The sequence below is a fragment of the Urocitellus parryii genome, chromosome 12 (genome assembly GCF_045843805.1).
Source record: "Urocitellus parryii isolate mUroPar1 chromosome 12, mUroPar1.hap1, whole genome shotgun sequence".
In the NCBI taxonomy this organism is placed as follows: Eukaryota; Metazoa; Chordata; class Mammalia; order Rodentia; family Sciuridae; genus Urocitellus; species Urocitellus parryii.
In genome coordinates, this window is record NC_135542.1 from 45,688,185 (window position 1) to 45,810,794 (window position 122,610).

General features: G+C 39.2%; 3 protein-coding genes across 4 annotated transcripts; all 3 read right to left on the minus strand.

The window, feature by feature from the left end:
• Positions 1-22,378: 22,378 nt before the first annotated feature.
• On the minus strand, positions 22,379-33,518 carry Ttc32 (tetratricopeptide repeat domain 32). 2 transcript variants are annotated; one of them, XM_077791969.1, is made up of 3 exons: positions 33,189-33,518; positions 29,537-29,703; positions 22,379-22,627 (listed from the first exon to the last, which is right to left on the minus strand). In XM_077791969.1, the coding sequence occupies exons 1-3, from the start codon at positions 33,338-33,340 to the stop codon at positions 22,506-22,508; spliced, it is 441 nt and encodes a 146-aa protein (XP_077648095.1). In that variant the 5' UTR covers positions 33,341-33,518; the 3' UTR covers positions 22,379-22,505. The 2 variants fall into 2 exon arrangements, with proteins under 2 accessions (XP_077648095.1, XP_026262220.1); XM_026406435.2 differs by lacking the exon at positions 22,379-22,627 and adding an exon at positions 22,635-28,729 and having other exon boundaries at positions 33,189-33,491.
• A 3,420-nt stretch (positions 33,519-36,938) lies between these two features.
• On the minus strand, positions 36,939-98,291 carry Wdr35 (WD repeat domain 35). Its single transcript, XM_026409173.2, has 27 exons — positions 98,184-98,291; positions 97,377-97,494; positions 95,323-95,394; positions 93,990-94,082; positions 92,312-92,440; positions 90,811-90,944; positions 89,347-89,512; positions 88,664-88,809; positions 83,109-83,234; positions 80,517-80,702; positions 75,296-75,356; positions 68,984-69,128; positions 66,360-66,429; positions 62,991-63,044; positions 61,466-61,575; positions 60,665-60,875; positions 57,262-57,342; positions 52,812-52,948; positions 52,301-52,504; positions 51,436-51,582; positions 50,632-50,764; positions 47,649-47,759; positions 46,360-46,524; positions 45,350-45,490; positions 43,434-43,590; positions 38,856-39,096; positions 36,939-38,585 (listed from the first exon to the last, which is right to left on the minus strand). Exons 1-27 carry the CDS (start codon positions 98,205-98,207, stop codon positions 38,435-38,437), a joined length of 3,513 nt encoding a protein of 1,170 aa, XP_026264958.2. The 5' UTR covers positions 98,208-98,291; the 3' UTR covers positions 36,939-38,434.
• A 3,396-nt stretch (positions 98,292-101,687) lies between these two features.
• Matn3 (matrilin 3) lies at positions 101,688-120,452 on the minus strand. Its single transcript, XM_026414619.2, has 8 exons — positions 120,239-120,452; positions 115,351-115,917; positions 112,637-112,762; positions 111,863-111,988; positions 110,124-110,249; positions 107,740-107,865; positions 102,822-102,932; positions 101,688-101,743 (listed from the first exon to the last, which is right to left on the minus strand). The coding sequence occupies exons 1-8, from the start codon at positions 120,450-120,452 to the stop codon at positions 101,688-101,690; spliced, it is 1,452 nt and encodes a 483-aa protein (XP_026270404.2).
• Positions 120,453-122,610: the final 2,158 nt, after the last annotated feature.

Sequence of the window (122,610 nt, forward strand, 5' to 3'; positions counted from 1 at the left end):
CCTAGACACAGCACAGCCACCCCCATCCCAAGGATGTGCTTTGGAGAGCAGAGGCTCCCATCCCTCACTGTCCTCCCTGTCCTCCTCTGGCTCCACTCCAGATTGTCTAGGTCAATCAATCAGTCTCCATCGTCTTGTGAATCGTGACGTGCAGCTCACAACATGAAAGATGGAGGAGAGGCACGCTGCACATCCGTTCACACACAACTCAGGTTGCTTCACCCAGACACATGACCTCCATGTTGGGGAGCTGGCGCACCGGGCGCCCTCCGCTTCGTAATTCACGTCACCTCCAATACCAGAAACATGCATCACGCAGACCTTTTCCTTTTTTTTTTTTTTAAAGATGTTCCCAAGAAAATCTGTATTTAATTTATGGGCAATTTATAATGGAAATAGACCATAGAAAATGTATACAAATGTGTATGGCTGTACAGAGGGCTTGGAGGGAGAGAGTTTAGCCTAGCAATAATTAACATGAAGGGTCTCTTCCACGCTGCCAGGTAGACATTTGGATGGCCTGGACTTTCATTAAACTTAAACCAGGAAGGGCCCGGGGCCGAGATCCAAACATTCCTCAACACTATGGAGGACATCAGGACATGTAGCCGACGACACGGCGTTTCTCCAGGATTGCCAAGGCCTTGTTTAAGCTTAGAAGATGCCTGTCTTGCATTACTTGGACAGAGGACGCCAGCCTATGTGCCACAGTCAATTTTCCAGAGGAAAGAAACCATTTCCCATGCCCCAAACCCACCACAGGGCTCACCAAGGGGTCACAGGCACAGAAGACACCTATCTGTCCCCACATTGGCTGCTCAGGCCTACAGAGCACGGCTGCCCCCTGCACAGGGCCGCCCAGCTTGAGTGGAAGAAGAGTTACAGAGAACCTCAGAGTTGCCAAGAGCTATTTCCAGGGGACTTTGATCAACCGAAGCTGTAATCTCTGAAGGGAAACATACTTCATTTAGAAGGTATTCTTTGGTGTCATTCCCAAGGAGAAGGCATACTTGTTTTTGGAATAACAAAGCACTCTTGCTCGCTTTCTTTCTCTCTCTCTCTCTCTCTCTCTCTCTCTCTCTCTCTCTCTCTCTCTCCCCCTCTTCCCCCCCAAGTCATGAGCGCTGATTGTAATGGTGCACAACCTTGCCGAACATAGTGAGAAATCACAGAACATACTGTCGGCCAGAAAAGCATGTTTTCATGTGCCCAATTAGGAGCCAAAATCCTAGATGGCGGAGGTACCCTAGCCTAAGGGCCCAACTCCAGCCTTCTGCCGACTGCCTTCGCCAGGCCCCAGCCCTGGCCCCATGCAGGGTGAGACCCCTCTGTGGGGGAGGTGGGCCACCTCCACACATACGGGCCCCTAGGATGCCCTGAATGCATAGTGAGGGTGGTACGTTTAAATAAGTTTTTCCTGGCGTAGTCCAACGTGGTTTAGATCAGTTACCTCATTTTTCAACAATGAAAAGATTAAATAGTTGTTAAGGGTTATAAAATGATTTAATATGCTATTAAGTGGAGATATAAACTATCAAAGTTTAAATTTCCAGAGAGAGACTTAAATATCAATTATACTGGAATCCAATTTATACGCAGCTCCTCCCAGGCCCCCTCCCAGAAGCCCACATCATGGGCAGCTCCCCGCTGCCGTGGGGACACGCCGCAGCTCCAAAGGCAGCTTTGAAAATCCAATTCCCGTGTGTTGGTTTCATGAAAATTTGCCGTGGCCAGGGAAACCAGGCTCAGAGTGTTCACAACACTTTTTTTTCCCTGAAATGGAGAACAAATGAAATTTTGGAGAAATTTCGGGGATATGTATTCTTGCTGAATGATGGGAAAGGATCGTTAAGTGCCTTTTTTGAAACCAGAGTAGGGCTCTAACTTCTGAACTTTCTCTGATTTTCACTCATTCACTGCTGGCAACATTTCAAAGGGTAATTTTTTTTTCAAACTACCTTTTATGGGGAAAAAAAAAAAAAAAACTTTACTTCATCTGTCTCCTCTCCTAGCTTTAACTTTTAAAAATATTGATTCCTCAAGTCACTTATTCAGCCTGTAAACCTGCAGTCCTTGGTGTGGACATCTTCTCAGTTTGCAGAGCACCAGGTTAACACAGAGGACACGTGAGCCTGTCTCAATTCACCTTTCAGCCCCTGGACAGGTTCCGGCAGTGCTGACCCTGTCATAAGGATGACTCAATAACCCATTTTATCAGCTCTAACCGCAAACTCTGCAGGCGGAGCCCACTGCATGGGAAGCTCAGGGTCAGCCTTATAGAACACAGATGTGCCCCCACTGCCCTATGGTCTCCTCCCTACTCATTCCAGCAGGAGCAAATCCCATGAGAACAGCACCAGGAAGGCAGACTGCAACACGGCCATGTGCTTAGACCAGGCTCCATGTCGCCTTCCAGCCAACATGCCCCCATCTCCTGCCCTTGGACCCCAGTAGTCTTTTTAGAGAGGACTGAGAGGGAATGGGATCCAGAGGCCACACTGCCCTGTCCTGCCAGGAGTTGGCGGGTATCAGCTCAAACAATATTTGGAAAATTGTTTTGCAAAATAAAATACTGCTGCCCAGTGTCCATGGATCCAGAAAGCCCCTATCATGGCAAGATAGGATTGCAATTATAAAATGTGCACATTCCATGCTTCTCAACAAATCAGACTCCCCAGATTCACAGTAAACCAAAACAGTCCAAACTTGGCCAGTGCTTCAAAGGCCCCTGGACTCCCCTGCCGCTGACTAGTCCCGTGCTCTGCTTCACAGGCACAGGGGAGGAGCAGCCTTGGGGTGTCAGTGCAGCACTTGACACAGCAGGCCCTCGCTATGTCACATGCTTTTCAGAGTGCCACCCACTGTGACTCAGGAGACAAATGAAGCAAGTTTCACTGCGAGGATGGCCCATTTTTCCTTCTCAAAGAAAACCATTCCTGCTCAGGAGACAGGCACAAGCAGCCTGTGGTCCACCTTGCAGGGACAGTGACCATGCTGGCCATGTGGAGGAGGCTTGTCCTCATGGCCTAGACCATGCCCGGTGTCCAAGTATGAGGCAACCGTGGCGACTCCAAAGTTTCCCATCTCCCGCTCCTTCCCCTCATACCAGTAGACTAAGGATGAAGGGGTTCAGGCTCTCCTCCTTCTGATGTGGACCAGCAGGGACAGCTCACATCTAGCCCACCTGCTGAACTTCTGGCTCTAAAGGATGGGCCTGTGTTGAGGCGCAGGGGCACAAGGTTCTGGAGAGAGGTGAGGAGTATTGTTCGACCCCACCCAGAGCACCTGCCAGAGACCGAGTGGGCTCTTGCCATTGTCAGCTCTCCTCCCTGGGTTTCTCAAGAGTTGAGTCCCTCCCAGCAGCTCGGGAGGTTGAGGCAAGAGGATCTCAAGTTCAAAGCCAACCTCAGCAATTTAGCAAGGCCCTAAGCAACTTAGCAAGACCCTGCTTCAAAATAAAATATAAAAAAGGGCTGGAGGTATGGCTCAGTGGTTAAACACCCCTGGGTTCAGTCCCCCGTACCAAAAAAAGGAGTTGAGTCCCCTGTGCTGTTAGGTGCCTAAAGATACTTTACCCAAGTCAGGGCAGGCACAAGGGGAGCTGCGAGCATCCCCTGAAAGCCGTCTCTGGAGCTGCTAGCTTTGTTTCCCCCAAAAGGTGCCCTGAAGGCTTCTCGGAGACCCGAGCAAAGCTCTCCTGAGAAAGGCAGTCTCAGGGTTCCGCTAAGTGAGCACAAACATGATATCTAAATCAAAATCATGCTTAGGATCTGCACAGGAATCCACCCAAGGGGGAGGTGCTGAGGCCTTGCACCTGGCAGAAGTGAGCAGAGCAAGCTGGCCCTGATCAGAGGCTGAGCAGGGAGAGGTGCCCCTCAGATGGCCAGGCAGGGAGGTGCTACCACACTGTCCACAGTGTTTCCTGAGCCACAATTTCCTTTCTCCACGCTTACAAGGGGCATCCAATGAAGTTGCATGCTCTCAGCAATGAAATGAGCAAAGTGCTTCTTTTTAATCCTGGAGCATCACATAAAACGATGGGATTAAACTGCTGTTCTGCTCGTAAACAGGGCTATAAAAATTACCCGGGAGGGGCTTTTCTCCAACAGCCACTCTATCATCCCGCGCCAGGAACAGAGAGGATGCAGCGCTCACCTTCCCGCCTGGCTGCTCTGCACACCAAGCAGCAGCCAGACAATCTGAGGGAAGGAAACAAGGGAGGCAGGGGATCCCAGTGACCCCAGAATTCAGGTGCCATTTGAAAGACCAAGGAGACTCCAATGACCCTCCTCAGCCCCCAAGATGCATTTCCAGAATCTCCAGGCTGTGCTGGCATGCTATCTCCTCCATACTCCCTACCCATGTGCAATCAGGTGCTCAGAGGACCTTTGAGAAATGGCCAGCATGCCTACTTTGCAGAAGAAGAGACTGAGGTGGAGGCCTCTCTGCTGGAAAGCAATAGGCAGGATCGGAGCCCACTTCTTCCACCTCAGCCCATGTTCTATCTCACAATGACCACACATACACACACGCTGGTACATGCACACACACACACACACACACAGGCTGTCGATGAGTGACAGACCCTGGCACACCCTGGTGGCTGGTTACCCACAGCTGTGGCTCCCAGGAGAAATCCCACCCCCTTTGTTTTTCCTGGGGGGAGCATAAGGGCAGGACTTGGAATATAAATAATAGAAATAACGGATCCCCACACTCAGATCATCTTGTTTCAGTGTAACCACAGTGCTGTGACCCTTGGTTACTCTCAAACCCACTCTTGTCATATAATATATGAACTATGCATAAACAGCTCTGGGTTATGATGTGTTTTCTAAAACTAAGAGAACTTCAGCCATAACACTGACATTTTGTTTCTGGAAATTAAAGCCTGGGAATGGTGAAAATACAGTCCATCAATTTATGAATTGTGTTTCCGTGCATACTTCAATTCCCAGTGCTTGCAGGGAAACAGAAAAAGGATTTGGTTTCTGACGGCGCTGTCCCTGGATCAGCAAGTCTAACTCGCCTCGGTTTTCTACTTCATAGCAGGAAGGCAGACTCTCCAAATAAGGTCTTCATGAGCAACCTGAGTGACCTCACCCTTCAGAAATGACAAGAACAAATCCACACAAGATGGACTGGTTCACCCTGCCCCTGCCCAGTTCCTGGCCGGAAGGGCAAATACCTTGAGACATTGGGACAGATTGCCACAGCCTCAGCAGAGACGCTGCTTCTCAGAGGGCCAGGAGGGAACTAATCTTGGGCCGTGCCTGTCCCTGGACTCCTGCAGGCCAGAGGCGTGGATCCCCATCACCCAGCAAGTTGGAGGCCCAGCCAATGTCTGCAGAGCAATGAGTGAGGATGGGGTCTTAATGGCTACAGTCGCCAAGGGAGGCCAAGAAGGAAGGTCTCCGCGTGGAAGGAAGATTGAGAGGAATGGGAGGTGTAACAGGCAAAGTGGGGTTGGGTCGGAACGCGATGGTAGGATTTCACTAGCATCAAGCAGGTGGAAGGCGCCAGGTGGGCCAGCAAAGCCCGGGGTAGCGGGGCCTGGAGAACACAAGGAAGAGCAGAAAGCTCAGTTCCATGGGAGCTTTGGAGGTGAGAGGGGGACACACAGTTGGGATAAATAGATGGCAGGTATGATATTATGATGTTTCCTTTGGCTGGAAGGTTCTAGAAGGGCCCTGGGATGGAGGGATGCTGGCCACCACACTCCCGACTCTTACTCCTCCCTAGAAGATTCTGTCTGCAGTCATCCTCGCCAGGATTGCCTCCCTGTTCCTTGCTGCACGGCAAACCCATCCCGCCCTGCTCAGACCCTACCTCCACCAGGAAGCTCTCCTGGGATTCCTCCACAGGCATCACTTCTTCCTCTCCTGCCCCAATTTCTCTAGCACATAGTCTCTTTGGTCCCACCATAGCCATCGGCTCAGGCCACCACAAGGCGTGGACGGGCATTTCACAGGTCAGCAGCTTTTCTCGACGTAGACTGCACGGAGGGCCACTAGAAACAGGCCCCACCCTTCCTCTGTGAGCTTCCCCACAGCAAGCTTCACACCAGGCCTGGTGCACCAGGACTTGGAGAATGACCCTCCCATCCCAAAGGAGACCAGCCTGGGAGAGGCTGTCATGCCCAGCATGCCCCAGGCCTGGCCCATCTCTGTCAAGCAGGACTCTGAGCCTCCCCAGCTCTTGGTTTGGGAACCACAGCTTCTAGCCCTTTCTTCAAGGCTCCTGGAGACAGGCACCAGCGACTCTGTTTAGAAAGTGACCTGCCTTCTGCGCCACCTCACAGAGCCCCCCTCACCAGCCCCCACAGCTCAAGGCCACAGGTCATGGCTCATTAAAGCCAGACATGTGCCCTGCCCAGTGCCAACTCTTTCTGGACATCGTCACTTCCAGCCAGTCCCTCTCCCAGGAGGCACACTGAGCCTGGCTGCCGGCACCATCCATCCCCGAGGGCAACCTGCCTGGTCAGGGAGGCTGAAAACAGCCTGACCCCAGCAAGCAGTCTCGCTTTTGCAAGGCCAGCACGTGGGTGTGGGGGAAAGAGGCGGGAGAGCTGGGAGGTCCCCGTCTCCATTCTTCCGGACTGGGAAGCCTGGCCATACCTTCACTGGTTGGGGCACAGGATGGGCCTACACAGAGGCTTCCACCTGGAAAGAAGCCACCTCCAGTCTTGGGCCTCCAGGTCAGCAGCACAGATACAAGCCTTCAGGAATCTGACCCTTGTCTTAAGAAAAACACGCTGACATGATCAACAAATTACTTAGAGGGACAAACACATTACAAAAGTATTGTTCATTGAACAAAGGGTCCTCTTGGAGAGTTAACAAACTCCTCTTTGAACATGGGAGTGTCCCTGGGAGAGCCAAGGGGGATATTCCCTGGAATCATACTACCTAGGTGTTAGTCATTCACCCCTTAGCATGAATCACTTTAATCAAATTGCTTTCCTGTTGTCTGCTGGTAGAATTCAATGGCCCAAAGAAAGGGATTCTGGTGGAGACTGATACAGGGTGGGCCAGGAGCACCACAAGAGACTTAGAAGAAGTGGGGAAAGAAAGTGCTGTTCAGCCAGAGGCCAAATAAGGAGACAAAGAAGAGCTGACTGATCACATCAAAGCCTGGGAGGGGGGCTGTGGCTCAGTGGTAGAGCACTTGCCTGGCATGTGTGAAGCACTGGGTTTGATTCTCAGCACTGCATATAAATAAATGATAAAATAAATAAATATCCATCAACAATGAATACAATTTTTAAAAAGAAGAAGAAGAAAAGTCTGGGAGGGAGAGGGGGAGGGAAGGGCCTCTCAGACTCCAGCAGACTAGCTTGCCAGGACTGTTGTAACGGAGGACCACAAACTGAGTGCCTGGAACAGCAGAAACCTACTGCCCCCGCTGTTCTGTGAACTTGAAGGCCCAAGAACAAGGTGTCGGCAGCACTGCTGCCTTCTGGGGCTGTGGGGATCCGTTACAGGCCTGTCCTCTGGCCTCTGGTGGTCTGGAGCCATCTTTGGTATCACTGGCATGTAGGAAGATCCCCAGCCTCATCCTTGGTCTTCATGTGGCAGTCTCCATGGCTGCCTGTCTGTGTCCACATGTCCTCCTTTCACAAGGACACTCACCATATTGGATAAGGAGACCGCCCTACTTCTGTATGAACTCATCTTAACAAATTACATCTGCAATGCTATTATTTCCAAAGGAGGTCATACTCTGGAGGTTAGAACTTCACCATGGGGATTTGGGGGGGGGGGGGGGGTACACAATTCAGCCTATAACAGAATCTTTTCTAGGAGGTAACTCAGTAGAAAAGAGACCAGCCCCGACTAGCTCAGGGACTCTGAAAATTCACTCACTGCCTGACTTCAGTGACTCAGCTACAGAGGAGTGTGGGTGACAGGTGGATGATGGTCCCTTTCCACCTGCCTCCCGCACGTTGGGAAGACCAGGGGCCACACATGAGTCTGCGATGTATGGCATCCCAGCAGCTGACTTTTCCCAAGGTCTCAGCAACGCCTCCCTTGTCTAGACTAAGAGACTCTTCCAACCCTACTCAAATAAGGACATGAGGCCTAGTTACCAGCAATCCCACTCCCTGAGACTGGGAGCTAGGGCACTGCAGAGTGCAAAGGTATCACCTCAACCAGGAGCCCTAGAAATTTCTCAAGTGGGACAGTTTCAAAGATCAGCTGGTTGAGACCTCCACAGAGAAGCAGCCTATAGAAGTCACTTGCAAATGGCTGTGCGTACAGGAAGCAGCCCCACCACGGCTGGCTGAGGCAGTCACTCGCTTCAGAACAAAGCCTGGACAAGGGAACACATACCTGTCGTAAACCAGCACACAGTAGGTCCCAAAGGAGCCTTAGGCCATGGCCAGGAAGCCCTCTCGTGGAGCTAGGGCGACACCCAGTGGCCACCTGGAAATGGCTCATGCAACCCTGTGGGCTGAGCTGTGAAAGGGAAGCAGTGAAATTGGCCAGCCTCAGTTTCATGCAAATGATTCTGTGCAAGTCATATCCTCTGGACTCCAAGTTAAGACTCCAGTCCCTAGGAGGGACAGCAAGAGCTTCTCCCTTGTACAGGACCATCTAGCCACGTGCACAGCTAATTAAACAACAAAGGTCGCATGAGAGTGGGGTCACTGAGCCCTCGCCTGCAAGCCCTTTAATTGGGCTTTCTGTCCCAGGGAACACGTACCACTGCAGAACTCCAGGCTTCTCCAGCAGGTTCAGCACTGACATCAGGGAGTGGAGAGAACTCGGTGCTCTCTGGAGCCCTGGACCTTGCTCTGTCCCCGGATTGACTCTACAAGCCCCACCCCAACCCAGGTTCTGTTAAACCACTTCTGAGGGCATCTGCAATTCTGGGTCTTTGTGAGCAACTCGTCTTCTGATTCTTGATAACAGAAAAAATAATAGGACAAATTCAGGCTCTGCCACAACAGCTCTGTGACCTCAACCACTGCTCCCCAACTTCTCCCTTTCCCCTTCTTGAGTTACCTGAAGGTTCAATGACACACTGTACGCAAGTACCTCCACACAGTGCTACTCTGTAACAGGTGCTCATGACATTAGAGCTGAAGAAAACAGTTGCCACAGATGTAAGGCAGCTGTGGATAATCAAGGAAGATCCAAATCACCTACCTCCTCTGTCCTTCCCCAGGTCCTCGGCCACAGGCCTCACATAGCCCTGGTCATGCACACACACACACACACACACACCTCAGCTGCCTAGGACCCTCACTGGCCCCCTCAAGGTCAAGGCCACATTGCCCCCCCCTTCCTTGAAGCTCCCACTCACAACCCCCACAGGTGCCTGGAGAAGACTGGAGAGGCCCAAAGGTGGACAGAGCTCCCCTCTGCTCCTTCCCCACCCAGGCTGGCCCAAAGTGAAGCTCTGGAGCTCAGATACAAGGTGGGTCCCAGCACTCAGCCAGAAGGAAGGGTTCCAGAAACTAAAGAGATGTGGTTGTCACCCCATTAGACAGAATCGTCGGGCCAAGAGCAAGGCCTATTTCTTAGGTATCTTGTGGCAAGCAAACACTAGTTCTGAGCCCTGAGAAGCCTCTGCTGAGCTTCCTACTAGTGGAGGACTTCCTTTTGGGTGGGGAAGGATTCCAGCCCCGACACCCACCCCCCACTATGTGACTTGAGACCTCCCTCCCACCAAGTGTCCTCTTCAGACAGGCACAGGCTGCCATGAGCCCAGAGGGCCTTTCTACTCAGTGACTTTAGATAAGGGAAAGCAGAGACACTGAGGGCTTGGGGGAATTCCCTGAAACCACAGAGCCAGTAAGTGGCAGGAGCCAATGAAATTAAGTTCAATATGATTTTATTTGATCCAGTGTATCCAAAATATTATCATTTCAACACATAATCAATATAAAAATGTTAGAAATATTTTACATTCTTCTATTTGTATGAAGTCTTCAAAATCTGGTATCTATTTAACACTTACAGCACATCTCAATTGGGACAATAAATTTTCTTCCAAAAATCCTTGACTTGCAGTTGCAGATTCACATGTTTTAAATGTTAATATGTTGTTCCAAACATGCTTTAACATTTTCCAGTAACTGAATTAAATATTTTTTATTTTAAATTAATTCTAATAAAATTAGAAATACAGTCCCTCAGTGGCAGAAATGACAGTTCCAATGTTTAAGAGCCACATTTGCTGATGTCTGCCAAAGTGGACAGTTGTAGCTCTAGATCTTTTTTTGCATAACTCTTAAGTAAGACCAGATCCAGATATCAAACACTTGGAACCCATGTCTGTTCTTCCTGCCTTGTCCAACAATCCTATTGGGCTGTCTGTCCCAAATCCCTCCAGCTGATTCATAGGTATGGGTAATGGAGCATCAAGAGGAATATCCACCCAAGAGAAATGGAAATAGGATCCGACTTCTGAGCAAATAGCCACTGTCTCCAAAGACCCAAAGGATCCATGGGGCAAAGCCAGTATGTGCATCTCAAAGAGTCAAGAGCATAAAAGGAGCTGTGGCAACAATGTATCAGACTACTAGACAGCCTATAAGGGGAAACTAGTTTGTCTGAGACCAAAATTTAATCAGCAGCAAAGCCAGAACCAGAGCTAAGTGCTCTCACTTAGCCTGAGTTTCACCAACTCCATCTACAACTGTAGGGTACTCAAGGAAAGCCAGGACATGCTTCCAGGTGCCTGGAGCAGAGGACAGCCCAGGGTTTAGAGCTCCACTCTGAACTAACAGATGGCCCCCTGGCAAGCCCTATACCAGACTCCTTTTCTGCTATTAAAAAAAGGGGGGGTATGTTTGTTTCCCAGGGATACTGTAACTTAGTATGGCAAACTTGACAGATTAAAACAATTATTGATTCTCTCCCAGTTCTAAAGGTCAGAAATTAGTTTCAGGTGTCAACTGGGCCACACTCCCACCAAACGATCTAGAGGAAGATCTTTCCTGCCTCTTCAGTGTCTGGTGGCCCACAGCGGCATCACTTCAATTTCTGCCTTCCTCTTCACATGGCTGTCCACTCTCCTCTGTCTCAAATCTCCCCTGCCTTTCTCTCAAAAAGACACTCGCAGTGGATTTAGTCCATCCAGATAATCCAGGTTAATCTCCTTATCTCAAGACCCTTATCTTAATTATATTTGCAAAGACTCTTTTTCCAAATACTGTCATTAGCACAGGTTCTAGAGGTTAGGTCAAGGACATATGGGGGAGGAGGGGCACAGTCATTCAATCCACTACAAGGGGTTTGACCAAATGAAGCCCAGATCTCACTCAGCTTTACAAACCTCTGACAAGGCAAAAGACAATTATTCCTACTACATAAAGAACAACATCCCAAGGGCACAGAGACAGCTCATACATACAATTAGAAGATCCTAGATTTGCTTAGACTAAGAAAACTAAAACCCAATGCTGGCCAGGATGGGGTGAAACTAGGATTTATGCCTGATGAAACTGATGTTTATTCCTGGGAACTGGCTCAGAGTGGGCATTTATTGAGTCAAATTGCTGATGGGTGTGTAAATTGGCAAAACTCCTTGGGAGAGAGGACACGTGTCAACATATTCCAAAAATCTTGAAAATAAAGGTGTCTCCTGGCTGCAGATTCCACTAAGGAAACCAAAGTATGTCTCAGCATCATTCAGAGCAGCTAAGTATTGCAAATGACCTATGCGTTCAAGAGAATGGGAACAATTTAGCACAGACATTCTGTAGCCACAAAAGTGACATTAAAACCAGGAAAGCAGATAAGGTCACATGAATAAATCAGAACCACTGCAGGGAAGGAAGAAGAAGGTTTCTGGGACACTAGAAAAGCTTTGTTGGGAACAATATGACTGCTTCAGAATAATTACCATAAACTGTGCATTTCTTGTACTTTTTTAATAATTAAATCATATTTTAAATAAATACATAGACGATAGATCTTATTTTGCTTTTTAAGCAGCAGATTCAAGCACAAAGTCCTTCCAGCACAGAGACTTGGAGGGCTCCAAACCAATGGTAAGATGAGTTTCAAGGTAGCGATTTTTGCCCTGGTTCTTCCTTGAGGTCCACAGAGGTAGGCCTAACAACTAGTGAGGGCGAACAGCAGAAAATCCTACATCTGGTCCCTAGAGGTGCAAAGGGTTTGCTTTCTGCTCTTCCCCAACCCCTGCCCCTGGCTCCCAGACATGCCTCCTCCCCTGCAAACAGACTGGAGATTCTTGGGCCTCCAGGGCCTGGGAACAGCCTCACAGTCCCAGCAGTTTCCATGGCACCTTCTCAGAGAGAGCCAGCAAGAGCTGTGGGGACACACCTGGCCCTCTGGTCTGACCTCGGCTTCCACACCTGGTGGGCAATGCAACAGATCAACAAGATTAAAGCCCAGGGCAGCTGCTCTGCACCCTGCCCAGTACCAGGACCCAGGTTACTGCAGGCACCAAGATGGGGGTCTGTGGCCCCAGCCCCCTCCCATAGCCCTGCTCCTTCATCCTTCCTGCCCGCACACTTCTCTACCCTGGGTTCTGGTTGCTGCTCCTGCTCGTTTTGCCCTGGCCTCTGCTGCCCACGGTCTCTGCTTGCCCCAGATGAAGGATCCGAAGGAAGTGCCCTCGGAAACCTCTGTTTATCCACATGGGTCCCCCCAGGAGTAGCAGGAAGGTACCTGCCTTTCCTAACAGACCCCCTAACCAATGGGGACTTCCCAGGTTGGGTGGAAACCAGCTACGCCACCAGGAACTTCCAGATGAGACTGTGGCAAGCTTTCGGCAAAACAAAACCTTCTGGATGGAGTTAGTTGTGAGGGGAAGACTCGTGGAATTTTGTGGCCCAGTGTTCCCAGGGCAGTTTCTCCCAACCAACCCAGCAAGACTGCCTGGCCTGGGGAAGAGGAAAGGAGACAGAGAGAATTGAGGGGCACCCCAGCTCAGACTACTTCGGAGCCTCTGTTCCCGGCTCCATCTGCCCTGCAGCAGAAGGCCCTGGGCCTGCTGCCCTGAGCATTAGCATAGGTGCTGTTGGTGACAGGACTCTGAGAGCTGCCATGCTTTCTTAGGCTGAAAAGTGACCTTACTCCACCATTTCAGATCTTCTTTGGGGTCTGCCAATCCCCTGGTAGCCTCGCTGGCCTTCCACTGTGTGAAAATACCTGGGGACCCTATTCAGGGACTCTGTTCTGGACTGTCATGGCTGACCAGGTAAGCAAGCTTCTGAAATGCCCTGGTTGAACTGCCCCAAGAAACAAGAGTCTAAAACCTCAACAGCCAAGACAAATACCATATAACAGCCAGAAAGAACACACACACATACACACCGCCTCCCAGGGCTGAGAACATTCGGGAATCCAGCCTTTCTTCCCAGAGGTGTGCTGCCTCACCTTGGCACAAGCTTTCTTCACAGCCACAGAGACCACCACTCCATCTTTGCCTTCAGGGTTGATGAGCAAAGCCTTAGCAAGCAGAGCAGCTTTGTAGGGTGGACAAAGAAAGATACGTACCACTTGCATGTGGCTGTGACTTACTCAGCTTGGGGGAGACCAGAACTGGAGCAGCTGCTTCATTTCCTACTTGGTCTTTCCCCAGCCCCAGATGGCTGGCAGGAGGCTAAACATTGTAGAGGGTTAAACGGAGCAGCCTACAGAAGCCTTGGGCTCAGGTGAGGCTCAGAGGAGACAGGTTCCAGGGAAGGAGCCTCGGGGAGGATGGCAAGGCTTTCCCATATAATTTGTGGCTGGGCTTATCTCAGAGGGAGGCTCAAAACCACATCAGCCTTCAAATTCCCCTGTGGTCTATCGACAGCCTAGAGACAAGAGCCCTACCCATATCCCCCTGCCCACCTAGAAAGGTCCACCTGTCTTTGCCAGTCTTGCCTCCCACTGAGAGCCTCCCTCTTTGGCCTGAAGTCAAATTCAGAGTTCCCTTCTGCAGGCCTGTTTGGCTGGGCCTCTCCTCTCACCTCTGCTCATGCTGGGCTGGGAGCTATAAGGCAGTGCAGCCAAGCTGGGCTATGGCTTCACCAGCACTGGGGCCTGCATTCCAGCACTCACTCTACTCCAGCAGCAAGGCTAAAGCCACCTGAGTACATTCTTCTACCTGGGTGTAATCCTTGCCAGGTGAGAGGACAGATCAAGAAATGCTCTATAATTGGCCTTTGTGAACTCTGAGCACAAGGCACTGAGAAACCAACCCTGTCTGCAGGAGGATGCAGAGAACAGACATCAAGTGGTTATGTTGTTCAGTGTCAAGGTGAGACTCCACTTGCACACTGTGTGGGCCCTGCTGTATGGTAGGAAAGTTCTGGTCTCAGAAAGCGGAATGAGAGCCAGTGTTTTAGGTATCTGGGCATGGAGGGCAGAAAAAAAGTTCTCAATGAGAACACCAAGCACTTCCCCTCTTGAAATGAGTCATTCACCAGTTCCACAATGGGAAAATGGCCACTAGAGAATCAGCCATCAGGGCTGGCATCCTTTGAGGTAAATCTAATGAGTTCAGGTGCCTCTGCAGAATGACACCTAGGTGAGTGTTGGATCAGCAGACTTTGATGGTGGCCTCCATGAAACATCATCAATAGGCAAGTACCCCAAGCTGAGAAGACAGGACCAGAACCCATCCTAACAGTAACAACCCGAGTCTGCAAGTGCCTCATACCCTGTCTCCAAATTCATATCTGCCATGCAAGATCCCCAAGTGAAGACCCATCTCCCAGGAGATCTTTTGTCATCTGAGCCCATCAAGAGTTTCCCATCCCTCCTGTTCATTTTCTTACTCAGGATCTTCCCCTGAATTCTTCCAGATTCAGTCCTGGTCACAGCCATGGCATTTACCAAAGCCTGTGAGATACCTCCTCATGCTTGAGGAGCCAGCTGCTTCTAGCCATTTCTTTCAGTGACTATCAGGATGGACTGGAGACAGGTATAAATGGACACTCGCTTTCTCCAGAGTTCCTCACATCCTGTTTCCAAATTCTTCTTGGCCACTGCAGAAAAGAAAATAATCTGCTAAAGATAGACTTTGACCTAACTCCAAAGTGAGAGTTTTGTACCCATGGTTGGTCAAGAGGCTGGTGGTGATACCAGTGGCATCCAGATCCCAGAAAAAAGTGAGTTATCAGAAACCAGAAAGAGCCATATGGAAATCTAGACCCCCATTATACATTTTGGGGACACTGAGAAAAGTCCCTGGAGGCCCAGGTCCTGGAGCATTTCCTGGGCTCTCTGGAAGACATCTTCCTGGCACACTCAGCTTGATGACTTAGCACCAATGTCCAGAGTCGAGTCTGACAAATGTTTGCTGGTAACTGGCAACAGACCAAGAAGAAAGAGGCAACCAGGCCTGAGTGGGACTTCTAGCCAATCCTCTGCTTAGCCAGTCACTAGTTGTGTGACCTGGACAGTCTTTTTTTTTTTTTTTTTTTTTGAACCTCACTTTATGAAAAATGGGGCATTAACTTCATTAAAGTCACCAGAGACTTTAGAAATGCTGATAAAGCATCTGCATGTAGACTTCTTCAGAAGGACAGGAACTGCCTATTCCTGACTGACACCCCCAAATGAACTCATTTCCTGCCTCGATGAAGTCTTCCTTCCCGTCCCTTCTCAGACTTTAGCTCCTCTCTCCTCTCCTCCCCTCTCCCCTCCCTTCCCTCTCCTACTTATCCCTTCCCTTCCCTCCTGTCCCCTCCCTCTTCTCTCCTAAGAGGAAGCTTTCCTTCCCACCAAATCCAGTAGTGAGAAGGTGCCCCGAAGGCTTACGTCTTAGGACAAGTGGGGCTGGGAAGGAGGGGTATTGGATCACTCTTGACTTGCTGAGACTCCCACGAGGGAACCTCCACTCCTGCTAGAACAGAGGAACCTCTGACCATGGGAGCTGAGATGCTGGAGAGGGTCCCAAGACACTGGCCCCTCAAGGTCTGTTCTGCCAACATTCAGTCTCTGTCATGCACTCACTTCTGTTCTCAGCTCCATCTACATTGCTTGACCCAAGTCTGCCTAACTTGCATCTCCTGAAGAGAGAGGCGGAGGAAACAGCCCCTCACCACGCTGGACAGCAGTAACACTGAGCAGCCCTGCCCCACCAGCCCTGCCCCAGAACCTCTCTACCCATCTCTCCTCCACAGCTCCAACCTGAGTGCTGACCAAAGGGTACCTTGCCCTTCCTGCAGAGTGTCCTCAGTGACATCTTACCTGGGACCAGGAACTCTTGCTGGAGGAGGCCTTGCCTACAAAGCCCTGTGAATTCAGAAGTCTCCTTGGCCAAAAAAGCCTGGCTCTCACCCTGTCTGCTGTCTGGCTATGCTAATCTTCAGGCATTTTATAAGTTTGACAAGTCTGGTTATCTTTCTAGGAGAAGGAAATCCATGTGAGTCCAGAAATATTGCTCTTCCTGCCTCAGTGACTCCCCTAACCCCTGGGCATCTTGAATTCAGTCCTGGGAAATGTGCTTGTTCATCTGACCTGGTTTTCAGTAGCTATGGGGGTTACACACCCACTACCTAGAAGATTGGGATCTTGGTGGAATTCTGAAGGAAGCATGTTGCTTCCCTCCACACACACTGTTATCCTGAAACCCTGTCATCTTCCTCCCTACAGAGCAGTACCCAAAGGTCCTGTCTGTGGCCTTGGCTGATGATCTGCTTCCTGGTTACAGTGGTGGCTGCTATGATGGTTCTGTCCAAGATGACCTGTAAGTCATCCATGAATGACACCAGATTCCAGGTATAATATGTCAAGGGTCAAAAACTTATTTAGAGTTGCCTCAAGGCAAAAGGGACTATATTTGAAGGACACAATTCTCACAGCAGCAAAGTCAGGCTTTATGAGCAGCTTGGAGAGTGGAGAGTGGAAACAGCCTCTCACCTGCTGATCCTGTCCAGCTCAGCCTTGCTGGGGTTCTGAAGGACCAGTAGCAACACGAGGTTTAACTAATTCCTAATGTGGACAGGCAGATCTAGAGGCAGACCCAAGCACACAGCACCCTGCTGTCCTTCCAGTAGTGCTCCACTTCAGAGATCTTGCCCTTTGCCAAATCAGGGAGAACTCTCAGCATTCCACAGAAGCCCTTGAGACCTTGACTTGGAATTTGTTTAGTAAAGTCAGATGATCAACTTCAGCAAAGTTGTCCAGCTCTTCAGGTACCAACAGACCTATTAGCAAGGAGGAAACAGGAACAAGAATAGTTATCACCCCTAGAGTCATTCAGTAGAAGAAAAACTGCCCTGGAGCCACCTCAGGCCTGAGAACCAGAACTCCACGAGCATTCAGTGCTCCTGCCTGTGACCTGGCTCCTCTTTCTTAGGAGTTGGCCTGACTTCTCAGGAATATGGTTATGTTCTGCGTCATAGGACTGGTTATACCTGCCTGTCCCTCTTCTCCACATGAGTGTTTTCCAGTGATGTCTGTAAGACCATCTTCACTTCCCAGGGTCAATGTTTAGCTCAATTCTGAGTTCACAAATCAGGATCTGAATTAGAGCTCATGGTTTAAATACAGGCCTCTTATTTGGGGCCCTTCCTGGCCAGGTCTCGAAGCAGTCTTGGAGGAGGGTGGTAAGAATGTTTCCCTTGAGCCCAGTTACTGAGCTGGCCTCCTTTCCAGATCATGCCGTAATGGACGGAGGCCTTAGCTCAGCCCACACTCTTTTCTGGCCCATGCAGCTGTCTCAAAAGGGCCATGTTTCTTACTGTAAAAATGGGTGGTCCATCTGTTAACCTAGCTAAGCATCAGGTGTGGGTTAGCTATAAGGGGGTGGGGCCTACTGGCCTTGGGGGGAAGAGCCCTGACTTCCTAAGCCCCTGCTGGACTCTAAAGGCTTCAATGTAGTGAATTCTCCTCATTGAAGACCAGTTCTTTATCAGGATTTTTAAAATACTAACAGCAAAAAACAAAAGCAGAACATTTTAAGCACAAAATGTTGGCTCACATATAAGGGATGCTTCAATCCATCCCAATAGTCACCCCAGGATGCAGTAAGAAGGGGATATATCCACAAGGCTGTAGTGAGTGCCAAGGCTGAGACTGGGATTTGCATGTTGTCATTTGTCATTGTCTAAAAGTTGAACTGCTCTAAAAAGTGAAAGTAGCAAATGCCTGGGAAGGGGGAGCACTCTGTGAAGTCCAAGAGCCGACAGTGGAACACCTGCCATCACCTGTGGTCTAGCTGAGCCCAGGCACTGCCACGTGGGCTGGAATCCAGGGCTCGGACTACAGGGACCTCCTCACCTACTTCCCTCTCCACCCCTACCCCCATGGGCCAGCGACTTCTCCACTAGTGGGGAATCAAGAACCAAGCTGCAGAGCTCAGCCCTTCCCCTTTTGTATTGCTCTGCTGCCAGCTAGGATCATGTCCTAATTCTGAAACTCTATTGCCAAGGAAGCGTCCCCTTCTCTCCTACCCAGTCCTTCTCCCAGAGAAGCCCAGCATGGCCTCCAGATCTGCCTGTCCACATTAGCAATTAGTTAAACCTCATGTTGCTACTGGTCCTTCAGAACCCCAGCAAAGCTGAGCTGGACAGGACCAGCAGGTGAGAGGCTGTTTCCACTCTCCACTCTCCAAGCTGCTCATGAAACCTGATCTTGCTGCTGTGAGAATTGTGTCCTTCAAATATAGTCCCTTTCGCCTTGAGGCAACTCTGAATAAGTTGACCCTTGCAATTATATTTTTCCCCAGGCAGAAGAACTGGTCCCAGGGGCTGAGTCATTTGTCTTCCTGCTTGTCTCCCTCATGTCCCACTTCTTGTAGGTATGACTTAAAGTAGAAAAAGACAGCCACAATCCTACCCATGACCAACCCGCCACAGGAAAGTGCAGTGGGATGGCCTGGCGGGTGGCAGAGCCACAACCAGCCCCAGGGCTGTGGCTCCATCCCACCTCCACCACTGGACTGCAGAGCCAGAAGCCTGCCCTGGTGCCAGGCGCCAGTCAGCTAAGCAGAGCAGGCCTAACTCAGTACCTTGGAGGCCGGGGTGGCTTCTGGCAAGAACTCCTGTCCTCTGTGGGACAAAAAGACAGAGGAGCAAGGCTTGCCCTGGGCTGAGGGAGTTCCTGGGATGCTGAATTTCCAGTTTCAAAACAGAGAAAGTCCTGGGCAAGCCAGGACAAGTTAGTCATCCTGGAAGAAACTCGGGTGTAAAGAATAGAATTGGGGGCTGTCTCCTAATTTTGGCTACAGCCTCACTGAACCACCTGAGGGTCTCTTTTGGTAAAACAGATCTGCCTGTCTTGAAGGGATATTATGCAGCTTCCATGTTGATACATGGAAAATTATGGACACTTGCCTTATTGGAAGGTGCTTTAACAGATCTCTCACCCTCCTTCTTCCCACCCCTACTTCCAATAGGTTGTCTTCCCCTGGACCTGGGGTTTAATCTGAAATCACTATTCTCCTTCCCATATCTGTAACCAGTGAGCAGAAACCTGGTGGGGTTGGAATGTCTCCTTTTCCCAAGGTCCTTCAGGCCAGCTTCCTTTCCTATAGCCCACAGTTTGAGACATGTGCCTCCCCGCAACTCATCTATGGTTTGAGCATCCTGTTTACTTTGGGGACTTGATTTGGGTGCCCATAACATTTTTCTCTGAGTTAGACGCTGAACCTATGCATAATTCCACACAGGATTGGATCAAGGGCTCCAATCCTAGAGGATGGTGCTGGGCAAAGAACTGAATACTGGTGTGGGTCTAAGGTTTGGTGTCAGAAATAATGAATATATGTGTAACTGAGGGGCTCCCCTAACTGGAAGTCACCACTACTCTTCCAAATTGAGAGAAGAACTGGCTTTGGACATAATTCTATTGTTAACCAATCACATAAACTTTAATCCAGAAGTCCCTCTTCTGTTGGTCTACCTGTAAAATGAAGGAGCAGACGACTCCTCTGGTTCCTTCCAGCTCAAAAGTTCTATGACTGATGAAAATTGTATGCCCATGAAGCAAGTCCAAAGGAATTATGTCTGGCGATTTGAAAGTTCGCAGCCAGCCCAAGGAGGAAGAGCACAGGGGGCAAGGACGATCTGCTCTCCAGCCCAGAACTCTTGCAGCGGCGTTAATGGACGATGATGGAACACAGCAGCGATTTATGAGAGTTCATGAGCAGGAAGCCTGAGGAGGCTGTACATTAGTCATGTCTGAGATTCCTTCTCACTGATACTGCAAGCCTAAGGAGCCAGCACGGCCACTGCCCAGATGAAGGACTTATTGATCCAGAAAAAGGAAGTCAGCCAGCATGCTTTATTTTAATAGCAAATAAAAATGACTTTTTCCAGGGAGGAAACCCACATAAAACTATTGGAGACAGAATTCTGGATCAAGTCAGGCTGTGATGAGATAACAAAATTACATGGTATTGCCAGTCTCCAATTTGAAAGAGGAAGCATAACACCTCTCAAAAACTCAGTCCTTCGAGGCTGTTACAAAGGGAGGTCTGCCTCCAGCTGCCCTGTACTGCTCCCAGCCCTCTCTGATTGTTCAGAGACGGTAGGGGGAACAAAAACTGTTCAATGACCCTTGGACATGTATGACCTGGGCTTAGAATAGGGCTAAGTGCCAAAAATTTACACAACCAACATGGCTCCTGCTCCCAAATCCCCATTTTGAAGAACGAGATGAACACTCATGGAATGAAAGAACATAGGCTGAATGTTATGGAGGGGTGGTTCTCAAACCTGAGTGTGCATCAGAATCTCCGGAGGACTCATTAAATCACAGATGGTTGGGCCTCCCTCCATGGAGTCAGACTCAGTTACTTTTCAGCAGGGCTCAAATCTTCATTTAGAGCAAGTTCCTAGTTCCTTCTGGTGCTGCTGGTCAAAAGACCACACTGAGGATGAATGCAACAGGCCAGTGCTTCCCATGCCTTAGTATACATGGGAACCACCTCGGGATGAGTTAGGCTGTAAAGTCTGATTCAGTAGGTCAGGCACAGGCCCAAGAGGCAGCATTTCCTTCTTGCTTCTGGCTTGCTAGGCATTGAACCCAGGGTTTCACACATGATAAGCATACATTCTACCACTAAGCTACACCTTTTCTGCATTTCTCACAAGGCCAGGTGATGCCAAGGCTGCCAGTCTGTGGACCACATTCAGCAGCCAGGGTGCTCTGTCTAGACCATCAGTGTCACAGAGATTGGAGAATGGGGGTGAGTGGGTTGATATTGGTGTAGAAGGTTTAATGGGAGTTGTTGGAACTTAGGCTAGTCCTTGAAAAATGAGACGATTTAAGTAAATGAGAAAAAGAAGGTGCTCCTGGAGAGAATACTTAGAAAGGCAGCAAAGGTAGAAAAGTGGACACCGGCCATTGTCACACGCTGGTGGAAGTGACAGATCGAGGCTTGGGGCTCCACGTGCAGGCGCCTCACTCCATTTGTGTCCACCTCACCCTCCCCATTCAAGAAGCTGGTCCAATTCCAGTAAGTCTACTGGCAGCTGGTCTTCATGATGGAAATAATTACTGTTCTGTGAGCCCCAGACTGACAGCTCCCATTCCTGTCTGCTCAGCCAACTTGGATATTTTTTCACCTGGCTTGCTAGTAATGGTTTGTTGTTTGGCAGCCTGAGTGACTCCCACTTTTCTCTTCCAATCTCAATTCAGAAGAGCCTCAGTTCTCCAAAAGTTGAGTGCCTGGAAGCCACACAGGGTGGTAATGAATTTCTCAGCAGGCAGCCAGAGCAAACCAGCGTGTTTTGTATGGTGCTTAGTCATGGGTTCCTTTCCTGATTCAGTCAGGGTCATGACCAAATAAAGAAACACAGCCCTCTCTCTACCCTCCCTTGCCTTGGAAATCTTTAGTTTATAGGCTAAACCAACAAAAGACCCACCCTTTTCTTAATAGAGCTTCATTTGTGGGTGCGAAAACACAAAAATACACAAAAGGTTTGTCGCCTGAAAATTGGATTATTTATTGGGTACTGTTCTTGTTTCCAAGCCCTGCCCTAACAAAATATCACAAACTGGGTGGTTTATAACAACAGAGATTTGTTCTCTCACAGTTCTGGAAACCAGAAGTCCAAAATGGAGACGTAGGGAGAACCATGCTCCTTCCAATGACAGGGAAAGAATCTCCTCAGCTCTTCCAGTTTCTGGCAGCCCTGGGGGTTCCTTGACTTGTGGCAGCATCACTCCAACTTCTTCTGCCATTTTCATAAGGCCTTCATGATGGAAGGCCCGTGACTGTATTCAAATGTCCTTTTCCTTATAAGAACACCATTCACATAAGGACACTAGGAATGGTGGATGAAAGATCTGGCTTCCATCTACATCATCTTGACTAATCAGATCTGCAGTAATCCCATTCCCAAATAACATCTCATCAGAGGTATCTGTGGCTTTCACATATCTTTATTTTTAAATCAATTCAATTAAAGCCATCACAGGTACCTGTTACAATGCTGTATTTTTTTAAAAGTCCCTGCTGAATTTGACCTCTTAGAGACTTTCTTCCTCTAAGTTAAACCAGAAGTGTAAGCTGTTCTAAGAAAAATGAAAACTTAACTACAAATTGGGTCCTTTCTCAGGGTCTTGTCCACCTCATACCTATTAGCCAGTGATGAATCCGCAAACTCTAGACAGCAAGTGCACAAGCAGATTCCAATTGAGTTGTTCCTTGAACCACTCCACACAGTTGAGGCTCTTCTGCCTGCCACACACAGTCCTAGGGGCTGAGGGTATAGGAGTGTACAAAGCAGACACAGACCCCTGCCCTACCTGCCAGTGGGAAGAAAACAGGCAGACAAAATACACAAAACGTGGTATGGGTAGATGGAAAAAAAGTACAGGGACATGAGTATGATCGGGATTTGCAATTTTAAGCAGAGTGGTCAGAAGAGGGCCAGAATAAGGCCAAGGGGCAAGCAATGCATGGCAGGAACAGCAAGAGCAAAGTTTCTGGGCACTAGCCTGAGATCTACCCCTCATTCTGGTGACTGTGTTGAAATATACTTTTCAGATGAAAGCAAAGCAGGAGACTTGTAAGGCACAGAGTCATATCCTGGGATGAGGAGATGGAAGTTGCTGGAATCTGGGTCTGCTACTGGTACACTGAAATTGAAGTCAGGCCTGAAGATCTGGTGCAGTAGAGATGCCATCAGCTACAGGCCCAAGACTGAAAGCTCAGTTTGGGATAAGGTGAGTTTTTGCCACATCAACTCTACTTTAAAAGAGCTCTATAATTAAGTGGAAATAGGTTCAAAACAATAGACTGCCAAAAGAAGATATTCAGAGGTATTCTTGGTAGTCAAAATTGCCTAGAAAAAACAGTCACTAAGGTAGCGAACAGAACTAAAAGTAATTTTTAAAGAAGTAACTGGCAGGAATCGGAAAAGGAGCTTTTAACCCATGGCTTCCCACTGTGTTGGTTAGAAGTGATTACTTCTGGAGGGGAACGTGGGGCAGGGTCTTAATTCTTCATTTACACCTCCTTGACTGTTTTAATTGTCATTTCCATATCCATAAATATACTTTATGACAAAAAATTGGCAATCATTTTTAAAATGGTTTTTAAAATTATAGGCCTAAGAAAAATGAAGTAGATTTCTATGTCTTCATGGGGAATAATGGCCAAGATAAATTATTTAAGTTACCGAATAATGGTACATACAACATAATCCTTTGCATGTGTGTGCACACGTGTCCATGTATATGTACAAAGAAAAAGGCCTGGAAGGGCAGATATGAACCATGGTGACCCAAGGGAGTCAGAAAGGGAGTAATGGGGAAACTTTCACTTTTTGCATTATATTCCGCAGCTTTTGCTACTTCTTAAAGGAGTACTTTCACATGTGTTTTAATTTAAGATAAAGGTCTTCCCTCTATTTTGCTTTACCCAGAACTCAATTAAATCTCCACACAATCCAAACAGGATTGAATATTTTAAAGAAACAGGCAACACAAAAATAGAAACTTTCAGTCCCCCTTTACTTTTATACCTGATAAAAAATAATAAGGACATAATAATAAGCTCTCCTTACGGTGTTTATTTCTTTCAATAACAGTGCTAAAACTTTGAAAAGTTAGGCACGGCTCCTAAAAGAACACGGAATGAAAATATGATAAATGTTTAACTCATTAATGAAAGAACCACCCAGGTGATAAGACAGCATTTGAAAAGCTAAGTATTTATGGGCAATGAAGAACTGGGAATAAAGTTGCCAGGTTAGATGAAAAACTGGTTAACATTCTTTAGGGCAACAAAACCATAGCTTTTAGGGTTATCTTTTCTACCAGACAGTTCATTTGCATCTCCTCTGAACAAAAATTGACAAGTTACATGTAACCTCAGAGTCTGGCCCCCAGTCAAGAGTAGAATTAAACAGTCCTCGGGTGGGTCTGTTAGACAGCTCAGTATGATGTCGAAAGAACATGCAATTCCTCCTTTTGCCTTTTTTCTAAGTGTTGGATGCTGTTTCTTAACATAAGATACAAATTTACATACTGGCAGCCACAGTTTTAAAGTTTCCAAATGGAGTTTGCTCATAATATTAATCTGCTTTTCACCATCCTTTATGTCTGTTTTCAATCAGAAAGAAAAATGACCAACAAGGAATTCTAGCATTGCAATAATGTTGCATTATAAAAATGAAATATATTTTAACATCATTTGGATACTTACCTTGATAAGTATTAAAACATTTTGTGAGCAATTTAAATTTTTTATCAGGACCCAAAAAGTCTATATATCTGCTTTGAGTTGATGCCTGCCCAGCAACAACAACAAAAATATCAAATTGGTACAAACTGCAGTTTCAGATATTTGTAAGGATTTGGGGCAGACTCTGAGCAAGTTACTGAATTTCTTAGTTGCAGCTTCCTCCCCTGTGAAAAAAGACATTCTTCTCTGCCCTGCTACACGCATGACTGTATGCTGATCCACAGTGCTATACCATGGTTATGTACATATTCACAGCCCATAATTTCTGCTTTTTTACTTCCTTACAGGGTTTTTAAATTGTCTTTTACTACATGGATTATTGTTTTTACCTATGAACTGTTTTTTAACCTGACAGTTTTTCCAAAAACTGTATTTATCATCTTCCTTTCCTTTTCAGAAAGAGTAAAATGTGGTCTTTTGAAGTTTCCTAACATTATATATGAAATGCAACAAGTCTCTCAGTCTCCCTTCAACCCCCGACCAAGTGCCATTTGGCCATTTGTGATTGAAATCCCCTTCCCCTAATTTACTGTCACATTTTTGAGAAATATAGGAAATGTTAAAATCTGAATTTATGTAGAAGCAGTTAAAATTACACACTTAGCTCACATAGCAACAGCACAGTCTGCTTTTTACTAGGCACTTGAAAAGTTAGAACACATGTATGTCAACAATCAGTTTTTTAAAAATAACAGTCTATTAGCCCAAACACCCTAAATAAATTCAACACCACAGCTGCAGGCAGAGACATACCTACTAATTTCCTTAACACAGCTTCTAGCCAAAGACTATCACATGAAGCAAATTAGGATCATGCTGCATATTTGGACAAAACCAGAAATGGCATCTTTGATCTGTTTTGAGCATGTGCTATTATGTTTCTGAAGCACACCCATGCTTGGTCTTTAATTTGCCTAAAGGTGCTTTTCTGTGTTATAACACTATTAAGTATAGTTTGCATACAGAAAGAGCACGAAACCCAAAAAGCTTGAAAAATAAATGGTGCAGAAACTGAACACACTTTAAAACCATCTAACTGTATATTTCAAATAGATGAATTCTATCTCAATAAGGCTTTTTTTAATGCATTTAAAAAAGTAAACATTCATGTTATAACAGTTTATGTGAAAATTGCTCACTTTCCAATGGTTACACTTGTTTTCATTGTTGAAACAATTTGTTTTCCTGTGAAAAGTATTATGGAATAAAATGGAATTCATAATTCTTCCAATTAAAAGTAATACAAATATTTTTTATTTAATGGCTTTTCAGTTAGAAAAAGCATTTTCAGGGACAAATGGAAGTTGTTAAGCAAGAGATAGGTTTAATTATTTGAAACTTCTCGTTAAATTTTTAAGGGGACTAGACTCAGCAGAGATGGGCTGTTGAGGCCAGAATATATACTGAACTGATTTGCCCTGAGTGGTGAGGATAATTATATTATTCCCACTGAGAAAGACTTATGACCTACAAAATGGCAGAGGGCCAAGCCTATGTTTAGGATAGAGAAGCTAGTAAAAGACAGAAACCCAACATAGATTCAGAAAAGAATAATCTGATGATGACTAAAAGCTGACTTGGAAATTTAAGCTTGCTTTCACCAGCTGTACCATAGTTTGCTATCGTAAAATCAGTCCAGGGTTTTGTTCAGTTCCAGACTTCCGAAAAAGACAAATAGCTTCATGCTTCTCAATTAGTGCTAAGAATAACTTTGTAATCTCAAAAGTAACATAAGTCCACTTATTCTATTTTACTGTACTTTGAGAAAGACAATTCTTATAACAAACTATAATTCTCTTCTACTTTGTTTTTGTAGAGGGAAAAAATGGAACAATTCAATTTAGGCACTTTTCTAGTAAGAAAATGAAAAGAACTGAACAAATTCTGAAGTATGGGAACAATAATGAACATAAGAGTATCTTTAAGGTAAATATCAAAGGTATTATTTAGGCAACCAAAAATTAGAACCCAAATGTATAATGCCTCATTTTGAAGACCATAAATGAGGTAAATGTATTATTCCCTTGTTATTTCCAGTAACAAGAAAAAAAATAAGTCCATCCATTCCCAATAAGGTAGTGCTGATTCTGAACTTCACTGATATTTTTCCTTTAAAAGGATGAAGAAACTTTGAACAATAAAATCCAGACAACCAAATGAAATTTTTTAAACAATTTTTCTTTTTCATATTATATCTGATCCGAGGCAAGAGTAAAGTAAAGAGTATATAAGCCAAGTTATATAAGTGGCATTTAAGTATTTGATTCTCTTGAACGGAATAGCTTTAAGCTCTCCCAAGGTCTAGAGACTTTGCTTTTTAAAAAAAAAAAAAGTTTTCTTAAAAGGGATTTTTCTGTCTTCATGCAACTTTATAAGTTCTTTTAAAGACTTTCCAACAAACGAAAAGATAAATCAAATTGGAAAATGTGACTAATTCCAGAATATAGACTTTATTTCTGGCCATCTAACTTAATTTCCTCTTCATAGTCATTCACCTGCAGCCCAAATTCTCCATGTGTCATGCCAGATATTATTTATGAACTACAAACAAGACAATTAGTTTGTCTGCTCCGTGAGATCTCTTTTACTTAAAAATTAAGAAAATTATTAAGGCTGATGATGGTTATTGCATCTCAAAAGGCCACTGAAGCTTGGCTGCGCCTTCCTCTGGAGACAACAGGCAAACACACTTTCCTTTCTCCCCAGGAGGGTAATTTCCATTCCAGAACAGCTTTCCTGCAGCAGCAATCAACTAGTTTGGTAGATCTCAAGATGAGGGTCTGTATCTTTGAAAGCCAAACAACAACAATAAAAATATTCCACTATAGATGGGACGTGCTGGCTTTGGCTTGTTTTCCCTTCAAGCTCATCCCAGTTCTTGAGTCTCATCAGAGCCCAATCTCTTGTTGGCAGCACATGATAAAATGGAACTTTCAAAGCTTTACATTTACCATGTGTTTCTGTCAAATCCTTACCTCTCTATCCACCCCACCCCACCTGCAAAATCATTAATTTGAACAGTGCTATTTATATAGTAAGTATTCAGTAAAAGTTGATGACAATAATTATGGTCATTATCCAGAGACAGAAAAGTATGTGCAATATTTAAAATTCTAATGTCTTATCAATGATTTCTAGAGAAAACTAAGTATAAGTTGAGTTCTTTCAAACTGCTCTCCTGCAGGACATATCTTTATTTTTAAGCCCAAAATGTCTGTGTATCCTGGTCACATAAAACAGCTTTACTCTCAAAGCAAGTGGAATGGGGAAAAAATGAGCAGGGGATGAATGATTCTAGATTAAAAGAAATCAGAGACATAACACAATGCAATGAAACCTGATTGGTTATAGACTCCGAAATAAAAATCTACACATTTTGGGAATAATTTGGTAAATCTAATTTGGACTGGATATGGAGGGCTTTGTGACACTTTAATTCATATTAGGTATTATAATAATATTGTGGTTATAACAAGGATGCTTTTTATTCTTGGAAGGGACAGGCTGAAACACTTAGGGGTGAAGTATTGCGATGTTTATCTTATTATGAAGTGGTTCAGCAAAATGTATTAATTTTAGACATAGAGGAGAAACAAATGTGGCACAATGTTAACAACTAATGAATCCAAGTGAAGAGCTTATAGGTGTTGACTGTATTATACTTACAACTGTTCTACAGATGAAAAATTTTTAATTATAAGTTGGGAATTTAAAAATTAAAATGTTCCACTGAAGAAAATACCATACATTTCTTTAAATATTTTACTATAATTATATGCAATTATACATTAATATTACGTATTTACATTCAACAGTTTCTCAACCTGAAATTAACAACTTTAAATACATGAACTCTCAGTACCAATGCATGAATCTTTTTATCTTAAATATAAATCAAAGTAGCTATTCTAAATTAGAGCCCCTAGACGCAGATGTAAAGATCATGAATTAACATTTCAACTGAGTTAAAAATTTCAATAATTTTTTTCAGTATTTCTTCTTTGTTTTTCTTCTTTGTCTAAAATAGTCTGTTTTAAGCTCAAAATAGCATCTTGAAATCCAGGATTTAAGTCTAGTACTTTCTTGAAATCTTTCAAAGCATCATCAAAATATCCTGTACCAGAACCCAAAAAATAAAAGAGAAAAAAAGCTGAGTATTTGTGAATGTTATTCATAGCAAAATCTGGATATACAACTTTTATGTTTATGAGCTTTTGACCACTTGTAGTATACCAAGTTTTTACTCTTAATATAGGGGTGTGTAAATTAATTTTGTGTGTTCTTATGGCATAATTACACCTAAAATTAACTATGGAGGGCTGGGGGTAGAGTGCAAGGCCCTGGGTTTGATCCCCGTACAGCAGAAAAAAAAAAAAAAAATGAAGTTGGCTGTGGTTTATTTATAAGATTTAATAGGTTATGGTTAAGTAGCATAAGTCCTAAAATTTTAACAAAACTATACAACTGCAGTAAAATTGAGAAATAGGAAATTAGTTTTATTTTTAATTTTAAATGAGAAACAGGATCCACAGTCTCTTTAATAAAGGGATCTGAAACTTCTTCACTTTCTATTGTCTCAAGGGTCTTCAGAGATCTTAACTCAGAAAAGTGTCACAAGTGACCATCTCCATCACCTCATTATGCAGTTGGGAATGCAGAGGCACAAAATAATGGGGTGCCCCCCACTCCTGCACCCAGGTCAATTCCCACCCCAGTGCTCCGCTGTGATCTACAATGGCCATCAAAAGCCTAAAATAAACTCAGGTACTCTTCTTCCTTCCATGCTCCAAATCTAAAGTTTGTGTTACCTTTAAAACTTGATGAGTGCTACATTTGTTTCACAACATTTAATAGCTCTGAAATAACAATACAATCAATGAAGGAAAGCAAAAATAAAGAGATAAATTTAAAAATTTCTTACCCAGCCTATACAGTATCAACCCTCTGTTGTAATATGGAACTTCAAAATTGGGTTGAACTTCTATGGCAGATGTGTAGTCATCCATGGCTTCAAAAAAATCAACCCTCAAGTACTTGATTTGCCCTCTGTTGTTATACGCAGTAGCCAAATCCTCAGGGATGCATTTGCTTTAAACAAAAAGTTCACATTAAAAACACAGTATTACCAAATTCCTCTCATTTCTATTTTCATATTCTTTTAGGCATTGTCAAACTTCATAACCTATAACATGCTTTGTCTATCTACACTGAGAAATCATGCAAGTAAATAAGGAACTGAAATGAATTTTTGTCTAATCCCATTACTTTTGTAGGGCTACAGAACTAAGATGTCAAACTGAAAAGCACATGAATTTTATAGGGTGCTCAACACTCCTATTCACTGCCAACATGTTTTGCTGAATATAATATTAAAATGACTTCATTTTCTAAGCACACACCAGCAGGGCAAAGAAGACAGATCAAATCATGTTGAGCAAGAAGGGAAAGGCAGCCCAAAGTTCAAGTTTGCTACGGATGGATCACAAAGTGAACCACCAAATTTACTGTCAAAATTTGAAGTGACCTTAAAACAATGGGACTTGAAATCATTTTCCACCAAAGAAATAAATACTAGTTAACCCTAGATGAAAATTCAATACATTGATTCCAGAGAGTGATCTCCAGCCTTAGCTGAAGAACACCAGGCTGGCTCCTGAAGGGAGGGTAGATTCCGGTTAACTTGGGAGTTCTGTGTACAGAATCAGTTCTGCCCGTGATAGGCTCCAGAGACTGCCCCAAGAGCTTGAAGTGAACAGACTTTCCTAAGGGGACTGGACAACCTGCAGTTCCAAGAAGCCACCAGTTCAACAGGTCTCAGTCCCCTCCCTATTACTTGAAACTCTCTGTATTGGACAACTATGCGCACAGAGAATATTAGAGATTCTTCTCTGAGTCAGAGATGATTCTGTTTCTTTTTTTCAAAAGTGACTCTCAAATTCAAACCAAACAGGAGCTGCAGATTAAACTTATCTGTCATTTCTTCATTATACCCCATAGTGCAAAGTGTAGTCCTTAGAAAATATCTGTGACATTGGTCAGCTACTTAACATATCAATTCTTTATCTTACATAAGCACTGTAACCACTGGTCAGCTGAGGTACTCAGTCTAAGTTTGCTAAAAATGGAGAGGAACTGCCACAATTTTAGAAAATCTCTGTTTCGTAAGCCCTTACAGATTGATACAAGACTACTTCTAGATGCCACTAACACCACTGTTAAAAGTTGGAGAACCAGAGGGTACAGGCCCTACATCTGTCTGTTAGGACACTAGTCGAACTGCTACCCAGTAGTTTAAAGAAAAAAAAGAAGTGTCAGGACTTCAGTAAGGTTTTAGTTATAAATTTGAAGGTTCAGAGTTTTGCTATAAATTCTTATATTCAAAGGATCACACAGAATGTTCAATTTAGTTAGATCTCATTACAACAAATTCTAAAAGCCTACTTTTTCATGCAGAAGTTTTGCTTCCAATTTTAAAGAAATGGGATAACAGTTGACACTGAAATTTTTTTTACGTTAGGATTTCTGTGAAGATAGTATTTCTTGTCATGAAATTTAACCAAGTTACCTAATCCAAATGTGGATTTTTAGCATTTGCTAGCTTTGGCAAAGACAAAGTACTTGAAAATTAGATTACAGCTATGATTGCACCTTTGAATATTAAAAAGAAAATGTGATAAAGCATTCAGAGTAAAAGGCATTTAAAGATTGCAAATGGGGGCTGTGGTTGTGGCTCAGCGGTAGAGAGCTCACCTACCATGTGCAAGGTCCTGGGTTTGATCTTCAGCATCACATAAAAATAAAATAAATATATTTAAAAAAAAAAGATTGCAAACGGTGTTTCAAAACAACTCAGGGCCCCAATATTTTAAAAACAAGTTTAAACTCTGAAGGATATAGTTAGAGGGGAAAGTTAACAGAATTTAATTTCAATTCATGACTTCCTAGAGGAATTTTAGAGCTGTTAGGAAAGTGGAGGCTTATTTTACAGATGAGAAACTGAGGCTGAGAAAGGTGCAGTCCTGCAGCAAAGCCAAGATGAGAATACACACATGATAAAGTCCCTTCAAATAAGCCACAGCCAATTTTTTTTCCTGTGTTGGTAAAGGACCAAAATTACATTTGCTATGGACACTTGGGTTCTGGGCTGAGACATGCAATGGAGGAAGTCTACATGACATCCACATAAGCTACTACTGAATATATTTTCAAACCTACTAGACAGGTCTATTCTCAGAGATCAAAACAAGGATAGAAAACTAAGTTTCCTATGTTTACCTTTTTTTTTTCCCAAGGGGGGCAGTGTAAGGCAGAGATGGTGGCATCATCTCACTGTCCATTCCGAAACTTTATTAACTATAATTCTAATGTATTCTTGAGAGAACAATTTTATCTTTCTAGTTTAATTCTATATGAGTTTAACACGGTAAAAATCAAGTCTTCGGGTTTTTTTTTTATTAAACTTCAAAAGACTACGGGCATCTGAACAAGAAAAATCAAATCCTCTAGGGCAGAGGAGGAGGATGGTGCAGATCTCTCTCAATTGTCAAGGAAATCCAACCAGCCCCTTTCTGTTCTTTCCTCACCTTGGTCCACTCTACACCATCAACAAGTACGACAGAGGCAAAACTTGAAGCAACAACAAATGCTACACATCCAAGCATAAACCCCAAAGATGTTCTGGACAAGTGGATGTGGGCAGGTGAGGCCGCTAAAATCACAAAAAAAAAAAGAAAACAACCAGACTTTACATACTTCCTAGCAGAACCACACACATCTGCTTATAAAATGTTCTTGCCATAATGTTCAATTAAACCTCAAGATTTTACTACCAATTCACAGATGACCACGTTAAACGACATCAGAGGGATGCATTCAACAGATCCAAAATATGGAAACTCTCAGGACACAAGATTCAGTTTTCTCAACAACTAAACTGCTGGGGGGTGGGGAGGAGGAGGAGGAGAAAAAAAAACACGGAGGAGGGCATTAAAGATTTGGAGTCCAGATATGCAACCTCACCGGAATCAATGGCTAATGACACACCAGGCAGTAACAGTAAAGTACTTTAATGGCCATGGCAATCAGGAAAGTCCAACACTGACGGTTATTTGGTATCAAGGATATCACGGTTACTTTTTAGGAATCCTTAATGTGAGGAAATGCCTTCCTAAACACCCATGAACCGCGGTCTGTGTTAACTGACAACGTTTAAGCGAGGCTGCGGCTGCGGCACGGTGTTCCCACGAGCCACCTCCCCCCGGGGCTCGGATCTCGGCTAACTGCGGACGACAGCCCGCTGCGCTCCCCGCCTCGGGCTCGCGGAGAGACCGGGCGGCCGGACCAGGGGTGGGGGGCGGAGGAGGAGGCAGAGGCTGCGCTCGCGCGCGCTCCCGCGGCGGCTTCTCGAGGCGGGCTCCTGCCTCGGGTTCTCCCGGCCACGTCCTAAGCCTCGCCTCGGTCTTTCCGAAACACAAGCGGCCCCGGAACTCCGGTGAAGTACCGTGGGGACTAGACGATCCCAGCCACGCACCCTGAAGCCGAGACGCTGTCGCCCCACCTCTCGCGATAGTTACCTCCCCGAACGCGGGCCGTTGGGGGCTGCACAAGCGCCCTGGCGAATATAAGCGGAGTACAGCGCCTCGGCCTCCGCGTACTCGCCCTTGTCAAAATGAGCCTGGGCGAGTGCTAGGGTAGCATGGCTTCCTTGCCCTTGGTGTCCTTCCATAGCGGTCGAAGGCCTGGCTCTCGGAGGGGAATAGGGATTTACTTCTGAGGGATTAGAGGCGGCGCCACAGAACTCCTGCTGCACCCCGGAATTTAGTTTACAGAACCTCGGCGTTAAGGGGAGGAAGTTTGAGTCTTGTGAGGACCCTTCTTCTCGCGAGATAATTGGTCCGCTAACGGAACGCGCGGGAATTCAAGGGAAGCTTGAACAGGTTTTAATGAAGTGTTTGCCTTGTTATGGTTGGTTCCACCTGTCTCCCTTCCTGGAAAAATCAATAAGTCGTCCCAAAGGATTTCTAAATCCACGTCTGACGTCGCGAGGCACGTGCGCTCAGTCACAGTGCACTAGAGCCCATTGTGCTGGAAGCGGAAACAGGAAGCCTGCCGTGGTTCTACGAGTGGCTCTTTGTTTTGCAGCTGGCTTCCGGTGCAGCGCCCCGCTTCGCAGAACGCGGAGTTTGGGGTGTTAAGTAGACAGTGGTTACCCCGAGACTGGGGTTGGAATCCTCTAGGCTTCGTGTCCCACGGCTCTGAGCCCGAATTCAAACCATACCCAAGGTTAGCTCCAACAACGGAAATGGCGAAATTTTCCACCTTAACCTCAGGACTTGTGTATCCAGAGTTTGCAGTCTTCGATATTTTGTTGTTTGTTTTAATGGCTTTTAACATATGCAAAAAGATAATATCATTTAAATGTATGCTATTGGGAGAATGAGTTAACCATTTGAGGAAAAATACTTTTAAGCATTTAAGTTACCAGTTCACAATAATCTTATTCCAGGTGAGTTAGAAACTTAAAATATTTTTTAAAGTCTCCAAAAATAAAAAGTAGGATGAAAGATAATTATCTCAAATATAAACAGGTCTTTATACATTAAAAAAAAAAAAGGAATGCTATGGTTTTATTGTGTCCACCAAAGTTTGTGTGTTGGAAGTTGAATCTCCAGTGCAACAGTGTCTGGAGGTAGATCTAATAGCAGTTATCAAGAGGGTTCCACCCTCATGAATAGATTAATGCCAGTTATTTAAAGGGCGTGAAATTGAGGCAATTTCTCTTGTTCTCTTGCCATGCTATGCCTTCTGCAATATTATGAAGAAGCAAGAAGGCCTTAACCAGTTAAAGTCTCATGACATTGGACCAGGCTCCAGAACTGTAAACCAAATAAATTCCTTTTCTTTACAAAATTACTTAGACTGTGGTATTATTACCGCAACACAAAACTGAAGAAGACAAGAAAGAAAAAGTTACAAAGAATCTGGTATAATTAACTATAAAAATCAGGCAGAGAGAAAAGAAATTTTCAACTTACAAAAAATTATCATCTTTAACATATACAGAACTTAATGCTCAAAAATCACTTCTTGGGCATCTACAATGTGGCAGATTAAAAACTGGGAATAGTGAACAAGATGAAGTCCCCTGCCCCCACTGAGCTTACAGCCTAGCAAAAAGACACAATTTTAAAATCAGTGATTTAGTGACTTGGAAAAAAAACAGTATAGGGGATAGGGAAGAGGTGATTTCTGTTTTATAAAAGTTGGGTGAAGACTTCATAGAAAAGGTTACTGAGTACAGACCTAAAGCAAGTGAAGGAGCAAGCCAAACTGAAATGGGTGAGGAAACCAAATATAAAAGTCATGTAGTAGAAGATTTGCTCAAGGAGTAACAAGAATATTCATGTATCTCAACATCCAGTGATCTGAGAGGAAGAATAGCAAGATGTGTACAAGATAGAACAGAAATAAACTAGTAGGAAACCAAATATTGGTTCTTTGAAAAGATCAACAAAAAATAATAAGCCTTTAGCTAGTATAAGTAAAAAAATTACATCAGAAGTAAAAGTGAGGACATTACTTTTAATTCTACAGAAATAAAAAGGATTATAAGAGCACTATGAAGAACTATATGCCAAAAAAATTGATAACTAGATGGAATTGGCAGACTCCTACAAACAGAATACCAACCAAGATTGAATCCTGAAGAAATAGACATAACTAGTAAAATTGGATAATTAAAAAAAAAAAAAACTCATGCTTATACTGATGAATTTACCAGTTGAGACAATTCTTAAATTCTTTCTAAAAATAAAACAGGAGGGAATACTTGTTAACTTTATAAAGCTATCTGTTCTCATATTAAAGCCAGACTAATATCACTTATAACACTGATGGGGGAAAAAAAACAACAACAAAAGACTAGCAAATCAAATTCAACAGCACGATAAAAAGAATTACATACCATGACCAAGTAGGAATTATTCCTGGAATGCAAGGCTGATTCAATACATGAAAATCAATCACCATAATATACCACAATAACAGAATAAGGAGAAAAATTACATGATCGTCTCAGTTCATACAGAAGAGGCATTAGACAAAATTAAAAACTCATGATAAAAACAAGGTGGAAATAGAAGGAATCTACCTCAACATAGTAAAAGCCTATACGAAAAACCTGCAGTAAACATTAGATCATCAGGTTCAACAGTGACTGAAAGATTTTTCTCTAAAACCAGGAACAAGGCAACGATGGTGGTCACTTCCATCACTTCTACTCAATGTAGCAATGAAGATCTAGCCAAAGCAATTTAAAAAGTAAAGTGAAAAGAAAGAAGAGTATCTCTGTTCACACACACTCATGCATATACATACATGCATAAGTATACATACATGTTTGTGTCCCTAAAGATACCACCAAAAGAAAACACTGTTAAAAACTAGAAAATGAATTCAAGGAGGTGAAAGACTTGTCCAATGAAAACTGCAAAACACTGTTAAAGATAGTTTCTTAAGTTCTGCCTGTTTATTCTCTTAAATCACACTAAAATATAAATTAATGCTTTTATTTTTAAAAAAGTTTTTTACTTTCTCATCTATATTCTTGTATATTTCTGAAATTTTCAACCATGAACATGTTACTTTTATATTTAAAGCAAATAAATATTAGTTTCTAAAAGAAAAAATAATGAATTGAGAAAGTAATCATAAGAATAAACAGTAGGGGGCAACATAATATTACTATTTTCACTTTGGAAACCCAGAAGCAAGAGCTTAGAGCTGTGTCAGCAAATTTAGTACTCTTGATTTTTTTTCCTCAAAAGTTTGGTAATGTGATTTTTCCCCTTATTTCTAAATGAGAATATGTGATTTTTAAGGAGTAATTCTCTGCAATGTCAATCATCTGACATTTGCCCTGTACCTGTATAAGGGTTGGGTTTTTTTCCCCTTTGACAGCAAAAATGGTGCAGTACATCTACTGTACCTGCCCTCTCCTTGCCTTCTCCATTGTGCAGCACAACTCCCTACTCAACAACCCCCACCAAAATAGATAAATGAAGACACAAGGGGCTGGGGATGTGGCTCAAGCGGTAGCGCGCTCGTCTGGCATGCGTGTGGCCCGGGTTCAATCCTCAGCACCACATACAAAGATGTTGTGTCCGCCGAGAACTAAAAAATAAATATTAAGATTCTCTCTCTCTCTCTGTGTCCTCTCTCTCTTTAAAAAAAAATAAATAAATAAAACAAATAAATAAATGAAGACACATAAAGAAAACCTGGGATAAACACAAGTCCTTTTTTCTTCAGTATTTATTATTTTCACATAATAATAAAAACCAAAGGTTTCAGCAATTTCAAAATATAAGCAAAGCAACTTAAAATGAAGTTAGCATTTTTTGAGTGTGGTAAGTCAACAATACTACAGTGCTTATTAGGCACATTGCTTATGTGTACAGCTGCATCAGTTGGTTCTGTCATTTGAATACTTATGCCTACACCATACCATTTTAAAACGTAACGTAATTCAGAATAAAGAATGACTCAGCATTGCTCAAAGTAAGTCCATGCTTATGATGGCCAAAAAAAAAAAAAAGAATAGCAATTTCATTATCCTGTCTCCAGTACACTACCTCCGTCCATCCAACTTCTCTTCAGGTATTTGTTTTATATAGCCACTTTTGCTTCTCTCTGTCCCTTTCATCAAGGGAGAGTTGAATAAAACCAATCAGATCAATTCATACTATAGGTTCTAGTACCATTTTTAAGTTGAACAAAAGTCCCAAGACATAGTGGCAGATCATTTAAAAACTTCCACAGATTTAGATCCCCAAGAATCATACACATTTTTACAATAGTAGAACAGATGTATCTCTTGTGTGCACATACATAGTTATATATGTGTGGATGAATATACAGATACATATACATATATGAAAATTAGATCCACAAGGTATCAAAGTTTATCTGAATCAAAACTGAACATGAAGTTCAGCTTGGCAGCAACTCGGGATCTATCTAAAATAATTAGTTGGAGGAAAAATCCAGGGCTTAGGCAGATGGAGCTAGATGGCTTCAAGAGAAAGTTCCTGAAAGGTTTATTAGGAGAGGCTTAGGAGTTAATGAGTTCTCAGTAGATTCCTGGGTAAGAACGGGATAGGGAAAGAAGAGACACCTAGGCATCAGACCATGGACCAAGACTCACAACTAAACAGAGTCCTGCAGGAGCTTCTCACAATGATGGAACTAGTGACAGGCACACTCTCCCTACAACTCTGAAAATTTCTTTCATTGATAAAGCAGAGAATAGTCTCATCCCTAAAAAACAAAGTCCTGTGGAAAGATATAATTAAGTTCAACAGAAGATAAGTTCTCTTGGGCAGATATCCTGTAATGCACAGATTATGTCAATCTCTAAATTCAGCTTTGCCCATTCCCATGCTTACCCCATTGCCCATCTACCTCCCCAAGGTTGTATAATGAATTAGTAACCTTGGCATGGGGAGAGAAAATATTTCTTATTTGGAATGTTGCCATAGGATCATGTAACCAACCATGAGATAAATAAATGATAGCAAAAAAGATAGGAAAAAAATAAGACTGACTTGCATAAGTTTTATATGAAAGTTAACCTTATTATTTCACAGTTGTACCTCTGCATAAAAGCTATTTTATTACATAAATTTTGTACAAAAATCCAACTATAAAAAAACGAAGCTTATTTTCATATAAAACTTATAGAAAAGAAACCTTATTATACATACACTTAGAGCTTTATATGTTACATGTATTTTTAAAATTATATACATTCGTCTTTCTGTTATCCCACTGAACTATGGCATAAGGGACAGAAGTTGTAGTTGCTGATTTCCTGAGCAAGAACACAGTGCTTGCACACAGCACACATCCAGAATTGATACTCAGTGATTGGGCTTCCTGTGGCAACGCATGTTGGCAATTTCCCTTCTCCCCTGGAGAAACAAGAGGAAAACAGTTAATTATACTGTAAAATTTCCAATGAATCTAATAATGCAATTAATAGCCTAAAAATTGAAGAACAAAAAACATTTCAAAATAATTCTTACAATGAGAAAAAGCATTAATATGCAAATAGATTAAATAAAAGAGTTTATTGTTAAGGTACAAATTGAGTGCTTTAATTATTGTATTACACATCATACACACAGAAATTCAAGCTTCAAACAAGGGAGAATGGTAGCTATAAACAACAATTAGCCTACCCTTCAAGAAGGCTGTCCAGTTCTGATTTTCTGTTATCTTTTGGACTATGTTTGGTGAAGATTTCTAGAGCGAGGTCTTCATATTGCTGTTTCTGTTCCGAACTGAGTGTCTCTAATGATTCAAGTTTAATGAAAGCTTTGGAACAAGTACCAAAAGCTCTACTGGCACATGCACAGAGTGCTAACAGAGAGTATATCTCAACTGCAGGGATGATGTCTTCATAGTCTCTCAGGTGAAGAGCTAGGAAAGAGAGAACAGTGTGAGTATTTAAAACTAATCATGATATCATGAACATGCATGGGAAAGAATGTAAATAAAGGTGCTGTCGTTTAATCCACATGAACTTGAATGAACTTAAAATAATGTTGAGAGAGAGGAGTACTAATAGAAAAAGTAGGGTCCATGATTCCTAGGTTCTGAGAAACCAACTCACAGCTCAGTCCTGTGAAGATTATAACCACCAAATGATGCACATGGCTGACCCACCCAGAAAGATACACAAGAGAAAAAAAAATGCCTTGATGTTGAAAGACACATCTTTTCTTCCATTTAAATTATAAATTTCTGGGGCATTCCATAGAAAGTAGATTAATATTACACTATTAATATTAATCATAACTGTTAATCATAACTCTTAAAATATAAAGTAGATTAATATTACACTATTAATATTAATCATAACTGTTAATCATAACTCTTAAAATATCATGTTTATTTTTGCAAAAATAAAGGCAAAGAAGTATGAAATCACATGTTCTCTCTTATTCTTTTTAAAAATAGATCAACCCATAAGGTCTCAAGTTTTCAATTCTGCAAATGTAAGTTTTCAAATAGTATTTCAAAGTTACCATAGTGGTATATATGTTGCTCAATTTCAGTGTTCAGATGTTCCACATCTGGGATGAAAGGACAAAACTGGTTAATACTTTTTGTTTGTCTCATTGAAACAAGACTCAGAAAAAGGAATTGAAAATGAACCTCTAAATCGTCCATTTAGACCATTTATTTTAATAGCTATTACATCTTAATTTGCAATGCTTCTATGCTAAAGACATTGTAATCTTTCTTTAAAATGTACCGTAGTACTAATATTAGATTTGTACCTAATTTCTTTAAAAAAAGTATTTAAAGAAAGTATTTCTTTCTTCTGTAGATCTTGCAGTCTTAAAATATCCCTTTTATCATAATATACTGAAATGTCACAAAACAAGTGTAAAATAATATACATGAGTATATATAATTAGATTCCTCAGACTGGTTCTGAGGTCAAGTGTTGACAACAAAATTTAGTGAAATGTATAAAAATACATTCATTTAGTTACAATAAATAATACATTCTAATTTCATATCTGGCACATAATAGGTTCACAGGCAATTTACAGGACATATGTTGTTTCAAATCATTTTATAACTGAAAAAAAAATTGGAAGTATATGGAAATCTCCACCCAATAGGTAAAAAAAATCTCAAGTTAAAGGTCTATTTGTTCTTTTAATTTGTCTACAAATGGTACATAAATTATTAAAATATGACTTTACACAGTGCTTAATTTATATCAAACATTAGAATTAAGATTAGTTATAAAATAAAATATTAAAACTTATTTTATATTACTAATAACCAGTTAGACTTTTTCATAGACCCATTGCTAATGAAAACAAAAGTAGAAATAAACTACAAATATTTAGAGCATAGGAAGAAAACTAAGAATCTTTGGAAAGATTGCCAGTAAATAGATGGAACCGGAGACTAACATGTTAAGTGAAAGAAGCTGATCCCAAAAAACCAAAGGTGGAATGTTCTCTCTGATATGTGAATACTGACCCACAATGAGGGGTGGGGTAGGAAAGAACTGAAGTACCTTGGATTAGACAAAGGGAAATGAAGGGAAGTGAGAAGTGAAGGGAAGTGAGAAGTGATGGGAGTAGAGAAGACAGTAGAATGAATCAGATCAGACATGACTTTCCTCCTGTATGTGAACACACAACCAGTGAAACTCCATGTCATGTACAACCACAAAAATTGGATCTAATAAGAATAAATTATATTCCATGTATGTATAATATGTCAAAATACACTCTACTGTTATGTATACCTAAAAAGAACAAATTTATTTTTTTAAATAAGGCCACAAAATAAAAGACATGCAAGACAATTGCAACCTAAAAAAAAAATAATCTTTGTAAAGAAAAACAGATACAGTGGAATGCAATAGGCATCATTACCTTAAGTACAAGTATTTAGACACTAATGGTGTGACTCTACTTTGTGTACAACCAGAGACTTGAAAAATTAGGCTCTATATGTGTGCTATGAATTGAAATGCATTCTGCTGTCATGTACAACAAATTAGAATAAATAAATAAATTTTTTAAAATACAAATACACCAATGGTTTTTAAAAACTGATTCTTCTGGATGAAAAAAGTCACAAATAAATTGATACTAATATTAATATATTAACTTAAAGCAATGCTAATACAAAGTCCAACAGGACTTCACCAAAACAATTCCTACCCTCAAAAAGATTATGAAGTTGATCTGGATGAACTAACATAAGAAAATACCCTTTAAAAAGAAGGGCAACAGCTTAAATCCCAGATATTGAAATTTAAAAATAAATACAAGCACAGTACCAGCATAGAAATACATAAATAGAAAATAATAGTCTAGGAAGGGATTAGATACATGAATTTAATTTCATAAAGGGAGAATTTCAAATCTTCGAGGGAAGAATACATGTTTAATAAGTGATTTTCGGTTAACTAAGAAGTTACAAAAAAATATAATATGTAATAACTTTAGAGTGAAGGACTTATTAAGCATGACTCCTAAGTGAAAAATATGAAATCAGACTGACAGAAATGACTATATCAAAACTCACTATTAATATCATCATCATGCTGTCACTACTCATGAAGTCTAGGCACCATAACAAGTGATTTTTCTTTTCAGGAACTTCTCTCTTCATCATTAAAACAATGAGAGGAAGATACTATTACTTCCACTTTACATAAAAAAGAAACTACCACCCAGTGGTGGCTCACACCTATAATCCCAGCGGCTCATAAGGCTGAGACAGAAGGATCATGAGTTCAAAGCCAGACTCAGCAAAAAAGCAAGGCACTAAGCAACTTAGTGAAACCCCTTCTCTAAATAAAATACAAAATTAGGGCTGGGGATGTGGCTCAGTGGTTGAGTGCCCTTTAGTTCAAACCTGGGTACTAAAAGAAAAAAAAAAGAGAGAAGAGAGAAACTCTACAGCTGGAAAAGGCTAAATAATGAAGTTATAACCGCTGGGGAAATCAACATATATGATAGAAGCTTGTTATATATAATCTCATAAGAGTTCTTACACAAATAGTGAAAACATGAAAATAGTGAAAACATGACTGCTATCATGTCAAGCTAAAACAGCAGTAATGTCACAGTAATATCACTATAGAATTATAGAAATATTCAAATAAGAGAATTTCTCTAAGATTTTTTAAAAATAATTCCACCAGAATGCAGATTAATGATTACTCAGGATTAGCGAGTGATATGCGCTTGGTGATAATATGAGTAGCAGATGAGTGATATCACAGTGGCCCACCCAGTGCAGGGGGGAGGGCCCATGGGAGAAGTGTGTTGAAGAACAGTGTTTGCACTGCTGTCATGTCAAGCTAAAACAGCAGTAATGTCACAGTAATGTTTTAACCATTCATATGCTTTGGTTTATAACATAGATCTCATAATTAGTTCTTAGGATTTAATATATTTAAACTCCAGCATACTGTTAAGCCAAAATAAGTTCTAGATTCAGATCCTACATGTAAATAATTTTCTATAAATTATAATCCATAAGTAGCATGAAATATTAGATGACTATTAAAAGTGATACAGATCTATGTTTACCAATGAGAAAAGATAATTACAACATACTGATGGGAGGGAAGTAAGCTCTGGTATTATGAAACATCTGAAAGGAAGTTTACCCAAAGGTCAGTGATGATCATCTCTGACTTACAACATTATTTTATAAATTATTATTATTTATATGTATTATATTATTATATTAATATATGATATTATTTATTATTATAGTTTTTTGGTTGAAATTATTAAGAATCATTTTATAAAAACAAGATAAATACCATAGAAATGTGTACCACATGAAAATGTCTTATATCATTATTTTTTTAAAGTAAACAAAATTATGCCCTTTTACTCCTAATATTATAAAAAGAATGTTTTTAAAAGTTTTATATAGATACAGATATCTCCAAAAGATAGAGACTGGTCTATCAAGTGTCTGGCGTTGAATGGACAGCATATAAATACTACACACATTCTTTTGCTTATCTCAAACTTCTGATATTTCTATGCACTGTATGTGCTACCTTCGACATATTAAAAATATTTTTAAACTTCAAAAAGGGGAATGAACAAAATAATATATACAATAATCCAAACATATAAAAATAAATCCATAGCAAAAATGTTATCAAAACTAAAACAAAGACAAGCTGAAGGAATTGGCCCTTCACTCAATTTAAAATTTTTCGGACAAACTATATACACAGTTGAAATGCCCACCTGTCTTCAGTGCAGTGTCAACATAGCCCTCATAGAGCTGCCTCTGCGCAAGGATAAAGAAGTGGTAAGCCTCAGCCCCTCTCCAGGCATTGTCTGTGAAGCGACTAGTTGTAGACAGAACTTCCTCTTCCAGCAAACCAGCCAAAGCAGAAGTGGCCTTCAAGAAAAGCAGACAGCACTCTGGGTCAGCTCAAACACACACCATGCCAGCTACCGCACAACCTCATCATTACAATGAAGGTAACCTCTGAAACTGGCAGGAGCATATCTAAAGGACCAGATTTATGATTATAAAACTTTTTTATGGATTTTTTCCATTATAATTCATATTTTGTTAAACTGGTATGATCAAATCTTAAAGTAGGATTGATTAAATTTAAGTTGATATGAGATCCATTTATACATTAAAATAATATACATATTCTAAAAAAGATTTCTGTATTTGTTGTTTTTGTCTCTGGTGCTGGGAATTGAACCCAGGGCCTCACACATTCAAAGCAAGCACTCACAACTGAGCTACATCCCTAGGCCCTAAGAAAGTTTTTTTAAAATTCTCTGATTAGAAAGGAAGATTTACTAGGTAAGTAAAAAACTTAACACCAAAAAAACAAATAATTCAATCAATAAATGGGCTAAAGAACTGAACAGACACTTCACAGAAGAAGAAATACAATTGATCAACAAATACATGAAAGTGTTCAACATCTCTAGCAATTAGAGAAATGCAAATCAAGACTACTCTAAGATTTCATCTCACTCCTGTCAGAATGCAATCATCAAGAATACAGGCAACAATAAATGTTGGCAAGGATGTGGTGAAAAAGCTACACTCATACATTGCTGGTGGAACTGCAAATTGGTACATCCACTATGGAAAGCAGTATGGAGATTCCTCAGAAAATTGGGAATGGAACCACCATTTGACCCAGCTATCCCACTCCTTGGTTTATACCCAAAGGACTTAAAATCAGCATACTATAGTGACGCAGCCACATCAATGTTTATAGCAGTTCAATTCACAATAGCTAGACTATGGAACCAACCTACGTATCCCTCAATAGATGAATGGATAAAGAAAATGTGGTATATATATTCAATGGAATATTACTCAGCTTTAAAGAAGAGTAAAATTATGGAATGTGCCAGTAAATGGTTGAGTTGGAGTAAATCATGCTAAGCGAAATAAGCCAATCCCACAAGACCAAAGGCCAAATGTTTTCTCTAATATGTGGATGCTAATTCACAATAAGGCAGGGGCACTAGGGAAGAATAGCATTACCTTAGATTAGGTAGAGGGAAGTGATAGGAGGGAAGGGGAGGGAATATGGGGATAAGAAAGATAGTAGAATGAAATAGACATTATTACTGTATGTATATATGTGACTACATGACCAATATGATTCTGCAACATGTACACTCAGAAAAATGAGAAATTATATCCCATCTATATATGATATACTGAAGTGCATAAATGCATTCTAATGTCATGTATAACTAAGTAAAACAAATTTAAAATTTTTAAATAAATAAATAAAGCAAAGACTATGTATTTTTCATGTTGAAAATAATTTTCAATATTTCTAAGTAGAAATTTCTAAATTTGAATACCAATTTTAAATCACACTGTACTTTGTGTCATTTAAAAGAAATAAATGCAGGGGGCTGGGATTGTGGCTCAGCAGTAGCTTGCTCGCCTAGCATGGGCGAGGCGCTGGGTTTGATCCTCAGTACCACATTTAAAAAAACAAATTAAATAAAGGTATTGTGTCCAACTACAACTAAAAAATAAATGTTTTAAAAACAAAAAGAAAGAAATGCAGTTGTACAAATTAAAGGGCTTGTCTATAAAGAAAGGTTCACCCTAAGCCCTTGAGGGGATCTGATGTCATTTCAAGTTACACAGTGCTCCACCTTACCTCGGAATTCTTCCCTTTCACTTTTCCTCGCTGGGCACTCTTCATCTGCTCATGGTACTGCTCTATAAGTAAGGCTGACAGTACATAGAGCTTCTTCACACGTAAAGGTTTACTTCCTTTCTTTGCCTCTTCATCGGCAATCTTTAAACAGAATTTGGGAAAGATACTTCTTAATCTGTATTTGTACAAATACAATCATTTTCAAAATTAACTGAAATTTGATTATCTAAAAAAGGAAAAAGATCAGTAGGATGGAATATAAATACCAAGTATCTGTGTTTCATATTTTAAAAGCCATTTTCCTTTCCTTATAACTAACATAAATACTCAGTTCTTTCATTAGTATTCAGCCCATGGAGTTAAACCTATTAACAATCTTGAAATATCTGCTGTAAAATAGCTAAGTCAGAACAAAGAAAGTCATGATAGGATGGGTATCTTCCACAACACAGAGGTTTTATAAATAACTTTCCAAATACACAGAGATACAATGGCATTAACATGGTACATCCTTCAGAAGTTTCTTTAAATAATTTTGAGGGAAATTTTTCCTTTTTCATTAAATCAAACAGGAAAAAAATAGAATGCAAATTTTTCAGAGATTAATACTGTTCTAGTTAGTTATATTTCCTCCAAATGGATATTATCAAAAGTGTAACATTTGCAAGGACTCAAAAACTCTATTATCAATAGAATTCAATTCCCAATGCGGGGAATGTGTGCTTGGTTGTTCCAGCAAATTCTTTAAGTCTCTGTTAACTTGAGTAATAAATATATAATTGTTTAGGAATCAATAAGTTGCTAATAATAATAAACACCCTTGTTAGTAAAAGGTAATAATACCAAAACTACACAATTACCTTAAAATTATTACCTTTTACCTAGTCATAAAACCAGGAGTTTGCTATAACAAACATTTGTTTCCAAAGAAAATGGAAAATATGTTCAAAACTATACAAAAACAATTATAACCTGGACAAACCAAATACTCACCAAAATTATTACATTACCTTAAACATCAGTTTAGCAGCATCAAAAAAGTAACTGGCTTTCCGATAGAGTTCTATAGCATCAAGAGTTTTATTCTTTTCCAGTAAGTGAGATGCATACCTAGCTAATAGAGATCCAATTTCTTTCATATTATGACTTTTAGCTAATTCAACAGCTTTGTTCCACTAGGAAAAAAATTATATCATTCGGTCACCCAAGTATTTATTTCACATGTCATAAAATTCACACAATAAGAATTTAAGTTTGTAATAACTGAAGATACTTCTTCAAAATAGAAAAAAATGGCATATGGTTTTAAAAATCACTTAAAATCAGAGAAACTCTAAGTTCTACAAGTTAAATGTGTCAAAAGGATTAAATGATTTAAGACTAATTTAAGAAGTGCACCTGAAAGAGTTTATGATCACATTAATCTTATAATTCTATTTTTGAACATAATGTGAACCAGAAAAGATTCATTTTTTATTTTTATAGTAAAATAAAATATCTAGTTTCAGTTAAGAAAATATCATTTCAGATTTAACATTTAAAACTTATTTTTATACAGTAAATGCAGCTTTATAAAATAAGAAAAATACTAAAAGAACATACTAATAGTCAACAGTTTCTATAATAATTCTGCACTTTCATTTTAATTAAATTTCAGTTCTTAAAAATATCAAATACATGTTTTCTATAAAGGGAAAGCAAGGGCTGGGGCTGTAGCTCTACAGGAGAACGCTTGCCCTGCATATATGAAGCCCTGGATTTAATCCTGAGCACCACATAAAAATAAATAAATAAATAAATAAATGTAAAGATATTGTGTCCATCTACAACTAAGAAAATTTTTAAAAGAAATAAATAAAGGGAAAGGAAAACTGATTTGCCAAAATAAATATTGATAAAGTAACCAGATTCCTTCCTCAGGCAATGACCAACCATTAATTGGTCCTTCTTTGGAAAGAAAACCTAACCCTAAAAAAATGCAGAAAATGGTGAAATTACTTCCAGATAAAAATTTGCCAGACTACAAGCACTGGTTTGTTCATGTTCCCTTATTGAGTTAGAGGGTCAATAATGAGTGGTTACCCTTCAAGGTAGCCCTTCAACAAACTCCAACACTTTCTCTGGCTTCAACTCCAAGGGAGACATATCTGGCCGCCTCCTTTCACAAAATTCCCTTCAAACCATCCAACCCTTGCACTCGCCATAATCTCTACAGGATCATGACAGTGACTTTAATTTTACTTTAACTTAAAAATGCCTAAGACAACCAGCTGCACAGACATAAGTCTCAGCTCCTTACTTGGTTCAGATGTATGCAGGTATCTACAGCTGCCTTTGGTTGATTACATTTCAAAAACGCAGTCACTGCTTGTTCACACATTCCAACTCTCTGAAACATTTGTGCTATTTCCTGTAAGGACAAAACAGTACTACCAGATTTCACAGATAAAGGAAATCACTTATATTTTAATTTAGCAAAACTGTGCAGGGACATATGAAAATTAAATTGGTAGTTAAAGGAATTTTCCTTTTAAACAGACAGGGGCAGAGGCTACAAATCAGAACAGATGTTAGAGCACCTCCAACAAAACCAGTACTTTACTGGAATCTTAACCAGTCTCTGAAAACACTGCACTCCTTTCCTCTCTCAGCTCAGTAACTAGTATATAGAAACGTCAAACTCCAAAACATATCCCACATTAGCAGGTAAAAAGAAGACCTATAAGAGAACTGGCAGTATGTTTGATGGTAATCATTAATTAAAAGCACAAGAAAAACTTTTCCATTCACAGAGCTCTGAAATACCTCTCTAAAGAAATACCCTATGCCAGGCATGCTGGTATACATTTTGGTACATCTATTCATAAAGTCAAGGCTCATGAGGATCACTTGAGCCTAGAAGGCTAGAAGATCAAGACCAGTTTGGAACTGGAATATCCCCCAAAGACTCATGTGTTGAAGACTTGGTCCCCAGAGCAGCAGTGTTCAGAGATGGGGTTTTAGGAGGCTACTGTACCCTGAGAGTGCTAATGTCATCAAAGACTGAATGGACCATGAGCAGGTGAGAGAAAGTGTAAGAGGTGGAACCTAGCTGAAGGAGGTGGGTCACTAGGAGAGTGCCCTAGATGGGTATATCTTGTCCCTGGACCCTTCCTGGCTGTCTCTGATTCCCAGCTGCCAGCCTGATGTTCTGCCTCACCTCAACCCAGAGCAATGGAACTGAGACCTCTGAAAGTGGGAGTAAAAATCAATCTTTCCTTCGTTAAATTGTTCATGTCAGGTATTTTGGTCACAGCCATGAAAAGCTAACACAACAAGCCTGGGTAACAAAGGGAGACCCCCCATCTCAAAACAAAATGGGAAATGCCCTAGAGAAACATGTCATTCATCAGTTCAAGAAGCTAGACCCGAATCGCTCCTTTGGGAAGCTGTGACAGGCAAGGAGAACCACCACATCAAATTTGACCTGTTTGGCTATATTCCCCACTTTCAGAAAATCAATTTTTTGTTTGTTTTGGCATTTCTACTTAGCCAAATTGTTTCTCTCTCCACCCTGCCACCCCACTTCCAAAATACTTTTGGAAATATAAAAGTATGTTTTTTTTAATCCAACTATCTCTTTAAAATAATGCTTCTATTTTTCTGATTAAAAATAATATATTTTAGACTGGACACAGTGGTGAATGCCTATAATACCAGCAGCTCGGGAGGCAGAGGCAAGAGGATCACAAGTTCAAAGGCAGCCTCAGCAATTTAGCAAGGCACTAAACAACTCAGTGAGAACCTGTCTCTAAATAAAATACAAAATAGGGCTGGGGATGTGGCTCAGTGGTTGAGTGCCCCGAGTTCAATCCCCAGTGCCTGCCCCCGCCCCCGCAAAAATAATAATAATAATAATACATTTTAGTAGCAAAAATATTATAAAACATGAAAAAGTAAAGTTACTCATAATCTTATTACTCATAAGTAACCTCATAATAGTCTATGTAATTTCCTAGTATCTTTGTCCTATGAATGTACATGTATGTGTATTCATATATGTATTGTGACCATACTATATGTAGTTCTGTATCCTGTACTTCCCACTTCAGTATTATGTACATCTTTTCATTCTATTAAAAATTCCTCTAAAATGTGATTTAAAATTTATAGTACAACTTAAAATTCATTATCTTAGTCATTTGGTTAGTATTACCATTATAATTATTTAGTATTTTCTTAGTAATATTATTATTCTGGATCCTCTACAGGAACATTTTTTTTTTTACTTTATCAGACACACCTCATAGAGAACACTAAGATAGGCACTCCAGGTGTCCATACCCAATATTCTAAGAAATTTTGTTGTCCTTCCTACTCAAGAAAATACTTAAGATTGAGAATAAAGGTAAATGACAATGCCAGTAAGAAAACTGAATTATCACAACTCTATACTTACCTATTAGTTAACAAACAAAATTTTTGAGGTGGAACTCACAACTGATACATGTCCAGACCCCACAGTTTAGAGCTACAACTTCATAGGTATCGTACAGCTCAGTGATTTACAAATAAAATATAAACATCTTAACAATATTCAATAATTAATTAAAAGAGGCTTAAAAGGAATATTCAAAAGAAAGAGAACTCTACTTTCAGTTTCTCTCTCTCTTTTTTTTTTTTGTATGGGGGATTCAACTCAGGGGCACTCAACCACTGAACCACATCCCCTTCCCTATTTTCTATTTGATTTAGAGACAGGGTGTCACTGAGTTTCTTAGCACCTCACTTTTGCTGAGGCTGGCTTTGAACTCTTGATCCTCCTGCCTCAGCCTCCCAAGCTGCTGGGATTACAGGTGTGCGCCACCATGCCAGGCTCAGTTTCTCTTATTTGACATTAAATACTTTTAATATGTAACCTAATAAATGCTGAGCTATCTTTTTAAACTTAAGTTGCAGCAAATTTCAAATTATTTTCAACCAAACACCTGACAACAGACATTTCATTTGTTACAGTTCATGTATTCAGCTAACTTTTTAAAGCAATTTTATAAAACTGAAGAAACTATACAAGACTATGTTAAAGTATTAAGAATATAATTGATTTTCTCCTCTATCTTCAAACATTCTATAATACTGATATATTATTTCCTAATTAAAATAAAAGCACTACTCCATGTCTAAGAAACTATAAAATTATAAATTTTTTATTTTCTTTATTACAGAGGATATTTCCTGACTATAACATAAAAATTTAATAAAATAACCTAACAACTTCAACAACTAAAATTTGCAATACCTACTGGAAGCAACTTGTGGTTTTCTGGAAGTGAATTGACAAGATTCTCCAATCCCTCATAATCTTCTAACATAAAATAACATTCAGCTAAGCGTTCCTGGTTCCGGCCTTGTACATAATATTGTACAGCATTCAACCTACAAAAAGAAAGAAAGAAAACTTTTTAAACTAATGTGAATCTTAATAAATAAGTCCTTCCACCAAAAATGTTCATTAGATTTACAAGTAGTGGTACTATCTAATTCATCATCTTCAGTCACACAATTGCTTTAAAGCATATAAATCAGAGAGGGAAATCTAGAGACTATGTAGCATATTCTAGTTGTAACAGTCTTTGAATGCTCTTATGAAATGTTATTTTAATCTAATATACCACTACAGTATCTCCACTGACATAAAACAAGCACACTGATCAAGATGAAAACTTAAGAATAAAAGCAATGATTCCTGAAAACAATCTATAATAACGAAACAAGCAAATATAAAATACATTTTAACTTTGTTCAAAAATAAATCACATAATATCTTAGATTTACACACCATGATCTCAAACAGTGGAAAAATTCCTGGAGGTAAGTGCAAGTTTTTTGTTTGCTAACTCCAAAGTTTTACAATGCTCATCTCACAACTTCAAGGATCTCTTGCTCTCTAATGTCAATCGAGAGATATCTGAATTTTAAGACTCAGGAGAATGGTCCTCATTTCCCTAGCATTATTTCCAATTCTAGTGGAAATAATGGAAGTCCTCTTACAGTGCCAAAGCTAAGTGTTGTGTGAATGCATGAGGTGCTCCAGATAGGTTACGTACCACTTTTGTCGATCAGCAAAGTAGTCTCCAATGGCACTGTGGGCTTGTTCAAGGAGACTGTCATCTGCATCACCAGATCCAGTTTTCAAGAGCTGGAGTACTCTAAACCAATCTCCTAATTTCAGTCGGAGGCCAATAGCAAGATCTCTGCAACCAATGGCATTCAGTCACTCATCCATTCCACAAATATTTATCAAGTGTCTACCTTTTGTTAGGTATACTTCTAGGTACAGAGAATAGGAACAGATAAGGTAACTCTCCGAACACTTTAGAAACAGCCTGACCAGGTAAGAGGCAATGAATGTGTGTCCCCTCCAAAATTCATGTGGAAATATAATCCTCTTTGTGGTGTCAATAAGAGATGGAGTCTTGTCTTTTCAGGGCTTAAGTTGTATTAAGGATCTTCTGGGAAGATAAATAACATTAAGAAAATATAGACATAATATTTACACCTGAAATTAAGTTTGTACATTATTTTATATGAATAAGAATGAAAATATAATAACATAACAGTCCATAACACCTTTGATTTTGATTTTATGTTTCCTGACAATGGAAAATTAAATAATGGCCTAAACCAAAAAAAGGGGACCAAAATTATGAGCCGGATGATAAGTGATAAAATCCCCTACTCTGTAGTTCCATCAGTATTTTCCTGCCAAGTGAAAAAGTCTCTATAGTGAATTATTAATAGTAAAAACATAGAAGCAAGCAACCCCCAAATTATAAAAGATAAATTAATGTGTAGAATATCTAGGTTGTATTCCAAACTAAAAATTATTTTTAAAAGAAATGATATGATACATTCACTTTTAAGCTATTATGAACAAAAGTACTTGGTGACACCTGATCCTTTGTCACCTACCTTCTGTCCATATCAAGATACATTCTTTCAGCCTCTTCAAACCTACCAAAGTAGGCCACCACTTCCGCCTGCTTCATTGACTCACTTTGCAGATTTCCCAGGCGCTTCACAAACTTAATGCCTTGGTAATCTTTGCAGCGCACAAATGCTTGCTCTGCAGTGGGCAAATCCAGTTTCTGAAGAGCTGCTTCAGCCAGTAATCGCCTTTATTAAAAAGAAGAAACAGAAAGGCTACTGAAAATTTCTGATAAACAAGCCTTGAACCAGAATTCAATGATTATGCCTATTGCTTCTGGTAAAGCGTGGTGGGAAGTATTTATTTTAGCGCATGCAAACATTTTTCGTATAACACTGCTAATATTGAGGACTTCCACATCTAAAATGAATTTCTATATTTTCAAAAGAAGAGCAAGAAAAGTCTGTTCCCATCAGGAGGGAGCAGGAGATGACAGAGCTGGGACTTTAAAAGCATGCACCTGACATCTTGAGAAATTTTAGGTTTTTAAAATACCAAAGTCGGGGGTGTGGATTGTCCTCTATGAACTGAGATGCATCTTCAATTCCAACCTTCTCAATTAATGCTCGACTATCTCGAAGAGACCGAATCTCAAAGTTAATTATATAATCCTTGTTTGGATGTTCTGGATTCTAAAAGTAAAAATTAAAACAAAGGATTCATATAGCTGCTAATAGAACATGTTTCTTTTTTTTACAATTAAAACAGACCAAAAAAACAAACAAACAAAAAAACCCTACATCTTATGGTAAGCAAAATTGGGAAGAAAAGAAATCCCCATTGTTATGGTTTCATAATGAGGTATCCCCCAAAAGCTCACGTGTGAGACAATGTAAGAAAGCCTAGAGAAGAACTGATTGGGTTATGAGAGCTTTAATCTAATCAATGCATTAATTGCCTGGTAGGGATTAACTGGTTGGTAACTGCAGGCAGGTAGGGTGTAGCTGGAGGAGGTAGGTCACTGGGGCCATTTCTTTGGGGGATATATTTTGTTCATGGTGATGGGAGTCTCTCTCTGCTTCCATGTGCTGACCCCAGCTGCTTTCTTCTGCCATACAATTCTGCCATGATATTATACCTCACCTCAAGCCCTGAGGAATGAAGCTGGCCGTCTATGAACTGAGACCTCTGAAAATGAGCCCCAAAATAAATTTTTCCTTCTCTAATTGTCAAAGTCTTCTTGTCAGGACTTTTGGTCACAGTAGGAAAAAAGCTGACTAAAATACCCATGTTTGGATATTATGAGTTACTTGGAAAACCCCCAACACACAAATTAAGTCTTTCCTGAGCAATCAGCTGCCTATGGAAGAAGTGCACAGTGGTGGAAGGATCCTTCCCAGATCTGCGTCCCTGTTTCTCTCTGCTTAATTTTTTTCCCCAGGCGATTCTTTTTTCCCCTCCAGAATGCTCCCTGCCCTCCACTGGAGCAGAAAACACACATGCAGCAGCCTCCACTCTGTCACTCCTTCAGCAACTCTTTCCCTGCCAGAAGTAATAAACTGTTGTTACAGTACTTTCAGGCAGCCAAGAGATGAAAGAAAAAGGGCCAGTTGTCATCACTGCTTTCCTATCATAGTGAAGCAGGCTGACTAACACCACAAAACAACCGAAGGCCTGCCTTTCAGGAAAGAGCTAGCTAATGGTCAAAGACAGGAAAGGCAGCTATAATCAACTTACTGATATACACATCCCAAGTAATGGAAGAATGGAGCACACAGGGCAATCAGACCATGAGGGTAAAACAGCAGAGGGTGATCTCAGACAGGAGAGTTCTTTGAAAAGGTAAACAGAGCCACAGGCACCAACCCCCCACCCTGCGACGAAAGCACCATAGCTAAAGCTGCAAAGGCGTCTGGGAACTCCTGAGCACAAAGGAGGAACTGGTAAGGAAAAGGCAGACGATCTGGATTCAAACAGCTAAGCTCTAATCCAATCCCATCACTCACTGGCCATGTGACAACTCCTTCTACACCTCCCCACACACCAGCCCACCCACCCAGGAAGCCTGGGCCCCTCTTCTCCAAACAGAAACACAATCTCATCCCTCCACTGCTTCCCCACTGACTCCAGGATAAAGTGTAAACACAAGAACCAGGCTTCAGGGTCCCTGAAGACCCACCCCAACCTCGCACTCCCAGCCTCATTTCTGCCAGTGCTACTAATTGTATATGCCAGCTTGGAAGCCTCATCACTTGGAACCAAGTTATGCCTCTGCCAATTGCTAACTGGGTGACACTGGCAAATTAGCTTCTCTCTCCAAGCTCCACCTTTCATCCCTAAAAAAAGCAGAGAAAGTAATCAAATCTGCATCCTAGAATTGTGAGGATTAAGAGAGAACACTCAAGGGGCTGGGGTTGTGGCTCAGCAGTAGAGCACTCACCTAGCACGTGCAAGGACCTGGATTCGATCCTCAGCACCACATAAAAATAAATAAAAATAAAGAATATTGTGTCCATAAAAAAATAAATAAATAAAGGTATTGTGCCAACTACAAGTAAAATATAAATAATTTAAAAAAGAGAGAGAGATCACTCAGACCTTGTGCACAAGGCTCAGCCATGCTATTCACATTATTCCCAGTCTGAGAACTGACCCAATATTCTCTACATCAGAGCTTTGAACAGGAACACCCCCTGGCGAATCAGCACCACCAAACCTCTTCTGGTTGCTGAATTCCTGGTCTATCTCCCCTGAAGCCAGGAACTGTGTTTACTTACTGGCTCTTTATCAATATTTCCCAAATCAATGGATAGATGAACTTTGGATAAGCCATTTTACTCACCAAGAGCCTTCCTCATCCAAAAAAGAGGTATGTGTAATACCTATCAGGTACATTATAATGACAAACAACAAATTTAACACCTCATTTGAAGGTACCATAGTAAACATTAACCCCTTCCTTTTTCTTTAATATTTCCTCTTCTCTCATCCTCCAAAAAAAACTTCTCTATTATTCTTAAAACTATGCTTGAATGAATCTGTGGTCCAGCTAATCCACAACCCTGGGTGAAAAAGAACCCAGAGAGAAGTATGACCATATTCTTTGGTAAGCTTTGCCTGTAGTAAGCCAAGTAGGTAAGGAGCCATCACAGAAAATTTGGTTGTGGTTACAAATTAACTCCCCACCCCACCCCTATTCTTTCTCAAAAAACTGGGCACCAACACTGCAGGCAGTCTATCCTAACACTAGTGTATCCACAATCTTGGAGTATACCTAACCAATTGAAATACATATTTTCTGAAACACTTCAGACAATCACTAGATACAGTGATGCATTTTCAAACATTGTAAAGTTAATACAATCAGCAACTATGAGCCCTTCTTAAAAAACACTACTAATGACGAAATGCAGCCAACTAAAAGACTAATCAAAATTAAGAACTCATGTATAGAGAAAATACAGTAAAAAAAAAAAAGACTAGTACTGTGAATTCATTTAAATATAAGAATCAACAACTGAACATTAGGCTTACAAAACAAAATTAAAATGTTCTGAATGTTGACAATGTGAGCATAATAATATGGCTAACAAAAAAGGGGAGAAAACAAAAGAATGTCATCTTTTAAAATGAAAAGTCAATCCATCCTATTAAAAATTAAAATATAGTTTAAACTGATAACTTAGTTTTCCACAAATTTTCTTCTTAAACTTGGTGAAATGATATTGTTTGTAGTGAAAAAGAAATTACCTAAAAGGCCAGAATGACTTTATTAACTTTTAGATTACTTAATTAAAATTAAATTCAGCCAGGCATGTGGTAAACACCTGTAATCCCAGAGACTCCAGAGGATGAGGCAGAAGGATCTCAACTTCAAACCCAGCATCAGCAACTTAGTGGGGCCCTAAGCAATTTAGCAAGACTCTATTTCAAAATTTAAAAAAATTAAAAAAAGCTGAGGATGTGGCTCAGTAGTTAATACCTCTGGGTTCAATCTCCAGTACCTATCCCCAAAATTAAACTTGACACTAAAATTGTGGATTACATAATGATTTCATTTTATAAAGCTACTTCTGTTCCTCTATCTAACCTATCAAATCTGTCCCTCCACATATGGCTCATAGCTATATGGAATGGTAATGGTAATTATGAAAAAAGCTATCTGGTGGGATTTTAGGTGCTTTTTAAAGTCTTCCTCTTCAGCAATTTTCCATAATGCTTGAATTCTATATAATAATATCCACCACTTATTAGAAAGTGACAAAGTCATTATTCATTTTTTAAAACTCAGTGTAACAAACACTTCCTGAGAACCAAGTATATAGCAGACCCTTGCTGGATGCTGGGTACTCAAGAAGCTTACTGTCAAAGCATTAATGCACAAAAACAGGTGAGACACTTCAGCTACCTTAGGAGGACTTTACCCACCTATGTCTCTGTTTTTAAAGGATACAGGCAAAATCACATCTTCTAAAAAGAGTTCCCAAAACCTAAGTCTTTTGGAAAAGAGGTCAAGACAAACAAAAAGACTATTTCCCAGCACAAGTGAGGAAAGGGGGAATAGATATTCTCTGATGTTCTCACTTGTTTTACAGATTATATACCTTAAATAAGACGAGATCTCTCTCCTTATCTTTGCAGAAGTGCTATCCACACACAAAAGAGCCGGTCAACATGGAAAGCACACAATCCTAGGGTGCAACAGACTCAGACTCCTTCTGATGTTTGACTGCTGGCAGCTTCTTGAGCTTCATCCTTTTCTCCCTCCCCTTCTGCCTCACATGGGCAAGCTGAAACGCACAGGTGCTCCCTCCTTTGGGGCCAGCCAGAGATTCAAACCATATTAGCCCCTACCCATGGGAATCAAAGCACAATAAACAGAGCAGGGTTGGACCCCAGATCTGTATGACCTCCGTGTCCCCACTTTATCTGAGATGTCTGACCACCTGTTCAAACACGAATCCCAGTTAAGCTGGCAAAAGAAATATAACTTTTTTAAAATTACCTTTAATATCTCATCCAACAGGACAGATTTGATTTCTAAATCCTCAAAGTTACAAATATATCCAGAGGTCTGAATGGGTTCCTTTAGAGACAAAAACAAATGTTAATGTTTCATCATGCAAAATGTCGCCTCCTTTAAGGAATCTGATTTTAAATTTTATCATCAAAACATTCAAACCAACAAAAAAGTAGAGAGAATACCATTACCACCATATATACATCACTTAAATAATTACTAACATTTTGCCAAATATACTTTGTTTAATCTTTTGGCAGAAGTATTATAAAGTAAATTACAGATATCATGACATTTCACCCCTAAACACCCCTAAGTACATTTCTCTACAAGATGAGGACATTTAATTCTTAGTAAAACCAATAAATACTATATTTGTATCATAGTACATCCATGACAATAATACCATAACATACTGAAAAGTCTGTCTTCTGTAACGTAAGTCAGAGAATGTTCCTGACATATCTCCTACACAAGATTTTATTTGCAAATATGTAAATACATCTGTTATATGTCTATCTCTACCCTAATATTATGCAGGCTTATAGAAAGAAAGTATAAGAAATGCATACTGTAATGTAAAGTAGCTGCCCTAAATCCTTAGTAGAAAAAAATAGGTATCAATACCAAAATAAATAAACTGCTAATATATTTAATACCTTTATGAATAATATAAAAGAAATCTGATATGTTATAAATAATAAGAGATGTAAATAATATCAAAATATAATTTTTAAGAATATATCTGCAGGTATATAACATATAATTATACTATACAATACAATAATATGAAACTAAGAAGTAAAAATGGATTCACATTTAGTTTAGTATGTTTAAGTTTAAGAATGAGGTTGTTGTATGCACAGTAGATGTGCCCAATCAACCAATTATCTTTTATTTTCCAAAATTCATTATTCATTCATTTATACCTCAATTGATTATAAAGTTTCAGATCAATGGTCTATAAAGCTAAGCAGTATGCAAGATATTTCTATTTATCAAAATACCAAAAAGAGGGCTGGGGTTGTGGCTCAGTGGCAGAGCACTTGCCGTGCACATGTGAGGCGCTAAGGTTCAATCCTCAGCACCACAATAAACAAAATAAAGAAATTAAAATATATATATCAAAAAGACACTATCTAAAGTTTTCCATGCTGTTCCAAGAAACCTGCTTCCCTTAACCAGCACTAACTCAGAGGGTCTCACAACTCATGTAATACCACAGGCATTCTCTACTTTTCAATCTTGCACATTGTAACATACTGGAGTTTGGATATACCTAATTAAGTGGCTTGAGGTATTATACAATCCACTTTTAGCTACCCCTCACAGATTGGACAAGTATAATAAAAGTTTCTTGACAAAAATTGGTGAACTCAAGGTAATATTGGTAATGCAAGTGCAAGCAAATGGAAAGGCAGAACTGACTGCTCTGGCATGCCCAGTACAAGCCTTAGGTCAGCCACACTACAGTGGGAAAACAGGGACATTCTCTCCTGTCCTCACAGGGACAAAAATATATTTGGTTTTAACTGTTAAACAATAGCTCATCTCCTGAATGATAATACCAGCTACTATGTCCTGAAGTTATATACTCTTCTGTAGTTCTGCAGATCTGTTAAATTCTTTCCTGAACTGGGACTGTGGCTTAGTGGTAGAGCACTTGCCTGACATGCACAAGGCCCTGGTCAATCCCCAGGACACCATGAACATACATACACACATAAAAAAAAAAAAAAAAATCTGTTTTGAGAAGTATGTTTTTACATATCAATAAGCATCTAGAGGATGATTACTTATAACTAAACAAGCAGGGACCAGAACAAGCCAGTGTCTTCATGAAAGAACAGAAGCACAGAACAGCATGGTTTATTTAAAAAAAAAAAAAAAAAATCTAGACAGAGAAGGTTGTTCAAAAAAAATTCATCTAGCTTTAAATCTAATAGAAATTGAACTTCATGCCAAACCCCAAAATAAACTCAAATAACGAAAATAATATTTTTTAAAAAATAAAGGCTGTTCTGTTAGAACTACTTAAGAAACACTTTCCACCAGGCAAAAATTTCACTTGGTGCTAGATTGGCCACATATGCTCCACACATTAAGAGCAGCCAGCCATAACAAACACTCACTTCTCCAAGCATATGATTTCCAGCTTAATGTGAGTGGAGCCAAGGATAGAAAAAAGGACTCTAACATTCAAAAAGTATTCTACTCCCATCTTCAAGGTTATCCTGTGGTTACCTGTCAAATTTCTATAATTGTTTTGTGGCAAGGGTCAAATGCCCCTTAAGTCCTGGGAAAAAGCCCATGCTTGCAGGTCAAATGTGGCAGTCCCAAATGTCTCTTCCTTTGAACAATTCCTCAGGGTCTAAGAATTACAAAGGCCCTCAGACTTCCTAAAGCTTTAACAGAGCCTTTCACATCAGGTTATTTGCCAAAGATCCTGAGTAGGGCTAAATGGGGAAATGTAAAAATAATTTAGGATATTAAAGGGGCCAACAGCTTAACCACTAAACAAATCACCATACAAAATCTTTGGCAGCTCAAGGGCCAAACATACAATTTCTTCCAAAGGAAGCTATCAGTGCAAACAGAAATGAACAACGCAAAGCAATTATTAACTTGCTCCTCTTATTATTTCCCCCAGTGAAGTACAACAGAAAATTCCAAATTGAAAATCATTACTAATTTACATATTATTTAAAAGATTTATCTTCTTGATTGGGCAAAAGTGGAAAATCAAAACATAAGCATAAAAATCAGAGAAAAGGGATTCCTGATACCAGGAGAGAAAAAAGAATCAGAATCCACCTAGCATATTTGCAAGAATATCTGGGTTAAGAAAGAGGCTGGATTAATGGGTGACATGGTGAATATATAAGAAAGACAAGGTCCCTGTGAAACTAGACTCAGGGAGAAGACAATGAAAGAACAAGGCAACTTTAAAGCTATATTTTTTGGGTTAGATTTTTAAAAGAAATTTTAGCAAATAAGGCTATTGATTTCCTTTTTTCTTTTCCTCTTTGAATTTTGATTAAGAAAAAGACCATCTAGTGACCATAATTCTGTCTTTTAAGAAAAAAACAGATGTGCCTTGGTGGTAGAGTGCCCCTAAGTTCAATCCCCCAGTACAAAAAAAAAAAAAAAGAACAGATAAATGCTTAGGCAGTATCTTTCAGAGAAAGGGGAAGAGGAGAACATCTAAAAGATGAGTATTATTCCCACTTCAGATCAAATATTTTTAACCTCCACAGAAATGTGTTTACTTTCACAAATTTACATAGCCAACACCAATGAACCTCTTAAAGAAACAAAGGAGAAATATCCAGATTTTGATCTTTGGCTCATTATTTCTGGACTGTTAGCACTCATTTCTTGTTTTTACCTCAGGATCCAAGTTTCTGAAAACATACATTCTTGTCTTCTCCATCATTGCAAACAAATCAGGATTATCCTTGGCCCACTTCATATCCCAGACATCTCTCCTCTCCAATTTTAACAGCTCGCCGACTACTTGCTGTCCTGTACTGTCTGTTACCCGAGCGTCCAAGTCAAAGAACACTAGAACTCCTGAGATGTCCATGATAGCAAGACGACTACAAAGGATACCATCAGGGAAAGAGAAACAAATGTGAAATTACCATCTTGAATACAACCTACAACCATTATTCAAAATCAGTTTATCAAAAACCTGAAACATGGGGCTAGGGTTGTGGCTGGGGCTGGGGTTGTGGCGCAGTGGTAGAGCGTTTGCCTGGCATGTGTGAGGCCCTGGGTTCAATCCTCAGCACCACATATAAATAAATAAAAGATCTAATGACAACTAAAAAAAATATATCTATATATTTTTTTAAAACCTGAATCATGGTAAAAATGGCTTTAAATTTTTTTTATAAATTTGACAGGAGATATACACTATTCTCCATTTTGCTTCCTTGTAAGGAAAATATATCCAGAGAGATTAAACCAACTGATAGGAAAATATAAAATACTCTCAAAACACTTAAGCTTTAAGAATAAAAACTACATAAGGATTTCCATATATATCTAATAAAAAGCATTTAAACCAAAAACTATATAGTTTACAAGTTCATAACAAACACAGTTGTCTTCACATTTATTACATAAACCCAACAATCCCAACTGATAACTTCTAACGCCCCAGAAGGAGAGTTTTTATACTTACCTAGAGTTGCAATTTAAGGATAACTGGTAGGCTCGACAATTAAGGGAATATTTTTGAATCAAACCAACATTAGGAAGACTGTATCTCTGAATGGTGCCAGACTCACGACCCTATAGGAATTAGTTGTGATTACTAAAACATTTACCATAACAATATAAAACTACAACTGCAGATTTCTCTATACGTCTACATGTGTGTTTTAAAACCAAAATGACATTGTCCTGCAAGTTTCCAATTCTGATACTGAATTATATCATTAAGTATATACTTATCTCCTAATTTAATTTAAACCTTTTTAAAGTGGCTAAAGATGGAATGATTTTTTTCATATAATGTTCAAGAAAGTAGTCAAAAACCTAGTTCTTTAGTAATATGTAAATTCTTCCATCACAAGGAAGAAATATCTACAGTTGTTTCTAGTTGCTATCTACGTTAATATTCAAGATACATTAAAGCTAAAGCATAAAGCCCTTGCTGATTTAAATTTCATATGAATGAAAAATCAATAAAAGATCATGGTATGAAACAGCTGTTTGCAAGTCTTGGATTTTTATCCTATAGCCACTTTTCTTTTTTTTTTTTTTTTCTATAGCCACTTTTCTAACTCTAGTTTTGGTAAGGAAAAAAAATGACCTGAAAACAGTTACAGTTTTGAGTATTTGTTTAAATATATTTTTAAAAATAAAACTAAATATATTTTTATGTAATTCTGGGAAAACATCAAGACTGACAGATTGGCAGCAAGTATATCAGACAGGAAAGAGCTACGGTTTTTCAAGCCCTGGCCAAAAGAAAGAGTGGAAGGTCCACACAGCCAGTCTTGACCTCTTTCATCTAAACCAAGAGGAGCCTGTCAAAAAGGTGGGGATACTATAGAATACAGGGCACTTTGGAGTTTTTTCCCCCATAAAATTAGCTAACAGCTAACAAATGTTAGTAAAACTGGAAATATATACTACTTAGTCTCTGTTTCTGTAATTCCAATGCAACTCCATCAGTATTACTATATTAAAGTAAGCACTTCTTTCTAAAATTAATATTTTCAAATGTCAGAGCTCAGGAAAAAACACTATACCATTGATTCTATTTGCAAAGTTCAACAGACATTTGCAGCAACCTCTCTACCTTACTAGCTGGCAAACACCACCTCTTCATTCTAAGTTGTATGAAAGTAGTTGAGCCAAAACATTTTCTTCAATATAAAATAGCAAACGACAGAGAAAACTTTCTAAATCCCATTTGATAGCACATCTTTCAACCCTTTATAGGGCTCCTTCAACCTGGTGTCAAACTCTACATGTACTTTATCTTCTCAGATAGCCATCATTTTACTGCCTTTATAAATAGCTTTTTTTGTACATGATTAATTTGTGAGGTTAGCTAGAAAACGTTCTCCTTTCCTAAATTAGACTCAGTAAAACATGGGGTACTCACAAGATGCTATTCATATCCAAAAATCATTGCTTTAACCTACTTTTAAAATTTAAACAATTATTACTTATAAAATAAGTTTTTTCCAACTTACCACAATGAGTGTCTTATCAGATGCAGTTATGGCACAAATTGGATCTCTTGTGCCCTAAAACAAATAACCAATTATTATTATTCAATAAATACCTATTGCATGCTTAATCTATAAAAGATAAATGCAATTCACTAAGAAGAATATGGCAGGTTGGGGGTACAGCTCATCAGTAGAGTGTATGCATATCATGAGGGAGGCCTGGGGTTCAATCCCCAGGATCAAAAAACAAAAGAAGGAGAAAGAGGACAAAGAAGAAGAAAAGAATATTGTCCATAAAGTATTTATTAACTTAAAAAGAAACTTACTTACTGAGCACTTATTATGTGCCAGCCACATACTCAAATTAAATCTTTACTCTCAGGTGTAACTCAAAAGTGTACTGGGAGAGATGCTGAACTGAACACTTAATTGTAGACAGCATGATAGAAAAAGAGGCACAGACAGGGGTTATGAGAGCAGAGAGGGAGAAGCATCTAACCTACAGCAAGATGGGTGAAAGTCTAGCTCTAAAAGATGAACCAACAACAGCAGGGCCAGCACATGCCAGGAGGAAAAGTCAAATGGCATGGCACTGCAGCCACCTCCAGGGCATCGTGTCTGCGGGGGGGAAGCCCATCTCAACAGGTTACACCCTGTGTAATTCCATTCACAAAACAGTCTCAAACTGATAAAATTATACAGGTGGAAAACCGATTAGTGGTTGCCAGGCAACATGGATGGGCTGGGGAGTAGATGAAAACATGCATAAGTAGCACTAAAAGGAGTACTTTTCTGATGATAAAATTCTATACACACAACTGTATGTAAACACTGGTGGAAACTGAATCAGGAATAAGGCCCCAGTCTAGTAATAGTATTGGATCAATGTAAATTTCCTTGTTTGGATGTCATTTTACAATTACATAAGATGTCACCATTGTGGGAAGTAGAGTAATGGGACTATTTCTTCAACTTCCTGGGAGCCTACAATTATTTCAAAATAATTTTTTTTAATAAATCAAAAGAAAACATCAGCCCGGCATAGTCAGGAAACTGCAAGTTATTTAGCACAGCTGAGGAATGTGCAGGAGAAAAAGTGGGCAGGAAGGGACAATCTAAGGGAGGGGAGAAGTTGGGGGCATCTATATTTTATTCTTAAAAATATGATAATCTGCTGAAGATTAATATTTGGTGAGCAGGGGAAGGCAGCTGCGGTGCTGTCTTGCTCCGCCATGCCCCACCCCAGGTTTACATTTTATACAGTGCACTGGCCAGCAATATGACAAATGGGTTGGCACTGGGAGGATGTGGAAGCCTGAAAGTAAGAGACTATGCTGTGCCATTAGACATCATAGCCACCCACCATATGTCACCATTTAAATGTAAAGTTTCATTAATTAAAGTGAAATAAAATTTTGGACTCAGTTCCTCAGCAGAACTAGCCATATTTTAAGTGCTAGTGGTTACTGCACTGAGCAAAGATGAAATATTTCCATTGTCACAGAAAGTTCTCTTGGGTGATACTGAATGGAAATTTACTGCAATGATCTAGACAGGAACTAATGATACTGAACTAATATAGAGATGGGACACAAATTTGAGAGAAATCGGGGACTTGGCAATTTATTAGACACAAAGAGCAAGAGAAAAGGAGTTCTCATGATTTTTGCACAGATGGCAGAACCAGTCACTGATATGTATATGCATATGGAGGAATGGATTTGGAGGCAAGATGAATCATACTCAGGTTAAATTTGGGGTGCTTTCAAGCCATCCAATTTATTATACCCAAACAGCAAGAAATATATTATTATAAACTAGAAACATTAGAAAGATATTACAGTCATCCACATAAGATAAAGAGTGGGTTTCCAAAAGAACACTGAGAAGAGATTATTAAGAGATGGTCTAGGTCCGGAATGAGGGGACACCACAGAAACAGAGGGTAATGAGCCCTTAACAAAAAGACAAGGAAAAGACAGGTACAAAATCAAGAGTATGGTTTCATGAAAGCCAAACATGAAAGAGTGATCAAACCTATTAAATGTCACATACAGATCAAAGAATACAAAAAAATCCTATCAGAGTTGGCAATTCAGAGGCCTCTAGAAACCAAATGGCAATGAAGTGAAAATGGAATGTATAAGGGAAAGAAAATGAATGTAAAATATTCTTTCAAGAAGTTTAGCTCTTGGGCTGGGGATGTGGCTCAAGCTGTAGCACACTCGTCTGGCTTGTGTGCGGCCCGGGTTCGATCCTCAGCACCACATACAAACAAAGATGTTGTGTCCGCCGAAAAACTGAAAAATAAATATTAAAAAAAAATTCCTCCCTCCCTCCCTCCCTCCCCCTCCCTCCCTCTCTCTCTCTCTCTCTCTCTCTCTCTCTCTCTCTCTCTCTCTTTAAAAAAAAAAAAGAAGAAGAAGAAGAAGTTTAGCTCTAAAGGGATAAAGAGATAAGGCAGTGGTTAGAAGAATCCATGTGGCTGACAGTGGAACTTGTTTTTAAGATGGGAGAGATTTCAGTCTACTTTATGTGAGAGTAGGGGAAAGAACTGCTTGATGATGAATGGATTTGGAATTTCCCAAAAGTTTCCTAATAGAAGAGACTGTTTCTTATTCACCAGAAGATTCCAGCATCCAATGTATGACACATAATAGACATTCAGTGAATACCTGTTGAATAAATGGATGGACACTGTAGATGACCAGAGGGACTCCTGCATATTCTAGTGAACAGATCTAGATCTGCTGTCAAAAGATCTAAATTTGAATCCTCACTTTGCTACTCTCAGTTTTCTTCTCTATAAGATAGAGAGGAGACTCCATACTATCTGGTTAGATGCATCAGATAAGAAAATAGATAAGAAAGAGCTTTAAATACTCTAAAAAAAAATCTTACCAAAAACAAAATTGCTTACTAAAATATTAAATTACATTAGCTTATAAACAAAAGTATATTTCCACAAAGAGAGAATGAACTATGCTACCTACAAAACTTGGTATACTCACAAATATGCCAGAGATGACAGGCCAATCTATGGTCAGTAGACCAACTGATAGATCCACAGACAATAAGATAGACAGACAGATGCTGAGAGAGGAGGGCAAGAAAGTGAGGAGGAAAGTATGTTCCCCAATGCTTTTAGATAATTAGTTTTTCTATTATCCTATTAGCTACTTATCACCACTTTCATTTTCATTGAAGAGTTTTTAAGATTTAAAAAAAGTTTTTCAGAATAGAAAAAAAATTTTTTTAATTAAATTTAAAAAAATTAAAATAACATCCCATTCACTGGAAATGAATTCTTTTTTCAGTTCTCCAAATAAAATTACAATATTTCCAAATCTACAGATATAAATCTTTTCTGAGAAAAATAAAATCACCTACTTGAATGGCTTTGCTATAATCAAGGACCCCATCCACTGATCCAGAAGGAGTATCATCAACATGATAAATTCTGTTAAAAAAATAGAATTCCAAAGAAAATTTAATAAAGGTTATATTATTTCATAATCTTTACAACAATGAAAGGATTGGGTGACACCACTGAATACTGTTACTTAATAAAAATCCTGATTATTTTAAATAATTCTTGATATAGCTTAGTTTCATAAGGTATCTACCAGATATTTACAGTTAAGTAAGCTGCTTCTGATAGCTGTGCCCCAAATATATCTGACCATTCAATTACATATTCCCGTTGAATTTCATCAAGCTCTGAGGAAGAGGTCACCTTACTCTGTCAGGATTAACTCCTACTCCGTGAACTTTCTCTGTTGTTTCTCCATAATTTCCCTTATGTCAGTATGTTTAATAAAAATAAAGCTTAAATGGACTTGAGAAGCACTAATTAAAGAAGATACGCTCTTCATGGACCCCTGCCATCTCCCTGGCACCATATTACAATACTTTTTCAAATTGCAATGGAGCGTCATTGCTGGTTTACTCGTCCACTGACTCCCACTAGGTGGTGAGATTCCTGGAGGCAAAGACTCTCCAGTCCCCAGCACAGTGCCACGCACTCTCAAGTGCCATAATATCTGCTGAAAAATTATTAAAATGAATAAAAAAAATTTAAAGAATTACTAAAATACTATCCTAGCTCCAAGGCCTTGGGCAAATTACTTCATTTCCCTGAGCCTCAATTTCTCTCTCTGTAAAACAACAGTAAAGATCCTCCTCTAGCGTTTCTGGAAGCAAAAATAAAGTGATGTTTATAAAGCACATAATAAATATAGAGCCTAACACAAACAGGGGCTGGCTCAGAAATTGCAGCTATAATATAATTACAGAAAAAACCGTGCCATTATCTATTTTTAAAATACCATAAAATTTTATAATTATTCTGAAATCATGATTGTAATCACCAACATAATAAGTACATCGAATTTTAAAGAAATTTAATAGAGAACTACTAAATTATAGAAACAGGGTATGTCTAAATCCATACATGTTTCTGCGTTTTAACACATTTCTATTAAATATATCTAGGCCTGCACAATTATTACAAAAGAAGTCAAAGATTAGAACAGCAGTTCCCTCAAGAGATCACGTAACCCAGTGCCTTCTCTTAAAACCAGAAAGACACAAGAAAGGTCAGTCCCAGGAAAGGGTTCCAAGTCAGATTAACTACATCTACACTTAGCACCTGATGACCTTTGGCAAATAATTGAAGCTCAGTGTCTCAGTTTCCTCTATGAAACAGGAATAATACAAATACCTATTAGATTTACGAAAGGATCTGGCACATAAGAAGTGTTCAATAAATGTTGGCTATTACCACCACCAGCAACATATTTTACAGATGAGGAAACTGAGATCCGAGGAGAACCAGCTCCAAATACCAGTAAGCACATCCCAGGTAGGAAGATAAGGAAGTGCTGTCTTCTTGATTGAAACAGAAACTAGAATTCCTACAACTGGCTAACAGAGGACAATGGCTACACAGAGATGCTGGGTCTTTCTCTCCCACCCTCTGCAACTATGTCCAAAGATCCAGCTTCTCTACAAAGACTTCAGGTCTCTGCTTATCATCACTACTACAGGAAGTCCTCCAGAGGACTACTGCACTACCCTCAAGGAAGCCAAAGACCCTCTCCAGCTAACCTTCTAGCACTGCTGATATTTACTTTTCAACAGTTTCTTCTTCCACATAATTCGCAAGTCCCAAATGCTTTTACTGGGGACAAACCTCCTATTTTGTAATTGAGTAAGTCATGAAAGGACAGGAAAGTTGAATTAAGATATCAAGTGTATGTGAGGGCAGAAGATGGTTTGAAAAAGCAGCCTGGGATTTCTGAGCTGACTTGTGCAACCCAGTGCCACCAACACATGCCTGTACCCTCATTCAGAGCTGTCAGCTTAACACACATGACAAAATGCTTTATTTAAAGACTTAGAGTAACAACCATAGAACAGCAAACAGAGACAAAATAACTTAGAAAACACTGTATATGCATCTTCACCTAGACTTACTATAAGAAGTCTCTCCTGCAGGCTCCTCACGTGGAACAGCTTACCCCCACTTACCACAGCCATTCCAACTCCAGACTCCTTGGAATCCAGAGCAAGGGAAAGAAGCCAAGTCCCCAGTGTACCACACTCAACACCTCTTCCATACCTGTGCCTCAGGACCTGCCTGTCCTCTGTACCACTAACCCAAAAGAATGAAGCTTCAGTTAGATCCTTGGACTACAAATGAATAATCATATTTCAGTAAACATAATAACCTTAGTATCTTGGGGGTAGGTGAGTGAAGACAGCAATTTCATTACAAAAAACAAAGGTCTCTAGCCTTTATCTCCAAGGGTTTTCTTTTATTACACCATAATATCTGTCTTTTATTTTGAGAAATTTGAAATGGATCAATCTGAAAAATATTCATATTAATGGAAAAATATTTTGTACTAATCAAGGCAACTGGCATTTCTCAAGCATGAAAATTTATAATTACTATATCTGGTTTTAATGTGATATGGTTAAACTATTAAAATATGTATCAAAAAAGATACCTTTCTCTTCCTTCTTTCCGAGATCGAGTTATCTGATTAATTTCCAGTGCTGTGAGCTTCTTTGCCACACGATATTGCCAAATATAAAATGCTTCTTTCGAAGCTGCTATCACGTGAGTTTTGGTCATTGCAACAAATAAGGGCACTGTCAAAAAGAACATTAAGACAATTAAGTAATGGTTACACAGAATCACAGAATGTCCTCCTGAATGTAACTTCAGGAATCACAGAGTCCAACTCCTCATTTTATAGACAATATACCTGCAGTTTCAAAATACCCACACACAGTCTCTCAAACCAGAAAATAATCTAAAGCTCATAGGACCATTCCATACAAAAAGAATGGATCCAAGCACCCCAAAAATGCTTCTTTTGAAGCTGCTGTCACATAGGTTTTGGTCACTGCAACAAATAATGGTACTACTGAAAAGAGCATCAAGACAGTTAAATTAAGGAATGAATCAAAGGCCTAAATACAAGAGCAAAAACTATAACACTTAAAAGAAAATGTAGGAGTAAATCTTTGTGACCTTGAGGTAAGCAATGGTTGGTATCTTAGATATAACACCAGAGCACAATCAACAAAAGAAAAAGTAGATAAACTGGACTTCACCAAAATCAAAAACATTTGTGATTCAAAAAATACCATTAAGAAAGTGAAAAAGTCCACAGAATGTGAGAAAATATTTAATCATATATTTAATAAGGAATTCTATCTAGAATATATCAAGAACACATAAAATTCAATAATAAAAGATGAATAACCCAATTTAAAAGCAATCAAAAAATCTGAATAGACAGTTATCCAATGAAGATTTTTTTTTAATGGCCATTAAGAAAATGAAAAGATGGTCAACATCATTAGGCATCAGAGAGATGCAAATGAAACCACAATGAGATATAATTTCACACCTACTACGGAGCTAGAATCAAAAAGATGATAACAAGTATTGTCAAGAATGTACAGAAATGGTAGAAATGTAAAATACACTTTGAAAAACGGTTTGTCAGTTCCTCAAAATGTCAAATACAGAGTTACTTTATGCCCTAGCAAGTATTCTCTTAGATTATACCCAAGACAGATTAAAACATATGTCCACATAAAAAGCCATACTCAAATGATCATAGCAGCATTATTCATAATAGTCAAAAGGTAGAACCAACCCAGATGCCCATCAACTAATGGATGAATAAATAAAATCCAACCTCTGCTTTCTCTCCCTACAACCAGTCATGACTTAGTTCAGAATTTATCTTTTCTCCTGACCTCATATGTGTTAAATCCCCATTGTAACTCAGAAAAAAATTATCCCAAGTTCCTTCCTAATTTAGAAATATAGTTTTCTAAACAAATAACTTTTTCATCTGTTTTCTCTCTTAAAAAAATGTTCAATCTCCTACTGTGGACCCTTTTATGAAGTAAACAAGCTAATCAAATCCTATTATAGATTTGAATTTTGAATATAGAACTTTTATACTAAATAAGTCAGTAAAATTAAGTCATATTTTAAAATGTTATTTTCATAACTGTCAAAGATTTTTCTGTTTAAAATCTGTACTATTAACAACCACTAGAGGGCATTCCAAGCCTCTCCTGGGTGGGGAACAAAAGGTAGGCTGAAGAATGGCCACTGGGCCTCCAGGGGGCGTTCAGGGCAGGCCCAGGCTCTCTCCTTCACTTTGTCGTTATTAAATTCTAAAACATTTACTAAATATTTAGTAAATTCCACCATGAATATGCGAATACTGGTAACCCTTATGCTCTTAGAGTAATCTGAAGTAAGTTCACAAACCTTTACTGCTTTCTAATATAAATTTTCCTAAGCACATAAAAACATTTTTCCAACCAATGTTTTATCATAATTATAAATCATACACAAGTTATTTCTTTTTGTTAGCCTGACTGATTCAAAATTAGGATATCAGTGGTTCCAGGTAAGAGTCAAATTTCTTGGATTCAGGGCTGGGGATGTGGCTCAAGCGGTAGCGCGCTTGCCTGGCATGCGTGCGGCCCGGGTTCGATCCTCAGCACCACATACCAACAAAGATGTTGTGTCCGCCGAGAACTAAAAAATAAATATTAAAATTCTCTCTCTCTCTCTCTCTCTCTCCTCTCTCACTCTCTCTTTAAAAAAAAAAAAAAATTTCTTGGATTCAAATCACAGGCACTTGCTAACTGTGGCACTGGATAAAGTATTTCTTCTCTCAAAACCTCAGATTATTTATAGTAAATTAAAGATAATAATGATGCCAATCCTATTTATAAAAGAGAAAATAACTATAAAGCATAGCACAGTGCCTGGAAGAAAGTAAATACTTAATAATTTTAAAGCCAATATTTATTGATTTTTAAAAATATATGCCAGGCCCTCTTCACACATTACAAATATTAACTCACAATCACCCTTTAAGGTAGCCATTATTATCTCCATTTAGCATATGAAGAAACTGAGGCATAAAACAGTTATAATTTGTCTATGACATATGCTAGAAAGTGATAGAGTTGGACATGAACCCGGTCGATCTGACACCAGGTTTAATGCTCATAATCACTCCTCAGTAAGGATTAGGAAGTATTAGGCACGGATGATATTCTTATTCTCATTTTTACTATCTAGGTAGGTTTTTAAAATACAACCATATAGGGCTGGGGTTGTGGCTCAGTGGTAAGCGTTCACCTCGCATGTACGAACATAAAAATAAAGGTATTGTTTCCAACTACAACTAAAAAATATATATATATAACCATATATAAATTCTCTAGTCAATACAAAATTAAACCCAAATATATTGGAAATGTGTTCTTTTGAGTCAATATAGTAGTGATTTCAGTAAATTTATATGAGTAGTAATGCCATCAATATAAATTTTGATACATCTTTATTTTAAAAATTCACTTCATCCAGATTAAGCTTCTAGAAAAAACAAGGCCAAATTTCAAGGGATCAAATGTTTTAGAAAAAGAACATTTTTCTGGACAAAAACACCTCATGCCCTCCTGAACTATTTAATACTTGGGAAGAAAAAATTCAAAACACCTAGAAAGATTATTGAAAAAAAAATTTATGAAAATAATTGTGCTTCCATTAGTTGCACTTTGTAACACTAAAAGCAGTCATTTCTAGTCAAGCCAGGATGTAAAATGATTTAAAACAATTTAGGAATTCACATATAAGTAAAACCTGCTTGTAATATTTTCATGCTGAGCCCTGAAATAAATGCCTGCATTTGTAACAGTCCCTCCCCTACTTTCCTACTCATTCATTTCTTAGTCTTTTAAAAGAAGCTGGTAAACTGAAACTGCGCTGAAGAGTTTTCATCAAATTAACTTTCTCTGGAATACATGGAAAACACAGTGCATGTGTTAGAGACGACCATTAGAAACCTGCTGTGCTCCACCAAAATGGCTGCAATACGGGCAACCTGGCACACTCTGGCCACTTTGCATGACCCCATGCCTCTGTAAATGCTATCTTCTCTCTTTAAAATATCACCTGAAGAAATACTTATCCCTCAAAACTCAGCTCAAATGCAACCTTTTCTACATAGAAAAGATGACTCTGAGGCCCTTATGCCCCAAGATTCATTTATCCAAATCTTTCATGATACCTGGCCCACAGCAGGGGAGCAGTAAGTCATCTTTCAATGGACTGATTCAATCTTAATAACTTGTTTATAGACATCATGTAAGAAGTGTCATAATTTGCCAGACGCAGTGGCACATGCCTGTAATCCCAGCAGCTTGGGAGGCTGAGGCAGCAGAATCACAAGTTCAAAGCCAGCCCAAACAATGGCGAGATGCTAAGCAACTCAGTGAGATCCTGTCTCTAAATAAAATACAAAATGGGGCTGGGGATGTGGTTCAGTGGTCAAGAGCCTCTGAGCTCAATCTCTACTACCCCCCCCCCACCAAAAAAAAGAAATGTCATAATTAATTTCTCATTATTCCCAGTTATCACTGAAGTATCCAAAACAATATATACTTATTAATGATTTGCTTTACTCTATATTTACATGATAGAAAATATCTTCCACATGTTCAATAAACATTTACTACAGGCCAAGCAGTGTTATGTACTGGGGATACAAAAGTTAACTAGAAAAAATATTTTTAAGAAGTTCAGAATCTAAAGGAGAAAACAGGCAAGAAGATCAATAACTGCAGCACAAACAAAGAAGCACTTTGGGGAATGGGGTTGTGGCTCAGAGGTAGAGCATTTGCCTAGTATGCGTGAGGCTCTGGGTTCGATCCTAAGCACTACATAAAAATAAAATAAAGGTACTGTGTTCACCTACAACTAAAGAATAAATATAAAAGAAAAGAAGTACTTTGAATAAAAGTATACCACAGATATCATAATGACCCCATGGAAGAGCTCCAAAAGAGGGTGCCCTAACCCTAACATGTAGAGTACTACAGAGCTCCACAAACCATACTCCCAAATAATGTGTAAAATCCTTTTTTAAAGGTTTCTATAGAGACTGTTAAGAACAAGAGTACACAGCAGAACAAGAACAATATGTTTCAGAATAGAACCAGTCACACGTGTTTTTTGTCATTTTAGTCTCCAGTCCTTGTGAAAATTTGGCATAGAAACTTTATAAAGAAATTTTACAGGATATGTAAGAAAAAAAATGTTGAGATTTTGGCTGTGTTTGCTATAGTGCAATGAAAGAACCGTTTGTTAAAATGTCAATCTGCAAGACTGCAAAAAACATTTTGAGACTCAAAAATACGAATAATCATGCCCTCACGTATTTGCCATTTTATGAAAGGGAAGGATTTGCATTTAGCTTTATTTATTTCACAAACAGTCTAACCTGGTGCAGCTACTTGGGAGGCTGAGGCAGGAGAATAGCAAATCCAAGGTCTACGTGGGCAACTTCGCAAGATACTTGATCAAAAATGAAAAGTAAAAAAGGCTGGGGATGTAGCCCAGTCATAGAGCACCTCTAGGTTCCATCAGAAACAAAAGAAGAAAAGTCAACCTGAGACAAAAATTACTTAGAGGCTAACCCTATCATCATATGAGTCTATGTTAGAACTTTAGTTCTTAAAAGAAAAAGAATATAATCTGAAGATTAATAGAATTTACCCCTTAAAAACTGTTATGCTTCCAATAAATAAGATATTTGTGACAAGAGTCAGTAATACTAAGTCTTTCAACAAGGAACACTAACATATGTAGACATACAAATGAACATACCTATATAACAATGGACATAGATAGGCAGTTGAAATATTTCAATATATCAAGGTGAATGAATTACCAACACCCTGACCTTAGAGCATAAAATCTTAAGGCCAGTAAATATTTTTCACATTTGCTTGTTATCAACTGAAGAACCTAGCAAAATGCAAACATTTAGAGGTGACATTATCATTTCATTGCTTAGATTGAATGTCCAATACAGGAAAAAAAAAAAAAAGAAAGAAAGAAAGAAAGAAAAGAGTAGTTCTCAGAGTCAGAAAATAATTCAATGGGGTTTTTCAAATTTTTTGTTTAAATGATTTTTTTGTCATATTATATCCAATATACTACCATAAACTTAAAAGAAAACCATTACTTTTCAAAGTTCTGTGAAAGGGCAACAAAATATTTGTTAGTGATTATAAACAAGCTTCTCTGAACAAAATTTAAAAATTTTTGGTGGATTATTTTATAATTGTTGGATAGAGAAAAATGCAAAATTAAAGAAACAAATGAACTCTGAAAAAGGGGAATTTTTTAAAGCTGTCCCTATTAATAGACTTAATTTCATTAGAAAACTCTGGAAAGAGCAAACTCAATTTTACAAGCAGCTAAAGTGTTTTTATGGGAGAGGTATTTACAAGCAGTTATAAAAGTGATTTAACAGCAAAATTCTTTCTATAATCCTCAGATTATTACACTTAAGCATTATGTAGCATGCCAACTTCTGTACAATTATATTTCCCACTTAAAGCAAATAATGGCAATTATGAATAACCATGGATTTCAGATACAGTAACCTTTTAATTTATTATCTTAACTAGGATGCTTTTGAGAGTGAAATGGTGTGTTAATAAGTCTACCATGAGAACAGGTATAAGCTGGTACTGGACCTGACAACCAGAAAGTATGGACATTCTAATTAATATCATAGGTTTTTTAATTAGTGTTACAAATAAAACCTGATTGTTGTTCTGGGGATATGACTCAGTGGTAGAGTGCTTGCCTGTCATGCCCGAGGCCCTGAATTCAATCCCTAGCACAAAAAAGAAAAAAAAAAAATGAGGAACTAGATTATAGAGGAAAAGAGTAAACAAAATAAATATTAACACTTCCTTACCAATATCAATGTATTTGGGATCCAAGGGTGTGCCGATAGAATTACAAAGAACTAGCACAAACTGTGAACAAACAAAACAAAAACAAATATCACAACTCTTACTTACAACAAATAAAGAAATATATTTCATACTTATCTTTTTCAAGTATCATTAACTGAGAAATAATTGATAAAATTGTTAGGTGCAAAAAATAGCAAATAAAACAAGACAATCTAAGGCATTAACCATTTTAAAAATACAAATTAAAATTAAATGAAGGCTGATTTCTCAATATAACAGAATACCTCAGTTTTTAAGAGGACATTTTAGAAATACTGATACACTGGCTCCTTTTCATCATGTATACTTCTAAAATTCCTGACCAGTTATAACATCAAAATTCATTTTTATCTTATTATAACCAGCTATATAAGAACTAACTTAATTTGTTACCGTTGCACCAAATGTCTCCATTTCATTCTCCTCCTTTGAAGCAATATATAAACAACATGAGAAATTCAGAAAAATTCAGTTAATTCAGAAAAGACATAATCCAACCTAGTAAAAATGACTTATATTCAAATAATTATCAATGACTAATATTAGGAAGATAATAAAGCATGCTTTAGATCATACTGTTCTAAAGTGATAATTTCATTTTTCTTTCACTGTATCCTGTACTAACAGTACTATTCTATTTAGATGTTTTCCTGATCAGAATAATAATTTCAAATAAATCAATTTTATACATATTTTTGATACATATTTTACCTTTTTCAGCATCTCAATTATCTCAATTAAAACCTGTTTAATTAATTTCATAAATATAAACCAAATGATAAAAGGTATACTAAAAATACTATAATTTACCCTTCCACCCTTTAAAAGCTTATTTACTGTCCAAAATACCACAAGTTATATTTTTAATTTACTTTTCGTTTTCATCAATTATATTTTCAAAAAATAATTCTACAGGACTTCTTGCTAAAACTGGCACAGCATTCCTTTTCTACTCCCTTCAACTCCTGCTCTTGCTATTTATCTCTACAAATCTAAGTAACATATTTCTAGAGCTATTTCTGGTTTGGTTTTGTTTCAATCCAGTGCATTATCTGTCACCTTCCCATTATGAAAGATAAGAATTTTACTTTTTTTTCATCCTCTTTCCCAAAACCTGCCACCCAGGGGCATACTTCTATCCCTTCATCTTTCCACTTTTCACATAATTTTGTTAGATCAGAATTAGGGGGCTGGGATTTGTGGCTCAAGTGGTAGGGCGCTCATCTGGCACGCATGCAGCCCGGGTTTGATGCTCAACACCACATACAAACAAAGATGCTGTGTCCGCCGAAAACTAAAAAAAATAAATATTTTAAAAGATTTTAATTTAAAAAATCAGTGATCACATTATTTTGACTGTGTAAATGCTACTCAGCTGAGACTTCCATTATACCATGATTTATTTTCCTTTCAAGCATAGTTTGCTTTCCCTGTAGTTTATTATTATCTTTATTCTTTCCTTTGTTTAGCTTTCTAGGCACCCATTACTAACTCAAATCCCTGATTTTCCTCAGTTAAGTCTATCTCCTCCCAAGGGTTCAAACATTCTAGGGAATCTAACAATTGCATATGTTTAAATTTCTTCTGGAACCTTCTGCCCTTCTCTCACTGGCCTCCCTGGGCATGCTGCAGAGCAGCCAATTGGTACCACTCTTCACCAGGAGTCCTGTGCTCCTGTTTCTTCTTTCTTCCTCTTTCTTGGTTTATTCCTCATTTTCATGGACATTATCATCAAGTAACTAACTCCCTAAGATGGAACACCATGGAAGGTAAAATTTTTATAACCTTGCACATCTGAAAAAGTCTGTATTCCACCCTCACACTTAAGTGGTTTTCTTAGGATGTGGAATTTTAGATAGGAAGTCAGTTTCCTTCAAAATTTTAAAAGCGATTCTCCAAAGCATTGCTTTTCATAAGTCAGATGTCATTATGACTCCTTATCCTATGAAATCTGTTTTTCCTCTCTGAAATCTTGTAAGACTCTTTTTTTTTAATCCCCAGTGTTCTGAAATTTCACAGTGATGTGTCTTGATGTGGAAACACATTTATTCAATCTAGAATCTCAAGGGAAATTTTCCTGGATTTTTTTTTTTAAACTCATTCCATGCTATTTTGCTTTTACAGTTTTCTTAGAACTATTGTTCAAATACTAAACTTCCAAGACTAAGTTTTCTAATTTTCTTCTTTTTCACTACTTTCCATTTCTTTGTCTTTTTTGCTGTACTTTGTAGGGTATTTTCATGCAATTTCCTAACCATTCTGCAAAATTTTTCAATGGGATTCTCATATTTGTAATTTCTAAAATTTTCCTTTTCTATACTATTCTTATTTTATAGATGGAAACCTCTTAACTCTCTGAAGATAATAATGATGGTTCTTTGCAGAATACAGAATCTTTGAATTTTTCTTTTTGTCTAGTCTTTACTTCCTCCGAGTTCTTTTCTACTTGTGGTTATACTGGTATCTGTCTGTCAAATTCAATGCTTTCTTCAAATGTCTGAGAATTCTAATCTATCTGCTGTATTTAAAAGTGGAATGCCAATCAATAAATAGGCAAAAGAACTAAACACAAATTTCTCAAAAGAAAAAACACAGTCAACAAACATATTAAAAAAATGTTCAACCTGTCTAGCAGCCAGGGAAATACAAATAAAAATTACACTAAGATTTCATCTCACTCCAGTCAGAATGGCAATTATCAAGAATACAAATAATAATAAATATGGCAAGGATGTGAGGGAACAGGTACACTTATACATTGTTGGTGGGAATGCAAATTAGTACAACTACTGTGGAAAGCAGTGTGGAGATTTCTCAAAAAACTAGGAATGGAATCACCACATGACCCAGCTATCCCACTCCTCCATTCTTATCCAAAAAAACTAAATCAGCATACTATCATAATGTAGCCACTGCAATTTTTATAGCAGCACAATTCACAATAGCCAAATTATGGAATCAACCCAGACACCTGTCAATGGATCAAGAAAATGTGGTATATGTACACAATGGTGTTTTACCCAGCCATAAAGAAGAATGAAATAATATTTGCCAGTAAATGGATGGAAATGGAGAAAATCATGCTAAGTGAAATAAGACAGACTCAGAAAATCAAGGGTTGAAAGTTTTCTCTTATATGTTGGAGCTAAAGCAAAATAAGGGAAAGAAGTCAATGGGGAAAGAGATCAGATATCATAAAATATAGGGAAGATCAGTGGAGTAGGAAAATGAGAGGGAGAGAGGAAGAAAAACGGAAATACATTAATCAACAAAATCATGTCATATACATATATAAATGTACCAAAGGGAATTCCACCTTTATATATATATATAGAAAGCACCAATCAAAAATAAATAAAGGAGGGGCTGGGGGTATAGCTCAGAGCTAGAAAGCTTGCCTAGCACACGTGGGGTGCTGGGTTTGATTCTCAGCACCACATAAAAACAAACAAATAAAGGTATTGTGTCCATCTAGAATTAAAAATAAATAAAATAATAAATAAATAAAGGAGCCAGGCACCGTGATGCATGCCTGTAATCCCAGCAGCTCCAGTTCGGGAGGCTGAGTCACAAGGATCTCAAGTTCAAAGCCAGCCTCAGCAACGGTGAGATGCTAAGAAACTCAGTGAGACCCTGTCTCGAAATAAAATATAAAATAGGGCTGAGAATGTGGCTCAGAAGTCAAATGGCCCTGAGTTCAATCCCTGGTACCAAAATAAATAAATAAATGAGTAAAAGGAACATCAGTAGAGGAGGGAGGAGGGATGGGGATTGAAATCAAATTCCTTGTATATATAATTTTATCCAAAGGAACCCAAATACTATGTATAATTATAATGCTCTAACAAAATTTTTAAAAAGTGGGATATTAAAAGGCTACTTGGAATCTATTTGTCCATAAATAAGCCTTACTGAGCATGGCTTTTACTGTGAAGTGATCAAGCAGGGTTATTTTCTTGGAGATTCCCAATCTTAGTCTTTTCTCATGAGCTGATCAGATTCTTCAGGGAAGATTCTTTCAATCCGATACCTCAAAGCCTGATGCCTGGCTGCCAGTGCTCTGGGAACCAAGTAGGGATAGAGGACCAGGGGTAATGACAAATCATGAACTTCTCATTTAATTGGTTTTCAGTTGAGTTCTTCCACCCTTAGCTATGTGTGGTGCCCTTCAGTGCAGAGATCCCCTTTGATCCTCCCTGGAGATTTAAGCCCAGTCTTAATAGATGTTAAGCAAGCAGCTGCCCGTGTTCTCTTTCTATGGGGATCTGAGAACTTTCTTTGTTATATCTTTTTTTATATGTTAGTTTCTTTCTCAGGCACTCCCAGTCCTGTTCCTCTTCAACATTCTGTAACTAGATGCTTCTTTGCTTTTTCCATGAAAAATTTATGGTTCAGCTTTTTTAGACCTGCTAAGGTAATTATCACTAATCCACCTATTCTCTAACCTCCAAAATTTGTTGCCATTTCCTCTCCATTTCTGGTCCCTATGGGCTTGTGACTTTAAAAAAAAAAAAAAACAACTTTACTGTTATTCAGCAAGTTTCAGAAGAGAACAAAGCCAAATAAGGCTGTTCAAATGGTTACCTTTAACCAAAAATGTAATAAGGAAATAAATTATAACCTAGATAAAGACATTGGTAGTCCTATTTTGGAATATTTACATTTTTCTACAAATACTTAAATTGTTAGTACACTTTTTAACAAGATATTATATGTACTATTTATTTTGTGCTCTGAGATGACTTTTAAACTAATATAATTTCAAATAAAAGATTTCTCAATGTCAAAAGCTTCCCAAACTGTTACAAATAGTCATTGTTTTATCAGTTCTTTGGTATTTATTGCAGATATCTGGATATTCATTGTTTGCTTGTGAAATTTTAACTTGGAAAAGGATTATGGTGTTTTAAATATATTTCAGAGAAAAAAGCTTCAGTACTGAACCAGTCAATATGAACTGCCAATGATCAGCTGAATGGAGGGGGAAAAAAATCAGAGAATACAGAAGCAATGGAGTCATAGAGTTTTCCAGAACAGGTCTAGACTAACATGGCCAACAGACCCCGTGTTTCTGTACTTGCCGGTATCCAGGCCATGCTTGTGAATGTAGATAACTCTGGCACGATTATGCCAACCAGTTTGTTCACCAGTCTGTGCTTTAAGATACCAAGGAATTCCTACCTGAGGATGACTTTCATCAGCTTTTGTAGCCAAAATGCAGAAATCGCCACAAGTGGTAATGGAAATGATACTCTTCACATATTTAACATATTTCTCATTGTTTTTAGTGTCCCAAAAGACAACACAGTACTCAGGACGATCTGGTCTGGTATATGCATACACCACAGTATTTGAACAATAGCCCCACTAGGAAGAAAGGAAACAGAAAAGGGAAAGAATAGGAGGAGGAAAGAGGGGAGGGAAGAGAGAGGAAGGAAAGAATATTTAGCTTTGGGAGAAAAAATGCAATTTATTTTATTTTTACTCTAGGAATAATGCAGATAAGTACTTTATCAGTACTGACAAAATACATTCTTCAGAAATGGTAGAATTTCTGAATTCTGAATCTTCAGCTTCATACCTACCTTTTTTGCACTAAAATAACCAAAAAGGTAATAATAATACATTTTAAAAACAAAAAAAAAGTGATGCCAAAATAAATTCAGTGTGATTAACCCTCCTTATTTTTAATTTTTAAGACTTAAACTTCAGTGGTACCATAGCTAGTGTGAACCATCAATAGTGTTATCCCTGTCAAAATCTTAGATTCTGAGTCCACAGTCAATACTTAAAGATAGGTGTTTTGCCTTTCCCCATCCACATATTTTATGAAATTTGTTCTTATATCAAATCTTTCTGCATGATTTATTTAAAACAATAACAAAATGCAGATCCCTCCCCAACTTCCTGTCATGAAGAGCCTATAACATCTTTAGCTGTAACTATTCTAGTATTTATCATCACACTGCATAGCTATTGATTATGAAACTTAGGCACTTACAGCTTTCCCTTCTAACTCTTATAGTATACTTACATGTAATTTTAAATAAATTAATTCTCATTGTCCACATTACTTTTACTATTAGTAGCTAATAATTGTGTTTACTTTTAATGCCATGATTATTTTTTACAATAAATGTTGACTTTAAAATAGTTTTAGATTTGCAATAAAGTTGCAAAGATAATACAAAGTTCCCATATACCCCTCATCCATTTCCTTATTAACATTTTACATTGCCATAGCACATTTGTCACAATGAAGAAACCAATATTACTAACTAAACTTCACACTTTAAGTTTCTAGCTTTTCCCTAATGTCCTTTTTCTATCCCAGAATCCCATTTTAGACACATTATATTTAGATAACATGTCTCCATGGACTCCTTTGGGCTGTGACAGTTTCTCAGTCTTTCTCTATTTTCAATAACCTTGGCAATATAGAGGAGTACTGCTCTGGTATTTTGTAAAGTGCCCCTCAATCATGGGATTGCTGGTTTTTAGGAAGATCAACAGAGATGTGACATGATCTCGACACGTCCTATTAGGAGGTACGTGGTATCCACATGACATCACTGTTGATGTGGTGTTCATGGGGATTTCCCACTGTTAAGCTACTTTCTCTTTCCTCTCTCCATCCTCCATTCTTTGGAAGTGAGTCACCAAGTGCAGCCCATACTCAAGCCAAGGAACTGGGACTATGCTCTACCTTTTGGAGGGGGAGTACATAAGTGAGATAGTATACTTCTGTAAGTAAGATCTGTTTCTTCTCTCCCATTTGTTTTTCATTAAAGTAAGTTAATTTTATCAGTATTGGCTCACAGACATTAACTTCATAATTTGGGTTATAATGAACTTGCAACATTTGTTTTATTCCTCAAATTGCTACACCTTAAGCCAAAGAGAGCTCTTCCTAGTTGTCTGCCATGTTCCTTTGACGTGGCCACATTTTTTTTGTGTTAGGGTTCTTTATTACTGTCTGGCATTGTTAAGATGCTCCAGACTTATGTTATATTTTCCTTGCTCTAGTCCTAGAATCAGTCATTTCTCTGAGGGGCTTTGCCCTTTAAATGAAATATATAAGATTCTTCATAACAGATAATTTATCAGATCATATTTCAAACTTGTTTTGGATCAAATATTAAGTTTAAGATAAAATAGTGATTAAATATCAAGTTGCTCTCTCATTTTTCCCCCTCCTAATCTATTCTCTACCCTTCTCTATTCTGCTGAGCCCTGGAAACTGATTTCTATGAACTCCATCACCTGGGCTACCTTGCCAACTGGTGCCTAGTTGGATTTGACCAGTAAAAGGCACATGAAGTAGAAAGATGGAGTATCTACTCCCCTATCTGTCTCTGCCTGGCCAGTTGGTGGTAGCCAAGCCCCTGCTGGGCAGCTTCTCTTACACAGCCAAAGCTCTCATGGAATGTTACTCCCTTGCCCCTTCCAACTGGGGGCACTGGTGATGGCATCTATCTGCTAAGCACTGGGTGCCTGCTTTATCTCCCTTGCTGTCCCTTAATGCTACCCACACATCTGTAACAAGCCCTTCAATTACTCTGGTGGGTGGGCCATCTGTTTCCCACTGAGACCCTGACTCATAGGGTCATTTTACTAATTATACACAGTATACTAGAAAAGCTAGTTTTAAAGTCCTTGTGGACAACAAAAGCCTCCTTTCTGTTAGTTTCTAAAACAAAACCACTATGAATATAATGAGTTATAACAAATTATTTAGTTAAAAACACTTTATTTTACAAATGTTCTTAATACCTTATAATCGGGCCGAATGTTCGCAAAATATATATAGGAATCAACAGTTAGTGCAATTTTCAGTCCATCTCCTTCCCAAGATAGTGCAGACATCTGCTTTCCAGGAACTTTCAAAGTGCCCAAATGCTGGGGGGAAAAAAAGTATTCAATCTAAAGTATCACAATGTACAAATTACCATTGAACATTTCATGGAGATCAAAAGTGGTATGAAGACTCTCTTGTGAAAGTTTATCACTAATTTTAAGATCATTTTCCTTACATTTTAATTACAAAAAAACATGAGTATGATTGGAGATATTTACAGGCTATATCCAAAGAATGTTAGCAAATGTCATCAAATCTACCATGTCATAGATTAAAATATACATCTTTACTTTTATGTAAAACTAAGAAAAAACATGCTAATTAAAATATGATCACTTTGATTACATGATGTGTGCCAATTTTTTCTTTGTGTTCTCAGGATTGAACCCAGAGGCATTTGTTTACTGCTGAGCTACACCCCCAATCCTTTTAATTTTTTATTTTGAGACAGAATCTTGAACTAAGTCATGAAAACTGCTCTTGAACTTGATATCCTCCTGCCTCAGCCTCCTGAGTTACTGGATTTACAAGCACGTGTCATCACACCTGGCCAATGGATCCAAATTTTAGACTTGTAAAAAGCTATACTTTTTAGAGTCCATGAAAGTTTATAATAGTAACTTCAATACTGAAGTCCTACCTTTCTCTTTCCTCCCCAACAAACAACCAATCACCAAGACCCATTGCCTTTGCTCCTTTCAATGGTCACAAAGAAACAATTGTGGAGAAAACTATGGGAATAGCCTCCCTTTCATCTCTTTCCTTATTTCTACCCTCTTTCCCCCAGATTCCCTCTCTACTCTGCTATTATAATTATCTTTCTGGAACAAAACTCTAATCATAACCTTCCCTGCTTTAAAAACATAATAATACTTTTTAAAAATCAATAGCTCCCCATTGGTCATAATTCTTGAGCATGGAATACAATACCTTTTTCCCATCTGGCCCAAAAGTACCTTCCTTGCTGAATGCCCTACCATACAGCCATAGTTATGTGTGCCCACTTGTGAGAGAACTACTCTGCCACCATACCTTAGGCCCATATTGCAGCTCTTCTGCCTGAAATCCTCCTCTTCTTTCCCCATGCCTCCTTATCCTTACTATTCCTTGTCCTCCTGGAGAATCCCTCTTCATCCTTCAAATATAACTCAAATAGCTTCCTCAGTGAGCCTGGCCTTCTTCTCTCCATGGTTCCAGGGAATGCAACAGTAAGTTCCTCCAGAGCACTCACTTCATGGTCAAATTAGTTTGTTCATAAACTAACATTTGATGAGTGACTCAATAAGCAAGTCAATGAACACAGCCCTTTTAATCTATGGTTCTCATTTGACAGGCCAGTATAATCCCCCAAATTAGAATTAATTGCACTGGCATCCCTTATTCTGAAGCAGATGTATCTAAAGTCAAATTTCATGTTGCTTATGGTCTGAATGTTTGTCCCTTTCAAAATTTATGTTGAAATTTGACCTGGAAACAGTACTAAATGGGGTGGCTTTTAAGAGCTGACTAGGAATAATGCCACTGGAAAAGGGTGATTCGGCCCCTGTTGTCTCTTTCTTGCCCTTCCTCTTTCCTGTCCCACCCTCCTCCATGTGATGACACAATAAGAAGGCCCTCACCAGATGCTGCAGCCTTGATGTGGGACTTCTCAGCCTCTAAATCTGTGAGCAAATAAACTTCTGTTCACTATAAAATGTCATAACAGTCTAAGACAAATGTACTGAACCCCATTTTGCCAAGGAAACCAATGGAAACAAAAAACTCAAGTTTTAACCTAGAAGGGTCCATCTTGCTGCCTACATGAAACCAAAAGGGAACTGAAAGTTTTTATGATCATACACTTGATATTGACCCATTCACAGAGAGAGAATAAAGCCATCTCCTAAATGTGCAAACCAATCAGGTGTTAGCCGCAGCAAGGGCAGAAACCAGACTTAGTAAGCACTGGTTATGTGCCAAGCACTGGCTATGTGCCAAGCCCCGGCTAGGTACTTCCTCATTATTATCTTCTTTCATCTTTATGATAGTACCAGGAGGCATTACCCTTCATTCACAAAACAAGTAAACTGGACTTCGGTGATTAACTAACTTAATACAAACTACACTGTGGAAATGGGATTCAAAGCCAGTTCAACCTGACCTCAACCACATTACCCCGAGACTACAGTGCACAGCTAAGACCACAGTGCAAAACTCAGTGAGCCCTAACCTTCAGACTTGAAGCAGACTCTTCTCTGAGGCTTCTTTAAGTTTGAACCTTAGAGATCCTCTTTCTAAGTATCTTCCCAATTTTAACAATAAAATAGATCCAAAGATAAAATCCCCCATATGTTCACTCATCCCAAAAATATCAAGTTACTAATATGCCCTGAAGAGCTACAACTGATACTTTTAAGTACAGTTGAACCAAAACCTTCCTTCTTACATTTTTCAGGATATGCTTAACATACTGTTTTGCAAGATAAAATATATAGACCTTAGGACCCATGTTTTTCTACCTGGAAAAGGCTGAAGTAAAGGGGGGAAAAACAGATAAAATAACATAATGTTAAATCAATGGGGACCCACAAAAATAATCAACAAGTATGAGTGAAGATTATAAGCATAGAAATAATTAGAATTCAGATTTTTATTTAGGTATCTTAAAAACTCTGATTTTGTTTTTGTTCTTTGTTTTAGTTTTTACATCTACCAGAAATACTGTTAGCCAACAACACACAGAGAGTGCCTCCTCTCTGCAATACATTCACTGGGTAACTCTGAGGTACTGATTGAAAAGCACCAGATAATACCATTTATTATCCTTATAGAAAAGTTCAAAATACATAAAAGTATTAATATTAAAATACAAAAACAACTAGCATGAACTTTTTTACTGCCAAAAATTCTCATTATTGCAATCTATGGTGAATTTACAAAAACTAACAAGGTATCCAAAAGGACAAAAATAGAGTATAAGGTTGCCAAATAAGACAGGCAAATATATATTAAGCTCTCATTTTTTAAATTCACAATACATTAATTATCTTTTTTTAAATATTTACTTTTTTTAGTTAGAGGTGAACACAATATCTTTATTTTTATGTGGTGCTGAGGATCAAACCAGCGCCTCACGCATGCTAGGCGAGCACTCTATCTATGAGCAACAATTCCAGCCCAATACATAAATTATCTTACCTGAATGTTCAATGCTACTTCAGAAAATTATCTTTAGAATATAATTCATTTATAATATCATTGAAAGTAATAATATATGCTTATATTTTAATGTAGCATCATTTAAGAGTGATTGTTCTTGGGGCTGGGGCTGGGGCTCAGTGGTTGAGTGCTCGCCTAGCATATGCAAGGCATTGGGTTCAATTCTCAGCACCACATAAAATAAATAAATGAAGGCATTGTGTCTGATTACAACTAAAAATATATATATGTTTTTAAAAAAAGATTGACTGTTCTTGTATAATCTGGAGATTAATGCTCTGTCTGAGGTATGAGTGATAAAGATTTTCTCCCATTCTGTAGAAATGCTGTTCACATTCTTGATTGTTTCCTTTGCTGTGAAGAAGCTTTTCAGTTTGATACTATCCCATTTATAGATTTCTGATTTTATTTCTTGTGCTTTAGGAGTCTTATTGAGGAAATTGGTTCCTAAGCCAACATGATGGAGAGTTGGGCCTACTTTTTCTTCTAGTAAGCACAGGATCTCTGATCCAATGCCTAGGTCCTTGATCCCACTTTGAATTGAGTTTTGTGCAGGGTGAGAGATAGGCATTCCGTTTCAATCTATTACACATAGATTTCCAGTTTTCCTAGCACCAGCTATCTTTTCTCCAATGTATGTGTACAGCACCTTTGTCTAGGATGAGATAAATGTATCTATATGGATGTGTACCACCTATACCTCAGCTAGAGCACTAAAATCCATTTATACAAAGAACTCAAAAAACTTAACACCAGAAAAACAAATAACCCAGTCAATAAATAGGCAAAGAAACTGAACAAGCACTTCACAAAAGAAGAAACATAAATGGTCAAAAAATATATGAAAAAATGTTTAATACCACTAGCAATTAAAGAAATGTAAATTAAAACTACACTGAGATTCCATCTTACTCCAGTCAGAATGGCAATTATAAAAAATACAAGTACCAAAAAATGTTAGCAAAAATGTGGGTAAAGGGGCTGAGGTTGTGGCTCAGCAGTAGAGCGCTCACCTAGCACATGCAAGACTCCTCAGCACCACAATAAAAATAAATACAATAAAGGTATTGTGTCCAACTACAACTAAAAAAGTATTTAAAAAAAAAAGAATGTGGGTAAAAAAGTACACTCATACATTGCTGGTAGGATTGCAATTTGGTGCAACCACTATGGAAAGCAATATGGAGATTCCTCAGAAAACCCGGAATGGAATCATCATTGGACCCAGTTTTCCCACTCCTCAGTCTTTACCCAAAGGACTTAAAATCAGCATACTACATCACACAGCCACATCAATGTTTATAGCAGCTCAATTCATAATAGCTAAGCTATGGAACCAACCTAGGTGCCCTTCAACAGATGAATGGAAAAATAAATTGTGGTACATATACACAATTAAATATTACTCAGCCATAAAGAAGAATGGAATGATAGCATTTGCTGGTAAATGGATGGTACTGGAAAATATCATGCTAAGTGAAATAAGACAATCCCAAAAAACCAAAGGCCAAATGGTCTCTCTGATATGTGGATACTAACCCAAAACAAGGGAGAGTGGGGAGGGAAAGAATAGAAATCCATTGGATTAGACAAAGGGGAATGAAGGAAAGGGAGTGGGGATGGGAAATAGGAAAGACAGTAGAATTAACTGGACATAACTTTCCTAGCCTGCACTTGAATACATGACCAGGGTAACTCCCATCAGGTATAACCACAAGAATAGGATCCTAAATAGAATAAGTAATACTTCATGTATGTACAATATGCCAAAATACAGTCTACTGTCATGAATAACTAAAAAAATATATTGACTGTTAAGACAGGTTTTATTAAAACAATCACTGTAATAAATTAAAATTATTAGAAATTTGCCAGAAGGGCAGGCAGATATGTATGTTTAATACCTAATCATATTTAAAGTATTACATTAAAAAGGAAAAAAATGAACCTCAAACAGGTATATTATACTAAAATCTACTCAAAAACCAGCTGTGAAAAGAGCTATTCAGGTTATAGAGAAAATATTCTAAATAACTACTGCACAGTGATTTATATCAAACTTAGGGCTTTCTACATGTACAGATCATAAAATAAATTCCATGATAAAATAAAATGAAAACATGTAAAGTGAAGACATTAGTCAGATATATCAAGATTATTACTCAAAATGTCCTTAAAAGAAAATGTGACAAGTTTTTACCTTTCCTCCATTCTTTTTTCCCTGCTTGCCACTATACCATTAAATGAAAAGAAGATAAACTAATACATTTACCTCACCAAATGGAGTGTAAAACTGCACCATGTTGACATCTTTATCCTGAGTGACTGCTTTCTGAGAGCCTGCCACGGCTAACACACTGCCAGTTTGGTTCCACTGGATACCGACCACATACATGCCAGTGTCAATCAAAACTGGATCTAGTCAAAAAGGGAAGGAAAATGAAGTATCTGTGTTAGCATCTTAGTTGAAAGGACTTGATATTAAGAACAATTTTCGGGGGCTGGAGATGTGGCTCAGCGGTAGCGCGCTCGCCTGGCATGCGTGCGGCCCGGGTTCGATCCTCAGCACCACATACCAACAAAGATGTTGTGTCCGCCGAGAACTAAGAAATAAATATTGAAAATTCTCTCTCTCTCTCCTCTCTCACTCTCAAAAAAAAAAAAAAAGAAATATTTCTAAAAAAAAAAAAAAAAAAAAAAAAAAAAAAGAACAATTTTCGGGCTGGGGTTGTGGCTCAGAGGCAGAGCACTTGCCTAGCATGTGTGAGGAACTGGGTTCAATTCCCAGCACCACACTGAACTGGGTTCCATCCCCAGTTTCCACCCAAAAACAAAATAAAGGTATTGTGTCCATTTACAACTAAAAAAATATATAAGAAAAGAAAAAAAAAGAACAATTTTCAAGTATGTTTTAAATTCTCCAATTTAAAAAAAAAAAACAGAAATTTTACTTACTTTGGTCATTCTCGTGTTTCATTATTTGGCATCTCCCATTGTCAAAACAAATAGCAAGGCAAGGGCAATCAGGCTCCACATAGCCCTCTGTGCCATGGTACCAATGAATTCCTGCAATGCTGATTGCTCCAGTGACGTTCACCAAACATTTCAGCTTCATTTTCATCTAGATAGAATTGGCTAGATTTAATATTTACATTTTGAAACAGAGCAGTATGAATGACACCATAAATAGGATTTAAAAATCTGGATGTGAATGCAAGCTTAATCACTTACTGGTTTATCAACCCTGAACAAATCACTTATCTAACTCTATTTTCCCCGTGTGTAAAGTGAAGGTTAAAAAAAAGGGGGGAGCCAGGCATGGTGGTGCATGCCTGTAATCCCAGTGACTAGGGAGGCTGAGGCAGGAGGATCATTAGTTCAAAGCCAGCCTCAGCAATGGCAAGGCACTAAGCAAATCAGTGAGACCCTGTCTCTAAATAAAATACAAAAAAAGGGCTGGGGATGTGGCCCAATGGTAGAGTGCCCCTGAGTTCAATCCCTGGTACCAAAAAAGAATTTTTTTTTAAAGGAGGATGTGGGAGACTCAGATGACAAAATATATGAAAGTACTTGGAAAATAGCAAAGTGTCATACAAACGATACCAATTTTATTTTCAGCTATCAGTGGATTCATGAACTATCCCAATCCTCACTCAAAACAAAACTGCCCCATCAGTAATCAGAGACCTACCACAGCTAAATCTTGCAAATCCAAAACTTTTCTCCAGATTATGCTACCTAAGCCTCCTTTTTTTTACCCTTTTTCTAAAAATTGATTTTTCTCCCCTATGGTTTAAGTTTTCCATTCTTTTTACAAACAACCATTAGTTACTACAAAAATAACCTTGGTATCTGCATGTAAACTTTGGCTTCAAGCAGCAGAAGACATTCTCAAAACTTAAATTATACATTATTCTACTGTATCCCTCTACTTCAATGTACTAGCACCTTGTCCCATCCAACTACCAAAAGATCAAACTTAAAAGCTACACTCTAATATGTTGCATCAATTTGCCTTAAAGAAGCCAAGATTTGGTTTTAATATTTTTTTAAAGTTGGAAGATTATAAAAAAATTTAAAAGTCAAACTAAGGACTAATTAGAGGGGCTTGGTGGCACATGCCTGTAATCCCAGTGACTCTGGACACTGAGGTAGGAGGATCTCGAGTTTGAAGACAACCTCAGCAATGCAACAAGGCCCTCAGCAACTTGGTAAGATCCTGTCTCAAAATAAAAAATAAAAAGGTCTGGGGATGTGACTCAGTAGTTAAAGCACTCCTGGGTTCAATTCCCAGCATCAATAAATAAAGAAATAAAGACTACATAAGCCATCATAATAAATAAATGTGTATGCATATGAATGATATATTAAAAATCATATAAAATTATATACATAAAAACAACAAATATATATGCTTACTATAAAATTTCCTTGATTATCATAAATGTGTATTTCACCATTTGCCATTCCAAAAAGTAAGATTTTACTATCTGATGACCATGCTACATGGCACAACTGTACACCCTTCAGGTCTTTTCCCCAAATACGATTGCCTAAAACAAAAGATAAACATAATTATTAAAAGTTCAGATTCATGATCCTCCAACAGCTGCTTTCAACATTTTTGTTTCCCTAAAGAGTTCTCACATTCCTCTCAGCATTCATGCAGTCATTCAATTTATTTGGTCAATAAATATTTACTGAGCACTTATAGGAGGCAAAATACCCCAGAGACATTTAAAATAGCAGCTGTTTCAAACTCTCCCATTTCTTCACTCCCAATTAACAGATGAGGCCATCTTCTACTTTGGAAAAGAAATAAAAGCTCCCGAAAAAGAAATTCAGGACATTTAGAACATAACTAAATCCACACTTATCCACTCTGCTTAGCTCCTGATACAAAGGAAGAGGTTATCTCCCAACCAGACCTCTGTCTAAGGTTAATCCTTCCACCTAATCTATGATCTAATCCATTCCATCTTTGCAAAAATCTCCCTTAGTAAATTATTCTCATTTTCTTTTTCTCATTAAACTTATCTTTCTAGGCTCTTTCTAGTAAACACTTAAATATATGCATATCTTCTAAATCATCACCTCAAATAAAAAACAAACAAAATAAAACAAAAAAACACTTTCCTCAACTCTAAGCTCTCCATCTCGCTACCATTCTATTTTCACCATTCTCTCCTAACCAAAGTTCAATAAGTTGTTGAGGCTGACCTCAAACTTGCAATCCTCCTGCCTCAGCGGCATGAGTTGCTGGAACTATGGGAAAAAGCCACTGTACCTAGCTTACATTCTTAGTTTCTAAAACCATAGCTATTGCTCTATAAAGTTCTCAGAAATATTCACTGACTACAATATATATATACACACATATACACACACAGATATGAAAATGACTTTAAAATGTTATTTCTCTATCAACAATTTCATTCACATTAATACCAAGGTGCTGACTTACAGAAGACCCAGTTTCATCTACATATTAGAATCTGAAAGACATAGGTTTTAAGGTTATAAAATACAACTAACAATTATATACTATCTTCTACTGAAAATATCATATATTATTATGATTTTATGTACTTTTTGAAAATAAAATCTATGCATTTATATAGTCTAACCAATATAAAGATGAATTATATGATGGACATATTTAAAATAATGTTGAAAAATTAATTCATTTTTTTCAGTGCCACTGTAGGAAATCAAAAAAGAATAGATTGTTTTCTCGTGTAGACTTAATAAATGGTTAGGACCAAAAGGTGCTTCTTAGATTTCAGCAAAATGTATAGCAACTATTTTCTCTTTTTATGTCTATTTTTCAATCAGAATGCTAACAATTAACTTAAATCTCTAAAGATAAAAAAGTAAGCTAAATGTTGATCTTAGTCCTATATCCAATAAATGCAATTACCATCCACTGAACCCACTATCACAGCCCCATCTTCATACACAATGCAGATCTTCTGTCCATCAGCATTCCAACTCATACTTCGAACCACTGATTTATTCCGATTGTTGATCATTTCCTCATACCAAGAGCCTGATTTCACAAATTAAAAAATTACAAGTCAAAACTTTCACATCTATTAAATGGTACTTAAGAGTTGACAACACTTCATAAAGTACACTGTGCAATAAATAACTGCAAAGTTTTGTCAACCTGAGATATTAAACTAGAAAACCTTCAAATCAACATAAACAAAAGAAAAAATTAACATAGGCCTTGACTAATAATCTTTTCAAAGACTATCACAGAAAACACAACGAATGCCCAGCTCTTTTCTTTTTACTTTTTCTCTTTTTCTTGCTTTCTTCTTGTCAATTAAAAAAGAAAATTTCATTTGCTTTTGCAGGGCCAAAACAAGTTATTTTTCTGAAGGCCTAACTTTTCCCACTTGAAACTTATCTTTTCAGATAATAACTAAGCAGGGGGGAAAACAGAATAACAACAACCTTATATGTATGCATAAACTCTCTGATGACTAGTTTAAGCATATGAGATAAAAGCACATTAAGTAAAACTCTTTAAAAAATTCTTAAGCAATTCATGTTACATCAGTGGTACATTACATATGCCATCACTAATGCTGAGAACAAAGACATTTGAGCTACACAGAGTTGGACAGAGATGTGACTTCTTTCATAATATAATCCAATTAGAAGCAAAAGAACAGGGAATTTTGTCTTATTTTTGTGTTTTTTAAAAACTTTACCACTTTCTGGCCTAGGGAACTCTGGCCATCAGCCAAGCAAATGTCATGTGATTTGAAATAACTGGTCAGCGCAGGGTATTAATAGAATTAGGATTGAAGCCCAGAGATAATTTATCTTGGAAACAAAGTTCACTCCCATCTACTTTACTTTCTACCCCACTCCACTTTTCAAATACACATACTTTAAAAATAATATTCAAGCATTACCACATATTTTTTAATTATAGGTTTGTAAACAACATACCCTGAACCTTTTGAAAACAACACATATGTACCTTTCCCTTTAAAAGACAATGGCTACAGGCTTCAAGAGAACATGTATCATGAGTTGCTTTTCTAGTAATAATGATGCATCTAAACTAATCCTTCTCTTTCCCTCTCTACCTTACTCTGTCTCTTATAGATAAGAGGCAAAAATTGTAGGTCAGTAGCCAGAGCCAAGATAAAATCTGCATCCATGAAAGAAAAGGAAGCTGACTGGTCCAATATAGGAAGTGAATTACTATTGCTGCTGAATTCTTCATAAATGTGCTTTCTTCTAGTGTACTAACTTCAACCACCAGCCACATAGGACCTAATTCTTGGTGGAAATCTGCAGGGGTTAGAGGAAGGAGAAGAAGAGCTATCTAAGAGTAGAAACTATTTTACCAAGTTAATAAGTTCACTTTGGAGTCACTTAATTTGCTTTCTTAATGCAAAGTTACAGCTCAAAGGAAATAAAATAAAAAGTAAGCTACAATAAATCCAGAAATATCATCACTATGCAATCAGCTCTTCTGGTTACCAGGGGTCTATTTTAGAGATGTTATTTCTCCATCCAAACACTGTGATCCAGACTCCAATTTGTGAAAGATTAAAGCAGCTCTCCTAATGTACCTTTATATAACATCCAGACAATGATAAGCCCATTTTGATCACTGGTGGTCAATTTCTGATACTGTTCATTCCATGTTACAACTTGAACAGAACCTAGAACATTGGAAAATAAATTAGACACTTAAAAATGGCTACAATTAATTTCAAATTTGTACCTTTATATAAGCAAACATCAAGAACATGTTACAATCAAGACTTCCTATGCAACTAACCAGTTTTTCAAATATTATGAATATCAAAAATATTCATAGGATATAATTACTGAGATCACTAATTTCCTACAACAATGCTTAATACTCTCACATCCATCCCTATTTCATGCCTGCAAAGGCACACTTCATGGAAAGCTGCCAGTAAATCAGATAGTGGAAACAAAAGTAAGCATGATTTACCAAGCTGGCTTGCCTCCCAAGGATAATGATGTCCAAAGGACACCAAGTTGTTCCCTTGAATTGTTTGTTCATTTTTGGTTGAAAATGCCCATTCCCCCTTTCTGTTTCCCTCTTTCCAACCTCCCGGGTTTTACACTCTATTTGTAATACACTTTAAGTATATATTAAACCTGTGGGTGACATTAGTAATTAATTTCTTTTAATTATATCTCTAAATACTTTGTATGTATTTTAAGGATACTCTCTTTCATAACTATCTTACAAATTTAAAAATCTAATCTGATAAAATATCATTACCTAACACACTGTCCACTTTCAAATTTCAATTGTCAAGGTGTCCATTTTTATGTTTATTTTTATTTATGTATTTATTTATTGCCTTATTGGGGATTAAACCCCAGCCCTCATACATGCTAGGTAAGCTTTCTTTCACTGAGTTATATTCCCAATTCATTTTATTTTACTTTGTGCCAGGGTCTTGCCAATCTTCCCAGGCTATCCTTGAACTTGGGATCCTCCTGCCTTAGCTTTCCCAGTAGCTGGGACCACAGCATGCACCACTGTACCCAGTTGTAATATTCTTTATAGATACTTGTTTTTTCTCATTTCAGGATCCCATTTAGGATCATATTGTGCATTCAGTTGTTACATCTTTAGTATCCTTTAATCTGTAATTATCAAACAATCTTTAAAAGGAAAATAATATTTATGTATTATATATACATATATATATCATCCACAGAGAAATAACAGTATTTTTCACAGATAACACCTACTTTTTTCAGGTTTATGGAAGAATGAATGACTCTGGACAATATTAATTATGACTCCATAAAAATAATATCATAATTTTTTAAAATGTTGACATTTCTACATTAAGTAAATGGTTTCTAAATGACTAACTACAATTTACACATAATAAACAAAACTGCTGGACTCACCACTATGACCTTCAAGAGTCTGATTCATAGAAAGATTACTAGGGGCAGCAAGACCCCTCAATTTTGCATCATCTAAAAAAAAACAAAACAAAGAAAAGTACCATGAACAATGAATAAAAGGAGAAACAACAATGGGAATTTTGATGAAGGGGATGTTAAAGAGAGGCAGGACTAGACTTCCAGCTTGAGCAAACGAGTGAAATTAACATACAAGTTGAAACAGAACTGAAAAAAGAATTAAGAGATCAAGAGTTCCATTTTGGACATAGTAAATATAAAATGCCTATGAAAGATTCCAGTGGAGATGCCCAAATCTGAAAATTCAGGACTATTCTGGAGATATAAATGAGGGATCATCACCCTACAGATAGCATTTAAGGTCATGGGAATAAAATAACAAACCTAGAGAGCAAATATAGAGAGAGCCCACAAACAAGTTCTCAGGAATTCCAATTGTTAGAAAAGAAGAATCTAGCAAAGTGACCAAGGACTGTTCAGTCATCATAGACAGGAAGGTAGAGTGTGAATATACTTAAATATGTTTAAATATGACAAAATTCAAATTGTTTGACTTCTTCTGTATTAAAAAATGTTTCAAAAAAAAAGAAAAGAAATGGTCAAACACATAGTGAGAAAGAACAACATAGACCTTGTCTCAGAAAAACAGAACTAACACTTTCAATGTTGAACAAAATACATTCATGTCTTAATGTAACTAAAACTTTTACATATTTTAGACAAAATAAGTTGTATATATATAATATATATATGATATATATATTATATATATGCATATATATATATACATCCATACACATTTAAAAAACATACCAGAGATATTTTTCTTTTAACACAGTTAAGATTAAACTACAAAACATCAGAAGCCAAACTTTGATACTTAAATATCTATCTTCCAATCTGCCTTTTATTTCACATAATTAGTGTAGCACATCAAAACAATTATTCTATTCTTTGCTTAGGATGTTCATGAGCCCTTTGTGTAGTGTTACTTATAGGCTGTGTGACCTTGGGTAAGTTATTAAATGATCATAGCCCCAATTTTCTCACCTGGAATACACACCTTTCAAGAGTATTTTAAAGCCAAATGAGACAGCACAGGTTAACCATCTAATACACAGGAAATATTTAATAAACACTGTTCAAAGGGTAGTCGGAGCATTAGCAATACCAGCATCACTACAGATGCAAATTCTCAGGCCCTGTCCCAAGGTCTACTCTGGGGACGGATCCCAGAAATCCATTTTAACAACCTCTTCTGGTGATTCTTATGCCTGACAAATTTTGAGAGGTCATGCTATAAAGGAACCCAAAATGTAATATAGTTTACCTCATTTGACAAAATAATGAACTAAAGTCCAAAGATATTCAGCAACTTGCTGAAAGTCATTCAGTAATCTTGTGGCAGAACTGATTCCAATGTCAATCTCTTTATCTAGATCTCCAGCCTAGATAGGGATTACCTAGATCCCTAATAGTATGGAAGAGTAATAGTATGGAAGTTAAATAAAAATAAAGTTGTTCAATGTGATTCCAGAGAACTACAAAAAGAAAGAAAGAAAGCTACAAAGATAAGAGATCTATTAATAAAAGAGTAACATATATTCTATTTTCTGTTTGGGGGCACTAGTTGTATAATCACAATACATCTGATAAGGAAAAAAAGATGATATGGACCTGTAAAAAACTGCCAAAATGTGAGATTTTGTGATGTTACTGAAATGTTGATTGGCATGATTTTTATTAGACTCCTAATAACAGAGGGCAATAATTGGACCTGGCACAAGACAACATAGTGACTTGGTTTCATCTTTCATTCATTTTCATTTCCCATCAATAATTTCAGCAAAAGCTGAATGTTCACATTTGACATTCTCTGACCTTTTCTCTAGAAAAATGTCACAAGATGTTTAGGGTTTTTTGTTTTTAAAAGAATTAGAATTTCATATTGACAAATACCAAGAGCATATGGCACTGAATCAATGACACTTTTCCTTTTTCTATAATTTCAGACATGTGAGCTTGCATTCATTTACCTGTCTGTGTCTCTAATTTCAAAACTTTCAGTAATCCATCTTCACCACCACACGCTATGAACCCTTGGTCCTTGTTCCAGGATACGCATTTTAGCTTCACATTATTGGGAATGGCAATCTGTAAAAGCAATCACAGTCACGTTAGCAACTTTTCACGAAGGAGTTGGGAAGTACGTCTACAGGAGATGAAAAATGATGAAAGTCTTTCAAGAAGAAACACGAAAGCCTTGCAGGAAAAAAAAAAATGAGCTGTCATGAAAATGGGCATGTTCCTCTGAAATGTCCCGTGCTCTACAATTTGATAAAAAAGGAAAGAAGTGCACACAAGACAAAGGCGAAGGCTGCGGGGAAAGCTAGGAGGTAAGTCACCTGAGGTATTTTTAAAGGGTGGATGAGGACTGGAGGGTTACTGACCCATTCCACCGGTCTGTATTCCCTTTCCCCCTAGAACACTTAGGCTACCTTTTGTTATTTTTTTTTTTTCTCTTGCGCGATGATGATCCAAAGTCAACTGGATCACCACTGGTGATAGATCACCTAGTGATCTATCCCGCGGGCACCCAAAAGGACCCGGTCGGGGACAGGTATGGCAGAGACGCGTGAGAGGGTTTCTGGCTTGGCTAAGGGGGACCAGGGGTTCCGGGACCCGAAGAAGGTCCGGGGCCCGACCAGGCGGGCAGGTGGGCAGCGGGGCAGCAGAGCCGCGATCAGGGCCCGGTGAAGCCGCTTGGCTTAGCGGGAAGGATGCGGGAATGGCCCATGGGCTGCGGGCACTGAGGAGGAGCGGGGCGGCCCCAGGAAACTCACTTTCTTGCTCAGGTAGAAGAACATCGTGGGAACCCAGAGCGAACGGCCGCAGCGGGCAAAGCCCGCCGCTGGTCACCGGTTCTCCGCCTCCAATTCCGAGTACCAGCGGCTCTGGATGGCTCCCGTCGCCCTGGCAACCGCCGCTACCCCGGCGCATCCGGGGCGCGAAGAGGCACTTCCGGTGTCGTCCGAGCCCCGGAGGTCGTGCGCCTGCGCAGGCTCTGAAGACCCGCCACGCCACACCTGGCATGGCTGTGCTTCAGGTGTCCTTAGTGTCAGTACAAACAGGAAAGGTGCCCAAACCAGTGAGGTCACCAGGATCTGGTGTTTTGTAAGCTCCACTGTCCCATCATTCATAAAAGGAAAAGTCATTTATTGCACTTGGTATCTAGTGCCATCGGCCAGGCGGAGCAGATGTGCGTTTTGAGGATTGGTTGCCCTTTGCTTTGGGGCTTTGCGGGGCCCTCTGGGGCAATCTGAAAATAGGAGACTCTGTTTATTTTGTTTGGGAATTTTTAAAAGAGCTCCTTATAAAAGGAACACTATGAACTTGGGCTCATTACAGCTACAGTTGCCATTGAGGTATAGCCTCCCTTTTTAAAATATTTGAGCTGTTTAGTGTCTTCTCCCCTGGGATAGACTTTTCGGTAGATACCATTTTTTATTTATATAATCTAGCGTGTACTTTATGCGGCAGCGTTAATTTCCCCACTTGGAGTTTTTCCCCTCCCAGGCAAATAATCTTCAAATCTTTTGATCCAGGTCTGTTGTCTCACCCAGCACATACTAGAATTAGCATGTACTAATTCTAAATTCTAAATTCCTAGTGGGTTTCCCATCAAATCTGAACTCCTGCTGGGGTTGTGGCTCAGTGGTAGAGTGCTCACCTAGCATGTGTGAGGCACTGGGTTCCATCCTCAGCACCATATAAAAATAAATGAATAAAATAAAGGTATTTTTAAAATCCTGAACTCCATCTAAAATCAGATCTCTGGCTCTGGGTGTAGCTCAATGGTAGACTGTTTACCCAGCATTCAGGAGACCCTGGGTTCCAAGTCCAGCGAGACAAAAAGAAAAACAGATCTTTCCTTAGTCCTGAAATGTCTTACTGTGGTGCCCCACTGTAAGTCAATTGCTTTCTGAATCAGCTTTCCATGGGCTCCGCTTTCCATGCTATTTTAGATATCCTATGATGTTCTTATTCTCTTTAAAAGAGTCCAGTTGTGTCCAAGCCATACCAAATCAGGTCTACTGAGGAAATCTTTTCAAACTTAATCCTATCCCATTCAGATATTTGTTTTCAAATGTTTGGCTAGATTTCCAGCATTAAACAGTAAATCAGGAGCCTATGATATAAATCAGTCATAGAGTCATAGACTCATGACACAAATCAATATTATCTAAGCTAAGGATTTTCACTCAGGTGGTCAAGACATGATACACCGAAACTAGTTGCTGTGAAGCTAGTTTTCCCTCTTGAAAACTCATTTCTCTCTTTAAATAAATACCTTTCCTCCCTTGCACATGGGTTCTAATTATTCCTTCCAGTATTTCTTTGTGATATATTTTGATGTGTAACCAATTCTATGTTCAGATATATTTGAAAAATATGGTAGCTCTACATCATTTCCTTTCAAATATTTTGAAAAAATGCAATAGATAATTCATATATGCTGCTTTGGTATTTTTCATTTCTTTAAATTTCATATGTTAGGTTTACATCTGTAGGTTATATTTGCTTTTCAGGAATTTATATCAATGTAAACTTCATCATTATTGTACCCAAATTTTGATATTTTCTATTATCCTTCTCCCACACCATAATGATTAAAGCTTTTCTATTCAATCTGAACTTAAATTTATAGACTCAAGAATGTGAGACTGCCAAGTTATGGAACCAGCCCAGGTATTTGTCAACAGATGAATGGATAAAGAAAATGTGATATGTATACACAGTGGAGTTTTATTCAGTCAGAAGGAAGAATGAAACTGTGCCACTTGCAGGAAAATGGATGGAATTTGAGAGCATCATGTTAAGTGAAATAAGCCACATTCAGAAATGAAGGGTCATGTTATCTCTCATCTGTGGAAGCTAGAGGGGAAAAAGGGTCAGAGTGTGTCATGAAAATTGAAGGGAGTCAGTAGAGGAAGGGCAACAGGGGAATGAAAGAGGGAAGGGAAAGGGGAGATATGGAGGAATTAAATTGACCAAATTATGTTATGATGAATGAAGGTATATATGAATATGTCACAATGAATCCCGCTATTACGTACAATTGTAATGTACCAATAAGAAATTTTTTAAAAGAACTAAATGAACTAAAAAAATTCTTAGGTATTAAAATACAGTTCATAAGAAAGAAATTATATGGGACAAGTAGAATATATATAAATAATGCATTTGTAGAATAAAAGGTATAAAATTTTTAAAAAATTAAGTGTGAGATTAGATTATAGGAAGAATATTAATACTCTGTTCTTTGCCAAGAAGCTGTTATATTTAAATAATTACTCAGTTCAACATAAAGAAATGTGTTCAATAGACAAAATTAATGTGAATTAACAAAAAAATGGTCATGACATTAACACATAAAGATAATAACTTTATTATTATAAACAATTCAAACCAAGAAAGAATTGAGTGCTACACAACATAAAGGACTGTTTTGTTCTAAAAGTTTAAGCTGTAGAGATAAAGTATATGTATCAAATATATAAGTGAAAAATGTTATGCTTATTACTAACATTCAAAAAGTCATTAGATATTGTTGCTTGTTATACCAATTCTACAAACATATCATGTTATCAGTTGATCCTAAAGGAAAATGATAAAATAAATTTAGGACATTTTGCTCTTGATAAAAAGTTTAGCACCCTAAATTCACAACTAATGCTCTTTAGTCATGCATTTCTAAGACCAGAATGAATTAAAAACTGCATGTAATATTTACTTAATTAACTACATTTAAATATGTGTATTATAATCCCTTGATCAGAGTTTCAATAATACTTCTGCAAAAATTAGCAAAAAAAAAGTGTTTAACAGTTCTAAATTATATTAATTTCAATTTTAATTATATGAGCTTTTCACGTGGAAATACTGCATACCATTTGCACTCTTGGTAATAAAATGGTTTATTTTATAAATATTATCAAGAGAAAATATATCTTAAGTTTCCATTGTGAATATGATTATCTTACTAATATAAACATTTAAAATTAAATGGATCAATTAGTAGATAATTTTAAAAATTGAACTTTTCATTCTACTTCCTACCATTTCACAGTTAGAGCATAGAAACACTAAAGTTTGCCCTTAATAAGAATATGCACATTTATTTCCTTGGAAAAATGATACCGATTCTCCAGAAAATCGTCATACTATTTATCTGGAAATATTCAAGCATTTATAATGGCAAATAATTAGCAAGAACATCGAAGATACCAGTGTGCAAAAGTATATTAATTGCACCAAGTTTTCTACATTTCTACATTTTGAGCAATCTAACGATGTACTTGTCCATATTCATTTACTTGCAGCTTCTGCAAAATGTCATCAAGTAGCTAGTTGTTAAGGCCAACACCATTTATTTCTACACATTAGAAAACAAGCATACTTTTAAACACTTTTACACAAGATAAAAGAAAATTGTGTCCTAGTATAAGTGAGGAAAAAGAACTAGACTATTTTCTCAGCAAAAGTCTCATCTAACACTCAGAAGTTCAGTTCTTTTGAGATCTTGATAAAGTCAGACCACTGCAGTGGTCTTCAGATATTTTTGCTCATATGAAATTCAATTGGACAAATACTTACTAGTAAGATGGATAAAGGGAGCAACATTTATGAATTCTTGATTAAAGGAATTATTGGTCCTCTGGAAATTTTGCTTTTCTGGAAAATGCATCTTATTAGATTTAGGGTAAGAGAGAGGTGTGCTTTTCTTGTGTAGTTAGGAAAATGGCAATCCTGAAATGGAAGATGAGAAATGAACATGCCAGCAGATTCCAAGTAGCATCTTGAGCAAGTGAAGTATTTGGAAATTGATTCAATTTGAACTGAAAAATCTGCATACTCTTAAGTTGTACCAAGATCTGAATTCTACTCCTTTAAGGTAGCAGAGACAGAGTAGTTAACTTGAGCTGGGCTGAGAAAAAGTACTTTTTCTGTTAGTATTTTGAAGTGTTGGTTTTGAAAGATCCTAAGACACTATCATGTTACATTTTAAAATCTGTTTTTGAACACCTGGCTAGCTAAAGTGTGGAATCATGAAATCTGAGATATCACACCTCATCAGTCAGCTGATTTGTTCTGCACAGATGCAGATTCTGAACTAAGATGGCCATATAAAGGAAGCATAGGATAATTACCTCATCTGTTGAGTAAGAGCTCAATTTGGAGCATACATGCCATGGAAAAGCACTAGGAAATGTAATAGTTACACAGCTTTTACATGTAAATATAAATGGTCTATTAAAGTATTTTAAAGAACTCTAAATTGAAAAAAAATGTATATTATTGCTGCTTATCTTAAAACAACAAATAAGGCCCTTGCCTTCATAATGTCCTAAAACATTTAGCTCATTTGTAGTACTTCCACTGGCTTCAAGAAGAAGCAGAAAACCTTCTGGAAAGGATATGTTTGGTGTTCAGTCTCTGGAGATAGGAGCTGACCTTCTCCTGGTAAGCTAATGTGGCCTCACACCCACATGCATCTTCAGTGGAAATAAGTCTCCGTGCCTCTTCAATGGCTACAATGAGAGCACATAAAATGTTATGGATACCTAAAAGTATAAAAAATCAGGAAATATACAACTCAATGTTACTTTTCGGGGGGGGGAGGGGGTGGTACCAGTAACTGAACCCAGAAGAGTTCAATCCTGAGCCACATCTCCAGCCCTTTTTGTTGTTGTTGTTCTGGTTTTTTTCTGAGACAGGGTCTTGCCAAGTTGCTTAGGGCTGTGCTGAGTTGCTAAGGCTGACTGTATATTTGTGATCCTCCTGCCTCAGCCTCCTGAGCCACTGGAATTCAATATTACTATTTTTAAGACTTATTGAAATGCATTTTCCAGGAGGTAAAAGGATATAAAAACAAATGGAAGAGGAGAAACTACTTTGGAATAATGATGTCATGGACATTTTTGTATTAGGAGATACAAGGGAAATGTTTATAATTGTCAAAGTCAGGTGATGATTTTATGAGGGTTCATTCAATAATTCTTTATACTTTCATGATTATCAGAACTCATCAACAATATAAAGAAAATTTCTTTTAAAGATTGTATAGGAGATACAGAGACAAGACAATCTTCTTCTGGTACTGGGTCCTCACTAATAAATGAAAAGAGAACAATAACTCACCACTTGTATGGCCAAAGTACTTCAAAGGTTAAAACCAGGTTATACCTGATTTTCTACAGAGGACTTTTAATTTATTAAATGGTTTGATGAGAGTTCTAGTTTTTACCCCAAAATACTTTAGTATTACAAATTCAGATATATATTGACATTTAAGTAAATGTGAGAGATTAATAGAGGTAACTCTATTTCTTTCTGTGATGCTGTGAGGCAAACATTCCTGTTAAATATTACAGCCCTTATAATTGCAAATAGAAATAAGCGTAACTTCCCAAGCCTGAAGACTGCTGTCTAATCTTCCAAGTGAAACTATTGCCTGAGGACAGGAAATGCCCCTTGGCGCCCATATTTTCTCTCATCTTCTAGAAAAATGCAGCGTAGGCCTGGGGGACCATAAATCCACTGAATTAAATGCAATCTATTTACCTGTCTGAATCCTATTAAAACCTTTTGGGACCATCCAGCCCAAATCCCACCATAATCAGCCTATTAATCAATCAGTAAGCAGAATATATCTATTGAATATCACCAACATGCCTATCATCCCTGTGCAGAGTATAAAATGGGTACATATGATACAATCTCTTGCCTAATAGACTCTAAGCTCTGGTGGAGGGTTGGGGGTCTGTCTCAGTGTGATATTCTAATTAAAATTCTCTATAGAAAATTGCAAAACAGTGATGTAGCAAATTTGAAACTTGAGAGATGGACTCATTCACAATAGCATCTAAAAGAATAAAATACATAAGCGTGTTTTTTTTTTTTTAAGTAGAAGACATAAACTCCATGTTAATGGATTGGAAGATTGTTAAAATGGCAATACTTCCCAAATTTGATCTGTAAATTCAGTACAATGCCTATGAAATCCCTGCTGACATTTGTGGAGAAATTGACAAAATGATCCTAAAATGTATAGAGAAATGTAAGGGACCCAGAATAACCAAAACAATCCTAAAAAGAAGAAAAAAAACTGAAGAACTCATACTTACTGGTTTCAAAATTCTCTACAAAGCTACAGTAATCAAGGCAATGTGGTGTTTGCAAAAAGAAGGCATGAGGATCAATGGAATAGAACTGAGACTTCAGAAATAAACTGTTTCATTTATGGTCACTTGTTTTTCAACAGGGTATCAAGACAAGTTAATAAGGGAAAGAATACCTTTTGAACAAATTATGCTGGAAACCTGCATAGCTATATGAAAAGAATAAAGTTGGACACTTATCTCACACCATATGTGTGTGTGTGTGCGCATGTATACACATGTATATATGTAGCTCAAAAAAGACCATAGACCTAAACAATATAGAAGGAAGGAAGGAAGGAAGGAAGGAAGGAAGGAAGGAAGGAAGGAAGGAAGGAAGGAAGGAAGGAAGAGATAAAACTAAAAAACTCTTAGAAGAAAACACCAGAAGTAAATCTTCATGACTTTGACCTATCAAACAGTTTCTTAGATACAATAACAAAAGCACAAGATGCAAAAGAATAAATAAATTGAACTTTATAAAATTAAAAGCTTCTGTCATCAAAAGACACTTTCAAAAAATGAAAGGGCGGGCTCGGGTTATGGCTCAGCGATAGAGTGCTCACCTAGCATGTGCAAGGCCCTGGGTTCGATCCTCAGCATCACATAAAAACAAATAAATAAAATAAAGGTATTTTAAAAAATGAAAGGGCAATCCATGATATAGGAGAAAAAATTTCAAATCGCATCTCTGCAAAAATTGCAAATTACACATTCCAACTCAATAAAAAGATAGAAAATCAACTTTTTAAAAATGGGAAAAGGGCTTTCAATAGACATTCTTCCAAACAATATATAAAAGTCACCAACAAGCACATGAAAAGATGGTCAAGATCATCAGTCACTAGGGAAATACAAATAAGAACCACATTAAATATTGCCTTACCCCATAGGATGAATAAAATTTTTTTAAAAAGATAGTAGTAAGTGTTGGCAAAGATATGAGAAATTAGAAGCCTCATTCACTACTGGTGAGATTCTTAAATGGTGTAACCACTTTGAAAAAGAGTCTGGCAGTTCTTTAAAACATTAAACATAGGGCTGGGGTTGTGGCTCAGTGATAGAGCACTTGCCTCAAACGTGTGAAGCACTGGGTCCAATTCTCAGCATCTCATCTAAATAAATAAACATCCATCAACAACTAAAAATATATATATTAAAAATATATATTAAATATAGAGTTCCATGTGACCTAGCAATTCTACTTCTAGGTATATATTGCAAAGATTAAACCATATGTCCACACAAAGACTTGTATACTAACTACTGTTCACAGCAACATTATTCATTCCAGCTGAAAAAGTGGAAATAAACTATTCATCAACTGAGAAGTGGATAAGCAAAATGGGATATTTCTATGCAATAGAATATTATTCAGCAATGAAAAGGAATAAAGCACTAATGCATACTACAAATATGGATGAATCTGGAAAATAGCACACTAAGTAAAAGAAGCCAGTCACAAAGACCGCAAAGCATACCATCCATTTGTATGAAATGTCCAGAATAAACAAATCCATAGAGGTAGAATTAGTGCTTGCTAAGGACAAGGGGCTGGGAGGAATAGGGGAGTGACTGATAATGGGTATAGGTTAAGGTTGATAAAATTTTCTATAATTAGATAGTGCTGATGGTTATACCCAATTTTTGAAATACTGAAAATCAATGAAATGCATACTTCAGCACAGCAGTTTTTGTTTGGGCATGTAACTCAGTGGTAAAATGTGTGTTTAGCATGCCTGCAGCCCAAAATTTGATTCCCAGAACCAAATACCAAAAAGAAAAAAAAAAGAATAAATGTTGTGATAAGTAAATTACCTTTCAATAAAAATTGTATAGGAAGGAAGGAGAAAAGAAAAGGAAGAAAGGAAGGAAGGAAGCAAGCTAGCTAGCCAAAAAGATGTAGATATAAACATTAGAGCTCTACACCTAGAAAAAATGAACCAAGCCTGATTCAACTTTTCAAGCCCTCGATCGCGTCCTCTTTTTTCTGAACATACACACACACAGTACTTACTGCATGCCCTTTAGTTAACCTTTGTGTTATGCTCTCTCACAATGTTAAAATGTCCCTATTTGGAATTCCTACCTGAAATTTGTCTCCAGTTTCTTCCTCAGAATCTAATAGAGTACAATTTGTTTAACGGTAGCTCCATAAACACTGCTGATGGAATAAATACATGAACCTTAAAAAAATAAAATGAGGTGACAGCCTAAACCATTAAAAAATCATGCTGAATTCTCCACTTTCCAGGAGGAGAAATTAAAAAAAAAAAAGAAAAAAAAGATTGATTTTTCTGAAAATTACCCACACTTACTCAAGTTCTAGAAGCAAGCTGATCCTCATTATCCTTGCCCTTCACAAGAAATTGATTCATACTTTATTTCACATGAAATAATACCTTCAATGAAGAAATATCTGCTGAAAAACTACTTTGTGTACTGTGGTACCGGCCAAAAAGTACAGATAAGATCACCACCACCGTTGGGGTTGGGGATTACAATCTGCTAGAGGATGAAAACACACAGTTACCAGGGGCTAGGGGAGTAGGAACGGGCAGTGATTGTTTAATGAGAACAGGGTTTTAGTTTGAGATGATGAAAATGTTCTGGAAATGGATAGTAGTAATGGTTGCACAGCAATGCAAATGTGTTGCATGTCAGTGAACGGTACACTTAAAAATGGTTAGAATGGGCAGGGCACGGTGGTGCACACCTGTAATCCCAGTGGCTCAGGAGGCTGAGGCAGGAGGATCGCAAGTTCCAAAGCCAGCCTCAGCAACAGTGAGGAGTTAAGCAACTCGGTGAGACCCTGTCTCTAAATAAAATACAAAATAGGGCTGGGGATGTGGCTCAGTGGTCATGTACCCCTGAGTTCAATCCCTGGTATCCCCCCCAAAATGGTTAGAATGGTAAATTTTGTGTTATGTATGTTTTACCATAATTTTAAAAATCAGACTTAGGTAGAGATAGTAATTAGAAAAAAGAAAGAGAAGAAGTTGGAATCAGATCATGGAAGGTACACAGGCAGAGGAAGGCAGTGTTTCATTATGTAGGCAATTGGAAGCCAGTGGAAGATTCTGGCCAGGAGAACGGTTCAGAGCTTCATATGGAGAGAGAACAGCTTCCTCCTAGATTTTCCTACCCAACAGAATAGGCTTGAAGGGCCAGTCTTCACCTGAACATGTCTTCTTGTCCTCGTTCAGTGTGTAGCCAGGAAAACAGTCGCAGTGGTAGGAGGCTGCCCCATCACTCACACACACGTGCTGGCAGCCGTGAGTGCCCAGAACACACTTGTTCTGGACTAACCAGGAATGGGGCAGGAGAGAAACAGTCACACATTAATTAAATATGCAACTAAAAGCAAACACTGGGAGAAATCATCTCCAGTTTGGTCCCGACCGGTGCTGAGAATGAATCCTTCAGCAGTCAGCCACAAGCCCCAGACTCCAGGAGAAAGCCTCCTTCCCTCTCCACCTCCCATCCCTGCGGCTCACCTTTGATCACAGACATTCCCGCCAACCCCAACCGCTCCCCACCATCTTCTGCACTCTAATGCTGCCTTCTTTTTTATTCCTGTAGCACTAAGTCTTAATTATAGTCTAGAACTTACCTTGGACATTTCTGGTGACTGTCAGCATCTCCAGTATCTCCAGCTTATCGTGGATCATTACCCAAAAATAATCTATTAGGGACTTTATTGCACTTGGAACTAAGTGTGATGCTACACAAAAAGTACTGCATTGAACAAAGACCTGCTGTCTATAGCTTATAAAATGGGACAGAAAACACTGACCTGGAGACACCTAGGAACACATACACACACACTTACAAACACGGAGAAAAGTGATAGCAACATTATTAATAACAAAGGTGATATATATGACTGGACAGTGAAGTATTTATTATCTATCAATAAGGAACATTTCAAGGATGAAGACAGTTTGCCCAAATTTAAGTGGAGAGCAGAGGAAAGTGCCACATCAGTCCCATGTCCAAACTGGCCCAGGACAAATGAAAATGCAACTCCCCTTTAAAAACCAAGTAAGTTTTCCTAGAGACATGGGCTCTTCCTCTGCCATTACAGGGACCAAAGTGTTTTATTTGTTCCCTTCTAGCTCCCCTCTTAAATCCTCATTCCAAGCTCAGAAACCTTCCATGGCTTACTATTGCCTAGAAAATAACTTTGCATGAAATGCAAGGCCCTATGAAATGTATTCATAAAGTGCTTTTCCAGTCTTAACACGGATATTCCCGTCATCGATACATTTTAGATTTTTTTTTTTTCAGCAAAATGCGAAATAGGAGATGACTCTATTTTCCCCTTATCCCAGCTTGGCATTTACTCTACAGATAGATACTGGATCTGCTTCCTGCTCTGGCCCTGCCTTGGGACTCCACATCCAACCTACAAGCCTTCCTATCACCCAGTGCGGGGAAAGCAGGTCCGTGGAGCCATCTGACAGTCCTGTAGACCAGCCTCATCATGGCACTATTCCTTATTACTTTAAAACACACGTATACTAACTTGCTCACAATTTTTTCTCCTCCACTCATCTTTGCTGTCAAGTTCTTTGTACAATGAGATAATGGTCAAAGGCACAAGTAACCCTGGGAACATGCGATCAAACTCTGACTCTACTACTTACAAACCTGAGCAAGGTGACCTGAGCAAGTTTTTCAATCTGCCTATGCCTCAGTTTCCTCCCAAAGTTGCTATGAGGATTAAATGCATGGCTTTGTGTATAAAATGCTGCAAATCATGTGCAGCCCACAGAAGGTACTGAAAATGCTGCCAGCCATTATCTAAGAGCATTACCTCAAGAGAGGGAAAGTTAAACAAGACCTAAAAAACATTCAGTACGTCAAAACGGGCACTACCTCGAGAGCTTGGAATTTCTCTCCTTTAGGACTGTTCTGACATTTATGAATGCCACCCTGTTCTGCCAGTGAGCCTAAATCAAATTAATGAGGATTAGCAGTCGTGGTAGGGCTCATCAGCCAAGTCATAAGGCTCAGATTCACCGAAGATTGATCAGCTAGAAACTGTCAGGGAATGTCCACTTCAGACTTCCTGGAAGATCTGTGTGGGTCTAATTCAGGCATTTACAAAGTCTCCTTTACTAAATGATCCAGCTTTAAGATTAACGTTACAGAAAAGTTCCAGGCCAAGTTTTAACTGGAAAAAGATCAGTTCAGCCTATCACACTAAATAGTTACTGTCCAACCGACTTCCTCTAAAGTCTCCTATTCGCTTAAAAGGTCCCCAGTGTACAGGGCTATAAAATTTTCCTGGATAAGGATCTAATATTTAATTAGCTTTTCTCATATCCCCCACTCCCTACGCATTTCCAGTAATTTTCTGAAGTGATCTATGTTTGCAAAAACCAGTGAGCTCACCACCCTCTGAGCATGTGTGCCTTCATCCATCAGCACGACAGAATGCCTGAACCCAGTTGTGCTTTAAATTACCACTAAGAACTTCTCTCCCAGCAAATTGCAAGTCAATTTCACCACAATAGGAAGAGTCAAATATGAAAGAATTTGTTGAGTAGACTTTACCTGAACATGTTTTCTTATCCTCATTCAGAGTGTATCCCTCATAACATTCACAGTGATGGGACCCATCTCTGTCATTCACACAAATGTGCTGACAGCCATGGGCACCAACAGCACATTTGTCTTGAGCTGTCAGTGGAAAATCCAGGAAAAAAGAAAATAAAAAGTGAAAGAGTCTTTTATTACCCATAAATAGAAACCTTCTCATTTGCAGCTAGAAATATATAAGAGGAAAACTTATTGCAGGCTAGTCAAAGCTGTCAGTATTATTTGCTCTTACTAGAAGTTAGCCGAGTTAAATAAAATCCTGCACACATGATAATTATTCTCCAGTCTTCCCCAGTTCCTTTTCAAAAGTCATCATCATTGAGTTTTTATAATCTAAGATTCTCATAAATATATTCCAAAGGATTTCCTTTTAGGTTTACTGTATTTACCCCATTCTAGAGAGATATGAACAGTTATGTGACTAATTACATTAGATATGGAAAGACAGATTTAGAATTTGAAAAAATTGTAATTCAGTCCTTTCCTGTTTTATTTTCTTTTTTTATGTATCTTTTTGCAGTACTGGGGAATTGAGCCCAGGGATGCTCTATCACTGAGCCACACCCCCAGACCTATTTTTTATTTATTGTATTTTGAGACAGGATCTTCTAAACTGCTGGGGCTGGCCTAAAACTTGCAATTCTCCTGCCTCAGCTCCCCCAGTCTCTGGGATTGCAGGAATATGCCACCACACCCAGTAAACCTTTTCTCTTTTATAAATGAGGCAAATAAACAACAAAGAGACCAGCTGATTCAGGGCAGTATCAGAACTCAGGATTCAAATTTTCATTCAATGCACTTACCTCTGTACTAGTAAGTTTTAAACTATTTTTTATTTTTAAACTTTTTATTTTGAGATAACTTCATATTTATGAAAAACTTACAAAAATCCAAATAGTTGCTGTACTTTACCTTGCCTCCCCAAATGTTAACAATTTACATAACTCTAGTATGATTATCAAAAACATTGATATGATATGATTTACTAATATGTATAGTTTTTCAAATTTTGCCAATTGTTCTACTAAAGCACTTTTTATAATCCAGGACCCAATCTAGGATCCCACATTGCATTAAGTTGTCACATGGTCTTAGTGTCCTCCAATATGGGACATATCCCCAGTTTGCCTTTGTACCAGAAAATTATTTTTGTGAACTAAGAATGTCTCGATGTTTGATTTTGTGTGATGTTTTTTGGTTCTGAATTTTTAAAAAGAATACCACAGACATGCTGCTGTATCCTCGGTACAGGATGTCAACTGATGCATGATGTCACCGAGGTCATCACTAATGATGCTGGCTTTGATCACTTTGATGACTTGAAGATGGTGGTGTCTGCCAGGTTCTCCACTACAAGGTTACCATCTTTCCTTTCGAAAGCAATAAGTATCTTTCGGGATGTTATTCGGTGTTAAATTACTAAATTGTAGCATTTGGAAGGAGTGTGAGGGCTGGGTAGAGAAAAGAACTGAGTCTCACGTTCACAGGTGACACATACACGTTACTATTTCTAACTCTTCCAATAAGACTTGGAAATGGGAGGGGGGGAAAAAAGCCCAAGGTGACAAGAGAGAAAAACAGTCCAAGTGCAGGGGTGGGACTTGATGCACTCAGTCGCAGTGCCAAGTTCCAACACTGGGTAGGCAGGTAGACAGGTAAGTAAGAAGCAGCAGTACAGGCTCCTCCCCACTTACCTGAACAAGTCTTCCTGTCTTCATTCAAGATGTAGCCTTCGTGGCACTCACAGTGATAAGAGCCAGTCCTGTCATTCACACAGAAGTGTTCACACCCATGAGTGCCGAGAGCACACTTGTCGATAGCTGTCAAATGAGGAGCAGGACAAATGTGAACCCAGGGAGAATAGGCAGTAAGACCTCCTTTTTCAGACCTCACTACACAGAGCTAACAAAGGGGGTGGGGCTCCAGGAAGGGAAGCAGATCTGGAACTGACTGGTATTGGCTTTCAATAACAGACCCCAGGTGTGGGTTGTCTTTTCCCTTCTTTGTTTCTCAATTTCACATCCATAAAATAAGTAGGTTGAATTCAATGATCTGTATTCTTACTCTCAAACACTCTTTTCTAAGATTAAAAAGAAGAACCTAATTGTCCTTCTTCATCGACTTGGAATATTCATGCCCCAGGTACCTGAGACCCTCTCTAAATTTCCCTTACTTCTAGAATTCATGAGCATCTATGGTCAGAGAGAGGAAAGGGAGGCTTGTATCCAATTAGAAACAATCGGGGGAAAATGCCAGAACCACAAAAGGACCAAGAGTTTGGGATCTGTATCCTCTTTCCTGTGTCCCTTGTTCCTTTTCAAGGCAAATCATCCATGAGCCACAGTAAACCAGCCAAAAGGCAGTTAGGTAGAAAAGGTGTGGGAGTCAAAGCACAAGGCCCGTCCCACCCCAGAAGAAGAGATCCCCCAATAACAGGGTGGTCAGCCGCTCTCCCCCAGCAGTCTCACCTGTGCACGTTTTCTTGTCCGCGTTCAAGGTGTACCCTTGGCTGCACTCGCAGTGGTGCCGGCCCTCCCCATCACTGACGCACACGTGCTGGCACTGGTGCGTGCCTAGCGCACACGGGTCCAGGGCTGTGCAGAGGAAGTTCGGGGCAGTCAGCGTCAAAAGGTAAAAACATTTCAGATACTTTCTCACGTGTTAAGAAGGCATTGCTCGGGCTGGGATTGTGGCTCAGCGGTAGAGCGCTCCCCTGGCACGGGCGAAGCCCTGGGTTCGATCCCCAACACCACATAAAAGTCAATAAATAAAGATATTGTGTCCAACTACAACTAAAAACTAAATATTAAATATATATTTTTTTTTCAAAAAAAAAGAAGGCATTGCTCTTTATTTCACTATCAAAATTGGTCATTTGTTGTCTGCCTCTGGCTTACTAGAAATACTCTTAAACTAGAAATGTTACTAATTTAAAATTACAGACCTTGCTAGAAACTCTCTCAAAGGAGAAAGATAATTTTGGGCCCCGAGCTGAAGCCAAACACTTCCATCAGTCAGCTGCCTTGATGTTTTACTCAGCTTATCCACATTCCTATGAAAAAGATGTTTGCTTCCCAGCCTCAAGAGATGGGGAGAACAGTAGTGAACAGTGCTGTGAGCGAGTTGACCCATCAAAGCCAGAACTTGGTTTGCAAGGGTTCCACATTTTGTGTCTAAACAGAATTCAATGCAGGCATCCCCCTCCGCTGGAGACACACTCTCACTTGGAGCAAAACACATATTTTGACGTGCACACGATGGGGGCAATCTGGGTAACTGCTTTCTGAACATGCAACATGGGTTCTTGAGATCAGGTATCTACGTAGGCAACTTGGAGACACTGAACTCACATGATAAATACAAACAGGTAAAAAGAAAAGAACTAACTAAATGAGATTATATCAGCTTAATGACCTCTCCAGCTTTTTGCTCCTAGAGCCATTTATATCTCATTGAATTTTTTTTTTCCTAGCAGCATGTTCTGAAAGACGAATCAATGGATTTAGTCACTTCTGAGGGATCAAGGAGGCCTGCTGGAGAAGGCTGGCGCTCCTGTGGCAGGTAACCCAGCCTCCATTGCCCTTGGCAGCAGGACAAGGCTAATATTTTCCCAAGAAGGGCCTTTTCATGGAATGATCTTTCCAACCCGTTGACTACAACAAGCTGCCCCTCAGTCTTTTTTCCATAGAGAGGACGCTCCCCCGACCCCAGAACAGCATGTCTTTTGTACCAGAGGAAAAGCTTGCCACTCACCACTTGTTACTTTATGGCCTTCAAGCCCAACCCCAGGTGCCAGCTCTGACACCCAACTGTGCCACAGAGTGGCATCCTGATGCAGCAACTCTCACCCACAAGCTCGGGGGTTTTCCTGGGAGAAAGAAAGCCACTTTCTTTTTGGAACCCAATGAATACCAAGTAGATACCACCAAGGCCAATGACGGCCTGAGAAGGCACAGTGTCCCAGGACAGGAAAGAAGAGGAACCCAGCCAGGTCTGGTTGAGATGAGGCCAAGCTTCCCTCAGACCAAGGCTGCTGCCCTCATTTCCCAGCTAACTGGTGATGGCTGGGCTTCACGTCAGTTTAGATATAAATCTCCTCAAGATTTACAATTGCAATTATTGGCTCACTTGCTTGTCTCACCCCCAACCCCAGAATGTTAATTGATGGTTGGGAGAACTATATTTTTTTGTCATCAGTTATCAATAAATGCATGCTGAATAAACAAATGTGGAATAAATTATATAGCAAAAAAAAAAAAAACAGTATGTATGTTTAGAAATTCACCTGAACTAGAAATCTGAACCCACTTTCTTGGGTATTTTCATAGAGGGTTTCAAAGAATATTCTCCAAATGATAATAAATAAAACACGAGCCCCACAAATCATCATTCTGATCAGATCAGTGACTAAATATAAACCCCAGCCCCAGATGATTCATGCTGACGCATCTGGCTGTATCATGCTAAAAATCCCAATGAAATTAGCATGTTCATATTCAAACTACATCCTAAAGGAACAAAGAAATAGAAAAATAAAAGAATGTTGTTGTTGTTGTTTTAATCTCTTCTTTTGTCTCTCAGCTGAACCAAAACCCCAATCTTCCTGGTCCCTAATCCTCTTACACCACACAGAATAGCCAAAGAAAGAGCCCAATCTGAAAACAAGTGTTCCCTAACACTGTTCACACTGACAGTAACAGTGGGATATAGTCCACTGACCCTCCCAGGACATACACTGCTCCCTGTTTTTCTACAGAACAAGCAGAGTTCTGTTAAATCTAGAGATGGTAAAACTGAAGAAAGTACCTGGGAAAAAAGTGTACTGGGGGATGGAGACAAGACAGGCATCTTGAGGTTTCCTCCACCCCACCCCATCAGGGAACAGCAGGATTATTTATCTTGGGTATTTCTAGACCTTCACATTTCTAATGCAAACATGAAGATTTTATGAGCAAACCAAATATATAATGCAGCTCTATATTTCTAAACCAACACCATGTGTTTAAGTTGGTAAAAAAACACCAAAAAAGCACTGCGTGCATTTAAGTTTTTCATAAATGTCCACCACCACCACCATCACCACCCCTCAAAAAAAAGGGGTGAAAAATCTCTTTTTCTCTGGGAACACAATGTCTGAAATATAACATCCTTACTAGCTGGAAGCAAAGACTTACCAACTTACCACAAAAGGTTTCCTGGAATCTAGAGGAGAGCTTCTCAATGACCCCGTAGGTCTCCACATAGAACACATGCTCTTCCAGGGGCTCACTGGCCATCATCTTGAGGGACTCCATATCTGCCCTGTCCACACCCACAGCATAGAGCTCAATGCCAGATGCCCGGGCCCGTGCAGCCACCTCATTCACCTGGTCCTGGGGCCTCCCATCTGTCACGATGATGGCCACCTTAGGGATGTTGGAAGTGGGCCCCCGAGCCCCTGCCTGCACTGTGAAGGCTTCATCCATTGCTGTCTGAATGGCCAGCCCCGACATGGTGCCTGTGGACAAGGGGGTGATTCGTGCTACAGCTTGTTTCAGGGACTGCTTATCTGAGTAGGTCTGCAGCTGGAACTCAATCTTCACTGTACTGGCATAGTTCACTAGGGCCACCCGTGTGTCAGCTGCCCCAATGTCCAGAGTGTCAATGATCCGGGAGACAAAGGTTTTCACTTTGGTGAATTCCAAGGGCCGTACGCTTCGAGAACTGTCGATGATAAACACCAAATCCAAGGGCATGCTCTTGCAAACACCTGCAAAGAAGAGCATGGGTAGCAGAAGAAACAAGCAATGATCAGATCACAACCAGAAATGGGACAATACTCACTCCCAGACAACTCTGGGATTCCAGGAGGCCAGACAGAGTAGCACCCCTTAACCACAAAGCCGCCACTGCCTGCTACTTTCCCCAAATTCATCCTCTCACGGGTGTTTAAAGCATGACAGCTTTCAGAGCCCCATAGTGAGAATTCACATGAAGATGTGAAGTGTCCCCAGACATCTACCTATAAGCTGACTGAGTTCTAAAATTTTGCTTAGAAATCTGATTAAGGTTTTGCTCTCAAGGTTCCTTTTGACCCCTAGGAATCAGTGGATCCCAGCCATGTCCTGGGCCCCATGGCTAGCTGAGGCAATGGGAGTTGGGTGTTCCCAAACTGTGTAAAAGGCCCTCAGATCCAGCCTTACTGCACAGTTCCCTGCCCAGGCTTGAAGCAATGGCTGAATTTGAGGCAAGGCACTCTAACAATCTTCTAGTAGCTTCCTTCTTCTATTCCATTTCTAGGGGATGAAAACTGCCCCCCAAAAGCCCTAAAGTCTCCCTCCATCTGGTCACCCGTTCATTCTTGTTTTGGTAAGCTTTGAGTTAGTTGAAGATAGTGGGATGACAACCTAATGTGATATATGCCTCTTGCACTCCCTAATTTTAGCATGTCTTATTGTTTTAAGGAGCAGAGATTGTGACCTGGCATCTATTCTAGTACCTACATCACACTCACATAGTCACCTCTCATTCACTTATTCATTCACCTTTTTTTTTTTTTTTTTTTGCAGTTCTATACAAAAAAGTCCTATGCAGTCCTATGAAACCCTGGGGCTAAAAAGGCAAATAAGCCACATTTCTCAATCCTTACTGTTTACTGTATTTTTTCTACACAAAAGTACCTGGCACACTGTAGTGACACAAATTTTAGTTTTCTTCTTTTCTTTCCTAGTTTTTTCTACTTCCTTCAACCCTATTTGCACATCCCTCTTCCAGTCAGCAAAATCAAGTTCACAACTCAGGACTAGATAAGAAAGAAGCCAGTTATTACACTTCTTTTTCAAGCCAACGCCAACACATACTCATGCATATACAACACACACATGTAGTCCTAAGAGGAAATAAAATCTTTGGGCATGAAGTGTAAATCAAGGTTCTTCATTTTTCTAACAAAAAAAAAAGAGAGATGATGCTTCTCTAAGAAGGCAATTTATTACTCAATGAGTTGGGAAGAAAGGTGGACTCAAAATAAACTCTTAGGCCAAGCTGTTTATGGAAGAAAAAACCTTGTCTAGAACAAGGATCAAGTCTATGTAGTTTTCTTTCAAGAGCTAAAAATTATCCTCTTGGCTTTCCCCTCTGCCTGGAGGTATTCAATTAAGAAAGCAGCACCTGACTTTCAATTATAATCTAGGGATCACAGGGCACCAAGATAATAACCCTGCGAAGTTGTTCAGAGGTTGTTTATATTGTATACATCTAACAGGTGAGATGCTGAGATTCAGGGAGGGGTGAGAACTAGACAGCAGTGAGAACTAGTCAGGACTCAAGTTTCCTGACTTCCAGCAGCAGGGCCTTCCTGCCACACCACGGCTGCTCCCTCTGAGGCAACGTTTTCCACCATAAAAAAAAAAAAATCAACATTATCTCATATACCTAGAAACGTCCTGCATATTGACTTTGAGCCACCACCATGAAATATGCTGTGCGTCATGTATTTAGTTAAGTCAAAAGGAATTAAAAATCTCTCTTTTTCAAACTCCTCCAGAATTTCACTTCATCCCTTCAGATTCCCATGGATTAGGGGCAAGGAAGAAGAGCTGTGTTGCAAATCCTGTCTGAGCAGGGGTCAGGTACTTTTACACTATTAGAGTAAAAAGAAGAAGAAAAAAAAACATGATGATGGAACCCTGTAATTACCATGCAGTGTTGTCACTTGGATAAATCATGGTTCATTCTTGTAACCTGCATACATGATTCCTTTCTTCTCCACTGAATCCTTATTGGGGGGAGTTATGGGGGTGTGGTAGGCAGAATAATGCATCCCCCGCAAAGATGTCTAGGTCCTTATCACAGGAACTTGTACATATGCTACTTTTCCTGGCCACAGGGACTTTCCAGGTATGATGAAAGAGCTTGGGATGGAGAGCTTATCCTGTATTATGCAGGTGGGGCCAAAATAATTACAAAGTCCTCTAAAGACGGAGGATGATGGCAGGACAGGGGGTGCAAGTGATGGAATGTGAGAAGGATTCAACCTACCATTGCTGGCTTTGAAGAGGGAGGAAGAAGGTCATGAGCCAAGGAACATAGCAACCTCTAAGAAGCTGGAGACAGCAGACAGATTCTTCTCCCCTAGAACCTCCCAAGGGATAGGGATGCAACCCTATTGGCATTTTGACTTTAACCCAGGGAGATCTGTCAGACTGACCTACAGAACTCTAAGATAATAGTGTGGGTCACTGGGTTGGTAGCTTAGTGGTAGGGTAGCTTGGTGGTAGAGTGCTTGCCTCACATGCATGAGGCCCTGGCTCTACACACACACACACACACACACACACACACACACACACACACACGTGTGCCCCGCCAGCATACACAGAGTGTTGTTTTAAGTCACTAAATTCATGGTTATTTGTTGCAATAGCAATAGAAAACTAATAAAGGAGTCTTTGGCCAGGGTAGCAGGCAATTCTGTGACCAGGTTCCTTCCTGATTTGAACCCCGTCGGCAAGGGGCACTAATTGTTTTTTGAGTCTCCCTCCCAATGACTTAATAGAAGCAATTTGATTCTCAAGAAGAAAGTGAATATCTGAGTCTCCTAAAATGTTTTCATATTCACAATATCACCAATTTTTGACAATTTTGTTAGAAATAAAAGCCTATAGCAAAGTCATGGCAATTCTTGGTTGCTAAAAGGAGAGAATCTGGAAGAGGTGTAGAATGTGGTGTTTATCCAAGAATTATGCTTCAAGATCAGGTTTGAATTCCAGACAGAAAAGATTCAAGGCAGCTTAGTGGGGAAATGGTCACCCAGTGCAGAACCTCACTGTCCCCTCCAGTCCCATGGAGAGGGAGGTGAGCTCTAGAAGCAATTCCACTTCTAGAAAAAGGCTTTGCCAGCAACCCCACCTGGAGCAACCAGCCGAATTGAACCCCTGTGAGCCCCGGCCCCTCTTTGGCCATTTCAAACATGGGAGTAATGCAAGAAAGAGTCCTCTGAACTCCTTCTCAACATATCCAGAAAGGAGGGAATGGGCCAGGCAAAGGAGCCTGACAGGCAGCATTGGTGGCCAGATGAGACAGGACACAGAGAAAATGGTTTAAACAGCCTCTTTCAAACAAGACTGATGCTGGACTTCTTGGTAATGAAGCTAAAATCTCATGTAAACCATATGAAGAGCTTGATAGGTTGGAGCAGTGGAAAGAACCCTCACTTGGGATTTCAGGGACCTGAGTTTTATTCTGAGCTTTGACACTGATTTGCTGGGTCCCTTCGCTTTGATAGGGGTTACCCTGTATCTGTCAGGGGCTGTGTCAGATGATCTGCCGGCTTGGCTGAGCTAGGAACTTTGCTCTGTCTCAGGAATCCATTACTGACCAAAAAGAGAAATAGAACTGATCGCTAAGACTCAGTGTCTTGAGGATCTAAGAGAGCCCAGGTTGGGCCCAGTCAGTTTGAGAACACCTGGTCATGGACGGGAGAACAGGGTTGAGACCAGAATGGTTTCAGGCATTCGGGTGGCTTCTCTGGGTCCCTTATTGGCCTCACAGGGCACCCCCAAGACTTCCCCTCTACTAAATCCCGGATTCCACTGAGGCAGCTTTAGGGCTGTAGGATAGAATCATCCACAATCCTGGAATAGAAGCAGAGGAATTTCAAGAGAACTAAAAGTAGAATTCCTGGAAGGCTTGGTTCCACTGAAGGGTCGCCTTAAACCCAAGTGGGAGGCAGTCCCAGCGCTGCCTTCTCTGCTACCGGATGCTCCCTGCCGAAATCACAGGGGGAGTTCGAGCTTCAGGAAACCCAGATTCTAGCAGGGACACACGAGTAACCTTGAGTGTCTCCCCTCCTTTTTCTGCATTTCAGTTTTTCGGCACAGGATTCTCTGGGACCGGAATTCTTTCTCCCGCACCGCTGCCCGTCTGAGGCTGAGATGCAGGACACTTGCCAGAGGTCCGAAGCTCTCCTTCGATGCCCGGCTCCGCTGCCCACCCCCGTCCTCCCATCCGCGGCCCAGGCTCTCGTTCCCTCGGTCCGGCATTCGGTCCCTCTTCAGCTGTGGGCCGTCTCCCGCCCCTCCCCTCTGTACCTGCGCCGCGATTCCCACCTGGCTCGATGGCTCCGGAATAGGGCGAGCGGGTGGGAGCGGGTCGGCGCCCGGGGCTGCCGGCGGGGCCACGAGTCCCCAGCCTCCGGACGCCCGGGCGGTCCAGGGGACCAGGGCTGGCCGGGGGCGGCAGCAGCAGCACCAACCAGATCAGCAGGAGTCCCGGGAGGTGGCGCGCGGGGGTCAGGAGCGGCATGGTGGGCTCGGCGGGCCTGCAGGTGCGTGTCTGCAGAGTGAGATCCGAGCCCTCTGGGTCAGTCGGGGTCCTGGGACCCGCGCAAAGGCCGCCAATTTAAAGATCCCGCGCTTGCGGCCCCGCCCCCTCCCGCCCCCGGCCGCGACGCCAGGCGAGTTGGGCCACCCCTCCCCGGGCCAACAAGGAGCCTTGTCTGCGCATTCCAGTGGCCGAAGCGGAATGTCTGGGGCGAGGCGGCCAGCGGTGCGGTGGTCACCGCCCGCCCGGTCCGGCTCTGCGCCGTGAGCCGCCTGCGGCTGGGTGGGCTCGGCCGGGTGCCTTCTGGCCTCCTTGTAAAACCTGGAGCGGAGGCAGTCTGTGCAGGAGCGCATGCTGCTCGACCCTCCTAGCCCAGAGCCCCGCGCCCCAGGGTCCCAGCTGAGGAGCCCCTGGGCGCTGCCCGCCCTCTCCGCTCAGGTGTGCCTGCCTGGGGGTTCTTGCAGGATGAAACCTTGGTCCTTGCACTACCTACCTTTCCCCTAGCCAAATAAACTGTATTTTACTAGGAACTCTTGGTTTTTTTTTTTTTTTTTTGGGGGGGGGGAAGAAATAAAGAAAGGGCCTCACAGATTCTAACAGCATGAATAGAAACGCTTTCATTCGCTTCAAACATCTATAAACATTTGAACTTATATTTCCAGGAGTAGAAAGTCAAACATGCATTCGCCCAAAGAGCCCGGTTAGCTGGAAGGACAGGCTGTACCCGCAGAGGCTTCAAAAAGCCTTCCCTATATCTCATTTCCTCTCCTACAGAGTTACCTGCAGCACAGGGCTGGAAACTGCTCAGGAAACCCTCAAGAACTCAGTCTACTGGGAGGGAAATATGCATGAACGGTGTATCTCTCCAAGGGCACATAGTGGATTTAGAAAGAGAAAGGCCTGGGCAGGCTAAGAAGACTTCTAAAATCAGAGGACATTTCAGGTGCAGCTTAAAAGGTGGCATGAACATGAGTTCTAACAGATCCTATCTGGTCTTCCCGCCTCTGCTATGGCCCTTCTACAACCCATCTAGGCAGTTACCTGAAAATCTCGTCTCATACTTATTATACACCATGTTCTTCGTAGATTTTATGCTATACCCAAGAGGTAGAAACAACTCGAGTATCCCTTTTTGGATGAATGGATAAGCAAAGTGTGATATCTGCATATCACAAGGGAATATCATTCAGCCTTTTCAAAGGAAGGAAATTCAAACATATTATAACATAAGTGAACCTTGAGGATATGATGGGAAGTGAAATAAATCAGTCACATAAAGACAGATACTATATGATTCTGTTTATATAAGGTATCTAGGGTAGTCAAATTCATTAAAACACACACACACACACACACACACACACACACAAGTAGAATAGTGGTTCCCAGTGAATTTAGGAGGCAGGAATAGGGAGTCATAGCTTAATGACACGAGTTTCAGTTTTACAAGATGAGAAAGTTTTGGAGATGAGTTGTATAACAATACGATTAAACTGATTACATGTGAATGGGTTGCCTCAAAGTTCAAGGGTTGGATATGTAATTCTCAAAGTCATAGATGACCATCGTATTTGGAGGTAGAATTTTGGAGGCAATCAGGATTAGATGAAGTCACAGAAGGGTCCCTGTGTAATGATGGCATTGGTAGCTTTGAAAGAAGAGGGGGAGAGACCCAAGCTAGCATACTTTCTGTGCCTTGCCATGTGATACCCATTACAGAGTAGGCTCCAGGAGCACAGAGAGGATGCTTGCATGGTTCACTGCCAGTTCCCAGAAAGTCTACCTTACCACATGCAGGTTCACAGCCAATGATGGGACTGAGACTTTAGGAAAAGGAAGATCCCTGAACAGGGCAGACTTTGAGCCTTACCATTGCAGGGTGGTCAGACTCGATGGATTGTTTGTAGAAGAAACAACCTGGCACTTCTTTTTCCAAGAGCTCTGCTCAGGAAAGGGTTTGCTCTGTTTCACTTCACTGACCGGCAACAGACTGCCCTGTGCTGGGCATTGGCTCCACACAGTGGCCTTTCTTTGGCCTTCTCTAACAGACAGGTTGGGTCTTCCTCCACCACCAGGCTTCTCGGTTACCAATTTGAACCCCCAACTGGGTCCTTTTTCCCTGTTGGAATTGCAGAACCAA

Bases quoted from the DNA above. Each gene is read 5' to 3' on its own strand.
- Ttc32 (XM_026406435.2), bottom strand. From the start codon at position 33,340: ATGGAAGGACACCAAGGGCAAGGAAGCCATGCTACCCTAGCACTCGCC. The intron at 29,704-33,188 runs GTAACTATCGCG...TTTTGTTTAAAG, and splicing joins AACGGCCCGCGTTCGGGGAG to CAAATGCATCCCTGAGGATT. The intron at 28,730-29,536 runs GTAAGAAATTTT...GTTCTGGTACAG, and splicing joins GTTGATACTGTATAGGCTGG to GATATTTTGATGATGCTTTG.
- Wdr35 (XM_026409173.2), bottom strand. From the start codon at position 98,207: ATGTTCTTCTACCTGAGCAAGAAA. The intron at 69,129-75,295 runs GTAAGGAAGTGT...TCTTTTTGACAG, and splicing joins TCCCAAATACATTGATATTG to TGCCCTTATTTGTTGCAATG. The intron at 66,430-68,983 runs GTATCTTTTTTG...TTTTTTTAACAG, and splicing joins CGGAAAGAAGGAAGAGAAAG to AATTTATCATGTTGATGATA.
- Matn3 (XM_026414619.2), bottom strand. From the start codon at position 120,452: ATGCCGCTCCTGACCCCCGCGCGCCACCTCCCGGGACTCCTGCTGATC. The intron at 112,763-115,350 runs GTAAGTTGGTAA...TCCTCTGCACAG, and splicing joins ATTCCAGGAAACCTTTTGTG to CCCTGGACCCGTGTGCGCTA. The intron at 102,933-107,739 runs GTGAAGACTGGC...CTCTCATTGTAG, and splicing joins GGACAAGAAGACATGTTCAG to CCATTGAAGAGGCACGGAGA.